Source organism: Amphiura filiformis, chromosome 15 (assembly GCF_039555335.1).
Source record: "Amphiura filiformis chromosome 15, Afil_fr2py, whole genome shotgun sequence".
NCBI classification, from domain to species: domain Eukaryota; kingdom Metazoa; phylum Echinodermata; class Ophiuroidea; order Amphilepidida; family Amphiuridae; genus Amphiura; species Amphiura filiformis.
This window is the reverse complement of record NC_092642.1, coordinates 19891866-20036044: the sequence shown is the minus strand read 5'-3', so window position 1 is coordinate 20036044 and position 144179 is coordinate 19891866. Positions and strand designations below refer to the sequence as shown.

Below are 144179 nucleotides of genomic sequence, written 5' to 3'. Positions count from 1 at the left end.
TGTGAGGAGCAACAGTATTAGGAGTAGTTGACTCCACAAAATGTTCCATCAGTATCTGATGTCTACACTTCTTTGACTTGTTTAGTATACTGTACTCCTTCAACTCTGGCTTGCCTATAAAGATATCCCTTTGTTCATACATACTCAAGATATAACGATGTTTCTGATTGGATTTGGGCCCTTTTTTGTAGGGCATAAACAAGCTGCGTCACGCAGCGTTGGAACCCAATTAACACGATCCACGATTTGCTAGTGTTTCGTGACACGCCGCATGTCACCGCCCATCTCACGCTGGGCAAAAAGATAACGCGTATCACGCGTTGACACCCGGCCGTTGACCTCATGAGCCGAGCTCAGTGCTTCCTGCAAGTAGGCCTACTCATTTTCTTCCAATTTATGAAGGAAAACGGTATGGAAATGTTATTTAAACTTGTAAACCCTTATTATTTTCATCTGTATTGAATTGCTAAGAATGTTGGGTATGTATAAACGGAGTTCATTCATAGGATTTCGGGCATGATCGCTGTTTATGCCCTCAATCTTATGAATGAACCCCTAATTTCATCCATGAAAGTCTGGGCACAATCACAGAATAACTCTGAATAATGTCGCGACCAACACATCCACTTACTTGAAAGTAGTCATCTATAAACATGTCTAGATGGGCCGTAGTTGATCACTGTATGCAAATTTTGTACATTATTCACATCCATGCCAAATGCAGAAGTCATAAGAAAAACATGAATTGTGTTTTTTTTTGTTTTGTTTTTTTACAAAGTCTTCAAGGACCTCTGATTTCCGCTTCATGGCTGTGTCAGCATCAAAAATGGATACATATTTTTCCTAACATGGATATTATGTAGTCAGTGCAGAGGTTTCAATTGGCATAAAATCTCCACCTTTTTGTGAAAAGGTGGGGGACGAGGCTGTGGATCACGAAATGCCCATAATATGTCTTTAGGGGGAAAAAACAAAAGGGTTTGTCTCAAACAAAAAATGGAAAAACAGCAAAAAGTGCATGGTATGCTTTTTAAAAATATACTAAATGAAGTACACAATATGAGCAAAATCATCTCAGATATAGTCACAAATATTAATTGTGGCAGAATTAATCAATATAGCATTTAACTCTAATGAATGTTTAAAAAAATGCATAATTTCAGTGGAATTCAAATTCTAGGAGCACAACAAGAATCAAAAAAACATGTGCAGCATCATAATGTGGTTTCATTTCAATTGACAACTTCCTATCTTTTTTCATTGATTTTTAATGAAAGTGTACAATTTTGAAAACATTCACTTGGAACACTTTGATCCTGACTGAATTTTTTTTATTTTTTAAATTACATGGTTCAAGGTAAAGAGTTAGCATAAAACACAGCATGTTTAGCGCATGAAAATTTCATGAATTTTGCGAGTGCAATTGATTCCTGAAAATTTCATTTGCCATATTAAATGGAGATTCTCTCCACAACGCAGAATTTTAATGCTGCAAAAATATCATGATTTACAGAAGTTTCTTTTACCTGTCACAATTTCTGCAAGGTGTTTCAGGTATAAACCATGTATCTATAAAATAATATTATGTGTATGTAAATTTGATTAAATTGTGAAGGAAAAAACTAGTGAAAATAAAATAAATACATACAAAAAAGTGGATTTTATATTGTATTCTTTGTATTCTTGTGTTTATTGACCAAATTAATAAGTGTTGAAAAAACTGTTATTTTATGTTAGTCTAAATCACTGACCTTGACAGAATTATGTAGATCTAAATGACTGCTACTCATGAAAATGTGACATGAATCTTCCCTTGTTTAATTTTAATCTAAAAAAAAATGTTAAAACACTTTTTAAAGTCGAATGGGAAGTGGTGCCTCTTCTGCCCCATACAGTTGGAATGCACAGTATGCTTCTCATCACCAAGCCTTGAAATAAGGAGACTGGAACCAGGAGAAAGTTGTTTTTGAACATTGCTCCTGGTTCACTGGGATTTTGGAAGAACCAGGAGCAATTTCTGAAGAAACAGGAGCAATTTTCAAATAGTAATCCTTTCCTGCATATAATACCAGCACTACTGCATCAAGTGCAAAACTGGAACCAGGAGCAATTTGTTCTGGAAAATGGCTTCTGGTTCATGTGAATTGTACAAGGACTAGGAGCAATTGTTGGCTCTATGAGAGCAAATTTGCTCCCCGTGCCCGCTTATTTCAAAGCTTGCTCATCACTAACAAGTAACATTGATTGGTGCATATGGTGGGAAAGTATATGTGGAAGAGGCAGCACTATTTTAAATCTTAGTTTCAAATAACTTAGATAGTACACACAGTGTGGTAAGAGCTAGTGTTCAAACAGATTGATGCATGCATTATCAAAGACTTTGTGAATGTGAATAATTCACAGATGCAGTTAGCAGCCTGGACAACCGATTCTTTTGTTTAGCAAGGCTCACTCAGTCATTTAATGTGGCAATACAAACGATCAAATTTGGTGTTGAAACGAGCTAAATTTTGAGTTACACCTTTTCAATGTAAAATTAATTTTCTCGGCCAAATGAAATGCAATCATTTTCATTTTTTCAGTAAATGTCAGGTCAAATTGTAGTGCTTGATACTTATTTTTTTTTCAAATCCTAGTGTTAAACTTAGGCGTGAAATTCAGTCATTTCGTGTAAGATTTTTGATTTTGATAGGCTTAAACTCTGCCCGCGAGCCTTTTCTTGGATCAACCTTTTAGCTTTTCAAAGTAATATAGTACGCTAATGAAGGATTTTTCCCAACTTTCTAACGCACATCACCGTGAGCGATATATCATAGTTTTGTCAGAATTTACGTTTTGATTTCATCATTTTTTCACCGGCTGAAATTTTTTCAAAATCAACGCATGAAATATAAGGCTCATAATACTAGCATTGTGGATCGATATCCCTGGGTTTAATAGGAATACCGGCATGATACAGTGTTGCCAGAACTTCAATATAGCAACGAAATTCCCAGGACTAATAGCGCTCCTATACTACTGATCATGTTTATAGCACGATGAGGATATTTCATCATCACGTGAGTGATTCGGACCAATGTGTTGAAATTTGCTTCTCCTCAAAACAACTTTGCCCGAAGGCTTACATGCAATTGGGCAATATTTTAAACAAAACTTTCTTTTACAAAACATTATATTACGCTGTATGTTTTATGATCAAGCAAACTGTTTGGAACACACTTCCAAAGAAATAACCTTCAGAACGCCCGGCGTAACGCCCAGACTTTCGTTATTTAAACGCCAGAAATAGATTGTCCTTATAAGAAACCTCAGAGATTATGGCTTATAAGAACCGTTCATTATCATTGTTAACTTAAACAGGTTTTTGTTTTTAAACATCTTTATAAATTGATTGTTTTTATGTTTGTTTGTAAATTTCGTGCTTTACGCGCTTTGAGTTCCTCATCAGATATTGTGCCTTATAAGAACCATTCATTTTCATTGTTAACTTAAACAGGTTTTTGTTTTTAAACAAACACCTGTTCAAGCAATTATTTAAAATTGCTTGCCTAAAAACAGAATAACTTGGATGTTAATACTTGACGTAGTGTTTCAATTGTCATGAAGGTGACTGGGTATGGTGCCTTTTGTTTGTGTTTGTTTGAAACTGCTTTTGGAAACCCACCGAAAGTCATAGGCCCTAATGAAGCAGCCAAAACAATACCAGGTTAAACATGGAAGTTTATAAAAACTTATTAAATAACCTTAAGGAAAAAAAAAAAAAAAAAAAACATTTGTGGCAACAATAAGCCTTGGATTGAAAGTCATGGTTAAAGTGTGTTGATTACCACACCAAAGTTTCCCTACATAGACCCCCACTACCCACCTTACACACCTCTGCACCCACCCCACCCTATAGGCCTACATGTACATGATATTACATAATAATATATAGCATAGCTATACATTTAGGTATAGCGCTTAATTATGACAAATATGGTTAGGCCTATATATAGGCCTACATGTCAAATTAAAAACAAACCCGAACACTGATGAATCTCTACAGAAACCCGAACACAAGTCTGAAGGGTGTAATGAAAATGGCAACCAGCGATGGGGGCGGGGGTAGGTCATACAAAATTCACATGGAGATAGGAGGGACAGAAGATTAAAATCCCCTATAATAACACGCTAATTTTTCTAGGTTTGGACCGTGGATTTTCATGAACCTCAAGCGTGCGTCTCTTAATACGGACTAACCTAGGTAAACAAACACACAGACAGACAAAATGGTTTTTATAATCATGGAATCCATATAAATTGAAATTGCAGGCTATCACGGGAGCAAATTTTTAAAATTCACCTCATTGGGGATTTGGGCTACCAAATCGCTAGTCGGGCAATCTTCATGATCTTTGCTTTTCAATGGAAAATTGCCCTGGATGACAACAATGAAAATATCGACTATTTCTGCTGGTTGCACACGAGATAAAAGCACCGAGTTTGACATTTTCAGAGCATGAAGGGAAAAAGGGTAAAATAAAACGGAAATTCTGACAAAACTATAATATATAGACCCACACGATGTGCTTTACAGAGGTGGGAAATATCATTCTTTAGCAAACTATATGAGTTTGAGACGCTAAAAAATCAATTCCGTAAAAAGCTCGCGGGCGAACAAAAGGAAAAAAAAAAAAAAAAATATCACACTAAAAGATACAATTTGATGCTTAATTTTAACACCAGGATTTTTAAAAAAATGTATATCCAAGCACAAAGTTTTTAACTGACATTACTGAAGAAAAAAAAAATATTGCTTTATATTTGACCGAGAAAATTAATTTTATAGCAAAAAGGTGTATCTCTGAATTGTGCTGATTTTAACATGTATCGATCGACTTTTTAGCGCGACTAAGCATTTCTAAAGAATCGGTTGTCCAGGTAGGTGACTGGATGAGCATTTGGGATGTATTATGGCTGTTGGGTGTGCACTACTGCCAGCTGAAATGGTCATTCACTTAGTGAACTTTAAACATTGTAATCACAAATGTTATCTTCAGTAGATAGCAGCTATCAGGTAAACAATGATTCTGCTTGAAAATACATTTTAACCAGCTTTCTTGCTCAAAATTTGCACAAAATAAGTTAATTAGATGGAAATAGTCTGAAATTCTGAAATTAAAGGACAATCAGACAAACAATGGAAGAGGCGATAACGCATCATACACTGGAATACAATTCAACATTCATACATTACAAACTAGCGCATGATATCAAATTAATGATGCTTAATCATTATTCTTATTATATCAATATACAGGAAAAAGAAGAATCGCACATCACACACACAATTAAACATGAAATTACAAGTGGAAACATAACATGCATAGGTAGATATTGATTCATTTATTTTATTCAGCTGTGAAGCAGGTGACTACAAAGTTTCTCCATGTACAATGATTTGAAGCCAAAGTGGTACTGGCATCTGCTAGTAAAAAGTTGTCAATTGACATTCACAAGGTCTTTGGTAAGTGCTAAAAGCAAAATTTCTACATTGATTGTTGGGAGTGACCTTCTTTGCTTCTTTCAATAATATCTTATGAAGTTTTTCTTCCTTCTTACTATGAAAGGTCAGCATGCCAGAGCTGCCAACCCTTCTTGATCCTGCAGAAGACTTCCTCATTTGCTGACAATCTTCTGTCTTCTGCAAAACATTAAATTTTGTGCATTTGCAGCCATCTGGCTACATCTTCTGCATTTACAGCCATATGGGTAAAAAATCAAAACATCCCCCCGCCGTGGTGACACCACTGACAAACACACATCTTTTTCCTGTAGGCCTATTTATTACGTCCGCCTCTCATAGCGTGTCTATGGTCGTTCATTACATGGCTGTGCGTCGTTAGATACGTCCTTTCGACGCGTGTGGCTAGGTTAGCAACTGACTAATTTTTTGTTTACCTATGATAGCAACCGACCAGATTTTAACTGATTTCGCATTACTGTCTCGGTTTATTCCTCGATGTCCCGCATGAATTTGGCAACATTTGGATCGAAACTGACGGAGCCTTTGATTAACTCAACCAGGTAGATAGATAGATAAATACAACTTTTCCCTATTTATAGTAAGATTAAACAAATATATCAACTTCTGCCAAATGAAACACAGCTCAATCCTAATTATTCACTTAGTTCTAACTGGCAATAAAAGTTAGATTGAACAATTTAGCCAAATTTATGAATTAAGGGCCAAAACATGCATTTTTAGAGTGTTTTTCACATAATGTGATAATCAAGTCTAAAGACTTGTACAAAGTCTAATTTCAATTTATGCATTCTAATTGTTGGAAAATACATTTTTCATTCTAAAGTAACCAATTTAAATAAAGTTACACAAAAAAAGTGAACTTTCTATATTTTACTCAAGATTTTGAATGCTTAGACTTGTATCAAGTCTTTGATTTTTGTGACTCTATTGTCAGAAGACATGCTAAAAATGCATGTTTTTGGCTCTTTTTTTCAAGAAATTGATGAAATAGTGAACTTTTTCTTTTATCTCCAGAATGCAGCGCTAATTTTTTGAGATTAAAAGAATATTATCAACTTCTGCCAAATGAAACATAGCTCAATCCTAATTATTCACTTAGTTCTAACTGGCAATAAAAGTTAAATTTCACTATTTGGCTAAATTTATGAATTAGGCGACGAAAAAAAGAAAACCCTGTTCTACGGGCCTGACCGACCCAGATTTTGAACAAATTGGGAAAATAATTTTTCCTTTACAAGTGAATGCCAACCCAAATTTCGGGAAATTTCAGGAACAATTTTTTTTGTATTTCCTCAAATTGCAAACTGACCGACCCTACTTGAAAGGTCCGTCCGCCCGTAGAACCGGGTTTCTTTTTTTCGTCGCCTTAAGGGCCAAAATATGCATTTTAGGGTGTTTTCAAATGCTGTGACAATCAAGTCTAAAGACTTGTAAGAAGTCTAATTTCAATTTATTCATTCTAAGTTTTGGAAAATACATTTTTCATTCTTGTAACCAATCATTTAATTAAAGTCACACAAAAAAAGGGAAAATTTGAGCAAAATTTCCATACATACTGATTGAATGCTTAAGACTTGTATCAAGTCCTTGATTTTTGTGACTCGGTTGTCAGAAAAGATGCTAAAAATACATGTTTTTGGCTCTTTTTTCAAGAAATTGATAAAATAATGAACTTTTTTCTTTTATATCCAGTTAGTACTAAATGAATGATTAGGATTGAGCTATGTTTCATTTGACACAACTTGATAATATTTTTTAATCCCAAAAAAATTAATTCTGTATTTTTCTAGAATTGGGAGTAAGTAATGATATTACAAATACACTATTCAACAGGCACATACATGTGGCCTATACCAGGGGGGGTCACTCCCATTGTGGCCTGTACACCAGCCGCGATAATCAACTTTTGAAAAGCACCCTAACCAAGGATTTAACCCTTGGCTTATACGATACCCTAATCAGGTAACATGGGCCTGTTTTCACACCCTAAACAGGGAATTTATTCCTTGCATCAAATTTCTACCCTAAATTTCATTTTCGCGTATTAGCAATTGCGAGTTTGCTACCCTTTTTCCAATTCATGTTTTTGACACCATAAGACAGGGTTCGAGGTTTGAGTACGGTTTTACTGCCAAAATGGGGGAAAAATGAAGTTCATGTTATCATAACATTATACATGTTTTCTGGACTAGAATTTTGTGCTGAGTCCATTTCTGAAGTTTTTAATACACAGGGTATCACCATTTTAAAGATATGTAACAAATTCTAATTGCATGTTGTTTTTACGAAGAATCCTGGGAGTCTACTTGGAACACAACTGTATTTAAAAAAAGTTACAGAGCATTATTACTTCAGTTAAGTTGTTTTGAATCTATAAATATGTTAAACAAACTATAAAGACTGCTTAAACACTGTTCTCATGTATGAAAATGAAATGATGTTGGTACTGAGGCCCCTGTATTCTTATTTAGTAAACATATAGCGGTCAGGTTTGGTGTCAAGACAATAAATCTATTGATGTCTAAACTCATAAAGAAATGATGTTCTTAAAGTGTTAATGTATAACTGATTACCTTTAAACAATCTTATACTGAAGCATAGCACTTAAATTCACCCCTGACATCAGTATATTTCTTTGTATTAGCCAACATCCAGCCATTACCCTTTTATTATCAGTATTTATTATTATCCCAGCCCACCCCTATTCCCTCACATTTTGGTATAAGTGAGCTTGACTCATCTGTTCCAACTGTTTTTAATTTACTTTTGTTTCTAGATAATCCAATTCCTATTCACTTTGGATTGTATATATATATTATATATATTCAAAGAACAGACCTTCAGAATAGGTAATCGCCAGACTCTGACGTGTCATGCCTGACGCATTGCCTTTTTAGGCATGAAACTCAGAGTAACGACTACCTATTCTGGAAGGTCTGTTCTTTGAATTTTATACGCTCTCCTTTTGGGATTGAGCACTTTATTCAAAAGATAGTCTAACTTGAGTAAAATGTTGTATATATTATATATATATATATATATATATATTTTTTTTTGCATTGTATATTTATTATTCGTTATGTCTACGCCTGATTTGTCCGATTTTATGTCACATGTCAAATTCAATCCATCTACTTTTGATAGCACTTTAAACCCAAATTCATCAACATCCGATCAATCATGTAATATTGACAACACCATGATTACTGATTGCAATTACTTCGACATTGAGCTTTTCAACTCAACTGACTTCAAAAACACTGAAATTTCTCTTTTCCACCTCAATGCATTAAGCCTTAATAAACGTGCCAATGATGTACCAAACTATCTTTCAGCTATTGATCATCAGTTTGATATATACGCATTCACCAAAACATGGTTTAGGTCATCTGAGGACGCGGATCTCATCGATCTCAATGATTATTCAAACGAAAATTGCATCAGGCCAGGAGGAAGAACTGGCGGAGGGGCGTCTCTTTTCATTCATCCTAAATTCCATTATCGTATTAGACATGATTTAAAAATTGATTGCCCTGATTGTGATTCATTATTTATTGAAATTACAAACAACTCCCATAACACCATCGTTGGAGTAGTTTACAAACCTGATACAGTTGTTATGAATGACTTTATTATGCAATTAGACAATACACTGAACATCGTCACTAAAGAGAAAAAACCCTGTTACATCACTGGTGATTTCAACATTGATCTCCTAAAATATGATTCTTGGCCTGAAGTAAATACTTTTGTCCATCTTTTTTACTCGTACCAATTCATCCCATGTATAGATAGGCCTACACGTATTAAAACAAATAAAAATGGAGTCACCAGTGTTTCCCTCATTGATAACATTTTCACCAATAACATATCACAAGTAACTAAGTCTGGTATTTTTGTTACCGACCTCTCTGACCACTTTCCAATATTTTCCCTCGTTAATAGGAATTCACGTCATAACACATCCAAGAAAACATCATTTAAAAAAGTCACGTCAAATGAAACCAGATAACATCAGGTTTTAAAAGTGCTCTTGCACTTGTGGATTGGTCATTCATTACAAACAACAATGACACAGAAAGTGCTTATAATGATTTCAATAACAAATTAACCACCTTGTTTGATATTCATTGTCCAATCAAAATAACTAAATTATCCAAAGAAAAATCACCTCGAAAACCATGGATTACAAGTGGCCTAATAAAATCGATTAAAACTAAAGACAGACTCTATAAAAAATATATCTCTAAGCCCACTGTGGAGAATAAACTGAAATATAACAAATATAAAAACTACTTAAACTCACTGCTTCGTACCTCAAAGAAACTGCACATCACATCCGAAATTGAATTTCACAGTCATAACATGAAAAAAATGTGGCAAACTCTAAATAAACTCTTAGGTAGGAATAAAAAAACGAAATTTCCTGATTTCTTTACTGATACCGTTAACGGTCATAAAGTCACTAATAATAAAGACATTGCATTGAAATTTAATGATTTTTTCACAAATATTGGACCATTATTGGCAGAAAAAATTACGGAACCCGATAATAATTCCCCGTCAACCTTCAATGACTTTTCAAACAACAAAAGCCTCTTCCTTTCTCCAACATCAATTGAGGAAATTATCAAGCTCTCTTCCAAAATCAACAACACCTATAGCTCTGGTGCAGACGGAATAAGCTCCAATCTTCTAAAATCAATCATCTTCGAAATAAGTATTCCTCTCACACACATCTTCAATTCATCTTTATCATCCGGTATTGTACCCTCAAAACTAAAAATTGCTTAAGTCACACCCATTTTTAAAGCAGACGATTGTCACAATTTCTCTAATTATAGGCCTATATCAATTCTACCGTCAATATCAAAACTTCTTGAAAAAGTTATTTATAATCGTATTTTAAATTTTATTTCACTTCATGATATTCTAAGTCCTCATCAGTTTGGGTTCCGCCACAAAGATCCACATATATGGCCATTAATGAGCTTTATTGCAAAATTGCAGAAAACCTTGATAAAAAGCATCATGTTGCAGGCATTTTTCTTGACCTCAGTAAGGCATTTGATACCTTAAACCACAACATCCTCTTGAACAAACTCGATCATTATGGTATCAGAGGTCTGGCCAATACATGGATTCGAAATTATCTCAGTGATAGGAAACAATGTGTGGTATTTAATGAAGCAGTTTCTCCTCTCACGAATATCACCTGCGGGGTTCCACAGGGGTCAATTCGTGGTCCCCTCCTCTTCTTATTATATATTAATGACCTTCCCCTGTGTTCCAAAATCCCACATTTTATCCTTTTCGCAGATGATACCAACATACTTTTCTCGCATGAAGATCACCATCACCTCGAATCAATCATTAATACTGAGCTTATTTTAATATCAAATTGGTTTAAATTAAATAAACTTTCACTAAACATCAAAAAACTAATTATCTGCTTTTTAAAAATAAATACAATAATAAATCTGAAATCAATATAAAAGTACTAATAGATAATACAGAATTAAATCTGGTTCATACTACCAAATTTCTAGGCCTACTTATTGATGATAACCTCAGCTGGAAATCACACACTACACACATCACTAAAATTGTGTCAAAATATAATGGTATTATACGTAAAGTCCGCCCTTTTCTACCGGAGGCCTCTTTGCAAACCTTATATAATACACTTGTGCTTCCCTATTTAACTTACTGTGCAATTGTCTGGGCAGATAAAAACAACGCCAATCTGGATTCTCTTTTTCTCCTACAAAAACGAGTTGTTAGGACGTGCACAAATTCTTTGTGGCTCGCCCACACTGACCCACTTTTCCACCAACTAAATGCCCTTAAGATCCATGACATTTTCAAATTTCAAACAGCATTTTTTATGCATAAATTTCATTACAAAATGCTACCAAATGACCTCTACGACAACTTCTTTACTACTAATGACGACATCCATACACACGATACCAGACATTCTAAAGACTTTCACATCCAATTATTTAATACGGTTTTTTCTATTAACACCATCAAAACACATGGTGCTCTCCTCTGGAATGATCTTGACCAATCCCTTAAACTCATCCCGTCTCCTACAGGATTTAAAAAAACATTCAAACAAAACCTCATCAATGGATATTTACATGATGATGTTTAAAGTGCTTTCTCCTGCATGATGGATTTACATGCGCTGCTTTAGTTCGCATTTTATGCTTCATTGATTTTTCGGACTTTATGTTGTCTGTCTATGGCATTCATAGAATTTGTAACCTTATAAATATCGAATATTGTATTTAAGCTATAGACGTGTCTGTAACCTTCAAATGGGTGCCACAACTTTACACGCTTATGCGTTTCTGTGGCATCCACATCTCTCATACCACATTATTAAAATATTATTTTGTAATATTAATATTGGTATCTCAATTATAAATTATTTGGCATTGCATTGTTACTAATTTATTACAAATTAATGTTTTTTTCTATATCATGTTATTTATATGTATGTGTGTTGAGATGAAAATAAAACTGAACTGAACTGAACTGAAATGGCTTGTTGATAGCGCAACTGAATATTGTGTGATCTAGCAGCATGGGCTGCATCAACTTTTTTTTTGATAAATGGTTGATGTGATGAGCTGGTACAGAACTAAAGTTCTCTTCACCATACCACTTGACTATTACTTGATTCTGATTCAGTTTTCTCAGGATAGAACTTCAGATAGATGTTCAGGTACATCAGTTCGGGAAATGACTTTAGCTGGATACCAGTAGCAACCATGCTTTGCCCATACTACATCTCCCGGTGTGAAAGATTCTTCATCATCGGTGGTCGTATTATCATCAGATCATCCCTTTATAATTACATATTTGAGGGCACAACATGAAAGGCATTGACTGCTCTTCCTGGAATAACTTTTATGGGTGTGACCTTTGGGTTTAAGGGGTTGATACATCAGAAAAAAGTATACATGGCATCATTCCACAAATCTAATCGATTGTGGGGATTGGTAGAGTGCACAATCGATCAACTTTTCAGAGCTGTACCTCCATAAGTTTTTCCGCAATAATTTTTTTTACAATTTGCCATATTTTTTTCACGCTTAGGGTATGGGTAACATTTTGCAATTTTCTTCAATTTCTCTTTTTAAGGAAGTTAAGGAAACTAAGATACAAATCTCTCGAAAATGACCTTTTTGGGCTTCGCTTTTTTCACTTTCAAGTTCAACTTTATCCGAGTATGGTATACAAAGTAAGCGATGAAATCAATTAAAAACAGTTTTATTTGAACAAATAAACCATCAGGTAATACAAAATAACAGAGAAAGACAACATTTATCTATATAGTAGAAAATATTAGGGATTAAAAATTAATGGTGAATTTTTTTTTCGCCTACAACTGGTCATTTTCAGTAAAAAATGGCCATAAATCCATGTTTAACCCAAAAACGACTTAAGATACAGTATTCTAAGTTAGAAAAATTGAAAATTCAGACATTTTTACCTTAGAAATACTATATATGCTCATTTTTAGAAGTATTCTTCACACCTAAATATTTTTTTCTCACATTTGGCAGTGAAACCGTACTCAAACCTCGAACCCTGTCATAAACACAAAACGCGCGTATCATGCCTACCCACAAAAACTACCCTTTTTACACGTTTTTATTATCGCGGATGGTGTACAGGCCACCTTCCTTTAATGTGGATATATAATCATGATATGTCAACAAAAGTCTTTTAGAGCACTTTATTTAGGCTTAGATGTCTTTTATATTTTGAATGTTTTTATTTATGATAAGTTAATTAAAATGTTCAAATTTCTGAACATTGAATTAAGGGAGTGTTCATAAATGCTTTGGTGCGGGGGTTGGAAAATATGGGGGATTGAAAAAATTATGGGTCCTAAAAAGGGGGGGATAAAAAAATGCAGTCCTTAATAGAGGGGAATCATAAAAATTTGGTAAAAGTGCGGGGTAAAATGTACGAGAAGGCATGTACATTCCAAAGCGGGCATGAATGTTAAGTACCAGGTATTCAATTGTGTACTCTCAAGCTTCAAATCAACAAAATGTGCATACTTTACAATTTGGGTGTAATACTATGACTCCAATGAGTAATAACTCCAAATAGTAATTTTTAGCTAATGAGTTAATGACCATAGGCGTAGATCCCGGAGGGATGGGGGGGATGATAAATCCCCCAATATCTTGATAGGGGGATGGTCCATTCAGTCATCCCCCAATGTTGACGCCTGTATATGGGTTTCTGAACAAAATTAACCTCATATTTGGCCATTTTAAACTAAAAAGTGCCAATTTTTTTGTTCATTGCACAAATTCATTCCAGTTTTGTACCATATTTCACCAGTTTAGCTTCAATATGACAATTTTTTTGCACGCATTTGTCCAATAAAATTTTGTCAGCAAAAGGTGCTGGATTCACTCCAACCCCATGTCAAAAAGAAATCTATGCCACTGTTAATGACATATATATTTTTGGTTTCTTTCTTAGGACATGAAGGGGGATCAAAAAAATTTAAGACCACAAAAAGGGGAATCAAAAGTTTGTCTGAGGTTCCAACTTTTCCAACCCCCCACCAAAGTATTTATGAACACTCCCTAAAAATAACTTCTACTAGTACTATTGTGATTGCCATTTTGCTTCATGTGGATTAAATCCTAAATGTAAGTTTTACTTTTTTTTTAAATTTTCTCAGATGTTGATATCTGGGTCCAGAGTTATAAGAGGACCAGGGTGGCAAGGAGGAGGATGGAGGAGAGGGTCATCTTGGTACTGTTACTGGGCGGGATCCTTATTCAAATCCTTACACACATATTCAAGTACGCTGGGATAATGGACAAACATCAGTGTGCAGTATTGAAGACACAACAGAGCCTGAATTACTCCTTTATGACAGTGGACCAACTGGTATGTTAAGTGGATTTCCTACAATATTTTAGTTTTGTCCATTTTGTCCCCATTTTATTCATGTATTTTTCTTACAATCACACAGATTCTGTGTACAAATATTTTGCCTAATCTAGATATGCAAGTGTAGCGATTAAAATTTTTCATAATAAATGACTCAGTTACTATAGCTTTTTATTAACAAATTTCAACATACACATACAGGTTGAAAAAAAAGAAGCCTAAAAAAAAGATAGCATAAAAAACAGTACATAAGAATGATTGGCTCGATTTTTACATAGATGTTCTTGATCAATACCAATAAAACACTACAGAAAAAAACGATGAACACAACAAGACAACAATAACATGTACATGATTTTTGAACTTGTGTAATTCATTGTACAACTGGTATTGATGGATCAATAATATTGATGTTAATCAGCATTATTAAGTGTACATGGTGCAACATGATTTTTGTGATGGTTCTAAATCTTATATACTTTTTGTCATTATGATTATTAATGATTTTAAACATTATTTTTGTAGGTATTCAACATGGAGGAATTAAATGTAATGCATATGGTGAAGCTGACATAAAAGGAATTCATAACCTCATTAATATACGCAGCAAGTGCGATCCAATCACAGATAATAACTTTTAAATGCGCGGACGCAAATGCAGGTCATTGAAAAAGTATAATGACCGCGTGCCTCGTGACGTAGCTAAAAGTACGCTCTACAATGACCGCGTAATGTGACGTGTTACGCGTTCGAACAATTTACGCGAATGCTGGCCGCCGTATTTGGACATCGCATGATTGCGTGCTAGTGTGATTGGTCGCTAGCGGTATTTCCTTAATGGGCTATTCGATTTTATTCAGGGAAAACGACAGATAAAGTTCAAATTGTGTTCTGTTTTCAAATTAAAAGAAGAAAATGTGCCGTAAATTGAATTAAATAAAGTGAAAAGTGACGGTTATGAATGAGGTTAATGACTTGCGCATCAGTTGTTTTGAGGGTATTGTGAAATATCTAAACATTGTGCTTTGGACCTCGGAATATCCCTCGGGCTGCGCCTCGGGATATTCTCGCCCAAAGCACAATGTTTAGATATTTCACAATACCCTCAAAACAACTGATGCGCAGTCATTAACCTCTAATTAGACAAATGCATGGACTGTGACTTTCCATTCAACTTTCTGTGACTTTCCTGTTACATGGGACACAAACATAATTTGAAACATCAATTCAGATGTTTCTCTACACCAGGAGAAGATGGGTAAGTATGAACAGGGATGAAACCATGGGCCCACATGAAATATTATTCTTTTTTATATATATTAATAATAAAAACAAAGAATGGAAAAAGTAGGTGCATGTTGATCCTGGAGGAGCATTTTTCCTGCGAGGAGCTCAGAGGGGCTTTCAGAGTTATGGGGGGGGATAGTACTTGGTCCTGTTAGGGTTAAGGAAGCCTTAATGGGTAAACTCGCCAAAAAACGGCTGATTTAACATGATTTTTAACAAGTGCAGGGGGCTTCAGCATCCAAAGCCCCCATGGACATGCCACTGCAATGGGTTGCAAAGAACAGGTTAAAAAATTGAGAATAGGTCCCTTATTGATCAAAAAAATTAGTATCAGGATGATATGTTAAAAGAGCATTTCGTGAACCTCAGCCTTATCCCCCCCCCCACTTTTCTAAAAAAAAGGTGAGATTTTTATACCACTGGAAACCTCTGGCTACATAATGCTTATGTACAAAAAATTTCTTGCAGATTAATTCATTTAGCAAATATATCATGAAATTTAAATTACGTTCTGGTACACCAGAATGAAATTACAGCACATTGTCTATGGAGCAGTGAAATACACATAATCATGCGTAACTTGCAAATGCAAAATCAGAACCAACTGAAATTTTGGAAATAAGCTTTTTTTAAAAACGTTTTATACCCTTTATATAACCCGACATTATGTTTTCTGCAAAACTTTTTGTGTTCAGTGGCGTAGCAAATTGCCCCTGGTTAAAAAGAGCCCTACCCCCCCCCCACACTTTTTAGATTCTCGAGTGCACTGAGCAAAAAAAAAATGGGGTCAACAATCTTGGCGTCATTCTGTATCCTTGCCCTGGGTGCCACAACCCCTTGCTATGCCACTGTTTGTGTTTGCGGACGTTACAAACATAAGTTCACATATAACATATCTGAGATATGATAACATATCCTTTGTTTGAAATGTGACAACCCGTTCTTTGTTTAAAAAGTGGTTAATCAGACCAATTTAATATGAGACCAATTTATCAGATTTAGAGCACTTGTCAAATTTTGGGTTCAGCAGTGTTCAAAAATTGACCTCTTTACCTATATCTAAAGTAATATACATTGTAAAACAATCCTTTTTTGGGGCGCCCGCTACGGCGGCGGCCCCATTATTAGGCTTGACTTTGTAAAAAGTTTCTAATTTCGGTCTTGCTAGATTTACTTCTCGCAATTGTTTTGCTAAAATTATGCCCAGCTCAGAAATAAAACCACAATTTGCTTGGATTTGATTTTATTATTGTTTTCTGATATGGATGGGATAAAATCTTGTGCGTATATTCTTTGTTAAAAATACAAAATTAATGGACTTATAAATAAACCAAATAACCTGTGACCTTTGTACGGGCTTAAACTAGTTTACCGCCTCTTAGAACCCGATAGACGGTGACCAACACTATGGACCACAATAGCCTAATCTCAATGGCATAGTCCAATAACCTTAAATAAACAGTCATAGTGCAAAAGTTGACCTAACTTGCAGAGTATGAGTTTTTGTACCCAAAGTTTCAAAGTCATTCAATGAATGTACACATGTATGTTGTATAGTTGTCCTTGTTTAATAAGCAGGCAGCAGGGTACAGTGTATGAGTATACACCAATCCGAGAAGCGTTTGCTGTATTTGGCCCTCTATTGACGGCAACACAGATGTACCAGAGCGGGAGATTTAATTCGTAATTCAATACTCATGATTGTGTATTGAATATCACTGTTGTGTACAATTCCGGTACAATTCTGTATAGCACACAATAAATAATGGATGGAACCCCCGACCTCGGGACACCGCAGTTTTACATCGGGGACACCGCAGTAATGGCGAAGTCGGATAGGTGTATAGGCATCTTATCAAGATCAAGATAGTGATAGTGACATAACAATTAACATGCTTATCTTACCAAGGTCTTATCTATCTGCATGGTGTAATTGAAATTACTATACAACATGTACAGGCTGTATCAAAAAGTTTGGTACCCAGCAGTTTTGATAGTTATTGAAAAGGCTGGTTCTTCCAAATGCAATATCGGGTCCCCCTTAAAATGATAAAATGATCAGACCATAAAATCTTTTGTGACTGTTTATGACATTAATCAACAAATTATGCGGATCCTAGATGTGTCGAGGATGTTACGTTTATGAACAAAACGTTACGTTTGTATTTTCAATTTGTTGCTACGTGTATGTTAACAAATGAAAGTTCTGTAACTTTTTTAAATTCTTCAATGCTAAGTATTCTTTTGGATATCATCAAATTGTAAATCTCTAGTAAGATTTTCAGTGCGTTAACAACTATGTATCAAAGACGTTACGTTCATGTACAAAACATTAACGTTCTTATCTTGTAAACATTGTATACCCATAGCTACTTTTATGAAGAATTAATGTTCTGTAATTGTTTTTTATCCTTCATCTCTATTAGATTTTCAGTGTATTAGCAAGTAGATGATGTATATGTAGGCCTATCACAGACGTTATACATTCATAAAAACTTTTCTTTTGGTCAACATAGGCGTAGATCCAGGGTGGGGGATAACCCCCCCCCCCCAATATTTTGCCAGGAGGAGCTTACTTACTTGTGTCTTCTATACTATCCATCATATACCCCCATGCATAACGAAATTCAACAATATTCAATATCCAAAACAATATCATCACTACAATATGCCCCAAAAACAGAACGCCCCCCACCCCAGGCCCACATAATCGCAAATTGACACGACAGCTTCATTCCAATTCAATCTATTTCATCCAAAACGGTCCTGTGATACACCTTCCCCAATCAAACACATTTGCATTTGATCATCTTCTACTCTTCCCTAGAAAAAATCATTATAATATCAAATCTAAACACCATGCCATGGAATTCACCATATCACGTCCAAGCTCACATTGGGCGCCCATTCCTTTTTTAAAGGAATTTTTATTTGAGAGTTGAATACATTGGTATGGCTTTTAATCAGATTTGAAGAATCTGGAAATTGAACTCTGACCCAGCAAAAGTGACCATTCAGTGGCAATGAGGGCCAGGGCAGCATTTGCCCACTCCAAATATTTTTCTTGCTACCCAGTGTCAGTTTTCCCTCTACTCTTAACCAAATTACAAAATCAAAAAATGTCACTTTTTGCAGCAATCTTGCACAAAATTTGTTGATTTTGCCCCTCCCCAAAATTTACTTTGCCCCCCCATGACCCCCCCCCCCAAAAAAAAAAATTATGGTGCCATTTTGGTTTTATGCAAATCAGCCATCTTTCAGGCATTGTTATTCCTTAGGACATTTAGTATGTTGTTCTGGATACCTCAAAATAAATTCTATTGCAGTTTAGTTTCAAGTGAAATCTTACTTTCCTTGGATTTGTACATGTAGTATTGATCTGACAATTCTTAACATACGTGTACCAAAATGAAAGTTGAGTCCCTCCGCACCCCATACAGACCACATTAATGCAGACCACATTAATTTTGGATCAAATTCTGCATACAGACAAATGGGAGAACAGATGAGGGTCACTTGCCAGCGCCTCACTACTTTGAAACGAGGTATCTTGAAACACAGTCAGTAAATCCTGCTCCTATATGCAGGGGCATAGCAAGAGCCCCCGGGGCCCATGGACAAGGAGCAGTACGGGCCCTTTTATGGGACCTTAAAGGGAGCAACTAAAAGTTCAATAAGTCCTATAAACGAAAGTCCTTTTGTTAGGAGGCTGAACCCATCTCCCCCTAACGTAAGTGAAATATCGAAAATTGCAGTAGCTAAGGGGCACTTGCACCAAAGTATTCTAGCCATAATACTTTGCTTGCACCCTATATACTCAATTCTTAAACCAAAGTATTCTAGCCATAGAATACTTTGCTTAAACACTTGAGAATGGTCTTGCAATCTCATTGGTTCTTACTCGTGTGATATGGTGTGTGTGTCGACGCGATACTCGTACGCGCTAGTTGAACCAATCGGAGGTGCATAGCAACAACCGGACTGATCGATTCTAAGCCCTAGGTAATTCCTTGTAAAATTTGGTGTATTTATGATAAATATATTTATTTTAATTGAAGTATTTTAAAAGAATGAGAATAAAGGTATTGTTTTTAGCCGCTGTCGTGCATCTATCGTCTCATATAATGATGTCGCCCGTGTTATATGAGACGATAGATGCACTCCAGCAGCTAAAACAATACCTTATTCTCTAAATATCAGCTCCCTGAATTAGCCTGGAAAACCCTCAAATTTGAAAGTTGCAGTTATTATTTGTATTGATTTAATTTCAATTATTAACCCCAAGAGAACTACCTGCCGATTGGCCAAAATTAATATTGTGTCCAATTTTGAACCAATCAAGAAGCGGATTAATAAGATCATCTGCAAATGCAAGTTGGACCATAAATTTATATAGTCATAATTGGCAATTGAAATGAACATTTCAAGATATCAACCAATCAGAAATGCCGTTAGATGACCAGTAGTGTCCAGAAGGTTAAGCGCAAAGATAATGGCAGGTTTTACATGCAACAGTGCATAAGATATCATTGATCGCTGTAAACTTTTAAATTCTGGTATTTTTCTTAAAAACCTTTACAGAACGACATTGGACAAATGGGGTATCAAAATGTGCACAAATAAACCATCCCTCCTTCTATGTCAAAATATTGTGAATACATATAGGGCGAATTTCTCGACGGGTGGCTTAGCAATTGGCTTGTCTAGCCTCAAGGCTTAAGAGGTCGTAAGACCAGGCTTAACTGAAAACGATTTCCAAGCACGGCTACCATAGCCTCGAGGCTTCAAGTTAGCCCGTGGGCCAGGCTTGTAGGATTAGCCCCAGGCTTCACTAAAATTTGCATTTCTCGAAATCAGTCTTCTGTAGCCGTAGTCACGCATGCCTGTTAGACCAGGCTTACAGCGGTTTTTCTTGGCCCTGCCTCAGAGCAGGTCTTAGGTCGTAAGCCTTGGTCTATTTCAATTTACAAGTTATTTAAATTGTAACGCAAAGTTTATCTTTCATATTTTTGACGGTCTTTCAATTAAAATAAGTAAGCAGTCGCAGTAATTGGGGGGCGGGGAGCTCTTGCCCCCCCATGAAAAAAGGTAAATTAGGCCTACTTATTAATTAACCTCATTATTTGGTCATTTTAACCTTAAAAACTCAATTTTTAAGGTTAAATAAATTGCATTTATCCCACCTTTGTACCATTGGCCTATATGTCACCAGCTTTAATACCTTAAATATGGCATTTGTACCATTATTTTTTTTTTCAATCCCACCTCCCCCCCCCCATGTCAAAAAGAAATCTACGCCATATTCCGGGACACATTCCAAGCAGATCCCATAACTCCTCAGACCCACTCCACCCCTTACAAACCCAAACAGCATGAACGATGCCTGCCCCTCATTTATTATGTTTGCCCCGCTTCCCCCACCCCACCCCCAAATGAAAATGTCTAGTTACGCCACTGTGGGTAAGTAATTGTTCGATGTAGTTGAACATTTCAGCATTTTATTTTAGTGTTCATTTGAGTTAGTTGAATTTTTTAAGTAGCTGTTGCTATCATAAGACCTACATCATCATCATCATCATCATCATCATCATCATCATCATCATCATCATCATCATCATCATCATCATCATGAAGACCTATATGATACCACCTGTCCCTATCCAAGCCTTAATAAATTGATACTGTACTTTTCATAAGTAGGCCTATTAATATATTATTTTGGAGTGCCTATATTATACCAGGTTGGACATCAATTTAATACAATAGAAGAAGGACAAAATTGGTAAAGATATAGTAAATATTTGACACTAAACAATAATGCATGCAGTATTAAAACTGAATTTACGGATAAGATGCATATAATATTGCTATATCTTCTACTTAAATAATTATAAATATTGTACCAACAGATAACTTCATGTGAGATCTGAGAAGACTACTGATATCAGCAGTAGATCGCACGTTGGTTGCTTTCCTTTTTAGGGGAATCACAGATTCCTTTCCATTAGGCTTACAGTTTTACCCTTTTGGGATGCAAAGACAAGAATCCCGAGTATAAAGCATAGACGTATCATTCATACAAGTTGGACTCATAAAAAGTCAAGTGGAAATGAAATAATACATAAAAGACACAAAAACAGACACAATATTCTTGCATCAAGTTGTGTACGGTATAAGCCCAAGCACAAGACCGCTGGTCCAGGCTAGTCTATGCTACCGGGAACATTACGATAATGAGACGGCAACCTTGTTAGCACGGTAAACCGTGAGGACTACAGCTTATGTACATCTACCTCCAACAGCCTATACAATTAAGTCGCTGGTTGAAAGGGACGAGGTTGTCAAGCGTTAAGCCTACAAGGCCACTAAGACTAGGTTGAATTTGCGCTGAAGAAATCCGCTAGAGTTAAGACTCGGGCTTCGAGATCGGGCTAGGCTTAGTAGCCTCAAGGCCACCTTAAGACTACGGCTTAATAAGACTCCTGTCGGGAAACTCGCCCATAATGTCTTTCATGATGAGAGTGTCTAGCTGGGCTAGAAATAACCAATTGGGCTGCACATTTTTATTTTCAGAGTGCACAATTAAAAGCATTTCCAGACGATTCTACCTATTTTGTCAGAATTAATTTGGTAAACTATGTAAATTAATTTATATGTTTGCATGTTTGTTTAGGTCTATAATCCTTGGCCCAAATCTATGGTTATGAATTTTGAAACTTTGATGACTGAGGAGGAAGTAATTCCATATTATTTTTATGATTGTAACTAAATTTAATAGTTTATATCTACCTGTAATGAACTTAATTGTTAGCTATACAGAATTCATGTGTCATTGAATTGGCAAAAATACAAAGGAAATTATTCAAGTTTCTTCATATGAATTAAGTATAAGTAGCCATGGAAACCTTTGAAAAAATATTGTATAGATAAATTCCGGGGATATGGATCATTTCTTGTCAACAATTGACATATTATTTTTCAATAGATTGCAGTGAAATTCAGATATTTGCCTATTCTGGGCCAGTCTGTTAATTTTCTACAGAAAATATTTGACATATAAGTTGTAATGTACGATCGTACACATGGGCTCCTTTTACCATGCAAAACTTGTTTTTTTGTGCTTCTCCGCTTGCGTTTTCGTCCGTCACTCGCACACTCGTCTATTAATGTTCATTCCTTGTGTATGTTTTCTTTTCTTTTCACAAGTATTATATCATGGCTATGAAAAAGGCTTATGGCCGAAAGCTTGCTCAATTTTATATATTTCACGGTAGTTTCCTACTTTTTACTTTTGTATTATGCATCAGCCTATAATATGTGTGTTTTTTGCATTGGGTGGGTTGGTTCTTGAATTTTAGTTTGTGTTTCAACATCTCATCTTCATTTGGGGGATTTCCCACTAAACTACGTCCATGCATTTTTACCAGTATATTACTATTTTAATACAATAGGATCATGACCTGTGGAGAAAAGAAACTGAACATTAAGCTTTGAATAGGCACTGTAGTCTAGATAGAAGTCTTGTATAATTATTGCTGTTGCTCATATTCACATATAAACACACAGCTCATAAAAAAGCCTTGGAAAGGGTTTAGCCAATTCGGGCTGAACATAACATTGTGAACGAGGGATACTGGTAACTGGGATTTTCCCCATTTAGCTGATGGCATTCTTGCAATATACAAACAGCACTGGTATGAGGATGTGCTTACAGGCTGGCAGTGATGAGTCCACCTTGTTAATTCTTCGTCAATTTTTCTTCATCAGGATTGTTGTTTATCCATCAATCCAAACTTCAGCACATTTGGTAAGTGAAACTGTTCTGTTTCTTTTCCTTTTGCAAAGTACATGTATACATGTAGTACATAGTCAACGACCAATAGACTGACTATCATTGCAGACTGAGTTCCGCAGTCTACATGTAGTATTTGTAATATCAGCTTGCAGCTATACTAGTTAGGAAGTTTCATGGTTGGCCATGGTGTAATTTTGATTATACATGCACATAAGGGAGTGTATTCATTATCCCCCTGGCTTTAGCCATGAGGGGGATATTGCGATAGTGTATTCCTTCTGTATGTATGTATGTATGTGTGCGTACGTGTTTGCGGGCAAACGAGCTAGACACACACAAGATTTTTCACCCTAGACTGCGGACTTACTTCCAACCGAGGACAGTCCGCAATCTCAAACTGCTGCAAAAGACCTCAAATGCATGGTATTTGCCTGAAACCGAGGACCACACGTGTAAAAACTACCGTCCGCAGGTGATGGCTAAAATTCCGTTTCGTACTATACACACAAAAAATCTGCCATTTTAGTCCACGGTTAGGCGATGAAAACATACACATGTCCTCGGTTAGATAGCAAAACACAATGTCCTCGGTTGGCGACAAACACACAGGTGGGGGTGTGTATGTGTGTTCCATTTTGGTTAGGTTTTGCCTTCCGCCTATTTTCTCGGAGACTAGGGGTCGCACGTTTCTCAAACTTGGTGGGTGGGTGCATCTTGACCCGAGACAGAACCGGTTTGTATTGGTTAGTGGGTCAAGGTCACTAAGGTCATCCAGGGGTCATCTGAGGTCAAATGAGTAAAAACTGTCGTATGGGCATGAAACTTTGTTGGTACAGTCAATATTTAAAGCCAAATTTTTTGAAGGTCATTTTGAGGTCACCAGGGGTCATCTGAGGTCAAATTAGTAAAAACTGTCGTATGGACATGAAACTTGGTGGGTATATTCAACATTTAAAGCCAAATTTTTTGAAGGTCATTTCGAGGTCACCGGGGTCATCTGAGGTCAAATTAGTAAAAACTGTCGGATGGGCATGAAACTTGGTGGATACAGTCAACATTTAAAGCCAAATTTTTGGAAGGTCATTTCGGGGTCACCAGGGGTCATCTGAGGTCAAATTAGTAAAACTGACATATGGGCATGGAACTTGGTGGGTACAGTCAACATTTAAAGCCAGGGGGATCGCGTGGTTCGAGAACCGCCTATTTTTTAAATACTGTGGTGAGGAGGGAGGGGTGTGTAGTCTTTCTTGACACAGCTTTCTCTGCCCCCTCCTTTATCAAGGACTATTTATACAGGGTGAGTAAAACTAGAGCGGTTACTGCACCATAGCTGAACCATGGGTGTTGGCAGTACCACCCCCCCCCCCCCAAGTGGTGTCAAATGAAAGAGAAAAGGTGCAGAATGTAATAGAAATAATTTCTCTACGGGGTGGACACTCCTCATAAGACTGGTCAAAATTCCTATTTACACAGCGAATTTGCAAAATCGGCTTGTTCTGTCTTACGCCAATTACAAGCCGACGTCAAACGTAGGCTTGTGCTGTCTCTTCCCAATTATTTCCTCTGGCAACTCGTGACATTTTGCGTGACTTGCCACGTTTCGCCCTAGCTCTGTTATGCTTTGACAGATTTCAATCATACTTGAGCCAAATGACCACTGGACTAGGCCAAACCTTACATTTGACTTTGACCTGACTGTGACCTTTGACCTTGACCTTATGGCCAAAAATTTTGATTTCACAAAAAGTGCTACTCCTTCCACAAATTTCATGCGATGAGGACATGGTTATATCATGTGACTCGACTTTAGTCGGTGTCTATAGGGTGTGCTCAGATAAGGGGTCAAAGGTCATTAAGGGGTCATTTCCGGTCAAAGTCTAAAAAATATTCAAAAAATCACTGTCTTTACAAATTACATAGCAGAGAGTCGCCATTAGCACATATGCATTGCTACTAGCCAGGGTCCATAGGATGCCTACAGTTTTGGGGTCAAAGGTCATTAAGGGGTTACTTCCGGTCAAAAACCAAAATTATCAAAAATGTTCAAAAAATTTTATCTCAAAATGTAAACAGACCAGAATAATATAACTATCATACATGCATCAGTGTTCCCTGATGTATGCATGGTATTTTTATTTTGGGGGTCAAAGGTCATTAAGGGGTCACTTCCTGTTTTTAGCTGAATAACTTCAAGAATTTTTATCTCGAGAACTAAACATGTTAGAATTTTTTTAATTAAAATTGGAACAATGCATTTTGTCGGTGTACATAAGATTTTTTTTTCATTGAGGTCAAAGGTCATTAAGGGGGTCAAAAGGTCAATCAAAAATTTAAAAAATCAAAATCCATGTATAAGTTCCGATTAAGCTGAAATTCACCAGGAATATTTCTTATGACATCCTAAGCACAATGTAAGAGCAGTTGACTCCCATCCGTGACCCAGGGGTCAAGTTATAGGGGTCAAAGGTCAAATTGCGGCTTGTACTCAGCGTCTGTTGACTCTAGTTCTTCTTCTTTCTTCTGGCAACCAATTAACTGCATCTAGCTCCGCCATGGATTAACAGATTCAACCATACTTGACCAAAATAACCACTGGGCTAGGCCAAATCTTCCATTAGACTTCGACCTGGCTGTGAACTTTGACCTAGCTACAATGGTCAAAAATTTGATATCTCTTAAAATCATATCTTCTACAAATAACATGCGATGGTGACAAGGTTAAGTCATGTGACTCGACTTTGGTTGGTGCATATGGGGTGTTCACAGATAAGGGGTCAAAGGTCATTAGGGGGTCATTTCTGGTCAAAGTCCAAAGAACTTCACAAATTCATATCTGCTATGTGTGAAATAGCTAAGTGATGTCACTTGCACACATGCATGGCCATTGACTGATGTTTACTAGGGGGTCACAGATTTGGGGTCAAAGGTCATCTTAGGGTCTTTTCTGGCACTCGATAAAATGCTTACAATTGAGCCAAATTGGCTGTATCTCAGCCTAAGGAAGACGGATAGGGCCCGTTATTGCTACAGTGATGCAACATTAATAGTAGGGGAGGTCATATGATAGTCTCAACCCCATAGATTAAAGTTCAAGGTCAAATGTCAAAATCTACAAGCAAGCTCAGGTTGAGCTGAAATTCACTAGGAATAATCCTTGTGACATCCTAAACACAAAACAAGTAGGGTAAGATGGGGTAAGTGGGACAGTGGGTTAAGATCTTCATTGCAGCACTAAATCCACCAATAGGGGAGCTGTTATCAATGGTAACACATAGTTATACTTATACCCATTCTATTCTTCTGAGGGTTCTGTGTTAAACAGCATTCCTAAACACTTGAACATTCCTGCAATCTTTTTGGGTCTTAACCCTAACACTGAACCCTGCTTTTTGCTATCGGTAGTTAAAGAAGAAATAAAAAAGGAGAGAAGATGAACAAAGAAGTCACTTGGCACCCTGGGATTTGAACCTGGGACCCCCCTCACGCCAAGCACACGATCACCGACCGGTAGCTACACAGGTTTCGCTGCTCCGGGCAGCGATTCCGTGAGCATGTGGCACTTAAAGTGATTGCGTCATCGCATCATCTAGGATTCATGCATGCACAGTGGTTAACCGTGTGGTATGACACGATATAACACGGTTCAGCACGTGTGCATCAACGCGAATACGTGTACTAGCTATTTAAACCAATCGGAGGTGCATAGCAACAACGGGACTGATCTGTTTAAGCCCGAGGTAATTACCAGTAAAATGTAGGATTTAATTTGATTAAAATTTGTAAAATTTGATAAGGGCTTGGAAAGAAACGTATAAAAAATGTATAAAAGACGTATAAACTTGTTCTCTAAAAATCAAGTTTTCTCAGCAATTAAACATCCCAATGAGAGAATGTTGGTGCATTGAATGTAGCTTTACATTATTTTCGTATGTTTGTACAAATTGTCAGAATCCGTTTGAAAATCTTTTGTTTTCATCCTTTTTATGCACCATGTTCACAAGATCAAAAACGTGATCCATGTAATTTTTTTAAATGTGTGCCCATATAAAACCATGCAGAGTGATTGCTTTCTCCTTTTTGTATTATGCTACAAACCGATCAAAGAAATAATGTCACCATTTATCAGAACCAAATGCAGTACCGATTAAAATTTTCGAAGCTCGTTTTATGGGGAACATTTTGGAGAATCTTTCATGACAAACAACTGTTTTGTTATATTATCGATATCTTGATTACGGAACGTGAAATTAGACATCTTACTACATTATTTCTCAACATTCTGACACTCGCTATTCCATTTCATTTTTACTCCAAATTGAAGTATTGCAAAAAACAAGGTTTCAGAGCGATATGCTTGTTTATTCTAAAAGCCATTGTGCGGACGCGATTGTAATCACCTTATTGCATCAAATTATAATTATATAGCCGGTTTGAGATCAAACAATTCGTGGGTCGCAACACATAGTGGCGTACGTGAAGGACAAAATATGTTTCCGAGCAAAACGTTTTTGAAGTATACGTCGTATGCTACTAGTAACTGAGTCAATACTGTTATCTCTCAGTTGCCTGATTCCATTTCAAATTGAAGTTTAAGGTTTAAGCTATTAAACTGTATCTTTGATAGTTAACAAGGAATAACTAGTATAGGATAATAGCTAGCTCTACATCTATACGCCACTATGTGAAACGGAAAACTTGGAAAATCACTCTATGTGTTGCGATCAACAAATTGTGTTAGTTGATGCATAGCAGAGAGGTTAAGACCTTGGACTTTGAATTTTCTTCATTTCTTCCCCACTTTTCACTTTTCTTTTACTTTACTTTCCCCTCCTTTCTTCTTTCTTTCTTTCTTTCTTTCTTTCTTTCTTTCTTTCTTTCTCTCTCTCTCTCTCTCTCTCTCTCTCTCTCTCTCTCCTCTCTCTCTCTCCCTCCCTCCCTCCCTCCTCCCTCCCTCCCTCCCTCCCTCCCTCCCTCCCTCCCTCCCTCCCTCCCTCCCTCCCTCCCTCCCTCCCTCCCTCTCTCTCTCTTTCTTTCTTTCTCGTTTATTTCTTTCTGTCTTTTTATTTGATTGATTCACTGACTGCAGTGATGGATTGTTTTTCAAATGTGTAGGCCTAGCACCTACCAAGTCTTGTACATGAATATTTTTTCCAAATTCAATTCACAAATATTGGTTGTTGTTTTTGTTATTGTTGTTGTAGTTACTGTTGTACATTATTGCGCAATCAGGGTAATAGCAGCATCGATTTATTTCATCAAAGATATCAAGGCTAATTCAAAGGCAACACAAATTCCGGACGGTGGCTGAAACGTCAATAGATTTTAAAATTGAGAAAATCCTATAACAAATTGTTGAAAAACAGCTTGTGCCCCTTCCCAGCATCAGGTCCGTTGCTGTCCCCTTGTTACCCACCAAGTTTCATGTCTTGAGCAAGTGGATCAATATTCTATTATATAAGTAGGCCTACGCCCCCGGTACACTTGAGTTCATTCTCTGCATGGCTGTTTCTGTTATTAACTTACGCCCCTATGGAATCAAGGAATGATAAAAATTCCCTTTAAAAGGGAAAGCCAGCCTCAATGTAGAAGAGGTCTTGTAATTAGTTTTGGTCAATGTGAAAGGCATTTTTAGGATCACGGCTTACTACATCCATGTTACATGACAGTCCACCAAACCATCAACGGTGAGAAGATGTACACTGAAACTGCAGAAAACATTAACACCTAATCTCCTGTCAACTCTTTAATTCATTATTGTTCATTATTATTAATTCATTATTGTTCTCTAAATTGTTCTGTTCTGGTTTTATTTGTCTTTTCAGCTTTTTACCCACGATATTTCAATTTCCAATTTTTTAATACCATAACTTACGAACTCAATTTCTTCGCTTAGGAATGTCCGATTTTATTGGGGAAAACGGCGTTGTGGAGCAAAATAGCTCTTTATGTGAAAGCCTCCAAATTTATAAGCTGTCCAAAAGATGTCTGTTTTTGACATGATACGCCACATTTCTTAAAGACCCATTCAGTGATCCCAGTGCAAGAGTAAAAAAATTAAAATTGTTTATAAATTGCTTTAAGGATAGGCCTAAGTCATTCAAATTGTCATTTGGTATTTTTGAAATGCCAAATTTGGCAAAAAATGAAGAAAACAGCAGTACTGACGAAGTTCAAGCCCCGCCATTCAAATACATGTAGCTACTTTTAGATTCTGACAGTATCTAAAAATACAGATTTGTGTAGAATGCCTTATTTTGTCTTAAATAGGCCTACACGGCTTTTGGCTGAACCATTCGCAGACTTAGCACATCTATGTAATAACAAAGGTATGGTACCAAAATTATGATGATTTTTACGATCGTCCGGATGAGCAAATCACTGAATGGGCCTTTAATATTAATAATAGATAAGCTGCCTTTAAAAATATTATTGACAATGTTGAGAGTAGGAATTACCTTGAAAAATGTCTCGAAAATACAACATGCCAGTTATATTCCGGTCTGAAACGATCAGACAATATTTTAAACATTAATAACATCATAAACCCAAATCGTGAAAAAATCACCCCGGGTAGATTTTTGGCTATTTCTCCATTTACGATCCTGCCCAAAAGTGTCTGCTTTCGATATACCACGTCACAAATACTACACTGCACTGACTGCAGGTTTTAGTTAAAAGGGCATTTCGTGATCCACAGCATCATCCCCTAACTTTTCTCAAAAAAAGTTGAGATTTTTATATCACTGGAAGCCTCTGGCTACATAATGTTTATGTACAAAATATTTCTTGCAGATTAATTCGTTAGCAAAGTAATCGTGAAATTTGAATTTCGTTCTGGTATACCAGAACAAAATTGCAACACATTGTGTACACATAACCAGGCATAACTCGTAAAGGCAAAATCTGAAATTTTTAGAATAAGCTTTTTTGTGGATATCTACTGAAAAATGTCATAAAAAGAGGATGCTAGGATCACGAAATACTCCTTAAATTCGCCATATAACATAATATAAACTCACCTTACATGTACATTTTTTATTTTAAAATAATTTGATATTAATTCGCAATGTATAGTTTACTATATGATAGATGGTGGCAAGAACATTTATAAAGGACTGATTACTCACTGCAATCTTCACTCTTGTGTGTTTTGACTGTAAGTTTATGAATCAAATAAAAAAGATAGAAAGTAGCTTCACTTACGTTATGTGTCATTTTATTTATAACATAGAAGTTATTAAATTAATAAAGTAAGACAATTTATTTATCTATAAGTGCATGTCAAATGGGTACATTGTTCAATACTATAGGCCTACATGCATAAATTATGCCCATATTATAGCTAGGCCCTAAAAACTTTATTTTGCATCGGATTTTTCCCGTTGAAAAGGCAAAACTGATGTTCATGATAGCAACTATTTCATCAATAGCATTTTGAGTCATTTTTATCCATAAAACGACACAGGATAGGATAGATAATTACTTTGACATCAATATGGTCCATATGATGAAGATTTTGATTCTTAGATCTGTTATCAACATGATATCACGCTGTTCAGTGGTCAAGGACCCCGGGTCAAAGACACTGAAATGACATACTTTTCTTCTGCTGACCATGATGCTGTATATTAACTATTATTGTTACATTTTAGGCCTATACCTAAAACTTTTAAAGTCATATTAATTCAAACATAACTTTGGTAATACTCACTCGTTTTCATTCGTTGAAACGGCAAAACATACTTACTTTTCCTTACACATCGAATTAAAATATTTTTAAAAAAATTCGACCACAAAAAGTTTTAACAAAAAGTCATTCCAATACCAATAAAAATTAATCTCTTGAGCAAACTGACCCCATCCCAGAAACAGGTACCAGCCCGATGGGCTGGCGAAAAACCCATTATGGTAACCACAAGAATGAGTATATAGGTATTGCTTTTAGGCGCTGTTGTGCATCTATGAATATTATAAAAGTAATCTTACTATAAATAGGCTAATGTTGTGACTATCTATCTATGTATGAAAGTGAAAAGGCTCCGTCAGTTTGGATCCAAATGTCGCCAAATTCATACGGTAGATAGAGGAATATACGGGAATGTCCTGTTATTAATTTGGTTGAAAACGGTCAAGAATTGGCCTCAAAATCAGTGAAAATGTGGTCCGTTGCTATCCTAGGTAAACAAAAAAAGGAGTCAGTTACTAAGCTAGCACTGCGCGTCGCACGGGCGTATCTAATGCCAAGCCGCTCGCGTAGCGCAGCGATACCGCGCGGGTAACGCAGCACTACGCCATGGCAAGCGTAAACGACGCCGAGTCACGTAATGAATGATATTACGGGTGAACGACCGTAGAGCGTAATAAATATGGGAAAAGGATGTGTGTTAAAAAGTACAAACAACATGAAGAGGTAGGCCTACTATACTATAAATAAAAAAGAAAACAAAATGAGGACAAACAGGCTGTACGAGTATGTGGGTTATAGTTAGTCACAAAATGAAAACGGGAATAAAATAGGCTAAAGAAGGAAAGAAAGAAACTCCTCAGGAAATGTAAGAAAAAAAAGCTTAAGGAGGGTCAGGTTCAGATAAATAAAATTTACCTTTTCAATGATTCTACCTGTTCAGTAATTCCTCCTGTTTTGGGAACGCTCCCATTTACTCACCTAGCGGGGACCCGTGCGTAGCGCGGGTGTCCCGCTAGTATGAATAATTGCATATAGTTGTGCTTAAACACAGATCAATAGTGATTATTCTGAGACCAGATGTTCCAATCATAGCGGTAAATGCATAAAGGTTGTAAGAGCATGATAAAAATTATTGATAATTCAATAATGTTTGCATGATTATATTAATATTGATTTCCCAGATTTCATAATTATGTCCCTCTGTTTGCATCATTATAATACAGAACAAAATGTCCCCAAATTTCACAATTATGTTTGCATGCATGTGTGTGTAATTAACAATAGGTAAAAAGTAACATTTGGAAATATTCCAAGGGTACATCAAAGTTTAGGCTAACTGTATGAGGAATGTGATGATAAAAGGAACATGATAATAAAATATCACCTTGAACTTTATTCCAGTTCCATGAATATGTTAGCTCAGTTTGTAATATTGAGCTTAATGTCTGTTTACTTACAGTTTGACAAGCTCCCATCCAATGCACATTGCCTCATTCACAGATGATGCGTCTGTTGACAGGGACGGTATCACTACCATTCTCAACAAAACATTTTTTTCATTTTGGAGAGAGACCCATAAGACCATAGTGTGTATCCAGGTATAAACAGGAACAATTTTATCAGCTCTGTCTAAGCTTGTGTAAGGTAGGTATTAAACTCGACCGCCATTCAAAAGGTTTGGCTTCAATCTTCATACATGTATCTTATTTTCTTCTGTAAATCATATCCCTCTGATGTTCTCTCGGATTATACATTTCATTCATTCTATCTTTATTCTAGAAAAATCTTTTAATACATATATACTGGTCTCCCAAGAGGTCCAGAGACACACAAAACACCCCTACATTCAAGAAAATTCTGATAAAATGAAATACATTAAAAGTATATTCAAATAAATTAATTTTAAATTCATGCAAACTCGCATCCAAGAAGTTGGTATGAGTTGACTAAGTACAAGTGAAACTAGAAGAAATGTATATGGGGCAATTTAAGACATTTGAAAGTTATAATAAGAAGTTGATGATCCCATCTAAAGTTAAGTTTTACCCAGTTTAGTTCTTCAATCATTTTGTCTACTGAGGTTCTAATGTCAGCATGAAGAAGTATGCAAGCAAGTCTATTTTGCAGAATCTGAAGCTCCTTAACGCGGCTGTGTACTCTAGACGTTGTTTCTTTCACGAAATTGACCTTTTTGGCCCCACATATATGTTTGGTCCCCACATATATGTGGGGCTTATGTTATCGCCCAGGTGGTTGTTTGCTTGCTTCTTTGTTTGTTTCTTTGTTTGTTTGGCTGTCCGGGCGGATGCTAATTCATTAATCCACTGTTCAACTTAAACGCAATGGCCAATCAACTTCATTATTATGTCTTCAGAATCTTGCATCCTATACCTTTGTACATAACCTGGCTGTCCGATAAATTTGTGTATCGGTCCCCTGGAGCTACAGGGTTTTTGTGTATCGGTCTGTAACCTCTTCATAGAGTGCACAGTTCATATACTTTATATGCAGAATTCACCATGTATGTTTATTTAGGCGTGATTTTTTTGCCATGCCATGACCAAAAATCACTTTTTTGACCAAAAAACACATTTTTGACCAAAAATCACATATTTGACCAAAAATCACATATTTGACCAAAAATCACATTTTTGACCCAAAATCACATTTTTGACCCAAAATCACATTTTTGACCCAAAATCACATTTTTGACCAAAAATCACATTTTTGACCAAAAATCACACATTTGACCACATTTCTGAAAAGAAATCGCATTTTTAAGCAAAATCATGTTCTGACCAAAAATCATGTTTTGTACTAAAAATCATGTTTTTGACCAAAAAAGATTCTGAAGATATTAATGATAAAATTGACGGATATTAAGATGATACTGATTTATCGATCTCGCTAGAGTTGTCAAATATCATATTTTGATATTTGAAAACTCAAGCTCGACCGATAAATTCAGGTATCACACTCAATCCATCCAATTTTATATCAAACTTGGTACGGTGATAGGATATGGTGACTGGCCTGATGTGCTGAATAGTTTGTGTCATTTTATTTGCATATTTATGAATATTAATGAGCTCATTTGCATATTTTGCCTACATTTCCATTAATCCACTCTCCAGCTTAAACACAATCACATATCAACTTCAAGCTTGGTCTTGTGATAGTATTCTTTATATTTATCAACCTTTGTTGTGGGGGCTACCTTAATTATTAACAGTGTAATTCTAGTTTGATATGTATTTACTTTGCTATGTTTTTTACATGGAAAGAAAACCAGATTTGTGACTCCACGCCACAACTGAGCCCGGATGTCGCCCCTAGACCATTTTGAGGTTTTGGCATACTTGCAAAGGCCAAACCATAAGCTTTAAAAAAACACTTCAACCAGCTTCATAGCATATCTAGAAGTAAAGTTATGGTCGTTCAAAGGTGTCACGGTTTCAAAACGCAAAACCGAGAAAACTCAGTTTAAAGTCAGGGGTTTCAAAATTTGCCAATTTTTAAATGATTTACAACTCTTGACCATAGCAATCATTACCTTCCATACATGCTATTACCACCAAACTTTGCACAGACACTTATTATATCCTATCCTAATTATTAAAAGAGAAAGAAACCACACTTCATCTTATTTTTGCATATTTAATGAGTTATTAATTAGATACTCATTAATCAGTATCGGATATCGTTAAAAATAAACGGATGAAAATTCACACACATAACCATGTCCAATAATGTTGATATCAGCTGTGTTAACGAAAACTTTTAGACAATTTATACAATAAAAGCAAATAAAAAACAATTGAAAAAAATATAAAGATAAACACTAATTAATACTAATTAACATCTTACACCATCACCATAGCAACAGAACAAATAACTAAACTTATGAATTTAGATGCCATTTCGAGTTTGTACCATTTTTGCATTGCGATTTTTAAGTGTTTTATTTTTTCTGTGAATTCTACAATCATCAAATACATGAAAGACAGGATTATAGTATCAATTGGAACACTTAATTATCACCACAAATAACTGTGTCATTAGCATGATGACCCTCGACAGCACTTATTGAACTGCCCGCTCTGAAAAGAGCACTAGGCTGGGTATAATGCTTTTTGTAATGTTAACAGCAAGTTACCATAATTTAAACATTTTTAGTATGTAACTTCTGTGCTAAAATATAAAGATAAACACTAATTAACATCCGTACTGCGCAGAATCATCGGGTCAGCTGACGTAATTCGACCAATCAAACAGTCCATTCGCACGATCTTGGCAACAGATGAACCAGATGTTTATACTAAAATAGGGTCATGTAAAACGGCCTCTCATTGGCTAATAACAATGTTTACATGAAAATATCCGCTAGAAAATGAATCTGGAAATCCCCAGCTTTCCGGCAATACCAAACATGGCGGCACTCGAACGAGAGAATTTTTCGTAGCAGTGGACAAATTTCACGATTATTTCGATGCTCTAAAACACTTTTTACTCAATTTTAGGAATATTTTTAGAACGACAAGCTTCAGAAAATGAAACTTGGACTAGTGTAAGAAAACATATTAATCATTTCAAATCTTTAAAAATCTCAATTTTCATCGGAATGACCTTTCAAGCCAATTTTCACTGTAGCGCAAAATCAAGTTTAGCGACATCCGGGCTCAGTTGTGGCGAAGGGTCACATTTGTAAACCCCAACTACACTATTTTATGGATTTTATTTCACTATTTTACTCGTGTTCACAATTTAAAAGGAAACAAAATCTTTGATGTACCAGCAGGGTACATGCGCACAACAACACATCACGCTCGATACGCCACTATATTATGCACTTTTTCCTATGTTACATACTGACGTATAACTTTGGAATCCTTTTTTACCCATTTAAAAGATAAAATATGAAGTAAATATAGTACAAGAAGGTGCTTTGAACACTTGGAACAGTTTCATACAATGAATTCAAAATTAGTGCAACAACACAAGCTTGTTAAGCAATAGTGTGTGATTTGTATAAAGAATAGATTCCTATTTAAATTTTAGTTTTCACTGATAGCTACTGATCACATTGTCCCCTTTTATTTCGAGCCAAACAAATGAGGTAAAACAAAGAAAATTACCATTTCATTCCAGCGCCTCACAATGCGTGTATCAGCTCGCTGAACATATTATTGTCATGAATATTGGCGTAGTTTTACACAGCTAGGACGAACAAACAAGACGTAAGACAAATAGCGATATATGTGATATGATCTGGTCCATGGGGGCCAAAGGCGGCAAATAAAACAATAAAATACATAAGAAAACACACATCACAAAACCTCATAACTTTAGAACCAAGTATGCTAGACCTTTGGTGTTTTCAGTATAATAGCCTGATGTTACTGCAAGGTAATAATTATAGTAACTCAATTTTCAAAAGTGCCTCCTTTGGTCCCCATGGAGCAGATCGTGTCACATATGCACACAGATTATACGTCAAGACGGAGAGCGCTTGCAATATGTGTATAATCTCGCCAATCGCATTATTATAATGGTTATTGGCAGAGCTACACGCAGCGTATGTGATGTACAAACAAGACGTAAGACGAATAGCGATATGCATACAGTTTATACGGTACGTCACTGACTCAATGGTAAATACGCAAGCGATATGTTTATCCAGCACTCGATCAGTGAGCTCAGAATAAAACCGGAGATCTCCGGTTTTATTATAAATGTTAAATTTTACTGTAATTAAAGCACTTCAGGCTTAGTCTTTCACAGGGCATTTATGTACACCAATGGCCATTACAATGGTGCAAAAAGTAGAAATTGAGGGCATTGCTGTTGAACAAATCACACATTTATGGCTTTACAAATCGACATTTTTTCAAACTTGTTTTTCTCTGAACAGCAATTTACAGTTTTCCTTACGATATGCCACTATGTGATGAACCCGACGAGTTGTATATCAGAGCCCAAATCATCGGTAGTCATCCAGGTCCAGTTGCAAAAAATTGTATTCAAATATGCATAATACCATTTTTATTTGCAATTTATCTGGTAGTTTAAAATTATATGACATAACAGAATGATTAACACATTTATTGGTATCCATTTGTTAATTAAATCATATACAGGTTTAGTTCTGTGTAATGATAGATTATCAGCGAGATGGACAACAACATGGACTCTGATGGACAATCAGGTAAGCATTGAATAATTAACCAAAATGCTAAACATGCTTTTTGGCTATTGGAAAGAAAAGAAGGAACGAAAAAGAGAGAAGATGTACAAAGAAGTTACATGGCCAAAAATGCAAAATCAAACATAACAAACATTAATGTGTGACAGGTACAGGTGACAAGTTTGATGTGGGTGGGTTTGCGTCCCTGTCCCACCACCGTGTTGCGCCCTTGGGCAAGGTGCTTTGTCCGCTAGCCTTACCCCATCCAGGTGCAATAGGAAGCTGTTAGGTGTAGTCACAGTCATTGTACTGATGAACTCTGTGCCATTTGTAAGCTGCCCGGGATTTAAACCTTAGACCCATCAGGTGCCTCGCACAAGATCACCGACTTGCAGCCATGTGGGTTTCGCCAGCTAGCTGTTCAGGAATAACCAAACTTCTTTAAAACCTCAAGCCACACAAGGCAGCCGGTCCTAACGGCATTCCTGTGGGACTATTGAAGGAAACTGCAGAGATAATATCTCCCCTGCTGTCACCATACCATGCTCTTACAATTAAGCATCCCTCATTGTGCCTATCTTAAAGAAGGACTCTAGATCACCCGCCTCTAACTTTAGACCCATCTCACTGACAGCAGTCCTCTGTAAGTTATGCGAGCATATTGTGCATTGCTCTCTACTACACCATCTCATAGACCAGAGAATTCTCACAGAAGCTTTACATGGCTTAGGTCTTGTGACACACAACTCTTACTCACCATTAATGACCTAGCCAAGGGTCTTGAGCAGAGGCAAAAGGCTTCTTCTGAAAGCAGAATTCTATGGATTGCATGGCCATACTTTGGAATGGATTAACATCTTCCTCCAAGACCGCACTCAGCAAGTCATGATATATGGTCAGTGTAGCTCAGAAGCCAAAGTCACTTCAGGAGTTCCACAGGGTAGTGTGCTCGGCCCACTTCTCTTCCTGATCTCCCTGACAGCATCTCCAGTTCTACCCCACAGCTCTTCACAGACGATTGCATCCTATACAACAAATTACATCTGCTCAGGACTGCGCAAGTTTTCAGACAGACCTCGACTCGCATCAGGAATGGGAAAGATTGTGGCTGATCGATTTTCATCCTTCTACATGCCAAGTTGTTTGCATTACTAACAAGAGGAAACCCATCACTGGTTCATACATCATCCACAACCACACCCTGGAAGAGGTGACTTCTGCGAAATACCTGGGAGTACACATGGACTCCAAGTTGAACTTCAACACCCATGTGGACACAGTGGTTAAGAAAGCAAGCTCCACCAATGCCTTCCTGTGTTGTAACTTCTGTCATTGCAGCCGCAAGATCAAGAAGTCGACATTTGCCACCTGTGTGTGGCCAATTGTGGAATATGCTACAACAGCATGGGATCCACACGCTCGCCAAAATGCTTACAAGATCGAGATGGTGCAACGAAGAGGTGCCCAGGTCGTCACTGGTTTTTACGACCAGTGGCGTAACTAAGGTTGGTAGCGCCCAGGGCAAGAAACAAAATTGATGCCCCCCCGAGAATATCTTAGACGTGGGCAATTCTTGAAACAATTGCGCACAGAGCGTGTGAAATTTTTGACAAATAAGACCTACTACTAGTTAATTTTGGTTACTAGAAGTCGAATATCGGTCTTAAAATGTTCTTTAAATTGATTTTGTGTTTAAAATTTGACTTTCATCACTTGGAGGGGCACAGAATCGATGCTGAATTGGTCAATTTGCCATGTTGCCACCCCCCCCCCCCCATAGTTACGCCACTGTTTACGACTATACCATGATTACCATCAGCGTGACCACCATGCTCAAAGACCTGCAGTGGCCCACTTTGGAGAGCAGATGCACTCAAAGCCGACTCGCTATGATGTACCGGATCCGCTACAACCTTGTTGACATCAACTGTCGTGATCACCTAACCGAATCATCATCCAAAACCAGAGGGCACGGATCCCGATTCACTTTGCCGCACTGTAGCACCCAGGCATATGCCTCATCCTTCTTCCCCCACACATGCATAGATTGGAACAACCTGGCATTTGATCCTGCTCACCTAGCTTCCCTAAATGCATTCTGGACTGCGTTACTGGGGCCAACCAATTAGCCTGCACCAGAGGACCAGAATTTTTTACTTGCACCTGTATATATTTGCACCAGTGCTGTACGGTGCGACCATTTTAGGCGCATTGGCGACTAGATTTTTTCTGATGCGACTAAACCTTCAATCCATGGCGCCAATGGCGACCAACTGTTGAAGCTTTTAATAGCCAGCAAATGCAAAACATGTACATATGGATGATAATATAGTATAGGTGAAAAGTTTTGATTGTTTTTAAGCACTCAAGATGGCATCAAAATAAAATAAAAACTTTGAATTTGATGGAGCTTTTGGGAAACAAGAAGGATGACGATGAAACAATTAAATCAGGGAATCCAACAGCAGTTGATACTTTTAATGAACCTAGTAGAACCCGGAACTGGAAATGGAAGTAAGCCTAAAAAAACTTGGGAACAAAATTTGGGCGCCTAAATTGATACAGTTAGGAGCCATTGGCTCCTCAATCTGTTTTTGCACCGTACAGCACTGATTTTGCACCAAGATAAGGTTGTGTCACAACGCATGTGTGCTTCCGCAGTGCGAATTATCTTCATCCAGATGAAGCAGCACTTTACCGGAAGAAGAAGAAATAGCCCTTGATCCTTGATATGAGGTTATCATGAAAAAAAAATCAATCTGAGGTAAAATGTCAAATGGGGTCAGATGTTAAACTTTGTACAACTGGGCTTAAACTTGGTGCAAACTGTTAACACTTTTCTTTCATGACTTTCTACAAAAGTGAATAGTTTTTCAAATAAGTAACACAAACTAGGTCTAGGTTAATTGGGGAGACAGTAGTTGCACAATTGTAATGCCTTTAAAATGAAATCGCTTATGTTGATGTTTTTTTAACAGAAGCTTCTGCATCCAACAAGCTGTTACAAAGTGATATTATACCAGTGGTAAGTGCACCATTATGTTAATGTTTGTAATTTGTTTTGTTTTTGTTTTTATTTTGTTTTTGGCTCCCCACACATGTGTGGAGCTTATGTTATCATCCAAATGGATGTTTGTTTGGCTATCCGGGTGGAAGCAAATTCATTAAACCACTGCAGCTCCAACGCAATAACTGATCAACTTCAAACTTGGTATGATGATAGAATATGGTGGCCTGATGTGCTGTATAGTTTTGTGTCAAGTTATTTGCATATTTATGAATGAGCTGCTTTGCATATTTTGCGTACATTTTCATTAATCCACTCTGCGGTTTAATTATTGCAAAGGGCGATCAACTTCAAACTTGCTATGTGGATTAGATATGGTGGCCTGATGTGCAGTATAATTTTGTGTCATGTTATGTTTATGAATATTAATGAGCTTATTTGCATATTATTTGTATTTACAAACCTGTTATTTACACACCATTGTGTGGGGGCCACCTTTATTATGAACTGCGGAATTCTAGTTGTATGAAAACATGATGAAAGTCCTCTAACGTGTGTTAGGAATTTTTTAGTAAAAGCTAGCAACCACTCCATTTTTAGGTCATACGAAGGAAAAGACCTTATGGCATCACAAGTCATGTATCAGGCGGTGTGGGTGTCTCCATCCGTCAGTCCCTCGTTTCAAGTTAAGGAACATCCCAGGAACATCTCCTGGCCCGACGAGAAAACTACTGGCCAAGGCCAGCGGGCCAGTGGCTAAATTGACTCCTGTACTTTGGACTGGCAAATGTCTTACCTTTACATGTCTTACAAATATGATACCCAAAAGGTGGTTGATCAACTAGTGAAGTACCCAGCAAACACAAATATGGTTTTAAAATGTTTATTCAAAATGTTTTGATAACATATAATTATGTCGGGTTATATAAAGATCATGAATACAATGTGTGGAGGCAGAGAAAACAGAAGCAAATATATATACATGAGCTATCTGAAAGGCATCCCAATATAAGATGAAGGTTTTATGCAAGGAGGTGGCAAGATACAAAGCTAAATAAATGTAATATTTAGAATTCAAAACAATACGACTGATAACAATGTTATTCATACCTAACAAAATTCAACTTTCGTGGTATGGATCATTCTGGGACACCCTGTAGCTTTTAAAAGATGACAGAGAGGCAAGTCTCTATATCGATTCCATGCAGGGGCGGCGCCAGGGTATTTTGATAGGGGCAAAACAATTTTGAATTGGTTATGCAGCTGATAGCGCTGCCCTCGCCGCGGGGCTATGCCGATTTAGGGGAGTGTGTGAGAGGATGTGCCCCCTCAGAATTTGAAAATTTGTCAAAATGAAAGCACAAATGAAGCCATTTGATGCACCATTTTCACCCTTTTTAGGGTTATTTATTTATTTTCCAACCGCATATTTTATGGATTTCATTCACGGGCCCGACTTTCAGCCCGCTGGTTTTTAGGCATGGACCGTTACAAAATAAGTTCATGGTACAAATGTGCACGAAGTGAAATATGGTGGAAATGTTAAATAAAGTCGCGCGAAGCGCGGAGAAATTGGCACTTTTTAGGCTAAAATGGCCAAATATGAGGTTACTTTGGTCAGAAACCCACATACAGGCATCAACATTGGGGAATGATTGTATGGACTATCTACCCTATCAAAATATTGGGGGGATTTATATCCCACACCCCGGGTCGGATCTACGCCTCTGGTCGCAACACGGTGTATGTTAAGTCAGTTGCATTGTATATGATATGCGGTTTTTTTATAATATAAAAATAAAATGATATGAATGAGGGGTGTCTTGAGGTTGGAAATATTTCAAACTGAAAGCCGTATTAAATCAGGAGCGTAGGCGGGAGGTAGTCACCCCCTATCCACTTTGTGAGTATAGCGAGCAAAAAAAAACCCCATTTTTTATGCTTAGTCAGAAAAGGACAAAATTTGCCCATTTGCGAGTGTAGTGAGCGAAAAAATTAGGTTCTTTATGCTTTCTTGGTCAAAATTTTAGAAAAAGGTCCAAAACAGGTCCACCTTTTCAAAATCAGCCCCAAATAAATCCTGGCTACGGCTGGCTGTAATGAAGCCAATTGCTTATTTATATTGGTGGATAATTTTTACACTTTTTCTGAGAGAGGCGTTCTAGTATAGGTTTTGGATATACAATGTGATGAAACCCCGTAAAAGTTGTGTGATATTGGACTGAAAGTAAACTTACCGTATTTATAATGATTAATTGCTGCATGACACAGAATTGTTGCCGCGCCAGGAAAGTGATGTAGCCAGGATTTGTCCAAAGTAGTTGGGAGAAAAGGCAAGAGAGGCCATGTGACTTTTATGGGGGAAAATTTGCCGAAAATGGGCCCAAAATATAAAAACCAACAACTTTAAAACCGCATTCCACAAGGGGGCAAGATGTACGAAGGGGGAATTTCCCCAATCTCCTAACCATGGCCAGGGAGGGAATGGCTCCTTTTTTTCTTCTCCTTCCTCTCTTTCTCTCCCCTCCCTTTTCTCTCTCCTTCTTCTCTTTCTCTTTTTCCTTCCTTTTACCTAGTGTTTGAAAATCATAGGGGGGGCAATTGCCCCCCCTTGCCCCCCCTGTGGCGCCGCCCCTGATTCCATGCACATCTATATGACCCCACGAGAAAACCTTGTTTGAACCCATCTCGCTCAGTCAGTGTTGCCGATACCTTACAAGCAATGAAAGAAGCACAATGGCGTGGCGAATCAACAAAGACCTCCCAGTCCGAGCCAAATGTCCTATGTCAGCTATGTTTAGCCAACGGAGAGACTCTTCATTGATAACCCATCCAATCATAGCACTTATTTATGTATGTTGCTCCATCAACTGTACTCAAGATATACTCAAGATCAAAATATACTTTCAAACAATATCTAAAACCGGGATCTTAAGTTAAATATTCATATGAAGAGTCTTTGAAGCAGAAAATTAGCAGAAAAGTTTGACAATGTTGATGATAAATATTCTAATCAAATGTCTACTTTTAAGGGTAATCATTTTAAATTTTCCCCCATAACTGAGGAGCAGGTTTTAAGTGTCTCAAGTCTCTAGATACAAAGAAAGCAACTGGTTTAGATGGTATTAACAGTCGGCTTCTCAAAGCAGGGGCTGGACCCCTTACTACTCCTTTGACTAAGTTATTCAACAACAGCTTATCCAGTGGGCAGGTCCCTCAAAAATGGAAATTATGTAGAGTCACTCCCTTATTCAAAGAGGGGTCCAGAGACGATGTCAACAACTACCGTCCAATTTCTGTTATTCCTGTTGTTATGAAAACTTTTGAACGCCTAATTCATAATCAGTTGTATGCCTTTTAAGTCAACATAATTTGCTCTCTTCACATCAATCCGGATTCAGACCCAAACATTCCACACTTACCACTTTGATCGATGTTTCAGAATACATCCTCCAGAACATTGATGCTGGCCATTTTGTTGGAGGGGTCTTTATTGACCTAAAAAAGGCATTCGATACGGTCAATCATGCCATTCTTATTCAGAAGCTTACATCTTTTGGAATTTTGGGTCTGGAGCTGGATTGGTTTAAATCTTATCTTAGTGATAGAGAGCAGGCAACTAAGATTGGTAGTACTATTTCTGCATTCAAATGTGTCAGCTTTGGTGTGCCTCAAGGTACAATTTTGGGCCCACTTCTATTCACGATGTACATCAATGATCTGCCTCTAACTGTGTCCAGTGATACCAAAATCACGCTTTATGCTGACGACACGGCCGTTTTTCGCTCATCAAAAGACATAAATGAGATCAATGTGCATCTTAATGATGATCTTAAACGAATTACATCGTGGATGGAAGTGAACAAATTGACCTTAAATGCTAAAAAAACAAAAGCCATGCTTTTTTGTTCAAGTTATTTTAATGCAAGGGTTGATGAGCTAAGTCTTTACATGAATAGGGAACAACTTGAAAATGTAAATCAATGTAAATACCTGGGAGTCATTCTCGACCAAAATCTAAAATGGGAAGCACAAATTAATCAAACTTGTTTAACAGTTTCGAAATACATTGGTATGTTGTACAGAATCAGGGAATGGCTATCTGCTAACCACATGAATACAATTTATAAAGCTCTTATTCTTCCAAGATTGACTTACTGTGATACTGTATGGGGAAATTGCAATAACACGCTTCTGAATAGGATTGAGCGTCTCCAGAACAGGGCTGGGAGGGCCATTCTTAAAGTTCCAGTCAGGACACCATCTTCTTTAATCAGGGGAAAACTTAAATGGAAGCCTCTTAGCAACCTTAGACAAGACCATCTGTGTCTTTTAACTTATAAATGTATTGCTGGTTTTGTTCCAAAGTATATGCAAACAATTTTTACCTCTGTGAAAACCAGTCATCGTCACAATACACGTGGTAGCGCTCATGGCAATATTGCACTTAATTTCAAACCCAGAATTGAAGCTGGTAGACGCTCATTCTTATTCAGAGGGGCTAAGGCCTGGAATTCACTAGATCCTAAACTGAAATCACCTCTACCAATTAGCACAGCAACTTTCAAAACAATATACAACTCTCAATTTTATGATTCTTAAATAGTAGCCTTTAAATTTGTTTCATATTTTGGCTTCATTCGTTTATTTTGCAAAACAAGATTTGTTTGAGTTATATTTATACTATCATGCTATGCCTTACTACTATTTTGTGCAATCAATTTCCATATTGAATTATTTGTATTTGACATTAAATGAATTATTTTGTTTGTATTTGGTGCAATCGATAGTTTTGAATAATATTAATGTTTTATAGCTATGCTGGTTCATAGGTTGATTTTTGTAGTGTTTTATCTTTTAAGTAGTTTTAATGCTTATTGGGTCCCCCATATTATTTGATCCTTTATTCTATATGCTTTGCCTATGTATGTAGTATTAATAGTATTTTAAACATGTTGTAAAGTTACATTGTAATTTGATTTATTTTGTAAACATTGTATTTATCTAAATTTGCAATATTATCATGTATTTGAATGTATTTAGTATTTTTAAAACCTTAATAATTATGTTATGTAAATGTTGTATTGATCCCTGGGCCTCAAGGAAGAACAGATGATTAATTGTGTTTTCAACTGATTGAGTGTCCCAGGTTAAAGAAGAAATAAAACAAACAAACAAACAAAGTGGTAAACGGTCTTATGTTATAAACTGAACAAGCACAATTTGGCGCTTTAACCACAGTGTTGGCAACATTGTGTTTTCTGTTGTCAACAATTTCTATACCTTTTGTGTTCTGGATAGAAGAGATACAAGTTGTGATTACTTACAGTCTATGCTCATGTAAGCCTATACATTAATACGTGCATGGTATTTTTTATAGGCCTATGAACAAGAAGTCAAACAGAGATAGAAAACGGCCAAACCTAGATACTTCAGATGAAATGATAGAATAAATAATAACTAATAACAATCTCTGCATTAAAGTTTAAACTTCAAGATAGGCTGAAAAATGCACTTCAAGTCCCATTAGATAAAAAATGTAACATTTTTTGGGTATATTCTGTCTAAAAACTATCGCCATGATCAACAGCTTCATCAAGACTTGCACTTCTAAAATCATTGGCAAAGGTGACTATCCCAGTAATGTTTTTTGAGTAAAAAACATGCCTATTTTGAAAAATATATCTTCTTATTGCCCATCAATCCAAAAATTTGTATTATCCTTACGTTGAATTTGTAAAAAATGTTCGGGACTTTTGGTTGTTTTGGCTAAATTCAACCTGTGCTAAACTTGATACATTTACTAACCGGTGTATTTCATGCACTGCTATACACGCACAGAATCAGTATGTACGTCCAAGCCTAGGTCACAGAGGTCAGAGGTTTTATATGAATAGACCTATCTTCAAACAGACGTGCATGACCATTCATACCTACCACCTGTTTTATTGTACCTTATGGAGGCCAGACTTTTATTTGAATGATGATGGCTCTGTCATTTTTTTACCCCTACCCACCTGTAATAGCTTTACACAACCCTTAAGACCTTGTTTGTTGAAATTGGTTGAGAATTAAAGAAACGATGATCTAAAACATAAAGAAGAAACAAAATCAAAAGTTGCACATTTGTGCTTTTATCAATGAAAGCACGACGCTAGTAATTCAATCACCTGTTCAAATCATGTCTGATATTTTGTTGTATGTAATCATTTTATCTGAGCATTTTAAACATAACTAATTGTAATGTAGTATTGGGAACTTATGATGGATAAAGTGATTAACGTTCCCAATAATTCGCAATAAATGTCAAAAACAACACTTTTTCCATGAAATAAAGAAAATGTGACGATACCCCACAGAGGTCGGTATACATAAGAGTCGCATTAGTGTACATGTTCACGTAACCGCCTCAACTCATTTGCATGATTTTGGAGGTGGGCTGATCGTATTCTGATTCGTCGAACACCTAATTTGCATAATTTTGGAGGTTTCCATATTTGGGTTTACCTAATGAGCCAATCCATGTCAACTTCAGGGATGTGCACCGCAGCACCTCATCAATTTTTTTTCTTTTTCTGTGTGGTTACAGTGGTGGTAGATATTGATGAGAAAGTAAAATCCTGAAAATTTGAGCTTCATACTCCATTTTGTTTTCCCGTGGCATCAATTTGAAATTTAGGGGGTCAGCGTAAAAAATGTGTCGCAATGCGAAAGACGACGTTTGGAGGTCCATAAATGTATACAGGGAACTCCCTACAACTTTGAAAAGTATGTATCCTGGGGTACTTTTTGTGTAGAATTTAAATCTGGCATCAGAAAACTTATAACTCCTTTACTTTAAAAGATATAGGGCCCTCAAAATGCAACTTCGTCAATCCAGGACCAACTTCGGGGGGTCAGAACTCCAAAAGTAAAAATAATTTTACCGTCCATTTTTTTGCCAGTCAGAGCCCTTTGGTAGGACATTACTCTTATCCAATATTGAGCCTATTAGAATACTTTTAGCTGAGATATTACCCATGCAAACCCCCAATTGTACATTTTTTGTACATTTTGACCCCCCTGAAAACCAATGTCAGACCATTTTGCCCCACCATCAACTTCAGGTATGTTGAAGATATGTTCTTGGACAACATTTCTGAGAGATATTGGCTTGGGGTCTTGATGGCTTCAACACATCAGTTAGGTTTACCTACTCCATAGAGTTGTACACATTTTTGATTTCGCATGTATTATGACTTAACCCTAACCCGCCTGAATACTACAAAATACTACTCGATATATGCGCTGTTCGTGCATGCATCCCACGTGGTGTGATGACGCAATCGCCCTAAGTGATATGTAGGCACGGTTTCGCTGGCCAGCGAAGCCCAAGACCCGTGGCAAAGTGTCGCCGACCGAGTGCTTGGCATGCGAGGGGTCTCGGGTTCGAATCCCACCCAGAGCAAACAACTTCTTTCCTTCTTTTCTCTCTCTATTCTTTCCTTCTTTCCCTTCCCGTCGCCGAAAAGCCCTTAGGGCGTTAGGGTTAGGTTACCACTATCGAAACTCAGTATAGGCTTCCTTAACCCTAACCCGCCTGAATACTACAAAATACTACTCGATATATGCGCTGTTCGTGCATGCATCCCACGTGGTGTGATGACGCAATCGCCCTAAGTGACATGTAGGCACGGTTTCGCTGGCCAGCGAAGCCCAAGACCCGTGGCAAAGTGTCGCCGACCGAGTGCTTGGCATGCGAGGGGTCTCGGGTTCAAATCCCACCCAGAGCAAACAACTGCTTTCCTTCTTTTCTCTCTCTATTCTTTCCTTCTTTCCCTTCCCGTCGCCGAAAAGCCCTTAGGGCGTTAGGGTTAATGTACAACTCTATAGAGAAGGCAAACCTAACTGATGTGTTGAAGCCATCAAGACCCCAAGCCAATATCTCTCAGAAATGTTGTCCAAGGACATATTTTGAACATACCTGAAGTTGATGGTGGGTCAAAATGTCTGACATTGGTTTTCAGGGGGGTCAAAATGTCCACAAAAAAATGTACAATTGGGGTTTTGCGTGGGTAATATCTCAGCTAAAAGTATTCTAATAGGCTCAATATTGGATAAGAGTAATGTCCTACCAAAGGGCTCTGACTGGCAAAAAATGGACAATAAAATTATTTTTACTTTTGGAGTTCTGACCCCCCAAAGTTGGTCCTGGATGGACGAAGTTGCATTTTGAGGGCCCTATATCTTTTAAAGTAAAGGAGTTACAAGTTTTCTGATGCCAGGTTTAAATTCTACACAAAAAGGTACCCCAGGATACATACTTTTCAAAGTTGTAAAGGGTTCCCTTTATACATTTGGAGTATGAAGCTCAAATTTTCGGGATTTTACTTTCTCATCAATAGCTACCACCACACAGAAAAAGAAGAAAGTTGAAGAGGTGCTGCGGTGCACATCCCTGGAGTTGACATGGAATGGGTCTAATTAATTATTAATGACCCGGACGTTGTTTACATCATGACGTCATAGAGCTTGTTACTCGTCCGATTCGAAAAACACGAAAAGCATTTGCACTTTTCTTTCCATTAATGATATATCATGAAATACCATATAGCGGAGGTGTTAGTTTTTTATATAAGGAAAATATTCAAACCGATGACCCTATGTTGACAATGGCTAGATATGCTGTATTAATTCAGGAAAGGTCCGACGATTTGTCCACCATTTTTTCCTTCAGATTTTGAAGTAATTTAGTAGACTTGCTCACCAGTCGTTTTCGTTATCCTAACTACAGATTGCATAATTGGAAAGTGAACTTCGACGTACGTGATGCGAAAAAAGTCTTGCCGTACCTTTTTTGATTAATTTACATGCATGTTTCAGCCGAGACGGTTATGATTGCGGCCATGCAGCGGTACGCGGTATACAGATAAGCTCATCTAGGTTTTACTAAAGTAAAACATCTTTGTGATACCCCCACAAACTGAAACAAGAAACCCTCACTCTGATAATCAGCAGCATCATGTGTTCATTATCCTGAATAGACCTATAATAATTGTATATTAACACTAAATTTCCAGGAAGTGAAGAATAAGTTGCTATTGAAATTGCTATCTACTGAAAATAGTAACAGTTCCATTGAAACTTTATGTGTCCAGTTCATAAATCCATCCCAATGTAACATTTCAAACTAATAATGTGTTCAGAGCCATTGGGCAAGCCCACAAGAGGCTTTTACTCATATATTCCGTCGTTTTATCTTTTCTGTTTCTGTTTCGGATCTCATTGTTATTTTGAAGTGTTAGCATGGTACGTGTGAACAATCCTTTTATTCTAGTCTTTTGTTGCCTACAGAAAAGTTGAACGAAGATAACTTCTGTTTTCAGTTTCAGGAGTTATGTTAATTTCTGACATGAAAAATGTGAGATGAGAGGGTTGATGCTAATCTAGACAAAAGAAGTGTCTAAATTTTACGGTCGTAAATTTGCGATAAATTGTACGGCTTCAATTGACTCGCGTTGGGTGTATAGGTACTTCAGCCTAGGCGGGAGTGGCTCGTGAAAATAGCTCAGCGTAGAAATATACATTAATCACAGTAACCAGTGTTGCCAAGAATTATGTATACTTGTTCGTGCAATCGCGCAAAAATCGGTCATGATTATGTAGAGATGAAACGGGGAATTATTTTCGTCCCAAATACACATTAAAACTTGGTAATATGCAACACCAGAGAGTTGCGTTGAAGTGAAACTAATTGGATTTCTTTCATTGGAATTAGTAATCTGATAATTGCTTCAGGCAAAATTGCCAGACTCAAATCTATTTTAAATGTACATTATTTGTCATTCATTGACAAGGTTAAACATGTTAAAGATTGCAAATTGCGAAGTAGGGGAAATGAGAGAGTGGGGATGATGAGACAAGGAGATGATCGGGTGGAGGAGAGGAGTGGAGAGTAGAGCAGGGAGGAGTTTATTCTGTTTATTTTAATTTTTCCACGTTGATCATAGGCCTACTGCTAAAACAGTGAGGGAAGAAGGGTAAAGGAAATACAAGATCTAATATAATTCAGATATCCACATAATTCAAAAGATGATGCAGGTGATAGTTGGGGAGGGGGAGAGACAGACAGACTAGAAAGAGAAGAAAGCGAGAGGAGAAGAGGCAGGGTCCTTTTTTTAAATGTCACATTAATATAGACCAGAATGACATCAAATTAGCGTTTGGACCTAATGTAGGCCTATCCTGCCTAGTTAAATGAGAGACATGAGTAAGATTACCCACTTGAAGCACCAGTGTTGCATATAATTGACTTATACATCCTTTATTGACAGACATAAGTGTGATTGACAGCACCTATTATTACCTCTTGAAATGAGAAGCATGATGCCCCAAACATAACAATGAAGTCAAATTACACACTATCTCACTTAATCCCTTGCGTTTTCGTTTCTGAACAATAGAGCTCCTGAAACAGAAAAGATAAAAAGACCCATTGTATAATCTTGTAGGCCCATCAAATAACCTTACAAATTTCTTTTCTAATTGTTACCTGTATAATAATGTTGGTGTTGACAGAAGGTTGTGTGACATAATACTAAATGACATGGTGTGCACAGGTTTGTGTACAGGTTTTGTCTTTGAAAAAATCATGATACTATGTGTGAATTAAAAGTATCCATTCCCTAGTGATCTTGAAAAATTTTGGAACATTTTTCTTATCCATCATGAAGCTTATTTAGTTCCTACATGAATGTGAAAATATCATTAAATTCCTGTATTGTGTGTTGAAATGGTTGAAAAAGTAAAGATACAGGCACCCTATTTTATAGACGAATCCAACAAGCCAAGTCATGGTCAGGATTTGGTTGGCCATTTTTGGGTCCCCGCTAGCACCAACCTGGTGTTTTGAGCGCCCAATTGTTCAAATAAAAGCAGCCTAACACCTAGAGAAGATGCAAGGACGAGGAGGGTTAATAGAATAATATATACAATAGAGATAATTCCGCAGGTAATCCCGTCGCATCTATTCATACATAGTCCTTTTGTTTCGCAAGTACATCCATTTGTAGCGTTTGATATGACAGGGTTCGATGTTTGATTTCACTGCCAAATGTGTGAAGAATACTTCTAAAAATGAGCATATATAGTATTTCTAAGGTAAAAATGTCTGAATTTTCAATTTTTCTAACTTAGAATACTGTATCTTAAGTCGTTTTGGGGTTAAACATGGATTTATGGCCATTTTTTACTGAAAATGACCAGTTTTAGGTGAAAAAAAAATTCACCATTAATTTTTAATCCCTAATATTTTCTACTATATAAATAAATGTTGTCTTTCTCTGTTATTTTGTATTACCTGATGGTTTATTTGTTCAAATAAAACTGTTTTTAATTGATTTTATTGCTTACTTTGTATACCATACCCGGATAAAGTTGAACTTGAAAGTGAAAAAACAAAGCCCAAAAAAGGTCATTTTCGAGAGATTTGTATCTTAGTTTCACCATAAAATTTGATCTAAAGGGGCTGGAGACCTCATTAACCCCTCATTTTAATGATATGTCAATTTGCCACACACTGATAATAATTTTAACTTCCTTCAAAAAAGAAAAATTGAAGAAAATTGCAAAAATGTTACCCCTACCCCTAAGCGTGAAAAAAATATGGCAAATTGTAAAAAAAATTATTTTGGAAACACTTATGGAGGTATAGCTCTGAAAAGTTGATCGATTGTGCACTCTACCAATCCCCACAATCGATTAGATTTGTGGAATGATGCCATGTATACTTTTTTCAAAATAATTTTTTTTACGACTCAGATTTTGCCCCATTTTGAGGTTCACGCCATTTTTCTGATGTTTCAACCCCTTAAACCCAAAAGTTACACCCATAAAAGTTATTCCAGGAAGAGCAGTCAATGCCTTTCATGTTGTGCCCTTAAATATGTAATTATAAAGGGATGTTATACATGTACAGCAAGTACATGTACATGTATGCTCATGCACATGTACAGTGTCATCTAGTATGGGCAAAGCATGGTTGCTTCTGGTATCCAGCTAAAGTCATTTCCCCAACTGATGTACCTGAACATCTGAGAAGTTCTATCCTGAGAAAACTGAAACAGAATCAAGTAATAGTCAAGTGGTATGGTGAAGAGAACTTTAGTTCTGTACCAGCTCATCACATCAACCACTTATCAGAAAATAAAGTTGATGCAGCCCGTGCCACTAGATCACACAATATTCAGTTGCGCTATCAACAAGCCATTTCTGATGTCAGGGGTGAATAAAGTGCTATGCTTCAGTATAAACATTTTAAGATTGTGTAAAGGTAATCAGTTATACATTAACACTTTACGAACATCATTTCTTTATGAGTTTAGACATCAATAGATTTATTGTCTTGACACCAAACCTGACCGCTATATGTTTACTAAATATATAGGAATACAGGGGCCTCAGTACCAACATCATTTCATTTTCATACATGAGAACAGTGTTTAATCAGTCTTTATAGTTTGTTTAACATATTTATAGATTCAAAACAACTTTAACTGAAGTAATAATGCTCTGTAACTTTTTTTTAAATACAGTTGTGTTCCAAGTAGACTCCCAGGATTGGTTAACATTCTTCGTAAAAACAACATGCGCTTAGAATATCTTTAAAATGGTGATACCCTGTGTATTAAAAACTTCAGAAATGGACTCAGCACAAAATTCTAGTCCAGAAAACATGTATAATGTTATGATAACATGAACTTCATTTTTCCCCCATTTTGGCAGTAAAACCGTACTCAAACCTCGAACCCTGTCATATGGTGTATGAGACCGGCATGGTTGATCAATTTGCATGCTGGAATTGGAAATATTTCCAATGTTTCTATAGATAATTTGTTGGAAAATATTAAGGGATCTAAAATGAGCGCTTATTGCGTTTCGACAGTATTTTTTGAGGGACATGAGAGCACCTCAGACCTATCGAATTGCATTCTGAATACGAAGCATGTCTTTCTGATATCAAATAATTTTCATTTTTTGAAAATCACAATATAATACCAATTTTATGACAAATTATAAAAATTTGATATTTTTCAATTTTTGATATATAACAGTCCTCGAAGTAAATTATATAAATCTAATGATATATTCTTAAAGTGTATGTAGCAGGGAGGAAAAGCCGACAGTCAATTGAAAATTTTGACCTTTCATATTGAAGATATAGATTTTTTTCCCAAAAAGACCTAATTTTTTTTTGTGTTTTGGGAAAAAAAATCCATATCTTCAATACGAAAGGTCAAAATTTTCAATTGATCGTCGGCATTTCATCCCACCTACATACACGTTAAGTATAAATCATCAGATTTATAAAGTTTACTTCGAGTACTGTTAAATATCAAAAATATCAATTTTAATGATTTGCCATAAAATGTGTATTAAATTGCGAATTTCAAAAACCAAAATTACTTGATATCAGAATGACATTCTTCGTATTCAGAATGCAATTCGATATGTCTGATGTGCTCTAATGTCCCAAAATACTGTCCAAACGTTCATACCCCAGCCCTTAAGGGATCTGGAATGAGCGTTTTGAGCGTTTCTACAGTATTTGTTGTGGGACATGAGAACACATCAGACATATCGAATTGCATTCTGAATACGAAGAATGTCTTTCTGATATCAAATAATTTTTTGAAATTCACAATATAATACAAATTTTATGACATATTATTAAAATGTGATATTTTTCACATTTTTGATATATAACAGTTCTTGAAGTAATTTTTATAAATCTAATGATATATTCTTAAAGTGTATGTAGCTGGGACGAAAAGCCGACGATCAATTGAAAATTTTGACCTTACATATTGAAGATATGGATTTTTTTCCCAAAAAGACCTAATTTTTTTTTTGTTTTGGAAAAAAACATCTTCAATACGAAAGGACAAAATTTTCAATTGATCGTCGACTTTTCATCCCACCTACATACACTTTAAGTATAAATCATCAGATTTATAAAGTTTACTTTGATTACTGTTAAATATCAAAAATATCAATTTTTAATGATTCGCCATAAAATGTGTATTACATTGCGAATTTCAAAAAAATCAAAATTATTTGATATCATCAGGAGAAAAAAATCCATATCTTCAATATAAATGGTCAACATTTTCAATTGATCGTCGGCTTTTCCTTCCAGTTACATACACTTTAAGAATATATCATTAGATTTATGAAATTTATTTCGAGGACTGTTATATATCAAAATTTGAAAAATATCAAATTTTAATAATTTGTCATAAAATTTGTATTATATCGTGAATTTCAAAAATGAAAATTATTTGATATCAGAAAGACATGCCTCGTATTCAGAATGCAATTCGATACGTCTGAGGTGCTCTCATGTCCCACAAAAAATACTGTCGAAACGCCATAAACGCTCATTTTAGATCCCTTAAAGACCCCCCAAAAAAAAATTTGTTGTTGTTGTAAATATAGGCCTATAAGTTTATGATTGTTAGCAATTTTTCAGATAATTTTTATGTAATTTTTTTCTGTATTTTCGGTGGTTTCCTGAAACCTGATAATCAAGATATTCTGGTAATTGACAGGCTGAAAGTGACAACAAGTTGGGAAAATTATAATTGGCCATGGGCATGATGGACCTTTGGGATGTTTGGTCATATTTACGCCTGATCTGAAATCTGACTGGATGTCGTGTCGGCCTATGTATGGCATGCATGGCATGGTGACATAGCAAGCACTACAAGCAGGTTGCACTCATCACCTGTGTATCTCTGCAATCATAGATTGAATACAATACCGCTTTTTTCAAAGATACTTATCGTACAGGTGCGAGTGATCAGAATGATATGGTTCAATGCATAGATACCGCGTGTAGTTAATCCGATGTATGTGTGTTTTGCCGAAGGGAACTGTATTGTGTTGTAAACTTTAACATTCTTTTGTCTACCTGTGTTTTCGTGGAAGGTGTAAAACGGGTGATGGAATGCAGTTTAAAATTTCCACCAAGGCCGAATCATTTCACATTTTGGGTGCATTGTAGCCGACAGGGACCCAACTAAAGGCTGCTAGTCAGGTGTAGGAACGCATGAATTTGGATTCGTCTATAGGACTTATAATTAGAGAATTCGGGACAAAATTGTTGAATCATGACATTTTGTTTCTGCTCTTGTAAAAGTACCCAACATTGATTGGGGAAAGGTGGAGGGTTTGGGGCATAGTGAGGAGTTTAAACTCCATGTTAGAATTCAAGATGTTTTGTAAGAGAATTCCATAGTGAATGTGGGGCTGTTTCAAGCTTCAAAAACAGCTTGGGTGATGCAACACAATTTGTCCTGGATTGTAGCTGTTCATGAACACCATCCGGGAAATGACAGAATTACAATCCCAGATTAACTGGGGGAGAACTGTTTTACAATGTTCTCAGCAAAGATTAGGCAGTAAGACTTGTTCACCATCTGCAAATGGAATCATTCTAAATGCATCATCATCATCAATGTCACCAAATGGCTTTGAATTACCTCCTTCCAATGAGAAATCTCAAACTCAAAATGGATCCTTTCTTTCACATACACCAACACCAACAGTTTTTGGAGTAGAAAAAGTGGGTTTGAATTGGTACCTTTTGGCTATCAAACTTTACCCACTTCTGTGCATTTGTTGTTGTTTTTTGTCCCGCTCTTCATATTGTCTAATCTGTATTTTCTGTATTTTACTTGTTTCTCCACATCAAGTTGGTATACATTGCTCTTTTTCTTTCCAGTTATCAGAAGAAAGTAGGCACTCATCAGTGTCAACCCCGTTTGTTGATGTACCCACAGATCAACAATCAGCACCTGGGAACCAGCAAAGTCCCAAACAGAAATCAAATAGTTCATCTGGATCAACTTTGAAAAGACTATCATCATCAGCAGGGGAGCAGCAAAATTGGAAGGTGAAGTGTAAAGACTTATGCACTAATGAATCAGTCAACCATGAAGAAGTGCCAGTTGATGACAGAATCCTCAAAAGTGGTAAGAAAATACTATACTACGAGGGGTATCCAAAAGTTTTTGACATCACCCAGAAGTGAAAGAGCTATAGACCACTTGGCATGTGACGTCATTGCCCGGCAGTATGCGCGCGCATTATGGCTATTTCCATTGTTCTTTGCCCTGCAGTGTCGCGACGCATCGTAGTCTGCTAAGGGCATGTGCATTTTAAATCACCCGCCACATTTCATATATTATAGGAAGCCATTGAACAGTGTAGCGGCTCGTTCGAGCATATCGATAGACGAGTCCCTCGCCTTTGTTGATAAACAGTGATGTCAAGTGGTCTATACCGATGAAATTTTGTCAGTGTAATCACTGGTCCTTATGTACATTATGGTCCAAAAATGGTCTCATAAGTATGTTTACTTTCTTTACATGGGGCACTAGATGGGCAGTAGGCGCATAACCTGCAATATGGTGAAAATTGAGGCACGCATCATGATTAAGTTCCTGCATTTGAAGCGTTAGGCCTACAATGCTCAGAAAATCTATGATGAAATTAAAGCAATCTACGGTGATGATTGCCCATCATATGGCACTATTGCTTTTTGAAAAAGGAATTTCCGAACTGGCCACGTGTCCCTCACAGATGAGCCAAGAAGTGGACGTCCATCACTTACGGATGATGCGGCCACAATGAAAAAACTCAAGAAAGTGGAGGATCTTATCACGAAAAGGTTATGCGCCTACTTCCCATCTAGCGCCACCTGTGAAGAAAGTAAACATACTTATGAGACCATTTTTGGACCATAATGTACATAAGGACCAGTGATTACACTGACAAAATTTCATCGGTATAGCACTTTCACTTCTGTGTGATGTCAAAAACTTTTGGATACCCCCTCGTATATACAAGTATTGGTATATCAAATTTATAAATTTGATGTTGTTCGTGCTGTTACAATATTTCAATGTCTTGTGATTTTAGATTTCAACTTATTGATTATGTTTTGAAAATTTCAAACTGGAGAGAATAAATTTAAGTCTCATCGTTACTCACTTTACAGTAAAAGTTCGCCTAATGGCGCTATGGATTCCCTTGCCATAACTGGAATTGTAGACACAAACTAAAAGTGCCCTATCATAAAAACCCCACCACCAAATAAGGACACATACCTTTAATTCTTGTTGGGATTTTTAGAGGAGGGAGCTTTCTATTTGTACATGAAATTTACCCCAAGGCAAAGGAACCCAGGTGCGCCATTAGGCGAACGTTTACGGTAACCTTATTATTTTAATTATCATAACCATGGTGAAATGTTAGGCCTGAAATATATTTTGTTTTGGTGGTATGAATAAAATCATGGTAGTATGGTGGTTGCCACCCCCCGAAATGGGCTGTGAGGACAATAGCAAATAGTCATTATAGAAGCCATACTCCTCCCTTATTTACCAAATACAAAATTTTAACTCTTGCCGACAACTAAACGCTTGAATTGGGGGTATTTATGTACAAGTACACAGTGGCATGTGCAAAGGAGGGCCATGGCACTCCCCCCACTTTTGTTGGTCATTGGGGAAATCAGTCATTTCCCTGAAATGACTGATTTCGCCTGCACCTTACACTAATAAACAAAAATGAAAGTGAAAAATTATGGTATTTTTCAATATTTTATTCATAACTTATAACCAATTGACCTAAAATATTGTTCAATTTCTATAACATGCCATGCAAACAATGATTTTCTCTTTACTTTTTTGTCTAATATGCACGGTGGTCCTATTTTACATTGTACATTCATACAAAAATACATTTAAAAAGTATTTTCTATCTGCGCTAGGATTATTGGCAGAAGTGTGGATTGTAAGTGTGGATTGTCAGTGTGGATTGTCAGTGTTGCGACAAAAGACTACGAAACCCATTGCAATAACATACGTAGTGCACGCATGTTGTAATAGTACCAAAATTCATGCCGAATTGAAGGGGTCCGCCTGGTTCCCCTATATATGATGTGATCCCGGGGGGTTCTTAGTGGAAAAGAGAGTAGTGGGATGTTCAGCAGATGTTGGGGTGCATTAGTCATTTAGTTTAGATTCGGGCTGCTATATTTTAATTTATTGGTGGCTTTCGTTTACATGAAAATATGGTTTAAAAGGGAAGTTTTTCAGCATTTCTCAATTAATCTGTAGAAACATTAATCCAGAACCAACTATCCTTCTGGAACATTAGCCCTAACCCTAAACCTAATCGAACCTTTAACCAAAACCCTAACTGCAACCCCAACCACGACCCAACATCTCAATTTTGCTATAGTACGTAGGAGACATATACTCACGGAAATCCTTCGCCATTTTATTTGTACGTAACTCGAGGGAGGGAGGGGGGTAAAAAGTTACGTACGCTTTGTACGTAAGTGAAAATGGCGAAAATTATGGACGGCCCCTTAGCCTCTTCCTGCATGAGTGTCAGATCCACTTTCCTGAGAAACTGACTTCCAGTTGTGAGTAGTCTCTTATCCAGTGTTCAAAGATCGGTCATATACATGACTTAGGAAACAATGTGTATATGAATAAGAAGGCCTGTGATGAAAACATTACCTTTAATTTTTATTTGTTACTTTTATTTAGGAGAGAGGAATACCATCAGTGAAATATGTGATAGTTCAATCAGCAAAGCAGTTGAAAGTGCTTGTAAGGTGATTACTTGTGCAGATTTGTACCAGGTTGGGAGAGATCAGGCTAAAATTGATGGTCATCAGGTTAATTTTAATGGACCTGTCACCATTAACAGTGGAGCTAATCAAATATCACAAGATGGTAAGTTGTATGATGATTTAGTCAAGTATCCAAGTAACATGTTGAATTGCAGAACAGTTGGGGGAATGAAGACCCATGCTTCCCTCACTTCTGAAAACTTTTGAAAACCTGCATCACAACTGTTCATACATAGTGGTAATAAAATGAGACAAACAAAACATTGTTAACATCTTTTAAAAGAAGAGTAACACATGATAACAAGTTCCTTAATTTCTATTGCTATAACAGAGAGTGAAGAGAATCAAGCAGCCAAAGATCAAAAAAGTCAAAGAGTCCCTTCTTCAATGGGTAGGTATTGAAATCATTTTATTTGTATGATACACACTGTTTCTCAAATATATAGCTGCAGTTTTAAAATTTAGCTAATTATATGCCACCATTGACTATGATCACAGAGGATATATCCATTATGATTGTGTCAAAATATCTGTGGCTAAAATGAAAGTTGATTGAACTATAAATCATTGATGGAGCAGCATAAGCAAAGGACTTGGAGACCTACTTGGAACTAGGAAGCTCCATAATTTTTGTGTTTGACTTCTAGTACCATTGACTATACACCCGTCCAGATGATGGAAAAAATGTACTGGTATTAGTTGGTATTTTGTGAATCTCATTCTGGTCTATTTGAGAATTTTTGAACTTCAGCAAACCATTATGGGTGAACTGAAAATGCAGGAGGGTTTTTGGTTCTCCCTTCCCCGCTACCTCTGCGTGTCATTTGTGATTGTGATTGGAGAAACCCAAGTTCATATACACTCTTGTAATCATGTAGCCAATCAGAAAAGACACTGAGTATATTAAAGTGTCTAATTGCACTTCATTCGAATATGTGTATGTTGTGTACATGTACAGGATTGATTAATTTATATTTCTTATATTTGCTGACTTCCGTGAAAATGTTGTTAACAAAAAAGCAGAAATCACAGGATTTGTTTGCTTGTATGAATCATTTTCGGGGCGCGTGCATTACAAAATGTAGATGCATCAACATCTCAGCACATGTGCGATGATTTTTCTAAACTAATTTGTGTAATAATTTCTCTCTTCACAAGCAAAGTGTAAAAATTATATAGGGCTATGTTTTACTTTTAATGAACATTTTTGTCGTTTTTGGATAATTTAAAAACAATTATACACAGGCAGCTGGACAAAGTCAGTCAGGCATTCAACTCATAAATATTGAACCCCTCTGCAACTAGGCAAATAAGATTACCCAATCAGCAAAGCAGAGTATTAACCCATTCACCTTCCCTCAAGATCGATCATCATCATCGGCTGCTCATTGTGGTTGATGAAGGCGCAGTTGTTGAGGTTGATGGATACCTCTTTCTCCATCCATCAAGGTACTAGCTTTCATCTCCCATGCCTCAATATTCAAGTCAGCTATCTTCAGATGCAATTCAACATCTCTATACTGAAGTTTCTGCCCACCACATTTTTTCTTTCCTTCTGTAAGCTCACCATATGGCCATACATCACAGCTTTTGGTAATCTGTCATCCTCACGACATGACCGACCCATCACAGGTGGCTCTTTACTAGGATGGCTTCTTTGCTCTCCATTTTGGCTCTTTGGAGCACCTCTCCATTAGAGACTCGGTCCTGCCATGATATACCTATGATACATCAGAAGTGGCGAAGTTAAATGAAAGTTAATTTTTGATATGCCTTCGATAGAGCATGTAAGTCTCAGTAGAATCCAGGAGACAGGGTAGGACAAACATGCAATAAAGCTTTTAGTCGCTAGTCTTATACCATGCTGGGACCTTTTTTTCAGAGGTCTAAAAGTACTGTGACACTCTGAATGTGTCCTGTGATCTCCAAATTGATGGATGTGTCCATCACACTTCCCAGGTAGGAAAAATTGGTGTCAGATTTGACGGGTTCTCCATGTATTGAGATCAGGATCTTGGTGTGGAGTACCAGGGGTAGGTTGGTATACGACCTCTGTTTTGCTGATTTTAATTGTAAGGCCAGATGTTACTGACACAGTCACAAAACAGTCAAACATGTTCTGTAGGTCGTCAATGGATTGAGCCACCAGTGCAGTGTCATCAGCATATAGGAGCTCTTGTGCACAAACTTCTTGAAATATGGACTTGGATGATGCACAGCCTGCCGAACTTGTACACCTCTGAGGAATTCTGTCCATTCCAGGAGCTTTACCATTCTTCATGGACTTGATAGCGTCTTTGATTTCTTGCATGGTTGGCGGCTTTTCCTTTCCATATTTCCTGATAGTTTTACAAGGTTGTCCAAAGTATTTGGTGCAGTACTAAAGGGTCTGTTGAGGAGATCCTGAAAGTGTTTCTGCCATCTGATCTTGATGTCTTCTTGCAGTTTGAAGAATTGTACCTGAATTGTGATTGAATGCCTAGGTCCATTAGACCTCCTTCAAGGGTGTGAAGAAAGCTTGCGAATTATTACTCTCTGCCAACTCTTGGATGGCTTTTGCTTTCTTATTCCATCCACCATTCATCTCTTATCTGATGCAAAGATCCTTGGACATTACTTTTGCACTCCTTAAACTCTCTGCTTTTAGACCAGAGCCCTGTCCTGAGCATTTCATTCCTGGCAACTGTCCTTTCAGGAAGAAGATGGTTTGATTCATTATATTTCTCATAAAACCAATTTGCATTGCGACAGGTTGGTGGTCTAAGCTGCTCGGCCATAACCTCATTGGTTGCCTTACAAGGAGAATGGTATTTTTCATTGATTGTAGATTTGTTTGGCAATTTTAAGCATCTGGTTTTATGGCTAGTGCTCCCTGGAATTTTGTTCTTGTTTCCAAAATATCGATGATCTAACCTTTGCCTTTTTGGGGAACTTATTAGGCTTTGTCTTCCTCCTCATGGGCTTGATATATATATCATCCGTAGAATAAAGCGATCTGTAGAGCAATTGGCATCATTCATAGCTATGTATTTATTTTTTGCATGGATCAATACACTCATGGACACAAATTTGTTTGACATAGTTATAGGTGTAATAAGCAGGTTGCTTAGTTAGCAAGGAAATAAGACACATTCGCTAAAATGAATATGCCTTTTTTATTGTCACATGACAATCAAGACACAGCATTTTGCAGTCGGATTTTAAATTCTCAGAATGGAAGTTTGCATTGTGGGTCTGTATCATGACGTTGAGTGTTGCGTAGATAATTTTGCACTCAGCCCTAATAAACTAACAAAAGACTTAACCATTGTCCATTGTGTGAACCATTTATATGAGATGAGTGCATGTCATAAATGCATTAAAAAGAACTTAGTGAATTTGATGAGAGGCAGCTTTTCTTGAAATTGCAGTGAACATAAGCAACGCACTGAAGGGTCTATTGTTCTATTGTGTCCGATTTGAACGCTGACATATTGGAAAATGTTGCCAATCAATATTCATGAGAGTGTACATTCAACGTCCACTTATAGAAGTGACTTGTGTTTGGCTGGTGTGAAAAACATCTGACTGGGTGTTTTAATTGCATAATGCATAAAGGTTTTGGCATCATTGAATGGCTGCCTAGTGCTGTTATATGCTTAGTTTCTATAATAATATTTATTATTTTCTTTATTCATCCCTTTCTTTTCCTTTCTCTGCACTTATTCTTTCCTATGCTTACACTGTAGCAGTGGCGTAGATTTCTTTTTGACATGGGGGGGGGGATTTTTTTGTAGGTCTACCCGGTATAGTGAATCCAGTACCTGTACCTTATGGTACAAATGCACGCGAATGTTTTTACCAAAGCACTAAAAGAATGGCATTTTTGTGGCTAATATGAGGTTGATACGTTGATTTAGACAGAAACCCATACACAGGGGTCAACATGGGAAGGGGGTGATAGTATGAACCATCCACCCTCTATACGCCTATGAACTTTAGGTACCTGTCACTCCATAAAGGTTTAAAAAAGTATATAAGAAAAATGATAAAGGAAAAAAAGTTTTAAAAAAATCTCTTATTCACAGTGAAACTATATGCAATTTGATAGATTGAAATTCACAATATGCAATTTAATTAGGGGAAGCTATTACAGAGGGAGCATGTAAACTAAATGGAACAGCCATTTCAGAGGGAGTATGTAAATTAAATGGAACAGCTATTTTGGGGGTCATTTCAGAGGGAGTATGTAAATTAAATGGAACAACTATTTTGGGTCCTTTCAGAGGGAGTATGTAAAATAAATGGAACAGCCAATGGTCAATGGGAATGTAATTTAACTGGAATAGCCCAATTGATATCGATATCAATAATTTCTTATTGATGAGAAGATGATAGAGGACGGGTATTGAACTGAAGGCCTATAACTAATAACATCACTGCTCTTCTCCATCTGACTCATTAGCTCAGTTGGCAGAGCATCGGTCCGGTGATCCGAAGGTCCCAGGTTCAAATTCTGGATGGTCAGTGAAATTTTTTCACTGGCTGTCATTTATGTGTGTCTTATTTAACCTTAGGGGTTTTCAACTGAAATTGAAGACCCAAATGAAGCTATTTGGTGGACCATTTTGTCACTGTTATTGTGTAAAATGTTAGTTTGAAAAAAACCTAAAATTTGTGAAAAGATGGCCCAATTGAAGCCATTTGTGGACAAGTTTTGACTTTTATTGTATGAATTATTGCTTTATGTACCCATAGAAGTTGCGCATGCAGGGGGTGTATGAGGGGGATGCGCCCCCTGAGAAGTGAGAAAAGTTTGCAAAATGAAGACATTATTGAAGCCATTTGGTGGACTATTTTTGCACTATTTAATATTGTGTAAAAAAAGTTTGAAAAGGCCGAAAATTTGCAAAGTGACTAGCCCAATTAAAGCCATTCGTGGACAAGTTTTAATCTTTATTGTATAAATTGCCTAGTATTGCTTTACATGTAAACATAAAGTTGCGCATGCAGGGGGGTGTCTGAGGGGGGAGTGAAGTGAGAAACTTTTTCAAAATGAAGACCTAATTGAAGGTGGACCATTTTGGCACTATTATTGTGTAAAATTTTAGTTTGAAGAAAATATCAAATTTGCAAAATGACAGGCCAATTGATGCCACTTTTTTCACTGTTATTGTATGAATTATTTGGTTAAACATCAAGTGGTGGGTGTTAAATACAGAAGCAAAAATGGGCAGTTGTTTAAATACGCAGGGGGTGTCTGAATTTTGCGAAATGAAGGTCCAATTGAAGCCATTTGGTGCATCGTTTTTACACTATATATCATTGCTTTTTAAAACAAAAAAAGGGCCCAAACTCAATTTGTAAAATTTTAAATGTTACACTGACACTTTACAGGCCTTAAGACTTGAGATTCGCAATTAAAGCATGCATGGATCGATGTTGAATTGAAGTCAGTATGGAGTCCATCTTAATAGGCCTACTGACTTTGGTGACAAAATGTTACGGGCCCTGCATATTGGCGGCCCCACCGCAATTTTCACATGCTTTTGGGCAGAGGCCCCGTCTTCAAGCAATGCCTAAAATAATCACAGACCGTATATTTTAGATTGACCCGACTGCGGTTTAGGCATGGGCCTACTTATACCTGCAATTTAATCATTCCCCTTCTCCTTTTCTCCCCTTTCTCTTTTTTTTCTCCTTTTTTCCTCTTTCTCTTCTCTCCTTTACTCTTTTTTTTTTTGGGGGAGGGCCCCCCCTGAATCTGCGCCTGGTACTGTCACATGTCAATGGAAAATGTCCTTACAGTTTTTGTAATATGTTTTTACAGCTAAGAGTACAATGTGGTATAAGGGTAGGATAAAAGATACAATCAGGTTGAAACTTGCAAACTTGAGTGTGGAAAAATTGCAGTAGGATCAAGATGAGGTAGGGTGATGATAGGAGTGTCCCTAATAATAGACAAATCAAGCTACCACTACCAGTGTCTTAGGAAGAATATGGGTTTCCAAAATAAGACATAAATATTATAACTTCCATTCCCCAAGGTAGTCAAGTCAGTACAAACCACACAACATAGCTTCATGCAAGCCAGTGATCTCCTTCCAATACGAACTGCGCAAAATAGTGTAAGATAGGCGGTCTACTTGTTACAAAATGTCTCAAACACATGTTGATGCATACATTTCCAATTGATTTTACTTTCAGAAAGAACACCCTCATTTGAAGACAAAATAGAAGCGGACCTCCCACCAGTAAAATACAATTTGCTATGCTATGATATTTGTGAAGGTCTTACAGATAAACAGTTCAAAAAAATGAAGCGTTCAGTACGAACAGGTAACTTATACAATGTTTTACTGATTTTCAAGATCTTGACCTGGATCGGATAGCAATGTGTGCACAGTATTTTTATGGGACATTAGAGCAACACCTCAAGATATACACTCTGCTCAAAATGTCTGCTCATTTTAATGCTGACATTAGGAGTAAATGACTTTTCTGAGAATTGAAATTAATGGCGAACAACTATATAAAATACTAATTTGGTGGTGTGAAATCTTTAATGATTTAATAAAGATTGATATGATCAAAAGTAATAATATTTAAGTAAACTTTCAGTAGTTATTTGAAACATTTATGGCGAATAAATTGATTGTTGATTGTTTATTTCAGACAACAAAAACGGTGGAATTCCGAATGATGACATAAACTCACCAGAGGACCTTTTGAAATGCATGGAACGTTATGGTTATCTAAGTCAAACAAACACGTGGTTTCTCCAGTACCTATTATATCATGTTGATAATAACCTTCTCTATAAGAAGGTGATTGAGTATTGTGCAAGGCAGTCATCAGACCAGCTCTTCATTTGCAGTGAACCTGAGAAAGCCCGAGGTACGTTTTTATTTTAAAGCAATAATGTGAAATTTTCATTTTCCCTAAAATATTGCTACAGTGCCGCCGAGAGCCATTACGGGCCTCCTTTTTATGGGCCCCCTGAGGCCTCTTTTCTTTTCTTTTATAGGCCCATTAAGGTATGTTTTCTTTATTTTTTACAGGACCCCAGGCCCAGGGGTAACGCACCCCCTTAGCCCCCCCTTGTCGGCAGCACTGCAATGTATTGCTATCGGATGTATGTCCTCTTTTAATTTAGGCTTATTTGATCCAGTGTACATGTGTATCATTGCGTCAAGGTTGATCAGCTGAACATCCCATAGCTTTACACATGGATGTATAATTATGACGTATAAGCTCAATGGCATAATAAATGCATGCATAGTGTATACATCAATGATTCTGTTCTACAAATATTGATACCATGGTTCGATAAGCTCGTATTCCAATTGGTGGTGAATATAAAACCTGAAATCACAAAATGTTTCATTAGGAAATAATATTGGAGAAAACCTCGCATTATTTATCTCTTATGTGGACACAATGGTGGATAGGGGTCCGCATGATAAAGACATTCAATAGGAGACGTTATCAGGCAAATTTGGCATAAAGTATTCAGAATAGACCAAGCCTACCTAGAGAAAGATAAAACATTTTTAGTAGTGGTAGGTGGGGGTGGATTTCTCATGATATACACATCACCCCCAGCGAACAAGATTCGAACGTGTTAGTTCTAAATCAATTTGATTTTTGTTTGAAATTTTTTTCTTTTGCCCCTATGACACTTTAAACACTTATGGCATAAGTTTATTGTCTTTGTCGGGGGGGCTAAACCAACCTGATCAGATTAGTAGGCCAATTATATGACTCAACGGTTCAACTCAGTATCATGTAGAGTATCATGTACATATTTCGCGACAACGCTGTCGAATTCGGTACTACAGATATTCCCACTGATACAAGTTTGGAAAAGAAAATGGTCGAAAATCATTCCCGGTGGGTTCAGTTTGTATTTAAAGGTAGGACGTATGACCGTTCCAGGATTTGAAAATTACCCCTATTTCACGGGAATCAAGGACATTTGCAGCAATTTTACCCCCTATTTTGTGCGAAATCAAGGAAAATTTCCCCCAAATACCTCCCCTATTTTTACCATTTTGAGGACGCATTTTCATTTCACCCCCATATCACGAGGAATCAAGGACATTTTTTCGAAATAAATATCCCTATTTTTACCATTTAAGGACGCTTTTGAATTTGTACCCCTATTTCACGGGGAAATGAGGACAATAACGAAAACTGTAGCGGTAAAACACGGACGAAAGTCCTAGAAATATACCCTATTTTTCATTTAAAGGACAATTTTGCTCCAAAACACCCCTAATTTGGACAATCGCGAACAATTTTGTCCTCGAAAATTCGCATGGACATTTCTTGAAAAGTACCCTAATTGGAACCATCATGCGTACACATTGTCAGTGAAGACTGAACCCACCGGGAAATCATTTTAAAAACTACTCGATGCTATCTCACCTGTGGACTGTGGTTATACAATAGATGATCCTAATTTTAGCTACAAACTATGGGCAATTTTTCAGCACGCTCAAAGAGCATCGATCATTTTAATCTTTCTTCAGGAGAATAATTTTGTCTCAAAGTAGTTCCGAGAAGGGGGTACGGGTTTCACTATGAAAGTCACTATTGAAATAAATGTGCCGGGCCTAAGGAGATACCCTAGGGACAACATGACCATCTTTTCTTTTACATAAAATTATAAAATGAAATCATACACACATTTTGGGTGCCAATTCATACACAATTTGCCTAAGTTTTAAATGGAACTACAGCATATTGCACGACATGCCATTGTAAGGTTATCTTTCAGTACGTTGGGTGCTCAGACAAGAATTTGTGCGCCAGACAGTGTCTGCCGAGGATGAGCGGCTTGAAATTTGTATTTGCAATTAAACGCCCATTATTTTACTTTAAAGCGGGGGGGGGGGGTGTAAGTTGGAACATAATTAATGCAGTGGGAGTCCCTTGAGAACTGGCGCAAATCAGCATGCCTTATTCTGATGTTCAAAATCGTCACCAAGTCTGTGGCCATCAATGCAGATCATATCCTTATCCAGATGCCATCTTCAAACACCAGGTACTACCACCCTAACAAATTTCAGATCATTCCTGCTCGTTTTCAACTCTACCAGTACGCCTTCTTCCCTAGAACAATCACCTGGTGGAATGCCCTCCCCGCTTCAATCCTGACCTCTCCGTCAGTAGAGGCCTTCCGGGGAGCTGTCTCAAGTGCCATGTAAAGGCATGTTCACTTTTTACTCGCACGACGACTGTCATCTTGTAAATAAAGCACCTAGCACATTGGACTTTGCACCGTGCATGAGCATGACTAGTTTCCTTGACACTACATCCTTACTTATGGATCCTGTCGAGTATCGTTGTAGAAGTAGAAGTAGAAGTTAATGTGAACCAGTGTAACATATCAAAGGTTTATTATTAAAATATAATAGATATAATAGACATGGTTGAGATGGGCGCTAGACCACTAAGGACACAAGCGTTTCAAAGTTATTATCTTTTCTTATCCAGCCTTTATTGACAGATACATATGAGTATGAATGACAGCACCTTAGATTATTAATACACAGATTGGAATTTTCCATGCCTGTGCCCTCTAAGCGTACTCGAATTCAGCTGACGCCGGTACAGCGTACAGACCTGGCGACATCGCTTATCTTACACAAGAAGTTTCTTTTGTGTACTGTCGCGCTGTTTGTGCTATTTTTGAGTTTGCTCACACGGTACCTGCCTTAGCGTTGATCCCCTGAGGCAACATGCCATGTTTCCGCGGTATGGACAGCACCCTTAATTACACCCTCCTTTATTCAAATAAGATGCATTAATACTTCAAACTTAAAGGGGGTAACCCTATTGGTTTTGGATATGGATTGTCTTTAAAATTACATAATAATATCAAATATCGCCTCCTTTATGCTGCTTTTGTGAAAAAACGAGAGCATTTTCAGCGTAAATGTGAATAAATAGCCAAATTTGCAATCCAATACCTTGGTATACGTGAATTGCATTCTGGGCAGGCAATGACGAATGCTGACATGCTGTACAATGCCCGGCCCGTATTGAACGGAAAATGTTTTTATTTTCGTACCGTTTCAGAAAAAAAGGAAACAAAATATATTTCCCCTTGCAATATGTACATTTCAAATGAATATAAAAAAGTTTGGGTAAAATGGAGAGGAAAAAAAAACCTTCCGAGACCGGGTTTTGAACCGGTACCTCTCGGTAAAAACAAACGCGCTAGTCAATTGAGCTATTCAGCACACCACGCTTACTCTTGCCGTTTTAATAACTATATCGGCAAACCGTCTCCTCAGCAGTTAGTGTGGTTCGCTTTTTCACAGAATGTGTATGACTTAAAACCAAAGTAGCTGTTGCGGTGACTGATATTTCGTTCATAATTCCTCCCAGAATTCCAAAGTATTTACCATTGTTTACAAACTGGTATACCTGTAAAAACCGCTGTGATTCATGATTTCTCCGGAAATACATCGACTTGGGCGTCAAATTTCAGGATAGTAATGAGAAAAATAGTATCTATTATGTGATACCAAAACCTCATCAACAATGAAAAAAATCGGGGATGATGCTGTCGATCGGGTTACGGACCTTTAACAATGAATTCAAGTTACAGATCAACTTAAATAATCCCTTGCATTTTCTTTTCTGAACAGTAGACTAAGCAAGTTCCTCCTTTGAGTAACTTGGTTTGCAATTTTTCTCTCTTTGGCGATTTCTAATTATTTATTTTAATTTGAAATAAGTTTGTGATTTTTAATTCCATTCTCAGCTGATTTTATCTTTATTTTGCTCAATTAAAATGTCATTTTGGTAAATATGATCAGAAATCAGCTTACTTATGCTTGCCTATGAGAAATCAGCTTGCTTATGCTGGCCCTTTTTTGTCCATGTCCAGCCTTTATTTGTTGATTGTGCATATTTAACCAATTTTTATGCCTCCACCGCGAGGCATACTGTTTTTGCTATGTCCGTCCTTCCGTCCGTCCTTCTGTCCGGATGCTATATCTCGGGCATGGATGGGCGGATTGATTTCAGATTTTCAGGATAGGTGGGTCATGGTCAAAAACTCTGGCTACTTTTTTTTGGTGAGATTCAAGGTCATATACTGAGGTTAAAGGGGTCACACGTTCCTCAAACTTGGTGGGTGGGTGCTTCTTGACCTCAGACAGAACAAGTTTGTATTGGTTAGTGGGTCAAGGTCTCCTGAGGTCATGCAGGGGTCATTTGAGGTCAAATTAGCAAAAATAGTCATATGGCCATGAAACTTGGTAGGTACGGTCAACATTTAGAGCCAAATTTTTGGAAGGTCATTTTGGGGTCATCTGGGGTCACCCAGGGGTCATCTGAGGTCAAATTAGTAAAAACTGTCGTATGGGCATGAAACTTGGTGGGTACAATCAACATTTAGAGCCTAATTTTTGGAAGGTCATTTAGGGGTCATCCAGGGTCACCCAGGGGTCATCTGAGGTCAAATTAGTAAAAACTGTCGTATGTGCATGAAATTTGGTGGGTACAGTTAATATTTAGAGCCAAATTTTTGGAATGTCATTTCGGGGTCATCCGAGGTCATCCAGGGGTCATCTGAGGTCAAATTAATAAAACTGTCGTATGGGCATGAAACTTGGTGCGTACAGTCAACATTTGGAGCAAAATTTTTGGAAGTTCATTTTGGGGTCACCAGGGGTCATCTGAGGTCACATTAGTAAAATCTATCTGATGGGCATGAAACTTGGTGGGTATACGTCAACATTTAGAGCCAAATTTTGGAAGGCCATTTTGGGGTCACCAGGGGTCATCTGAGGTCAAATTGATCAAAACTGTCGTATGGGCAAATTTGGTGGGTACAGTCAACATTTAGGCTTGAAGCTTGTATCAACTTGTGAGTGCCACATCACTCGCTTTGGTGGAGGCATCACGGTCGACGCTGTGCGTCGAAAACCGCGACATCCGAGAACCGCGGTCCATCTAGTTCTATCTATAAAAGTAATTCCTTATTTAGTAGTCAGTGGTGTTTTAATTGACAAATTTAATAAATGATCCTCACTGTGTGAGGCAATGCTGAGTTCAAATCCCGGATCCCGCCTTGGTTCTCTCGTTCCTATATGTTGTCTGGAGGTAATTACACATAGACCTATTATCTGACAAGTATGTCGACATGATCTATGGATATAACTCTCTTTTGTTTTAAAATATTGCTCACCTGAACCATGTTCAGAATGGGACTTAGTAACCACTATTTCTGTCTGTCCGTGTATGTGGATTGTGGAGGGGGTGGGGGTGGGTGTATGTCTGTCCGGGGCTGTATCTGGGGATCCGTAAGACCTACGGGGACGCTACTTGGTGGGAGGAAGGATATCAAAGTTTGCTCCGTAACCGTATTTTTTCGGTGAGAAATATGCAAATTAACATAGCTAATTTGCATAATTTATGTGAAAATCAGGGTAAATTGATAGCGGAGTTTGTGGACAGACTATCTCAAAATCCGTCAAGCGTATGGTAAAGAAAGCTAGTTACAGGAATGATACACACCTGCTGATCACCTGATTAGTTTTTCGGTGAAAAGTACGTGCATTTAGTTGTTAATTTGCATAATTTATGCAGAATGCTTAATATGGTTGGAAATGTGAAGAAATCCACCTTGCTGTATAGTCAGGGAGTGAAAGCAATTTAGGTAGAATTAATTCCTCAGTAGTATTGAATAACAAAAATCGACTAAAATCTACTTTGGGCAAAAAAAATTACAAGCCTTTGAAAATTGCACTTATTCTAACTTTGAGCAAGTTTAATTCCGAAGGGGTAAATAAAAAATACTTTTGCGAAGCGTGGTCGCATCGGCTATCGGGACGGCATTACGCGCTGATACATGAGCATCAAATTGCCTATATTGCGCATACACCGTGTTCCGTGCTGACTCTCATTTTATTATAATTATCCTTCCGCTGACACACGGCACGTAGCATTGATTGCATATATTTTGCCTTTCATTGACGGTGGACTGTTTACGTTTGTTTTGCCAATGAAATGCGGATTATAATTGGGATCTTCAGCATTAATAGCTTACAGGATATTTCGAAGGTTTCGTATTTAGTATTAGTGTAAATAATTATAAATTATTATGCACCTACGCTGCCTGCTATAGCCCTAGGTCTATTATTTGAAAAAAGAAAAGAAAAAAAAAGCACGTCTCTCGTCCTCGGCTCTAGTCCGGGTCTTTAAAAACAAAAAAAGAGGAAGAGCTGATTTTTTATTTCTTACAAAAATGATCTCAAAATTGGTGCAAATAAAAACAAACTTAGGGCTGTTTTAGCGTATATAGGCCTACAATAATTTATATGTCTGGAAAAAAAAGACAAGGGTTTAGTTTTGTTGTTGTTCTGGGAGGGTAGGGCCTCTCTAATTAGGCTAGGCCTATGTGAGCACAAAACCTTCCATGATGTTTGATTCTTTTATTAAAAGGTATAGGTATGGGCCTACGATCCACTTAAAAAGTTTTAAGTGGATCGTAGGCCTATACCTATATACATACGTGGTCCAGGGTAGCGTGTAGTAGGTAGCCTGTATCCCGATTGACCACCTTTTCCCTCGTGAAGCAGGAAGTGCCAAGATGGTGAAAGTCTAGAAGTAGAGAAGAATCTGGATTTGTCAATCATAACAATCTAAACGTTTTTTACTTCAATCCTACTACAAATCTGTCTTTGTACAAATACATCTATTAAAGCTATGGGTTAAACTAAGTTCCGTCAACTTTCGACGATCTAGCGACGCCCCTGCGTTCAGGTTTAATAACTCTTGCATACATTTCTTCCCGAAAACAAAATAACATTAAATCACCATAAGGACCTATTAAACTGATATCGGATGATATTACAAACAATTATTTTAATCAACAGATCAACATTTAGGCCTATAGTATAATCATGGATAATGGTATAGGCTAAGTATCAAACACACGCGATATCACATGTGTAGGCTATATTAAAGCATGTGCCAGCAGATATACAATGACGTAGGCCTATAGTCATACTATTAGGATGTCAGTTTATAATACATTAGGAAAATAAAAACACGATAAATCTACTGCATTAGCAAAATAATTGCATATAGCCAACCAGTTAGTAAGCCTAGGCCTACAATGCAAGACAAAATAGGTTGGAATGAAAAATAGAATGTGCACCTTGTAATGGCCATATTTTCGTTATTTCTAGAGTGATGAAATGGCACTTTCTTGATTGTCAAGTCTAAACATTACCCTCACCCCGATACCCCCCCCTGCCCCACCAATCAATGTTGGGTACTACTGAGCGCACATGAACAAAATGTCAGGATTCAACATTGATCGGGGGAACTGAGGGCTCATTACAATACCGTACTAATTTCATTCCAACCCTTTTGTCCAGGGTTGTCTCTAAGGCTACCCGAAATTACATAATGACACATGTTTTATAGCTATAGTTTTTTTATTCTTTGTCCGATTTACATGAAAATTTACATCAAAATAAAAAAATTAATTGTCTTTTCCTCAATGACAAAACCAAAATTGTTTTAGTGTCACTAGTGTAAGGAGCGGTCAATTTATGTACATGCAGCCTTTAATTTGAAGTTCATGCAATTCAACTAAAGTAGCTCATATAACGTCATATATTGCATTATAACTGTTGTTCGTCCAAGAAATGTTCATTTTACCCTTTACATGTAAATGAAATATTATAAATGCAATTCATGAAAGTATAATCTTAGAAAGAGAACATGAAAAACTGAAATAAATGTTTTTTTTTTTTAAAAAATATACAAAATACATAGAAAATCATTATTTCGTCTTCAGTAGATAGTTAACATGTGTAGTATATTTTACATGTTTTATAGCTATATTGTTCTTATTGTAAGTCTGTAGAAAGGAAAATTAAAATCAAATGTTCAGTACAAAAACGAAGCATTTAATTTAATTTTTATTCATAGGCAAAAGCAAATTAAAACAAAAAAAAATTAAAAAAATGCCGGGAATTGAACCCAAGCCCTTCCGTCAACTGCCAGGCGCCTTATCCACTGAGCTATTGAGGCGTTGTAATTCTACGTGCACTTTTGTACTATAGATTCTTTATAAATGAATAAAAGTGTTTTAAACTAATCCACTTGTTTTATGCAATAATAATTGGCTTATTGAATAGAGAACCACGGTATTCAGACCTTTTCTTCACAAATTAGATTCCAAAACTTCACATAAATAGAAAAATGCACGGTATGCAAGCCTGTAAACAGTATAGAGACATAGTATTAAAATCTTTATTGTGTCTGCATACCGTAAAACTCATACATTGATATGGTCTAAATGATCGCAAACAAATCGAGTAACATTGAATAGCTCCATTGGTAAGCGGCGTACCAGTTGAACGAGCAGATTTGACCGCACTGGTTCGAACCCTGCATGGTCGCTTTTTTATTTTGATCCCGATATTTTATTTTTCCGTAGTATTTATTTATACAGAATAGATTTCAGATTTTTGTTGATCTAAATAATGTTTTACAAGTTTGTAGACTTATTTTTTGGCATTTAAAGTGATCAATTGTGTTTCTAAACAGGGCCAAAAATAGGATATTAGGAATTTTAGTGACCAGTCCCTAAATATGACAGATTAGCTATTGTTACTTTTTGTGGTAAAGGATAATGATAAGAGCTGCTTAGCCTCCAAATTGCAGGTCTACATCTTATTTACTTTTCATTTTATGGCCAAAAAACCAAAATTAGATGATTTTTTTTCAACTTTTCAAATACAATGCAAGACAAAATAGGTTGGAATGAAAAATAGAATGTGCACCTTGTAATGGCCATATTTTCGTTATTTCTAGAGTGATGAAATGGCACTTTCTTGATTGTCAAGTCTAAACATTACCCTCACCCCGATACCTCCCCCTGCCCCACCAATCAATGTTGGGTACTACTGAGCGCACATGAACAAAATGTCAGGATTCAACATTGATCGGGGGGAACGGGGGCTCATTTGCAATACCGTACTAATTTCATTCCATCCCTTTTGTCCAGGGTTGTCTCTTTTGCTACCAGAAATTACATAATGACACATGTTTTATAGCTATAGTTTTTTTATTCTTTGTCCGATTTACATGAAAATTTACATCAAAATAAAAAATTAATTGTCTTTTCCTCAATGACAAAACCAAAATTGTTTTAGTGTCACTAGTGTAAGGGAGCGGTCAATTTATGTACATGCAGCCTTTAATTTGAAGTTCATGCAATTCAACTAAAGTAGCTCATATAACGTCATATATTGCATTATAACTGTTGTTCGTCCAAGAAATGTTCATTTTACCCTTTACATGTAAATGAAATATTATAAATGCAATTCATGAAAGTATAATCTTAGAAAGAGAACATGAAAAACTGAAATAAATGTTTTTTGAAGTTAAAAATATACAAAATACATAGAAAATCATTATTTCGTCTTCAGTAGATAGTTAACATGTGTAGTATATTTTACATGTTTTATAGCTATATTGTTCTTATTGTAAGTCTGTAGAAAGGAAAATTAAAATCAAATGTTCAGTACAAAAACGAAGCATTTAATTTAATTTTTATTCATAGGCAAAAGCAAATTAAAACAAAAAAAATTAAAAAAATGCCGGGAATTGAACCCAAGCCCTTCCGTCAACTGCCAGGCGCCTTATCCACTGAGCTATTGAGGCGTTGTAATTCTACGTGCACTTTTGTACTATAGATTCTTTATAAATGAATAAAAAGTGTTTTAAACTAATCCACTTGTTTTATGCAATAATAATTGGCTTATTGAATAGAGAACCACGGTATTCAGACCTTTTCTTCACAAATTAGATTCCAAAACTTCACATAAATAGAAAAATGCACGGTATGCAAGCCTGTAAACAGTATAGAGACATAGTATTAAAATCTTTATTGTGACTAAATACCATAAAAGTCATACATTGATATGGTCTAAATGATCGCAAACAAATCGAGTAACATTGAATAGCTCCATTGGTAGAGCGTACCAGTTGAACGAGCAGATTTGACCGCACTGGTTCGAACCCTGCATGGTCGCTTTTTATTTTGATCCCGATATTTTATTTTTCCGTAGTATTTATTTATACAGAATAGATTTCAGATTTTGTTGATCTAAATAATGTTTTACAAGTTTGTAGACTTATTTTTTGGCATTTAAAGTGATCAATTGTGTTTCTAAACAGGGCCAAAAATAGGATATTAGGAATTTTAGTGACCAGTCCCTAAATATGACAGATTAGCTATTGTTACTTTTTGTGGTAAAGGATAATGATAAGAGCTGCTTAGCCTCCAAATTGCAGGTCTACATCTTATTTACTTTTCATTTTATGGCCAAAAAAAACCAAAATTAGATGATTTTTTTCAACTTTTCAAATACATGTCTCTAAGGCTACCCGAAATTACATAATGACACATGTTTTATAGCTATAGTTTTTTTATTCTTTGTCCGATTTACATGAAAATTTACATCAAAATAAAAAAATTAATTGTCTTTTCCTCAATGACAAAACCAAAATTGTTTTAGTGTCACTAGTGTAAGGGAGCGGTCAATTTATGTACATGCAGCCTTTAATTTGAAGTTCATGCAATTCAACTAAAGTAGCTCATATAACGTCATATATTGCATTATAACTGTTGTTCGTCCAAGAAATGTTCATTTTACCCTTTACATGTAAATGAAATATTATAAATGCAATTCATGAAAGTATAATCTTAGAAAGAGAACATGAAAAACTGAAATAAATGTTTTTGAAGTTAAAAATATACAAAATACATAGAAAATCATTATTTCGTCTTCAGTAGATAGTTAACATGTGTAGTATATTTTACATGTTTTATAGCTATATTGTTCTTATTGTAAGTCTGTAGAAAGGAAAATTAAAATCAAATGTTCAGTACAAAAACGAAGCATTTAATTTAATTTTTATTCATAGGCAAAAGCAAATTAAAACAAAAAAAACAAAAAAATGCCGGGAATTGAACCCAAGCCCTTCCGTCAACTGCCAGGCGCCTTATCCACTGAGCTATTGAGGCGTTGTAATTCTACGTGCACTTTTGTACTATAGATTCTTTATAAATGAATAAAAAGTGTTTTAAACTAATCCACTTGTTTTATGCAATAATAATTGGCTTATTGAATAGAGAACCACGGTATTCAGACCTTTTCTTCACAAATTAGATTCCAAAACTTCACATAAATAGAAAAATGCACGGTATGCAAGCCTGTAAACAGTATAGAGACATAGTATTAAAATCTTTATTGTGTCTGCATACCGTAAAACTCATACATTGATATGGTCTAAATGATCGCAAACAAATCGAGTAACATTGAATAGCTCCATTGGTAGAGCGCGTACCAGTTGAACGAGCAGATTTGACCGCACTGGTTCGAACCCTGCATGGTCGCTTTTTTATTTTGATCCCGATATTTTATTTTTCCGTAGTATTTATTTATACAGAATAGATTTCAGATTTTTGTTGATCTAAATAATGTTTTACAAGTTTGTAGACTTATTTTTTTGGCATTTAAAGTGATCAATTGTGTTTCTAAACAGGGCCAAAAATAGGATATTAGGAATTTTAGTGACCAGTCCCTAAATATGACAGATTAGCTATTGTTACTTTTTGTGGTAAAGGATAATGATAAGAGCTGCTTAGCCTCCAAATTGCAGGTCTACATCTTATTTACTTTTCATTTTATGGCCAAAAAAACCAAAATTAGATGATTTTTTTTTCAACTTTTCAAATACAATGCAAGACAAAATAGGTTGGAATGAAAAATAGAATGTGCACCTTGTAATGGCCATATTTTCGTTATTTCTAGAGTGATGAAATGGCACTTTCTTGATTGTCAAGTCTAAACATTACCCTCACCCCGATACCTCCCCTGCCCCACCAATCAATGTTGGGTACTACTGAGCGCACATGAACAAAATGTCAGGATTCAACATTGATCGGGGGAACGAGGGCTCATTACAATACCGTACTAATTTCATTCCAACCCTTTTGTCCAGGGTTGTCTCTAAGGCTACCCGAAATTACATAATGACACATGTTTTATAGCTATAGTTTTTTTATTCTTTGTCCGATTTACATGAAAATTTACATCAAAATAAAAAAATTAATTGTCTTTTCCTCAATGACAAAACCAAAATTGTTTTAGTGTCACTAGTGTAAGGGAGCGGTCAATTTATGTACATGCAGCCTTTAATTTGAAGTTCATGCAATTCAACTAAAGTAGCTCATATAACGTCATATATTGCATTATAACTGTTGTTCGTCCAAGAAATGTTCATTTTACCCTTTACATGTAAATGAAATATTATAAATGCAATTCATGAAAGTGTAATCTTAGAAAGAGAACATGAAAAACTGAAATAAATGTTTTTTGTTGTTAAAAAATATACAAAATACATAGAAAATCATTATTTCGTCTTCAGTAGATAGTTAACATGTGTAGTATATTTTACATGTTTTATAGCTATATTGTTCTTATTGTAAGTCTGTAAAGCAAATTAAAACAAAAAAAATTAAAAAAATGCCGGGAATTGAACCCAAGCCCTTCCGTCAACTGCCAGGCGCCTTATCCACTGAGCTATTGAGGCGTTGTAATTCTACGTGCACTTTTGTACTATAGATTCTTTATAAATGAATAAAAAGTGTTTTAAACTAATCCACTTGTTTTATGCAATAATAATTGGCTTATTGAATAGAGAACCACGGTATTCAGACCTTTTCTTCACAAATTAGATTCCAAAACTTCACATAAATAGAAAAATGCACGGTATGCAAGCCTGTAAACAGTATAGAGACATAGTATTAAAATCTTTATTGTGTCTGCATACCGTAAAACTCATACATTGATATGGTCTAAATGATCGCAAACAAATCGAGTAACATTGAATAGCTCCATTGGTAGAGCGCGTACCAGTTGAACGAGCAGATTTGACCGCACTGGTTCGAACCCTGCATGGTCCGTTTTTTATTTTGATCCCGATATTTTATTTTTTTGTAGTATTTATTTATACAGAATAGATTTCAGATTTTTGTTGATCTAAATAATGTTTTACAAGTTTGTAGACTTATTTTTTGGCATTTAAAGTGATCAATTGTGTTTCTAAACAGGGCCAAAAATAGGATATTAGGAATTTTAGTGACCAGTCCCTAAATATGACAGATTAGCTATTGTTACTTTTTGTGGTAAAGGATAATGATAAGAGCTGCTTAGCCTCCAAATTGCAGGTCTACATCTTATTTACTTTTCATTTTATGGCCAAAAACCAAAATTAGATGATTTTTTTTCAACTTTTCAAATACAATGCAAGACAAAATAGGTTGGAATGAAAAATAGAATGTGCACCTTGTAATGGCCATATTTTCGTTATTTCTAGAGTGATGAAATGGCACTTTCTTGATTGTCAAGTCTAAACATTACCCTCACCCCGATACCTCCCCTGCCCCACCAATCAATGTTGGGTACTACTGAGCGCACATGAACAAAATGTCAGGATTCAACATTGATCGGGGGAACGGGGCTCATTTACAATACCGTACTAATTTCATTCCAACCCTTTTGTCCAGGGTTGTCTCTATTATAAAAGGCTACCCGAAATTACATAATGACACATGTTTTATAGCTATAGTTTTTTTATTCTTTGTCCGATTTACATGAAAATTTACATCAAAATAAAAAAATTAATTGTCTTTTCCTCAATGACAAAACCAAAATTGTTTTAGTGTCACTAGTGTAAGGGAGCGGTCAATTTATGTACATGCAGCCTTTAATTTGAAGTTCATGCAATTCAACTAAAGTAGCTCATATAACGTCATATATTGCATTATAACTGTTGTTCGTCCAAGAAATGTTCATTTTACCCTTTACATGTAAATGAAATATTATAAATGCAATTCATGAAAGTGTAATCTTAGAAAGAGAACATGAAAAACTGAAATAAATGTTTTTTGAAGTTAAAAAATATACAAAATACATAGAAAATCATTATTTCGTCTTCAGTAGATAGTTAACATGTGTAGTATATTTTACATGTTTTATAGCTATATTGTTCTTATTGTAAGTCTGTAGAAAGGAAAATTAAAATCAAATGTTCAGTACAAAAACGAAGCATTTAATTTAATTTTTATTCATAGGCAAAAGCAAATTAAAACAAAAAAATTTTAAAAAATGCCGGGAATTGAACCCAAGCCCTTCCGTCAACTGCCAGGCGCCTTATCCACTGAGCTATTGAGGCGTTGTAATTCTACGTGCACTTTTGTACTATAGATTCTTTATAAATGAATAAAAAGTGTTTTAAACTAATCCACTTGTTTTATGCAATAATAATTGGCTTATTGAATAGAGAACCACGGTATTCAGACCTTTTCTTCACAAATTAGATTCCAAAACTTCACATAAATAGAAAAATGCACGGTATGCAAGCCTGTAAACAGTATAGAGACATAGTATTAAAATCTTTATTGTGTCTGCATACCGTAAAACTCATACATTGATATGGTCTAAATGATCGCAAACAAATCGAGTAACATTGAATAGCTCCATTGGTAGAGCGCGTACCAGTTGAACGAGCAGATTTGACCGCACTGGTTCGAACCCTGCATGGTCGCTTTTTTATTTTGATCCCGATATTTTATTTTTCCGTAGTATTTATTTATACAGAATAGATTTCAGATTTTTGTTGATCTAAATAATGTTTTACAAGTTTGTAGACTTATTTTTTGGCATTTAAAGTGATCAATTGTGTTTCTAAACAGGGCCAAAAATAGGATATTAGGAATTTTAGTGACCAGTCCCTAAATATGACAGATTAGCTATTGTTACTTTTTGTGGTAAAGGATAATGATAAGAGCTGCTTAGCCTCCAAATTGCAGGTCTACATCTTATTTACTTTTCATTTTATGGCCAAAAAACCAAAATTAGATGATTTGTTTTCAACTTTTCAAATACAATGCAAGACAAAATAGGTTGGAATGAAAAATAGAATGTGCACCTTGTAATGGCCATATTTTCGTTATTTCTAGAGTGATGAAATGGCACTTTCTTGATTGTCAAGTCTAAACATTACCCTCACCCCGATACCTCCCCTGCCCCACCAATCAATGTTGGGTACTACTGAGCGCACATGAACAAAATGTCAGGATTTAACATTGATTGGGGGGAACGGGAGCTCATTTGCAATACCGTACTAATTTCATTCCAACCCTTTTGTCCAGGGTTGTCTCTAAGGCTACCCGAAATTACATAATGACACATGTTTTATAGCTATAGTTTTTTTATTCTTTGTCCGATTTACATGAAAATTTACATCAAAATAAAAAAATTAATTGTCTTTTCCTCAATGACAAAACCAAAATTCTTTTAGTGTCACTAGTGTAAGGGAGCGGTCAATTTATGTACATGCAGCCTTTAATTTGAAGTTCATGCAATTCAACTAAAGTAGCTCATATAACGTCATATATTGCATTATAACTGTTGTTCGTCCAAGAAATGTTCATTTTACCCTTTACATGTAAATGAAATATTATAAATGCAATTCATTTCACTTCCGTCAACTGCCAGGCGCCTTATCCACTGAGCTATTGAGGCGTTGTAATTCTACGTGCACTTTTGTACTATAGATTCTTTATAAATGAATAAAAAGTGTTTTAAACTAATCCACTTGTTTTATGCAATAATAATTGGCTTATTGAATAGAGAACCACGGTATTCAGACCTTTTCTTCACAAATTAGATTCCAAAACTTCACATAAATAGAAAAATGCACGGTATGCAAGCCTGTAAACAGTATAGAGACATAGTATTAAAATCTTTATTGTGTCTGCATACCGTAAAACTCATACATTGATATGGTCTAAATGATCGCAAACAAATCGAGTAACATTGAATAGCTCCATTGGTAGAGCGCGTACCAGTTGAACGAGCAGATTTGACCGCACTGGTTCGAACCCTGCATGGTCCCTTTTTTATTTTGATCCCGATATTTTATTTTTCCGTAGTATTTATTTATACAGAATAGATTTCAGATTTTTGTTGATCTAAATAATGTTTTACAAGTTTGTAGACTTATTTTTTGGCATTTAAAGTGATCAATTGTGTTTCTAAACAGGGCCAAAAATAGGATATTAGGAATTTTAGTGACCAGTCCCTAAATATGACAGATTAGCTATTGTTACTTTTTGTGGTAAAGGATAATGATAAGAGCTGCTTAGCCTCCAAATTGCAGGTCTACATCTTATTTACTTTTCATTTTATGGCCAAAAACCAAAATTAGATGATTTTTTTTTTTTTTTTCAAATACAATGCAAGACAAAATAGGTTGGAATGAAAAATAGAATGTGCACCTTGTAATGGCCATATTTTTGTTATTTCTAGAGTGATGAAATGGCACTTTCTTGATTGTCAAGTCTAAACATTACCCTCACCCCGATACCTCCCCCTGCCCCACCAATCAATGTTGGGTACTACTGAGCGCACATGAACAAAATGTCAGGATTCAACATTGATCGGGGGGAACGGGGGCTCATTGCAATACCGTACTAATTTCATTCCAACCCTTTTGTCCAGGGTTGTCTCTAAGGCTACCCGAAATTACATAATGACACATGTTTTATAGCTATAGTTTTTTTATTCTTTGTCCGATTTACATGAAAATTTACATCAAAATAAAAAAATTAATTGTGTTTTCCTCAATGACAAAACCAAAATTGTTTTAGTGTCACTAGTGTAAGGGAGCGGTCAATTTATGTACATGCAGCCTTTAATTTGAAGTTCATGCAATTCAACTAAAGTAGCTCATATAACGTCATATATTGCATTATAACTGTTGTTCGTCCAAGAAATGTTCATTTTACCCTTTACATGTAAATGAAATATTATAAATGCAATTCATGAAAGTATAATCTTAGAAAGAGAACATGAAAAACTGAAATAAATGTTTTTTGAAGTTAAAAAATATACAAAATACATAGAAAATCATTATTTCGTCTTCAGTAGATAGTTAACATGTGTAGTATATTTTACATGTTTTATAGCTATATTGTTCTTATTGTAAGTCTGTAGAAAGGAAAATTAAAATCAAATGTTCAGTACAAAAACGAAGCATTTAATTTAATTTTTATTCATAGGCAAAGCAAATTAAAACAAAAAAAATTAAAAAAATGCCGGGAATTGAACCCAAGCCCTTCCGTCAACTGCCAGGCGCCTTATCCACTGAGCTATTGAGGCGTTGTAATTCTACGTGCACTTTTGTACTATAGATTCTTTATAAATGAATAAAAAGTGTTTTAAACTAATCCACTTGTTTTATGCAATAATAATTGGCTTATTGAATAGAGAACCACGGTATTCAGACCTTTTCTTCACAAATTAGATTCCAAAACTTCACATAAATAGAAAAATGCACGGTATGCAAGCCTGTAAACAGTATAGAGACATAGTATTAAAATCTTTATTGTGTCTGCATACCGTAAAACTCATACATTGATATGGTCTAAATGATCGCAAACAAATCGAGTAACATTGAATAGCTCCATTGGTAGAAGCGTACCAGTTGAACGAGCAGATTTGACCGCACTGGTTCGAACCCTGCATGGTCGCTTTTTATTTTGATCCCGATATTTTATTTTTCCGTAGTATTTATTTATACAGAATAGATTTCAGATTTTGTTGATCTAAATAATGTTTTACAAGTTTGTAGACTTATTTTTTGGCATTTAAAGTGATCAATTGTGTTTCTAAACAGGGCCAAAAATAGGATATTAGGAATTTTAGTGACCAGTCCTAAATATGACAGATTAGCTATTGTTACTTTTTGTGGTAAGGATAATGATAAGAGCTGCTTAGCCTCCAAATTGCAGGTCTACATCTTATTTTTCATTTTATGGCCAAAAAACCAAAATTAGATGATTTTTTTTCAACTTTTCAAATACAATGCAAGACAAAATAGGTTGGAATGAAAAATAGAATGTGCACCTTGTAATGGCCATATTTTCGTTATTTCTAGAGTGATGAAATGGCACTTTCTTGATTGTCAAGTCTAAACATTACCCTCACCCCGATACCTCCCCTGCCCCACCAATCAATGTTGGGTACTACTGAGCGCACATGAACAAAATGTCAGGATTCAACATTGATCGGGGGAACGGGGAACTCATTTACAATACCGTACTAATTTCATTCCAACCCTTTTGTCCAAGGTTGACTCTAAGACTACCCGAAATTACATAATGACACATGTTTTATAGCTATAGTTTTTTAATTCTTTGTCCGATTTACATGAAAATTTACATCAAAATAAAAAAATTAATTGTCTTTTCCTCAATGACAAAACCAAAATTGTTTTAGTGTCACTAGTGTAAGGGAGCGGTCAATTTATGTACATGCAGCCTTTAATTTGAAGTTCATGCAATTCAACTAAAGTAGCTCATATAACGTCATATATTGCATTATAACTGTTGTTCGTCCAAGAAATGTTCATTTTACCCTTTACATGTAAATGAAATATTATAAATGCAATTCATGAAAGTATAATCTTAGAAAGAGAACATGAAAAACTGAAATAAATGTTTTTGAAGTTAAAAATATACAAAATACATAGAAAATCATTATTTCGTCTTCAGTAGATAGTTAACATGTGTAGTATATTTTACATGTTTTATAGCTATATTGTTCTTATTGTAAGTCTGTAGAAAGGAAAATTAAAATCAAATGTTCAGTACAAAAACGAAGCATTTAATTTAATTTTTATTCATAGGCAAAAGCAAATTAAAACAAAAAAAATTAAAAAAATGCCGGGAATTGAACCCAAGCCCTTCCGTCAACTGCCAGGCGCCTTATCCACTGAGCTATTGAGGCGTTGTAATTCTACGTGCACTTTTGTACTATAGATTCTTTATAAATGAATAAAAGTGTTTTAAACTAATCCACTTGTTTTATGCAATAATAATTGGCTTATTGAATAGAGAACCACGGTATTCAGACCTTTTCTTCACAAATTAGATTCCAAAACTTCACATAAATAGAAAAATGCACGGTATGCAAGCCTGTAAACAGTATAGAGACATAGTATTAAAATCTTTATTGTGTCTGCATACCGTAAAACTCATACATTGATATGGTCTAAATGATCGCAAACAAATCGAGTAACATTGAATAGCTCCATTGGTAGAAGCGTACCAGTTGAGCGAGCAGATTTGACCGCACTGGTTCGAACCCTGCATGGTCGCTTTTTTATTTTGATCCCGATATTTTATTTTTCCGTAGTATTTATTTATACAGAATAGATTTCAGATTTTGTTGATCTAAATAATGTTTTACAAGTTTGTAGACTTATTTTTTGGCATTTAAAGTGATCAATTGTGTTTCTAAACAGGGCCAAAAATAGGATATTAGGAATTTTAGTGACCAGTCCCTAAATATGACAGATTAGCTATTGTTACTTTTTGTGGTAAAGGATAATGATAAGAGCTGCTTAGCCTCCAAATTGCAGGTCTACATCTTATTTACTTTTCATTTTATGGCCAAAAACCAAAATTAGATGATTTTTTTCAACTTTTCAAATACAATGCAAGACAAAATAGGTTGGAATGAAAAATAGAATGTGCACCTTGTAATGGCCATATTTTCGTTATTTCTAGAGTGATGAAATGGCACTTTCTTGATTGTCAAGTCTAAACATTACCCTCACCCCGATACCTCCCCTGCCCCACCAATCAATGTTGGGTACTACTGAGCGCACATGAACAAAATGTCAGGATTCAACATTGATCGGGGGAACGGGGCTCATTTACAATACCGTACTAATTTCATTCCAACCCTTTTGTCCAGGGTTGTCTCTAAGGCTACCCGAAATTACATAATGACACATGTTTTATAGCTATAGTTTTTTTATTCTTTGTCCGATTTACATGAAAATTTACATCAAAATAAAAAAATTAATTGTCTTTTCCTCAATGACAAAACCAAAATTGTTTTAGTGTCACTAGTGTAAGGGAGCGGTCAATTTATGTACATGCAGCCTTTAATTTGAAGTTCATGCAATTCAACTAAAGTAGCTCATATAACGTCATATATTGCATTATAACTGTTGTTCGTCCAAGAAATGTTCATTTTACCCTTTACATGTAAATGAAATATTATAAATGCAATTCATGAAAGTATAATCTTAGAAAGAGAACATGAAAAACTGAAATAAATGTTTTTGAAGTTAAAAATATACAAAATACATAGAATGTCATTATTTCGTCTTCAGTAGATAGTTAACATGTGTAGTATATTTTACATGTTTTATAGCTATATTGTTCTTATTGTAAGTCTGTAGAAAGGAAAATTAAAATCAAATGTTCAGTACAAAAACGAAGCATTTAATTTAATTTTTATTCATAGGCAAAAGCAAATTAAAACAAAAAAAATTAAAAAAATGCCGGAAATTGAACCCAAGCCCTTCCGTCAACTGCCAGGCGCCTTATCCACTGAGCTATTGAGGCGTTGTAATTCTACGTGCACTTTTGTACTATAGATTCTTTATAAATGAATAAAAGTGTTTTAAACTAATCCACTTGTTTTATGCAATAATAATTGGCTTATTGAATAGAGAACCACGGTATTCAGACCTTTTCTTCACAAATTAGATTCCAAAACTTCACATAAATAGAAAAATGCACGGTATGCAAGCCTGTAAACAGTATAGAGACATAGTATTAAAATCTTTATTGTGTCTGCATACCGTAAAACTCATACATTGATATGGTCTAAATGATCGCAAACAAATCGAGTAACATTGAATAGCTCCATTGGTAGAGCGCGTACCAGTTGAACGAGCAGATTTGACCGCACTGGTTCGAACCCTGCATGGTCGCTTTTTTATTTTGATCCCGATATTTTATTTTTCCGTAGTATTTATTTATACAGAATAGATTTCAGATTTTGTTGATCTAAATAATGTTTTACAAGTTTGTAGACTTATTTTTTGGCATTTAAAGTGATCAATTGTGTTTCTAAACAGGGCCAAAAATAGGATATTAGGAATTTTAGTGACCAGTCCCTAAATATGACAGATTAGCTATTGTTACTTTTTGTGGTAAAGGATAATGATAAGAGCTGCTTAGCCTCCAAATTGCAGGTCCATATCTTATTTACTTTTCATTTATGGCCAAAAAACCAAAATTAGATGATTTTTTTCAACTTTTCAAATACAATGCAAGACAAAATAGGTTGGAATGAAAAATAGAATGTGCACCTTGTAATGGCCATATTTTCGTTATTTCTAGAGTGATGAAATGGCACTTTCTTGATTGTCAAGTCTAAACATTACCCTCACCCCGATACCTCCCCTGCCCCACCAATCAATGTTGGGTACTACTGAGCGCACATGAACAAAATGTCAGGATTCAACATTGATCGGGGAACAGAGAACTCATTTACAATACCGTACTAATTTCATTCCAACCCTTTTGTCCAGGGTTGTCTCTAAGGCTACCCGAAATTACATAATGACACATGTTTTACATGTTTTATAGCTATAGTTTTTTTTATTCTTTGTCCGATTTACATGAAAATTTACATCAAAATAAAAAAATTAATTGTCTTTTCCTCAATGACAAAACCAAAATTGTTTTAGTGTCACTAGTGTAAGGGAGCGGTCAATTTATGTACATGCAGCCTTTAATTTGAAGTTCATGCAATTCAACTAAAGTAGCTCATATAACGTCATATATTGCATTATAACTGTTGTTCGTCCAAGAAATGTTCATTTTACCCTTTACATGTAAATGAAATATTATAAATGCAATTCATGAAAGTATAATCTTAGAAAGAGAACATGAAAAACTGAAATAAATGTTTTTTGAAGTTAAAAAATATACAAAATACATAGAAAATCATTATTTCGTCTTCAGTAGATAGTTAACATGTGTAGTATATTTTACATGTTTTATAGCTATATTGTTCTTATTGTAAGTCTGTAGAAAGGAAAATTAAAATCAAATGTTCAGTACAAAAACGAAGCATTTAATTTAATTTTTATTCATAGGCAAAAGCAAATTAAAACAAAAGAAATTTTAAAAAATGCCGGGAATTGAACCCAAGCCCTTCCGTCAACTGCCAGGCGCCTTATCCACTGAGCTATTGAGGCGTTGTAATTCTACGTGCACTTTTGTACTATAGATTCTTTATAAATGAATAAAAAGTGTTTTAAACTAATCCACTTGTTTTATGCAATAATAATTGGCTTATTGAATAGAGAACCACGGTATTCAGACCTTTTCTTCACAAATTAGATTCCAAAACTTCACATAAATAGAAAAATGCACGGTATGCAAGCCTGTAAACAGTATAGAGACATAGTATTAAAATCTTTATTGTGTCTGCATACCGTAAAACTCATACATTGATATGGTCTAAATGATCGCAAACAAATCGAGTAACATTGAATAGCTCCATTGGTAGAGCGCGTACCAGTTGAACGAGCAGATTTGACCGCACTGGTTCGAACCCTGCATGGTCGCTTTTTATTTTGATCCCGATATTTTATTTTTCCGTAGTATTTATTTATACAGAATAGATTTCAGATTTTTGTTGATCTAAATAATGTTTTACAAGTTTGTAGACTTATTTTTTGGCATTTAAAGTGATCAATTGTGTTTCTAAACAGGGCCAAAAATAGGATATTAGGAATTTTAGTGACCAGTCCCTAAATATGACGGATTAGCTATTGTTACTTTTTGTGGGAAAGGATAATGATAAGAGCTGCTTAGCCTCCAAATTGCAGGTCTACATCTTATTTACTTTTTCATTTTATGGCCAAAAAACCAAAATTAGATGATTTTTTTTTTTTTTTTCAAATACAATGCAAGACAAAATAGGTTGGAATGAAAAATAGAATGTGCACCTTGTAATGGCCATATTTTCGTTATTTCTAGAGTGATGAAATGGCACTTTCTTGATTGTCAAGTCTAAACATTACCCTCACCCCGATACCTCCCCTGCCCCACCAATCAATGTTGGGTACTACTGAGCGCACATGAACAAAATGTCAGGATTCAACATTGATCAGGGGGAACGGGGGCTCATTTGCAATACCGTACTAATTTCATTCCAACCCTTTTGTCCAGGGTTGTAGACCAAACTGTTAGCAGACTAAATGCTTGTCGGACAAAATCATAGGTTTGTAGACCAAATGGGTTATTAGACCAATCTAATAATGGTTTTAGACTTATTAGGTACCGGTATTAAATTAAATGGTTATCGAACCAACTGGTTAAAAACGGAATAAAGGTGCACGGAAAGAATGCAAAAAAGAGGGAATATGAGATAGAGAAAGCCAATCCACGGAGATATACTTAGGTCTAGATAACTATTAATTTCCGTTGTATGCTTCTTATTATGTCTGATATAGGCCTACCGATCAAGTCTGGCCTATACCATGTAGGCCTAGGCCTATAATATCTTTTTCATAACAAAGTCCCATACTTTTTCTACAGAAAACAATATACATTCTTGTCGACCATTCTGATAAGTTTGTATTTATTTAGGATGTAAGTGTTAAGCCCTGGCTTTATAGACCTATATAAGGTTTAAATTGATTAGACGTTTAGTAGTAGGCCTATACTATAATGACGTATAGGCCTAGCTTTAATGACTAGGCCTAATTACAATTAATTGGTGAATGACATCAATGTATTTTATACATAAAATGTATTACTTAAATATTATTTTTCATATCCATTCAACAAATAGGGACATTTTAATTCAGGTATGACAAACAGGTAAAAGTTGCAAAAACTTCAAACCTGATTATCTCAAAATGGCCATTTTTGTGATATGCCACTATGTCATCCGAGCTATAGACATTGTTTGTCTTGGATCCGAGCGACAAATTAGATGCACAAGGTGGCGATCAATTAGACACCAACTTTGTGTGGTGTATGATGTGACGCTCTGGTTCACACAGTATGCAACGCCAATACGCTCACTTGTTGCGCGAACGCAAATACCAAACAGTAAGCGTGGACACGTTAACCATGCTGCGTAAATGCGGCTTAATAGTCGGAAACGTTCGTGATTTGTGTATTTTTACTGTAAAATAGTGATTTTCAAATGCCTGTAGATTTTTTTGCCCAGGGTGGATTTTGGTCGATTTTGGTCGATGTGATAGAAAAATTGAAGCCACGTCTACCAGTACAAAAATTGTCGATTGAGGAATTAATTCCAGCAGACAGCCTTTCCAGAGCTCTCTCTCCCTCACTAGTATCTGGGGATCGGTAAGAACCGTAAGAGCTATAATGACGAAACTTGTTAGGGGGGGAAGTATGACCAGAGGGTCTGGACCTGATTAGATTTTCAGTGCAAAATATGGTAATGAAGTACCTAATTTGCATAATTTATGCATAACAAGCAAAATACCCTTTGAACAGATTATCTGGAGATCTGTATGGGGTACAGTGACGTAACTTGGTGGGGAGTAGCGTGACCAGAGGTTCTTGAACTGATTAGATTTTCAGGTCATTTTGGGGTCATCTGAGGTCAAATTACTTAAAACTGTCATATGGGCATGAAACTTGGTGGGTACAGTCAACATTTGGTGTCAAATTTTGGAAGGTCATTTCGGGTCACCTAGGGGTCATCTGAGGTCAAATACTAAAAACTGTTGTATGGGCATGAAACTTGGTGGGTACATTCAACATTCGGAGTAAAATTTTTGGAAGGTTATTTTGGGGTCATCTGAGGTCACCCAGGGTCATCTGAGGTCAAATTACTAAAAACTCATATGTCAACATTTAGAGTCCATTTTTTGGGGTCCTTTTGGGGTCATCTAAGATCACCCAGGGGTCAACTGTGGTCAAATTACTAAAAACTGTCATATGTGCATGAAACTTGGTGGGTACAGTCAACATTCGGAGTCAAATTTTTGGAAGGTCATTTCAGAGTCATCTGAAGTCACTCAGGGGTACTCTGAGGTCAAATTACTAAAAACTGTCATGTTGGCATGAAACTTGGTGGGTACAGTCAACATTTAGAGTGACATTTTTGGAAGGTCATTTCGGGGTCATCCGAGGGTCACCCAGGGGTCATCTGGGGTCAAGTTACTTAAAACTTGTATGGGCATGAAAGTGGGTACAGAAAACATATATTGAGTCAAATTTTTGGAAGGTCATTTCGGGGTCATCCAAGGTCACCCAGGGGTCATCTAAAACTATCATATGGGCATGAACTTGGTGGGTACAGTCAACATTTAGAGCCAATGAGGTAGAAAGGATAGAGTGCCCTGCTCGCCGAATCTGTGAAGCCGGTTGGGTCCCGGTTTGGGTGCTGTATAGATACACAAAGTTGAACAAATCATGTATTAAAATGCATTAAATTTCCCAGTATACCATTGTTTTTATCAAAAAATTGCTGAATTATAAAGGCAAGCACGCCTGAATCTGGTATATCACCAGTGTTGCCACGCTAAACAACTCTACCACTTTTCGAAATTTTGCCTTCAGTCGCCGTTCCTGTAGAGCCCGCATGGCAACGGGCGAATGAACTAGATTTAGGAGCGTGCTTGCCTTTATTATTCAGCATTTTTTGATAAAAAAATGGTACACAGTAAAGTTGAATATGCTAAAACAAGTAATTTATTTAATTTTATTAATCCATACATGCTAGAGTAAATTCAGTTCCCATTTTAGTTGCATTTGCTGTTTTTGTTAGGTCCCTTCATTTCATAATGGCTTATTCAGTGTGTGATTGTCAATGAAACGGCAACGTACCAGCTCGAGCTCAGCGATCTATGTTTTTCTACGTCATTGTTTAGAGCCAAATTTTTGGAAGGTCATTTTGGGGTCACCAGGGGTCACCTGAGGTCAAATTCAGTCACCATCAGCCAGGTAATCATGCCCAGCTGAGAACTGCCAAAATTTAGGGGTCGAAGGTCCAATTTCAATATTAGTCCAGTCAAGCTCAAATTGAACAGGCAAATCAACATGGGTTGTTGCAGGTTCATTTACATCTACCAAAAGTAATCGCAAAAATAGGCAGTCACGAAAGCAGGCGAGACTTGTGGTTCGAGAACCACCTTGTTATAAATATTGCTTCTGCAGACAAATGCAGAAATCAAACTGTAAATATATATGTTTTTAAATAAAATAATTATGATGATTTTAAGGCAAGTCAGATCCTTGGGGGTATTGAATTCTGACCAGGCACCAGTACCCATGCTTTATCCGAAAAAGGCGAGACTAGCACTAGTCTCGAGAATTTCACAAGGGGTATCAAATTCACTGCAGCTTCTTCTAGTCCCGCTAGGGATATCAAATTCACCTATTCTAGTCTCCATAGGAGTACATATCCTAGACCCTACACACAAGTGTGTTTTTTCCCATCGATTACAATTGTGTCATAATCGTATTATGATATTAGTACCGTGTGACTGCTCAATGTCATTGGCATACTACAACCGTGTCATCATTCGCGAATGAAGAAAATTTGTAGCATGATCATGTCATAATTGCAGATGAAAATTACTTGTGTGTACGCATTTTGTTGTATTTATGTTTACCCAATGGACTTTGTAATTGTTGTGGCGTGTGTATAACCATATTATGACACGGTGACGAGGTGCTGACCGTGTGGATACTCTCGTCATTCATTTATAATACTATAATTGTGTCATAATCAGGTAGTTTCAACACAACAAAAATATACTAGTGTGGACTGGGTCTTATTTTAAGTAAAAAAAACCAAAATGTGACTTTTGACTTTCAAATCTGGTACAATAATTGTCATATTTGTGCATTTGGTCTTATAGGGAACTTTCACAGAAACTCCTGACGAAAACTGGTCCCATTTAGGGGTATACTTTTATAGAAATCTGGTCCTATTAGGGATATATTTGCACTTAAAACTAGTCCCAGTAGGAGTTACCTCCAGGTACCCTGGATCTAGCATGGGTCCCAGAAAATCCTTGAGAACCTCTCACAGACCAATTTGCTTACTTTTTCCTGGTCTCATGGGTAAAACTAAGCTGTTCCTCATAGTCATCCATAATATTAAGTATTATATCACTCATACATAAATTCTAGACAGTTCATTGGTTGATTACCATTTATCATTTTTACTATCACCCTCTCCGTGTGATAGTCTTTACCATCATGTGGTCTGCCGTAGTGCGCCTGCGCCAAGCCGTGCGCTGACTCTTGGACTCGCCGATTTAGTTATGGGGTGGACCCCAAAATGTGAAGTATATCACGGCAAAACATGGTGTTATGTAGATGAACAAATGTATTTCCTACCTTAAATAGTATTTTAGTAATATAATTTATGCATGAGTGATATAAAACAAATATTAACTGTCTTAAATTCGTGTAATGGTCGAAATATAATCACTCGGTGAAAGATGTATTGTTCCATTCCACTTGCCGTTCCGGCTCGTGGAATGGAACAATCCATTTTTCACCTCGTGATTATATTTCGACCATCACACTCATAGACAGTTAATATTTGTATACTGAAGTTGCAAAATTCTTGTCTTCATGCATATTTTTATTCTATCATAGGAGACGGAAGGTCCTCAGTGAAATTGAAAGTTGTTGGTGACATTCGTCAATTCAGAGAAATAGAAGTTGAAGAATTTAAACAGAAACTAGCCAAAAAGTGTGGAGAAGATATCATCTATATTACTGCAGAGGGACAAAAGGAAGGATGTGTTATTCTATATTTTGATGTCCCATCTGCATCAAAAGACAAATTCTTTCAGGACTTAGAGGATTGGTGTGTTCTACATGGTATCTTCCACGTTTGGTTTGACAATCAAGAAGTAACTACATTACCACATCTGGAGTCAAAGAAACCAAACCTTTGTAAGTGCCCCAGTTTTGATTGCTCATTTGAATCAACTAAGTTACTGTAATGTGTGATGATCGGGGAAAATGTGTCAAGTAGTCAATTTTTACCTAATTAAGTTTTGGTTTGGAAATAATATGTGTACTTTGATTTTGTTAAAAATCTTCTTGTGGACAAATTTTAAGATGGTTTAATAACGAGAGTTACCACTTGGCTAAAATACAAAACAAAAACTAGAAACCACAGTTGTGTTTGACCAAACACGAATATCTATGCCCGTGATGACCACACCTAACCCCCTTCCCCTATTCACAAACGAAAACTTGGTGAGCACCATCTGAAACCCCTTGTTTTAAACTTTCATTTGATACATACATGTAATGCTCATAACACTAGACTGGCCCACACTCTCTCTTATACCCTACCAAGCCTTCACTCTCTCTTATACCCTACCAGACCCTCACTCTCTCTAAAACACCACCAGACTGGACCACTCTCTCTGATACCCCACCAGACCCTCACTCTCTCTTATACTCCACCAGAAACTCACTCGCTCTAAAACACCACCAGGATGACCCATACTCTCTCTAATACACCACCAAGCCTTCACTCTCTCTTATACTCCACTATACACTCACTCTCTCTAAAACACCACCAGACTGGCCCACACTCTCTCTTATACCCTACCAAGCCTTCACTCTCTCTTATATCCCATCAGACCATCAATCTCTCTAAAACACCACCAGACTGGACCACACTCTCTCTAATACCCCACCAGACCCTCACGCTCTCTTATACTCCACCAGACACTCACTCGCTCTAAAACACCACCAGACTGGACCACACTCTCTCTAATACCCCACCAGACCCTCACTCTCTCTTATACTCCACCAGACCATCACTCTCTCTAAAACACCACCAGACTGGACCACACTCTCTCTAATACCCCACCAGACCCTCACTCTCTCTTATACTCCACCACCCAGCAAACACAAAAACGTTTTAAAAACGTTTTAAATAAGTTATATTTTGGCTTTTGGTTTAGGTAAAAACGTTTTAATAACATTAAAATGTCGGGTTATATAAAGGTCATGATAACGTTTTAAAACGTTTTGTATAAAACACACAACAACAATATTTTTAAATGTTTTCAAAAAATGTTATTGTAAACTATTTTTGCAAACATTTTTGCCAAATATTGTGTCAATACTTAAATAACATTATGTTAAAATATTTGAACCCAGCAAACACAGAAATGTTCTTAAAATGTTTTTTCAAAACCTTTTAATAACATTTAAATGTCAGGTTATATAAAGGTCATGAAAACGTTTTTAAAACGTTCTTGAAAATATTTTGGGCAAACATTTTTCGCAAAATATTTTTTCAACCCCAAAATAACATTATGTTTAGAATGTTTTGTATCAAGTTTTCAAGAATGTTTTTGGAATGTTATTAAAACGTTTTTATACCCTTTATATAACCCGACATTTAAAGGTTTTCTGTAAAACATTTTTGTTTCCTGAGCAGTAGGTTATCAAAAAAATGTTTTTTAAGGTTATGAAAACGTTTTATACTCTTAATATACCCTTTACATAACCCGACATTTAAACGTTTTCTGACAACCTTTTATAACCTTTTGCGAATGATGTCGAAAACGTTTTGTGTTTGCTGGGCAGACACTCACTTGCTCTAAAACACCACCAGGCTGACCCATACTCTCTCTAATACCCCACCAAGCCTTAACTCTCTCTTATACTCCACTATACACGCACTATCTCTAAAACACCACCAGACTGGCCCACACTCTCTCTTATACACTACCAAGCCTTCACTCTCTCTTATACCCCATTAGACCATCAATCTCTCTAAAACACCACCAGCCTGGACCACACTCTCTCTAATACCCCACCAGACCCTCACTCTCTCTCTCTCTCTTATACTCCACCAGACACTCACGCTCTAAAACACCACCAGACTGGCCCACACTCTCTCTAATACACTACTAAGCCTTCAAGCTCTCTTATACCCCATCAGACCCTCTCTCTTAAACACCACCAGACTTGACCACACTCTCTCTTATACCCCACCCCTTAACCAACCACACTCCTTGTCCCATCATGACAACCTATTGAGGTGGTCCAAGGAACCAAAATCAAAATGCCTACACATTCCCTTTTAAGGGAGTTTTTGTCAAGTGATCAGTTTCCTTGACGTACGATTCAGGCCGTTATCATTGCAAATACAGGTAGCTAACAAAATGCGGCCTATTGCGCTACACTGTGTTAATAGTTTACCTAATTTGCAGTTTAAAGCCTTTGAACTTTAACCTCTGGGGTTGCGGCTACCACATAATACATCTAGGGTTATGGGCCATCATTGTACCAAGTATGAACCCTGAGGGCGCTGTAGTTCTTGAGCTGGAGATGTTTGAAATTTTACACATATTGCTCCCTGTTGCCCATGACTTTTGACCTCTGGGATCGATGTTACTGCAAAAAAAAGGGTCATGGGTCATCATTGTACTAAGTATGAACGCTGAGGGCGCTATAGTTCTTGAGCTAAAGCGGTTTTAAAAATTTACACATATTGCCCCCTGTAGCCTGTGACCTTTGACCTCTGGGGTTGTGGCTAGCATAGCATACTTCTAGGGTCATAGGCCATCATTGTACCAAGTATGAACCCTGAGGGCGCTATAGTTTTTGAGCTAGAGCTGTTTGAAATTTTACACATATTGCCCCCTGTAGCCCATGACCTTTGACCTTTGGGGTCGTGGGTACCCTAGGATGTATCTAGGGGTCATGGGCCATCATTGTACCAAGTATGGGCCCGAGGCTTCTTTGGTTCTTGAGCTAGAGGAGTGCAAAGAAGTGGTCTTAAGAAGGAGAAGGAGAAGAACTAGAAACCACAGTTGTGTTTGACCAAACACGAATATCTATGCCCGTGGCCCACACTCTCTCTAACACCCCAACAGACCATCACTCTCTTATACTCCACCAGACACTCACTCGCTCTAAAACACCACCAGACTGGACCACACTCTCTCTAATACCCCACCAGACCCTCACTCTCTCTTATACTCCACCAGACACTCACTCGCTCTAAAACACCATCAGGCTGACCCATACTCTCTCTAATGCCCCACCAGACCCCCAATCTCTCTTATACTCCACCAGACACTCACTCGCTCTAAAACACCAACAGCCTTCTCTCTCTTATACCTCATCAGACCATCAATCTCTCTAAAACACCACCAGACTGGACCACATTCTCTCTAATACCCCACCAGACCCTCTCTCTAAAACACCACCAGGCTGACACCACTCTCTCTAATACCCCACCAAGCCATCACTCTCTCTTATACTCCACCAGACACTCACTAGCTCTAAAACACCACCAGACTGGCACACACTCTTTCTAATACCCCACCAGACCCTCACTCTCTCTTATACACCACCAGACACTCACTCGCTCTAAAACACCACCAGGCTGACCCAAACTCTCTCTAATACCCCACCCAGCCATCACTCTCTCTTATACTCCACCAGACACTCACTCGCTCTAAAACACCAACAGGCTGACCCATACTCTCTCTAATACCCCACCAAGCCTTCACTCTCTCTTATACTCCACCAGACACTCACTCGCTCTAAAACACCAACAGGCTGCCCATACTCTCTCTTATACCCCACCAAGCCTTCACTCTCTCTTATACTCCACCAGACACTCACTCGCTCTAAAACACCACCAGGCTGACCCCAACTATCTCTAATACCCCACCCAGCCATCACTCGCTCTTATACTCCACCAGACACTCACTAGCTCTAAAACACCCCCAGATTGGCGCACACTCTCTCTAATACCTCACCAGACCCTCACTCTCTCTTATAATCCACCAGACACTCACTCGCTCTAAAACACCACCAGGCTGGCCCAAACTCTCTCTAATACCCCACCAAGCCATCACTCTCTCTTATACTCCATCAGACCCTCACTCTCTCTGAAACACCACCAGACTGGAGAATACCCCTTTAATCCCAAAACATTGTGTGCCTTTAAGCGGTTAACCTTTTAACCCCATTGTACGTCTTGACGTATATTTGAAGCCTTCATCATTGCAAATACAGGTAGCTACCAAAATGCTACCTATTGCGATACACTGTGTTAACCGGTCGTACCTATTTTGCTTTTTAAAGCATATGAACTTTGACCTCTGGGGTTGCGGCTAGCATAGCATACTTCTAGGGTCATAGGCCATCATTGTACCAAGTATGAACCCTGAGGGCGCTATAGTATTTGAGCTAGAGCTGTTTGAAATTTTACACATATTGCCCCCTGTAGCCCATGACCTTTGACCTCTGGGTTCGGGGTTCCCTAGGATGTTGCTAGGGGTCATGGGCCATCAGTATACCAAATATGGGCCCCGAGGCTACTTTGGTTCTTGAGCTAGAGGAGTGCAAAGAAGTGGTCTTAAGAAGGAGGAGGAGAATCCGAAGACTAAACACAACAAATACAATATCTATGCCACCGTTCCACGGGCATAGATAAGGAGAAGACTAAACAGAACAAATACAATATCTATGCCACCGTTCCATGGGCATAGATAAGTAAGTGTTAAAATATATGTATAAGACATGTTAAAAGTTTATTTCTTGCAATGTATTACTAGTGTTTATCGTAATCATATTAATTGCAATGACATGATTTCTGCCTTTACAAGGGTCAGTCAGTATGTAATGAAAGTTGACCTTTGACCCCATATATTGAATATTTGGATGGAATTTCTTTATGATCATATGAAGACTGTTATACCTTACTATATACTTGATTATGTAACAGCATTAGCATAATCACCCAAAACGGTGGACCTTTTAATTACTGCAAAGGCATATGTTAAAACGTCTGAGAACAGCAAAACTACATGTATATCAGTATATGGCTAGTTTTGGGCAGAAATAAATGCTAGGTCCTGGGTCTGTCTTTGGTAAAATATTAGAATTGGCACCGTTAAACTTGGGTAGAAATGGGACGTCTTTGAACTTCAACAACTTTGCAAGAATTGCATTCAGAATACGAAGAATGTCCTGATATCAAATAATTTTGAATTTTTGAAATTCGCGATATAATACACATTTTATGGTAAATTATTAAAAATTGATATTTTTTTATATTTAACCTTCCTCGAAGTTAACTTTATAAATCTAATGGTATGTACTTAAAGTATATGTAGCTGGGATGAAAAGCCGACAAGCAATTGAAAATTTGGATCTTTCGTATTGAAGATATGGATTTTTTCCAAAAACACCAACAAAATTTAGGTCTTTTTGAGAAAAAAATGTATATCTTCAATATGAATGGTCAAAATTTTCAATTCATCATCAGTTTTTCATCCCAGCTACATACACTTTAAGTACCGGTACATATCATTAGATTTATAAAGTTTACTTTGAGGACTGTTAAATATCAAAAATTTTAGAAATATCAAATTTTAATTATTTGTCATAAAATTTGTATTATGTCACGAATATCAAAAAATCAACATTATTTGATATCATCAGGATATTCCTCGTACATTCAGAATGCAATTTGATATGTCTGGTATACTCTGAGCTTCCACAAAAAATATGTAAAAATGTCACTAAACGTTAATATCAGATTTCCGTAAACAGATGCATCAGTAGGGTTGTAGATCAAACTATTTCTTATTTTGCGTGACAAACCCAGAAATATTACTCACGGCTTGAGCTTTCGCCATCTTGGCTGATGGCTTGATCACAAGTGTCTGTTGTGATCTGGTCCACTGCGTTTCCCGCGGAGGTTGGATGCACTCTCACTCCCAGGGTTGAAAGTTGGTTTTAGCAGTGGATCATATATCACGTCATAAGAGGCAAGCATTCTAGACAAAGACTCTAACGCCACATCACGTAGAATTAGAGAAGCAATAAAAATACGCAGAAAGGGGGCTAAAACTATCAACCGCGACGACGGGGCTTTTTCTCTCAGTCACGTATATGATCCACTGCTAAAACCAACTTTCAACCCTGGGAGTGAGAGTGCATCCAACCTCCGCAGGAAACGCAGTGGACCAGATCACAACAGACACTTGTGATCAAGCCATCAGCCAAGATGGCGAAAGCTCAAGCCGTGAGTAATATTTCTGGGTTTGTCATGCAAAATAAGAAATAGTTAATATCAGATCCCTTAACCTCACATGAACACATCTCTTTTTACATAAATTTCGCATTCAAACGATGGCCTCTCTCTATGTACCACTACTTTTTGTATAAATGAACCAATAGTAGAATAACAATTATATTTTAATCACAGTTTCAAATATAGGAGACTCCAGTTTGAATGTTTGGGGATTAGTCAACAGAACTGACAGAAAAAATTTAATTTCCACATTTAATTGCCATTGTTGGCAATATCAAAATGTTTAAAGAAAGGAAAACCTTGTTTTTGGCAAAAAACATCTATTTCACCACACATTATAAATAAGCTAAACCCATTCCAGCCCGACAAAGATGGTTTTATGATCAGAGCTGGAAGTTTGCGTTCTACTACTATATTCCAAAAGACAGCACTCTCCACACTTTAATTTCTGAGAAAATCTAAAATATAACACCTCATTTCAGCCTAGCTCTTATTTCCCTTAACAAAAATGACTCATTTTCAGCCAGTGACTGTAGACCATTGATGCTATGCTAATGCTGTTAAGTAATCAAGTGTTTGATATAATTTTACATGTGTTGTTTGAAAGTTACAGTGTTTATGTGATCATAGAGAAATGCCATGAAAATAATCCAAATATGGGGTCACAAGTCAACTTTCATTGCATACTGACCGTTGAACCGACCCTCGTAATACATGGACACAAAAAAGGAAAAGCCAAAACACTCCATAGCTGGAGTTCCAAAGAAGGAGGGGACCAAAAAAGTGTGATGAGTGGGCATTGCCATTTTTTTAGCAATTTTAAATGGAATTTAACACATTAATTAAGGGGCATATACCTCTGCCACTATTGCAATACATCACATTGGACCAATATACATGACATGCAGAAAATTAAATAAACAGCTATATAAAATATTACAACAAAAATTTTGGGACACAGATCTGCTTATACAAGTAACATATTATGTGACACTAGCTGGATGCCCTGAATCACTGAAAAGGTGACATAAACAGAATATAGCAATTTATATCACATGCGAGATGGATCAATTGGGGTAAAGAAGCTGGGGGAAACTTGAATTAATTTTATCAATAATCATGATTACCCGACCATTTACTTTTTTCTTCCTCATCTTTTTCTTCTTCTTTCCGGTCCCATATTACATATCCCGCATCCCGTATGGTGTCCATCTATTAGTATTGTGTCCTACTAGCAGGCCCCCACTAGCTGTTGATTGGAGCAATCGATAAATGGGAGGAATCACTGACTATAGTGATTGATACCTCATGCGAGAAGAATCAGTCAGGGTTAAGAAGCTTGGGAAACCTTGTATTCTGTTTTTTCTATATTGTGCATGAGTGTCGATAGGCGTAGGCCTAATGTAGCTATTTTATCATCTTCATACTCACTTAACCCCATTCCATACCCTTTAATGTTGTGGTCGACATAGCGTTTGTCGATATTTATGTCGATATAGAGCAAATCTCGACATGTCAATATATATATTCAACATATCGACAAACGTCAATGGAAAATAAAAATAATCAATGATCAGTATAAGACGCTGCAATGAGCTGTATTGCTATTTTTAATAAAAAATAATGAAGCACACTGAGTTAAAATAAATTGAAAACCTTACTTTGTTGCGTATTTCATAAAATATTCTCACAACTTTCGATTGCTGCTCAGTATTCAGTAGTACGTACAGTACACGCTCGTAGATGGGAACCAACATAACATTACGCATTTTATTATAATGAGTTCTAAATCGGCCCGTGCCAGCAGTACATGTAATTGTACACAGAAAACACTACAGTGCAGTAGAAACAGACAGCGCTGTCTGGGGGCTTGGCGCAAGCACATGTTTTACGTCTGTATAGGGGTGTGTACATGTACATGTACATGTTCATATTCATCCTTAAAATACGTAACATTACATAACAGAACACCGACTCTGAATCGGACTATTTATGTTACGTAATTTTTGACGAAATAAAAACTTTCCGTCCCATGAAAATAGGCCGGGAAACCCGGAACCTGAACCTCGCGGGCCAAACGTTTGTGAATCGTTGTGTCGGGCGGCACTCGTCGCGATTGCATGAGCCCCGGGCATGAGCATGATGAGTGGAGCGGGAAAATTGGATTTCCCCGAATTATAATCGGTACAACCTGTGACACTCTAGAATATAGTCTCATGATTTTATGAATGACAGCCTGATGAAATGAGTGTTGAGAAATTACTGAAATGAAAACAATATTTTTCCTCTCGCACTCGCGGTATTTTGGACTATTTCCAACTTACGAGTCCGAAATAATCAGTCACCATTATGTATTGAGGTAAGGTTATCTATACCCACGTAAAACCCAGGCGTATAACATGAGAAACTGTTGTTTTAAATGTGTTTTTGGCTAGCGTTTTAGCCGATTTTGAAACTTGTATTATGTCGACATGCATATCGACGTCGGGATAAAATTATATCGACATGTCGACTTGAAAAAAACATGCCGACCACAACATTAATACCCTTAACCTATTTTATTACCTTTTTCTCTTCCCAGTGCCTTATTGGATATCGGTGTCCTGTACTAGCTTTGTCCATCTACTGAACTTTCTTGCTTATGTTTCTTATGTTTATGTGAACACATAAACAACCTTTCACTAATTATAGTAAGATTACTTGATTGTATTTCTTGTATATTTTCAGACATAAGGAATGCAGATACAATTCTAGATGTTCTGAAAAACAATGTTGACAGTGTCAAAGGAATTACTGCTACTGCTGCAAGCTCTTTACAGATAGTAAGTATATACTAATGTGGCACAAAATGCAAATGCTATAATAGCATGTAATTTACATTTATCAGTTAACCAAACATTAAAAATGCAACATAATTTCTTTATTACACTACACTTTTAGCTTGACATAATATTGTATATATTTATGTTGGGTGTAGTGCATTTTGTTGATGAGCACTACAGTGAAGTACACAGGTTCAATGGAACTGTTGATTTCTAATGTCCAAGAATGAATATTTTGGTAAGAGGAGACCAACAAAAAAAAGGAAATATTGTTATGTTCATGTTTTGATTACTTATGTACCAATAATTTGATTAAACAGGGGGACAAGCCTTTACTTCATCTGGCCGCTGAGTTGAACAACCTAGAAATGGTAAAGCATCTCATATCACAAGGAGCTGCAGTGGATCAAGTAGACATGGTATGGTTAAAAAAATCAAAACTGAAATTAATCGCAAATAAACTAAATGTAGAATTTTATTTTCTTGTTATAAAACAACTTCAGAATTATCATTTGCATGAATGTTTAAATTATTTTTGTTTGGTTGGTTATATAGTTGTCTAAAGAAGATAAGATAAATTTGGGAATAAAGCAAGAATTTGAATAGAATTTTGAAGCAGAAGTCTCCTAGACTAACCTTCATGTAATGTATCATGGATTCTTTTATTTATTTTATTATACAGATGAAAGCAACAGCATTGCATATGGCTGTGTTTCTCAACTATTCAAATATATGTGTTGAACTGCTCAAACACATGCAAGACACAGATGCTATCAATTATGCTGATGAGGTAATTAATGTAAAACATGTGCGCATACTGCCTGCAAAGAATAAGGACAACTGCCAACCTACAGTTTGGTCACGTCACCTCATCTACATTTTTTTGTATACACCAGCTTCAATTTGAATTTGAAGTATAAGTGACAAGTGAAATATAGAAAAAGTTAATTGTGACATGATCTACTCCATGGGGGTCAAAGGAGTTACTGCTTTATGCAAACATTAAGCTATCATATACTGAAAACACTCAAGGTCTAGCATTATTGGTTCTTAAAAGATCTGAATTTTGTGATGTGTGTTTTCTTATGTATTTTATTGGTTTTTTTTTGCTCCATATTTTTGCCTTTATATCAATTTCAATTTTAATGATATTTCCTTGTACATTTATCATGTTGTGATAAAACTTACTACAAATTTACTACAATAAATTACTATAAACTTAAAGCAGATAGTGTAAATTTACGGGTTGGTACAATTTGTGACCCTACTTTTCATACCCGACTTTTCATACCCCACCTGACCCGACTTATTTTTAAAGTTTTGTTAGATATTCGCAGTTTATTCCGTTGGTAATCAAATATTAAGCAAATACCATACACATTTCCTTAATATTATTGATAAAGAACAGCGTTTTCAAGCATTTTCTCATCTCAAATTTCAAAGCCTCGTTCAGCCATATTTAGATACATACATATTTAGGTATTGATGAGTTTTGAGCCCTGTGCAATTCTAATCGCCTGGACTAAGGGATTGTTCAGAAATACTATGGGGTGGCAAAATGGAGGGGTCAAAAAAAGTTGTATGTCTTCAAAAAGGGGAGTCAAAAAAGTTTTTGCTCCTGATAGGGGGCGGGGGTCAAAAAAGTTTTAACAAGAAAATACCAAAAGAACAAGAACATAGGCCTACAACATTTCTTTTTGGAAGCTCGAAGACTTTACATTTATCCAGTCTCTATAAGAAAAGAGTATACCGGTATGTATATATTCCACTGATAATACCGGGTCAAAATGATGCAACCGACATTTTTTTCTTCTTTTCTCCTGAAATTTATATTTTTCCACTGACCACAGAAAAATTACGCCCCTGATAAACAAGTCTGATAAAGCACTAAAAATCTTGAGTAGGCCTATGTGCCCAGATGTTTCTCTCAATTTCCCTTTTTGTGTTATTTTTATTTAATTATTGGTTCTAAGAATGAAACATGAAAATATTAGAATGCAAACAATGAAATTAAACTTCATACAAGTCACCCTATAAAACTTGCATGTTTCAGTGTAGGAAATAGGCCTAAAGGCCTATAAATTAAAAAAATGTACAACCATTAAACTTAGTGTATACTTGTTATAATGTAAATTGGGATTGTGATCGTTACTGCACAAATCATAAGTTGTTTTTTAAATTCTTGGAAAGGGTTGATCTAAAAGGTTGTGTATGTCCAAAGATGGGGGGTCAAAAAAGTTTCAGGTTCTCTGGAAAACTGTGCACGTACGTATGTCGTAAAGCCCGTGCGTTGATACTCAAACTGTTGAGGTAAGCACGTATATGGAAGGAAGGAAGAGGGGGGTGGGGTCAAAACTCCCATTTGACTCCAATTTCCAAGTGCCCAGCCCCCCCATGTTCTGAACACTCCCTAAACCTGGTTATAAAGTTTGCTCAAGCCAATCAATAAGTGTTTGCTTATATCACAATGCATTGACCAATTAAGCCTTGATATGCTAACTTGATTGAACTTGCTTGGAGCAACTGAGCGGTACACTGAAGTCAATACTCAATTAATCTCAAATGTTGGTAGCAGTGAAAGGGCTGAATAACATGCAATGACAATATTGACGTTTATAATGTCACCATGCGGACAGGTATACTTCCTCATGAAAAGGTAACTTATGAACGACTGGTTTGGAGATTATGGCTGCGCACGAGGAAGGGCGATGTTTATAAATAATAATTTCTAAATCATAATTTTTCACCAATTACACTGATTTAGCCTTTTCAATTCGGTAGACTTCATTTACACTTTATTTAGTATTCATTGAAATATTTAAAATGATTTATCATAACGATAAAAAGTTGGGTCAAGTGGGGTATGAAAAGTCGGGTATGAGAAGTAGGGTCACAAATTGTACCAACCCTAAATTTACTACAATATCTTTAAAGATCATCTGAGGTCAAATTGTAACGAGTGTTTGATTTTTTCTAATTTCCAATTCAAAATTTGAAGTTCATTTCAAGGTCATAAGGGTCAAATAACTTAAAAGATTTTTGGATTTTCATGAAACTTGGCGAATATGAAGAGTAATGAAAGTAAAATATGGTAAAGGATCTTAGGTAAAAGTAAAAGATTGATGGATTTTCATTAGAGCAAAAGCCAGAATTTTACACGGTAATTTCAATGCCAAATTGGGCCATTTCCTTGAAACCTGATGGATATGTAAACACGATGGCTGGTGGGGCTTGCTTAGTTTCAAACTACTGTATATTATAAAAAAAGAAAGAATTAAAAAGACTATAGCCAAAATATTTAATTCTCGATCATGCGAGCCAACTTGGGTATGCACAGTTATTTGCGTCGAGCGTACTACGGAAAGACCGGCGCTTACGGCGCAAACACAGCTTTTGACAATTGACCAATCACACGGTCGTTGCTAGGCAAGGTCAAGGTTCGGTCAGGCAGTTCGAGCTATCGTCTTATTCTATGAAAAGTACGCTGATGCAGAATGTACATCTTCCCATGATCGAGAATTTGTTATTTTGGCTATAGTTTGTGTCTGATGTCTGTGTCAATCAAACTCCCTACGAGCCTTGATTGGTTAATAGCATTGTCTGGTGCCAATTGCAGAAAATGGCAAAAAATTATGCACTTTTACAAGGCAAAAAAGCAATATTTCTGGGCAGTGTTGACATGGTGCCTTTGGGAAACTTTGAGATGATTTGTATATTTCAAAATTAACAATAAGGCACCCGGTTTTACTGCCCCTTAGTGATATTTAAGATTAACTATACTTACATTAGCCATGATGCGGCGGCATATATTATTGCACACAAAGATAACTACATGCATTACATATGATATTGTCCACATAGCATGCACCTCAAATGTAAAAAGTGAAAAACAAGGCCTATAAATAAAGTAGGAAACAACCAAAGGATTATTAAGATTCCATCTGCATTCATCCACACCAGTTCAAAATGGCAGTTAGAAATATATTCCCATCATGCACCTATTTGACCCTTGGGTCAACCACTGAGGAAGTGAAGGCTATAACTGGCTAACAGCTATAAGCCAAGTTCAAAAATCAAACGGCTATAGCTAAACTAGCTGTTCAAAAATGTGAAGGCTAAATTATAGCTGTTCAAAAATGTGAAGGCTGAATTATAGCTGTTCCAAGCATGTAGCAGCTAAGCAACTGGCTGTTCAAACTTACAACTGCTGAGTAACAGCCTAGTGACGGCTTAATTAGCTGTTCACTTTGGTAAGGGCATCGCGTTCAGCCACTCATCATCACGACACTTGTAAAGAAACCATGCTCAAGTTTGATTGACAGATAACGTCAGACGCAAACTAGTCTTTATAATTCTGTCTTCAATTATAGTTCATTAATTCATTTGAAGTAGAGACGTTATAAATGGCAGCATGACTTGTGTGGGTGCCTTAGGGGTGGGTGTGTGTAATTAAACATTCATAATATGTTTTCCACAAACTACTCAATATAATCCATTTGTTTGAATCCATTAGGTTGGTAACACTGCACTGCATCTAGCCGTGTATCAAGGCAACTATGAGTTATGTTCACTCCTGATGGAATACAAGGCCAAGACTGATGTCAAAAATAAGGTATTTGTGTAAAGTACACATTACATGGTCTAAAGAATTAGCACCAATAAATAACCAACATGTAAACAGAGACCATTTTCCCTAGCCATGCAGGCAATTCTGTAAAAAAACAAAAAAAACAAAAAAACACACCTGAAATAGTCTTGCTATTGTGCATAGAAGCTAGACAAAGGTCATTAAGGGGTCACTTCCTGTATAAAACGAAATACCTTTAAATGCTTCTTCTCCAACAAATTATGTAGGACAGTGACGCCACTTGCATACATGCATTGTTTTACCCATGTGGTCCTCACAGATTTGGGGTCAAAGGTCATTAAGGAGTCACTTCCGGTATAAAACGAAATACCTTCAAAAAATTTTATCAGCCAAGAAAAACATAGGTAGGTGATGGTATGTTCACACATGAATTGTGTTTAGCCAATGTTTATGTGGTATTTTTTTATTTGGGGTCAAATGTGTTTAAGGGGTCACTTCTGGTATAAAACGAAATAACTTCAAAAAATTTATCAGCCAAGAAAAACATAGCACAGAGACGGTACATTTACACATGAATTGATGTTACTCAGTGTATATGTGGTATTTTTTATTTGGGGTCAAAGGTCATTAAGGGGTCACTTCCAGTTTGAGAAGAAAATTTTTCAAAATGCCCCTTCTGCCACAAATAACATGGCAAAGTGATGCCACGTGTACGCATGCATTGACATTAAGCCAATGTCTATGGAGTGTTCTGAGATTTTGTGGTCAAAGGTCATTAAGGGGTCACCCACGGCTGTGTTTGTGGTCTTAGACCACAGCCCTGTCTAGTTTTACTTGTTTCCCCACATCAAGTTGGTGTACCTTGCTCTTTTTCTTTCATGCACTTTCACTATGCGATAAACGTGACACAGAACGTTGCAAGTCCACATTGCTAACATGTTCAAGCTAATTTACTGTATCTGAGGACATATCTTTGACTATTTATCCTATTTGTTATTTGTTGCAGGAACATGAGACTGTAATTGATGTGGGAAGAACTAAACACCCAAGTCTTTTGATTTATTTGTTAGATGAAGAGGTTTGTCATTAATATTTTTTCCATACTATTGGGCATGCCCATAACCAATCTGAGCGTTCTGAAGGTGTTAGAGCTCAGTTATTGAGAATGATGTCCCTGTGTGGGGGAACAACACAGTATTCAAAAAGGGCAGATTTTCAAATGCATTGAAACTTAATCATAAATATAAGTAACATTTAGTCAAATATACCTTGCACATGGTGATGATCACCCACAAACCCGGAAGGTGATGACAAACATGTTAAAACAGTGACCTTTCTTATTATTATAAGAAACCATTTAAAAAGTGGGAAAGAAGTGTATTTAAAGATAACATGATCTCATAGTTTAAGTATCCATTAACTGCCCATTCTTACTCAGAATGATAGAGTAATAATACAAACTGTCAGTTTAGATTTTATGGCTTTTGTGTAGATACAGAATACTTTTTTTAAGGCATTTCTATGTCTTTTTCAATTCGAAGATGGATATTACCATACCAGTTCCAGAACAGACACTTCGGTGTTCAATATGTCTTTTGACATTCAAGATACCTAGAATCCTTCCATGTGGTCACAGTTTCTGTGAAAATTGTTTGGAAGCACAATGGAGAAAATCTGGTAAAGAAACTGTTGAATGTGCCTTATGCAAGGAACCTGTTGTTGTGCCTGCTGGTGACATCGCCAATATCCCAGTTAACAAACCTCTGCTCCAACAACTGGATGAAGCTAAACATATTCAGGAATATGAAAGACGAAAACATGAACAACAAGACATAGCGCATGATCAGGTAAGTAAACTTGGCCGATCACTGGGGATAGAGCAGAAAATTTTCAGACAAGAATAATAGCTACGACCCCCATACCTAATTACATAGATTTTGTTCTACGTTTGAAAGCTTTGAATTTTAATTCTTTTAAGTCATGTTCTTGGATTGGGTTGTTACTCACACCTCCCTATTAAATGTTGTTTTGGAACCTTAAATGCACCATGGAAAGTTATTTAGATGAATAGCACTTATGACACCTGCTTATATAATTAAGTTCTTTGTAGAAATTACTTGTCCCATAAACTTGAATTACAACCTAAGAACAAAATGTAATGCAAGTCATGGATTTACTGCAACTTTCAAAACATGGTCAAAGTGTCAGAAAATTATTAGGTAAACACATGAACAAATCTAGAATATTAACCACATCTTTAGGTTTTGCCAACTTGGATGATGGCTTTCTCAAAAGTGACTTGGGTCACTGCTTCTCCCACAGAAACTGGCTGTAGCTTCATTCCCAGCATGCGATGGTGCAAGCAGTGATACATGACCTAGAGTATAACTGCCTATGTCCCGTTCATGGTGCCCGCCCCTTTCTCCTAATCCATATGGCCTCCCTGCCTTTTCTTTTGACCTGGTTTGCGTTCTTACCTATGGTATTTGTTATTCATTGTTAATACAGGAATCTGATTGGATAGATAGCCCAAAATATGACGATAAGTTCAATGTGTCACCAGACAGAGAGGAAACAGCTGATATAGAAATGGTTAGTAATAAGTAATTTGGACAAATTGATGTTAAAATATGGCCCATAAAAAACTGTGTTGCTGACTTCAGTTATTTTTATTCGTCTAGTCATAATAGTCGACTAGGTCTAGTCGCCACCAAATATATAGTTTTTACTACACTTTCATGAGAACTACATGTACTAGTGGTGGAAATGCATATCACAAAAGTGCCAAGGAATCTAAATATAAATACAGTTTGTTTTGTAAAACAACAATTGTGGAAAAAATCACAAAAAAGTGATTTTTTGCAACTAAATTTTGTACAACATAACAAAAAATACTTTCCAAAAAGTTATGGTTTTTTTCTTAATCTTGAGACTCCATTCCAGGAATTTTTTTTGATATTGGCCTTATTTTTTGAGAAAGTGACTATATAAGACGGCAAAATAAACTTTTTAAAATTCACACATGCCAATCTGCAAAAAGGGTGCATAAAATAGGAAATAGACAAAAAACAAAAAAATGAGAAATAATTTTTGAAGCTGATCTTACTTTTTATGATGAGCATAATGGCTTAAGATGCTATATTTATTGAGTTATCGTTTACCTAAATCCTCATTTTACGGAGAAAATGAGCATTGAAACAATGGCTGTTAAAGTTAAAAGTGGTCACATTTAGCCCTTTGATTGAAGCTGATAGGAGAATTCGACAACCCTTGTTTTTCTCCCTCACATTACATGAACATCGAGTAAGTCCACAGACCCCTTGAGAAGTTTGACCGAAATCCATTCATAACTTGATATTTAAATCGGACAAAATCACTTGAAAAAAAACCCCACTAAAATGGAGCCATTCGGCCACAAGGTTCTTGTGAGATCAGTGTTTCCATAACTTTGCATTAACAAATTGCTCAACTACATTTTTTGTATGCAATGCGATGCATTGTTGCATGTGTCTGCAACAAAGAATTCCTTTCAAATTTCTTTTCTTTCAAATTTAATTGTGAACACAAGTTAAATATTAAAAAATGCAAAAGATGCAGTTGGGGTTCACAAATCTGGATTTTCTTTGCTTGTATTTGTTTGTATATATAAAAAAACAGTGCAAAGTACATACATATCTAAAAAATTAAACTTAGGTGGGTTACCTGTTTGACAGCCCACACCTCTCACTTTACTCCATAAAAAAAGATAATTTTTATATAACCAGAATAAAATTTTAGGCCTGAGATACATTTTCTTTTATAGTATGAACAAAAACAAATCCACACATAATGTTCTATGGACTCTGAAAAGAGCTTGAAATAGACTTGCTTGACAGTTGTTCAAGATTGAGGAGATTTTAATCTGACGACATAAGACTTGATCAAGACGGAATTTGTACTGTATCGGTCTAAATGTGCATATTTCATACATAAAATTTGCTCGAAATTCAATAAAACAAGTAAAATATTGGTCTGATATTCTCTCTACTAACACAAAATTTGATGAAAAGTGTATTTCTTTCTTAAAACAAATAAATTAAATGTTAAAGCCTCCATGGATTAAATAAAAATTTTAGTTACGAATAGAAAAATACTTTGGCTTAAAAAGTCAACTGCTTGCATAATAATACTAATCAATGGGTAGTGTCAAGGGTCAGGCAACAGTGCAAACACATAATAAACAATTATGAAATTATGCAACTTTATGATGAAGAGGGTTGAATTTCTACTTACTACCTGTAGACTGTGGCATAGGACAAAACTCTCAAGCTTTCATTTGAAACTTGATTGTTCCATGTCCTAAGGCATAATTATTCCAAATTAAAAATGGGGATGTTTTACTGTTCATCTGCATTAGCTCATACCTACATATTTCTTAGTGGGAAGCGATGAGCAGGGCATCTTGTGGGGAACTCAATCTGCTGCCACTAAACCTGTTTTTCTTATTGCAGAAATTGGATGCCACTGATAATCAAACATACGGAGATCTGAGCTTGTCAGCATTGAACGAGGAGACAAGGGTTTGTATATGTATTTCTTAGTGTATGCTGATGCAAGATTGTAAGGAAATAATATTGTGTCACCTAATAACAGGCATAGACCACAACTATTGATAATTTTATGATATGTGTATCTCTGAAACATGGCACTGATGTAACTTCACTGTGACACACTTTGACATTGACAATCTGACACACCTAAATTGTCAGAGTAACACTGAAAATCACCATTACAAAAGAAAAAGCTAACACTTAAATTGTTGTCAGAGGTGTTTATACAATATGTTGTAATATAGAAAATACAATATAGAAAAACAATAACCACTTAAAATAGTTATTGTTTGTTATGACTGATCCAGGTAGTAATTTCCAAAGCAATTAATGGCATTGGTCAACATTTTTCCAGTGGCATAAATGAATGATCATGCAGTTTCAAAGATGTTGAAGTCCATTTTCAATGTCATTGGACAATGGTCATTTGCATATACTGAATAACAAAATATTTCTTTCCAGTGATTGAAGAGGTTCATCAGGTATGCTGATTAATCAGTTATTTAAAGTTCTTTGTCAACCAAAGGAAAAATTTCTTTCGGCTTTCTCAAAGCGTTGATGATGTTATTCCATCTGCTTTTCAGGGCCCGAGTAGTATTTCAGTGCTGCTCGATCCTATGTTGTAAGGTAGTGACGCAATCCTGGGAATTTGGGTACCTGTCCGTTCTTTCCCACCCAGATATGAATTCCATTTATGGATTACCTGAATGTTATTTTCAAGATTTAAAAAACTTGAATATTTGCAGTGCTTACAAGTATTACATCCTGTTATTCCTGTAACGAAATAAATTGCCGCAAACGTGGTAAATTTGATGCTGATGTTGTCCAAACTATAGTTGCATAATTCATTAAATTTCAAACTGATCACACACATATTTTCAAGCTTAAAATCAGGTGTAAATTATTTGTTTACAGTATTTATTTCACACCATCACAAAGTCATCTGCCTTGCAATCTATAGCGACCCCATAAAGCAGGGGGACACTTGCCACTCAAGAACTGAACTACTTTGTTGTTACTCTGCTGTGATCTGTTGTCTCATATAATACATGATACCATTAATTTGGTGTAGATCTTGCTGGGCCTTTGGTTTTAATGGTATTCCCATGTTATAGGAGACAATAAATGCATTACAGAGGAATAGTGCTATTATTCTCATTGGTATAAATTTGTATGTCCATGAATTTATGAGGCTGCTTTTTTTATTTGATATTTATCTAGATAAATCAACCATGCGATGAAAGTCAAGACACACAAGCAACCAAAGTACATGTCACTCGTCAGTCATTGATTTGTCCATCTTGCCAAGAAAGATTCAAAGGGGTTGTGAGAAAACTTCACTGTTCTCATAGCTTTTGTGAAATATGTATCAAGCAGCATATAAATAGAAATGCTATCAAATGTTCATTATGCAATGAAGAGACACTTTGTGAAGATATGAATCAACTTCAAATTGACTACATCTTGCAAGATCAAGTGGAAGATGTCAATAAGCATGATAAATATAGCACCCAGATCTCAGACAACTATGCCAGGATTGATGATGATCATGCTGATTGGAATGTAAGTATAAATAGGTATATAGAATTTAATTTTACATTGTTGAATATAATCAACTGGTAAGGTCCGATTTTGGGCACCAACCACAAAATTGTTTCATGCAGAAGATATTTTTTTTTTTTGCAAAAGTGTGCTTATCCAAATCTAAAGGATGTAGACTCATGAAGATTTAGATATAGGTTGGGCAATTACCCCCTCTTTGTAATAGCAAAACAATTATTCTTAAACACTTGAGAACGTTCCTGCAATGTTATTGGTTCTTACCCAGCTTTACCTGTGTGATATGACACAATATCACACGCATACTCGCTATTTGGACCAATCAGAGGCGCACAGCAACAACGAGACTGATCAATTTTAAGCCCTAGGTAATTCCTTGCAAAATGTAGGTTTAATTTGATTAAAATTTGTGTGATATTTTCATTTGAATCGAAGTATTTAAGAATGAGAATAAGGCAAATAAAGGCAAATATAAATTGATTTGACATCTCTATTAATGATTTTGGCATCTGTAAGGCATGTTATTTTTAGGGAATAAAGGTATTGTTTTTAGCTGCTGTCGTGCATCTATCGTCTCATATAACACTTTTTTGGCGTAATAATGATGTCGGCCGTTTTATATGAGATGATAGATGCACTCCATGGGCTAAAAACAACACCTTTATTCTCTAAAAATAACATGCCTTACAGATGCCAAAATCATTAATAGAGATGTCAAATCAATTTATATTTGCCTTTCTTTTTGTAAGAACTCTTAATTGAACACTTTTGCTTTGCATGTTCAGATACTTATCTTATGCATAAGATGGTGGCCAATATGGCTAAGGTATGCATACAAGCCAATGATTTAGGATTATTGCAATCAAACTACAATTTAAATAAATCATTTCCAGATTGCGACTCGACTCAACTGTAAATAAGCAGTCAAATATGCTTCTTTGACATTAATATATCAGCTGGCCTCTGTTTGTTACTTTTGCATGATTCAAATCCAAAATGGCTGATCTTTTTTAAACATTTCACAATGGGCCACAAAAAAACTGACTCCACTGCAGAAGATTGAGGAAAGTTGCAGCTAAATTTGGTACCATCACCAAGATTAACCTAATTTTCTTAAGGTGACTGTTCAAGTTTTAAAGCAGAAATCAATGGGAATTTAAACTTTTAAGATCAAATTTGATAAAATGTAATTTTTTCTTACTTTAGAGGATGTTTAAACAAAACAAAAAATTGACGGAAGGTTAACATATTCTTCATATCCCATTGTTATATTCTACAAATAGTTTCTCACACACAACCAGAAATCATTATTATTATTTTTACAAAACGTATTGCCAGATGGTGCAAGGACTTCTTTGATATCAACAAAATTGTTGCTTTTAATTTTCTTATTCGCTATTGTTGTAGAAACAAGAATCATGTCTTACTGATACTGAAGGTGATGATGAAGAATTGAGTTGGTTAGCTTTGAAAAAGGATTCACAAGAAGACATGCTTCTGCTTCAGCAAGTGGATGAAGCAAGACATAAACAGACACGGGAAGGACGAAAAGGTGAACAACAGTCACCAGTGCATGATAAAGTAAGTTTTATTTTTGCTGATCACTGTGAGATACTTTTAATTTGTTCAATATACTTCATATACACCGGCGTGTCCAGGATCTGTTCCTGTGGGGGGGCTCAGAGGGGTTTGCTTAACTGCTTCACAAATTGATAAAAGTTCAATTTGATGATAATAGCTCATGCTTTTTCAAGTCAAGTAATAGTTCTTGAACTGATCATCAGCCAAATTCCAATTCCTTGCTCACACAGTTCCTTGTCCCCGGGGAGCTGCCAAGCGCTACATGCATTCATAAGCAACAGTGCATCAAAAATGTCTGTAATGTAATGATATTTGTCTCTATTAACATGTTAATACAGTTTCCCAACATGTCATTATCAACTTAAGAGGCAACTGTGGGGGAAATGTAGTTCGGCAGTGTGGATTTAAGTAAATGAACAAAAAGTTTACTTTTTGTCAACATTAACATTAATCCAATTACACATCTGGGCACAAACGGTGGACCAGGAGAATGACACTTCACAGGGTTAAAAGTCAGGACCCACAATCCCGGAAAAATGTGTTCGAACACCCACTGTAATTCCCATGTTCTTCTTAGCATAGTGCGCATGCTATATGAGTCACTGGAAACTAAAATTATAATAGTGTTGTCTCAATGTTCATCTTAAGCATGCCCCTCCCCTTCCCCACCAAACAATGTTGGGAGAAGATATGGTAAAGATGAGCATATTGGGCATATCAACATTGTACAGGGGTAGAAGGGGACCATTTCCAATAAGGCCTTAAAAGTGTTCGAACAAATATTTCTAAGATTGCAGGTCACAGTTAAGAAGAGATGATATACCACCAATGGCCATTTGCGGAAGCAAAAAGCTATACCATGACCATAGTCTGGCTATTCATGAAGGTGAATCTTAATATCCCTGCATATTATGCCTCATCAATTATTTGGTATAATCGATTTCAATTCATGTCATAGAGATGAACTATGCCCTATTTCAGTCTCAATTCCGGATAGTAGATTGAAATTCCTTGGGTGGCCCATACTTTTGATGTAAACAATCAAACATCTTTAGGGAACCAAACATTAATGGATAAATTTTCTCGCGAAAATTTTCTGGACATATGACCAATGCATATCAATGAGAAAGTAACCCCGAGCCTGTACCCTGACCCCCGGCGGTGACCTCGCTATTCAAGAGAAGTCTTGGTCATTTTGAAGTGGAATAGTATTCTTGGCTGCAATTTCGATAGAAATTCTTGCATTGCAAACTTATTGAATATTCAGCAATCTTAAGGGCTCTGGTAGCAACGTTTAGACAGTATTTTTTGTGGGACATGAGAGAACATCAGACATATCGAATTGCATTCTGATATTAAATAATTTTATTTTGAAATTCACAATATACCGGTAATACACATTTTGATGGCAAATGATTAAAATTTATATTTTTATATTCAACAGTCCTCGAAGTAAACTTAATGAATCTAATGATAATGTACTTAAATGTATGTAGCTGGGATGAAAAGCTGACGATCAATTGAAAATTTTGACCTTTCGTATTGAAGATATGGATTTTTCTTGGAAAAATCGTTCGCCATCGCAAATAATAAAGGAGACAAGAAGAAAAGTAATCCCACCTGGGAATCAAACCCAGGACCTCAGGTTTACAAGACCTGTACGGGAGCTTTGTGATTAGGCTGGTCACAAACCTGAGGTCCTGGGTTTGATTCCCAGGCAGGATCACTTCTCCTATATTATTTGCGACGGCGAACCTGGTGAAAAATTAGGTTTATTATGGATTTTTAAGATCTTTTTGGGAAAAAATTGTATATCTTCAATATGAAAGGTCAAAATTTTCAATTGATCGTCGGCTTTTGATTAGCTGACAAAAAGTCAGATTACATTTGTAAAACACAAGTGAAAGGAGAATTTTGGGATCCACAGCCTCGTCCCCACTAAACAAATTGAGATATTACATACTCAGAGACCCAGACCTTAAAGATGGCTCTAAAACTGGTGTTAGGTTACCTTGAAAGAACTGTTTTAAAACCAATGTATATTGATAGTCTGGAACCTCAGGATTATGAATTCAGAGGTCGTATTCTTCTCCAGGATTGCAAAAAAAATAGATATTGCGTAATAATGATGAAGTCATCAAATTTTTGGTGAAAAAATAAAATTCATCATTTTGTTTCTTGCATACTGGAATAGATGAAACATTTATCTTTCCATTCCAATAAGCCAAATCGGCATTAGAAGTTTGCAATGCATTGTGGGACAGTTTTTGCATTTTAGGACAGTTTGTCCTTTGACCTTTCACGGAAATTCAGAAAAATTGGTTTTGTGCATATAAAATATAATCAATAAAGTTTTACTTGAATAAAAACAAATCCAAAAATATATTTATTATATAAATTAATTATTTAAATATTTTTAATTGTAACATTATTAGAATAATAAAAAAATAAATAATAATTAGAGTAATTTTCCCGAAATGTCAGAGGTCAAAGTGTCCTAAAAGTGCTCTCAAAAACCGGAAGTCACAATGGCGATTGGGCTTATTTATTTGGAAGCAATATACCAATTGATATACCAATTCGGTTTTAGGGAACTTTAATTTTGTTTTTCCCATTGGACTTGTGCACTAAAGAGAACTTTAATACGTGATTTTTCTGTTTTTAGAGACTTAAAATATTGGTTATTTTCTCTGATATACATATTTTAACCAAATGATTGATCTTTTTAACTATTTTCTTATACATACGGATCTTCTAAGTAAGAAAAAGATATGTTTGATTTCAACATATACACAATTCCGACCTCTATTGGCCAAAATATGATGACGTCATCAAATCTGACTTCATTAAATACATATCTTTCTATTGCACTTTATTTGGAAACATTGTGACAAACTAATTTTGTCTGAATTTTTCACACCAAAATTTGATGACATCATCGTTATTAAGCAACATCTATTTTTTTTTATTTCTGGTGAAAAAGAATTCATAATCCTGAGGTTTCAGACTATCAATATCCATTGGTTTAAAAAAATTTCTTTCAAGGTAACCTACCTCAATTTTTTAAGGCTTGGGTATCGGACTAATACCACCAGAGACCTCTTTATCTGACTACATATGTATTATGTAATGTTTAGGTGTAAAGAATTTCTTCCAGATTCATTTGCTCAGCAAAAATTTGTCAAATTTGTATTCATGTTCTCTTTAAGTAGGTAATGGGGCTACGCATCCTGCACATGAACATATAAACACAATGGGGAACGATTGCTCACTACAAGAAGAAACTGAATATTTTTTAATTAGAAAGAAAGTTGAGTTGTATGTATGCCAGGATTTGTGTTTATTTCTTGTCTTGTTTAATTGTAACACTTTGGGTTGGTAATCTATTCTTCCTTTCTTATTTATGTTCTGTTACACAATATTTTGACAAAATCTGTCCTCAAATTTGATGCAGGTAGCCACCTTCAAAATTATTTTTCTTCTGAAAATAAATATTGTATAAAAGAAAATTACAAGGATTCTTATTTTAGTAAATTATTGTTTTATTTGTTATTCTGAGCCAAGGGAAACCTTTGCAGGGATGATATTTTTCCTCAGAATTTTGGAAATTCACAGATTTGGGGTCCAAATCTGACCCCATTGAGATCAATGTAAATCTGTTGAGATATTTTTTGGGGGTCCCCTTGCCCCTGTATTTAAAACTCCAAACAGCACTGTCTTTTTTGCCTTGTAAAAATGATGCTTATACAACAGTCATCTGCATTGCATGAATCAATCTGAATTGCTGTTGGCTACATAAACAACAAAATCTGACTTGGAAGAATTATATTGATGAACTTGCAAAATAAAATTCCTTTAAAAAGGAATGGGGCACCAAATGGGCACTTTAATGTGATGTACTGAAATGTAACCATTTGGATAAAAGTGTCTTCTTTAAACCAAGAGGATGGTTTCAAATAAAAGGAATAAAGCTTAGGTTGTCAGGTTACCATTGTTAGGCTATGGGATATCTTGGGGGAGCAGAAATATTTTATTCAAAAGTTAGCTTTGCATGCCATATCATTGTTTTTCCCAGCAGGTTATTTATTTCTTACGATTGACTGCATAAAGAAGATAAGAATGGGCTATTCCAGATGCATTCCGCACCCCCCCCCCCCTATGGAAGACACTTCTAGAATTCTGGGCTAAATTGACAGCCGGAATTCACATGTCAGGAAAACCCCATGGAAGACCCTGCCGGAATTGTGGTAATATGGCCAGCCGGAATTCAAGTAAATGTAAATGTCTTCCATAGGGTTCCAGCTGGAATTAGAACATTTTTTTCAGTTTCCAGCCAGAATTCAAGTAAATTGTAAATGCCATTCATAGGTTAATCGAGCGACCATAAGTGAAGATCCTGCTGGAATTGGAGCATTTTTGACCATTTTCCAGCCGGAATATTAAGAAATATGAATGTCTTCCATAGGCACATTATGGCCTTTCACAATCCCCACTCTTGTTTTTTTGTTAATTTTAGCAGCCGGAATTTCACCTAATCTCAATGTCTTCCATACCCTCCAGCCAGAATATGTGTTAAAAATGACTGCTGGAATTCTAGACACATCTCAATTCCAGCTGGAATTGTATTTTTTTTAAATGTCTTCCAGGGGGGGTGCGTAATACATCTGGAATAGCCCAATAAAAAATCTAAACAAGTCTTATTTATTGATTTTTTTTAGTTCTACTGATTTAGATAATAAAGTTTTGTACATTTAAAAATTACAAGACATACTAGTCCTACGACAAAACCACTCAACATATGCAACAATTTTGAAGTCTTATCTAATCAGTGTTAATAAGGCTGAAATTTAGTGCGAAATAGGGAGTAACAAAGATTACATTATTCTAGTTCCGCGTTAATGCTTAACTTAAAAATCCAACTTCTTTTTTACTTCAAAAGAGCAGTAAAGATGGTATACAACTTTCTTTAGATATCAGATGCATAAAAATTCCTTTAAAAAAGGGAATGGGCGTCCAATGTGAGCTTGGTCATGATGTGGTGAATTCCATGGTGTTTAGATTTGGCATTAGAATGATTTTTTCTAGGAAAACTTTTTCCTGTGTAGCTGGCATAAATATAACAAGCAATGTTTGTTGTGGACCTTTGTATATTGTAAGAGAAGTGGACTGTATCATGTATTGAAGATTGGACATTTTTGACTGTGGAGGGCTGTATACTCTACGCTACATTTAAAAGTTGCATCATTTTGACAATGGTTATTGTAATTGCTGAACATATTTACTAATTGCATCATTATTTTATTTACTTGTCCCGTGTAAAATTTATAAAAATAAATCAAAACTTGTGTTGTTCTCAGAATCATTGTATTCTTTACATTTTACTTTGTTTTATGTTCTTTCTAGACACATGAATGGCTAGGGGAGGATGAGGTAAAGAAGGTTGACAGTGATGGAGATGTTTATGTTAAAACAGATGATGTTCCCTCATACCTCTACAATCCAGAGTGTCTGATGCATGTTGCAGAAGATGAAGAAGAGGATACGGCAGATGATCAATCAGCTATGTTTAAGAAAGGAGACCGAGTACTCATCAAAGATGTGCCTGAAGAGGAAATGAAGAAATATCAAAAAGAGAGTGGTAGATGGATGGACATGATGTTAGAGGTATTTGTTTTACAACATTTACCAGTTATTAAAGGAATTATTTACTTCATTAATGTATTCTTATTCAATGATTGATTGAAAGTGGATCACATATCTACATAAACAGTGCCACTAAGCCAGGTATAGTCCAATCAAATAACGCAACTGCGAATCTTAAAATTGCGCAACTCAATACGGGTCTTAAGTGCGTATCTATGTCTAGGGCCTACTTGTTGCTAAACATGCTAAAAGAGCGATTTATTTATAGTTACACAGCAAGTGTTTTTTTTCTATACCTGCAGCCACTTGCTAGTTCGTTTCTGTGGTTCAAGGTTGACATTTGTGGTTTAGTTATAATAAAGTATTTCTCAGTAATGCATAGATTGCATTTTTTTTTTTTTTTTTAGTATGATTTACTTCGAGCAATAATTCTTCATTTGATGGAATATGATACTCTCTTATCATTAAGGTTCCAGATGTAGTTGCTCAGGGCGGTGGCGTATCTTTGATTTACATTTTTGAAGGTACTGCTATGGACATTGAACTTTGTTTTAAATGGTCCTTCTGTAAGTCCAACATAGGTCTCTTCCTTGCGGTTGTCTGCCCTTGTGACCGTCACTTGATATATTACTCCCAATGTCAAACAATTTCCATCAAGAGGGCACAATTTGTTTTTGCAGTTGCAATTAGTGGTGTTTTGTGTCGAAGTCAGAGATGTTTTCGCAGATTGCAGCACATATTTGTTGTGTGCTGATAATTTAAAACAAACATGAACCTTTCAAACTAAATACATATTTGCACTCGGCGGCCCAGTGACTACAATGTACCTGCCGCTGTGATTTGGGGTAACTCTTTGCTTCCTCTCATACCTGTACTTCAAATTCGCCCATACCTCACGCCTTAAGGGCTGGGGTATGAACGTTTGGACAGTATTTATTTTGGGACATCAGAGCACATCAGACATATCGAATTGCATTCTGAATACAAAGAATGTCATTCTGATATCAAATAATTTTGATTTTTTGAAATTCGCAATTTAATACACATTTTATGGCAAATCATTAAAAATTGATATTTTTTGATATTTAACAGTACTTGAAGTAAACTTTATAAATCTGATGATTTATACTTAAAGTGTATGTAGGTGGGATGAAAAGCCGACGATCAATTGAAAATTTTGACCTTTCGTGTTGAAGATATGGATTTTTTCCCCAAAACACCAAAAAAAATTAGGTCTTTTTGGGAAAAAATCCATATCTTCAATATGAAAGGTCAAAATTTTCAATTGACGTCGGCTTTTCCTCCTGCTACATACACTTTAAGAATATATCATTAGATTTATATAATTTACTTCGAGGACTGTTATATATCAAAATTTGAAAAATATCAAATTTTTATAATTTGTCATAAAATTTATATTATATTGTGATTTTCAAAAAATGAAAATTATTTGATATCAGAAAGACATGCTTCGTATTCAGAATGCAATTCGATACGTCCGAGGTGCTCTCATGTCCCACAAAAAATACTATCGAAACACAATAAACGCTCATTTTAGATCCCTTAAATCATTTCTTGACTTTTTTATGCTTGATTCGTAATCTCAGCCTCAACTTCATGGTTGATACCAGCAGCAGCCATATTAAGCTAGTTAGCCATCTCTTGTGGACCAAGATGTAATGTTCCTTATACTATGATGGTGATGACCAGGTGTAGAGACTCCTTGGTTGGATGTTGCTTGAAGGATGTATTCAGGATGATTAGATGGAATCGACTAGCATTTCTCTTCTATTCTGCTCTCCTAGGCCAATTAAGTTTCCCATCACATTACTGTTTTTTTCCTCCAACTTTCGCATTGAAATCTCCTGTGAGGATGATTATGTCTCTCTTAATATTGATATCATCTATAGCCTTCTGGAGATCATAGATTGGGTAAACACATGCAGTGAGGCAGCAAAACTATGACAAACACATAAACTTGGTAAATCTCAGTACATGATTTGATGATTACCAATAAATAGTCATATTTAGCCAGTGGTATCTCATTATTTTCTATTTTGGTATTCTAAACTCCCTGAAAAGAACTCCGGCTTCGCAGATATTTTTCAAGGTAAAACATTAAGCAGTAAATACAGATTTATCAAGACCATATCTTTAGTTATCTTTGACCCATGCCCATAACTAGATAATCTGTCACCAATATCCTGTGAAGTCACAGCACAGTAATAACATACAGTATGTGTATTTAAAAATAGGGAAAATCTGGTCTAACTGACCAGGATGGATCCAAAAAGATACAGTGTCACACTACCAATGGATAAAATTTAAAACAGGGAAAATATGACACAACACCAATAGGGGAATAACACAAAACGTATACACAAAGTTAAAAATTCTGGGTCTGATTTTGACCAGAGTAAAACTTACAACTATTTTGAAGTGGTGAGGGTAGGATGCAAAAACTCACAGCGTGTAACTTGATATATTTGCATAAAAAAGGCAATTTCTAACATGTCATAAGCCTTTGCTGGCATATTTGTATATGAAAATTGTGTCATGAAAGTTACACAACCGTTTTGAATGATATAGTAAACCGCCGCAAAAGTAAAATATATTTGAATGGAGCAAATCCATATGTACGTGTATGTGTCAGAAAACACATGGCCTCACGGGTCCATCATAAAATCACATTACGTTTTGTTACCTGGAGAGGTTTGATCATGTCTCACCTCCTTTTTCAACCAAATCGACGGTAATAACTCTTTTAGTGAGGGATCAACATTTAACCACAAATTGCTTCAGGCAAAACTCACTTCCTGTGAACTAAATACCACACAAGGTCATTTTTTATGTAACTCATTGACCCATTTGTGTTATATATACAGCCAATAGCTATATGATATCCTGTGATCAGGTCAACTCATTGACATGTACTAAGCTCAGGAGGGAATTCAATTTTTGATCAATTCTCTCCAGGTAGTGAAACGTAATGAAACATGGTTACATTTGTCAATGAAATTATTTTTAAAGTTTTGTGATAAAGAAGTAAATTGTTTTGTTTTATTGTTGTATTTCATAGATACACCCCAGTTTTCCTTCTTTTTTGTTTGTTTTTACAGTACATGAACAAGACTGGTGTCATTGTCAGCGTACAAAAAGGAAAGGTTTGCATAGTCAAAATGGATGATGGTGAAAGAGCTGCTTTTTACAGAGGTTGTTTGACATTGGTAGAGCCTGCACCCGTGAAGGAGTCCTTAGGTGATTCGTGCGACTCAAATGACAATGATGGTATGAAAAATAAACTATGGGTCTTTTTATCTTTTCAGTTCTGTTTTTCGTTTTTGTATGTCATTGTTACTCTGAAGTGCATGCACATATTTTGGGGGCGCCAGCCCCCCGGGGTAAAAGCAGGGGGCAGCCAAAACGAAGGGGCGGCTGAAGGAGAAGGGGCGACAAACAAAGGGGCGGCAAAAAGAATTTGTAAAGAAAAAAGTATACAAAATTTTGAAAAAATTGTACTATACATCAAAATGTGTTGCTTTTACGGCGCTTTCCTCTTCACTTTGTCAAACCACCAAAAAAAATTGGGTCAACTTTTTCGGGCTGTTGAGGAAGGGGCGGCAAAATTGAATTTCCTTCAGCCCCCCGGGGTAGGAGCGGATCTAAATTTTACGGCCCCAAATTCACGAGAAATTGCACCACTTTAAGGTGTGACTTGCTCGCGAAAATAGTCTAGCATCAAAATATACGAATCAGTGTTACCAAATCAGGTATACTTGTGCATGTGGTATTATATTTGTGCATGTAATCACCTAAAAATCGGTCATTAGAAAGGACAAAAATAAGACGGGGAAAGAATTTTGCCCAAAACAGCTTAAAACTTGCATGTGTGGTAATATGCAACACCAAAGAATTGCATTCAAGCGAAACTACTTGATTTCATTCATTGGCGTAACAATTGGAATTGGTAAACTGATAATTGCTTTAGGCAAGATTGCAGATTTGAATCTATTTTAAATGTATATTATTTTTCATTCATTGACTAGGCTAATTTGCAAATAGCAGAGTGGGGGATGAGAGGAGGAGATGATCTTGTGGAGGGGATGGGATAGGATTGGATAGGAGAGGAGGGCGAGTAGAGGAGTGAGGAATTCAGTTTATTCTATTTTTTTTTATTTTTTTATTCATCTGGCAATTAACAACAAAATTGAGACAAAACAACAAATTGGGTCTACTGAGCTAGCTGCCGGGGAACACTGAAAGCACAAAAGAGCACTGTCACCACAAGGCGCAGTGCTCCCAACTCAGCAGACCAAACACATACAAATCATATTGGAAAAAAATACAAAAAGGCATCAATACAAATTAATCATCATGCTCCATATAGTGAGATTTGAGTTGAGATTTAAAAGTAGACTTGTTACAGGTGAGATATGAGTCTCTGATATCGGATGGAATTGAAGACCACAACACTGGGAAATTAACTAAAAGACAGTTTTTGTAAGCATCTGTTTTAGGAGTGATTGATTGCTTAAAAATTAAAGCTTCATGTCTCGTATTAACACACCACCTGGAAAAAAGAAAGGGATTGGCATTAGTAAGACATGAACAAGCGAATGAAACAGACAAATAAGTCCTTCTAGTTTTTTCAAAGTTGTGAGATTTAGAGTTCTGAGTCTGTCCTCATATGATTGATCCCCACGTTGACAAAAATTGACCTAGTAGCACGAGGATTTGCCATTTGGTCTAATACCATTTGGTCTAATATCCATTTTGTCTACATCCATTTCGTCTAAACCCATTAGGTCTATATCCAGTACGCCCAATAATCATTTGGTCCTATAACCATTTGGTCCGATAACCATTTGGTCCGATAACCATTTAGTCTAATAACCATTAAGTCTAAAACCATTTAGTCTAACAACCATTTAGTCTAATACCCATTTGGTCTATAACCAAAAGGTCTAATAGCCATTTGGTCTAATACCCGTTTGGTCTACAAACCATTTTAGTCTTACAAGCATTTAGTTTATTAATAAATAGACAAAATTGTATTAGACTAACTGGTTATTAGACCATGAGTATTAGACCAAACGGTTTAATAGACCAAACGGTTATTAGACCAAACGGTTATTAGACCAAACGGTTATTGAAGAAATATTAGACCAAATGGTTAGTAGACAATATGGTTAGTAGACATACCGGTTATTAGACCAAACAACATTAGACTAAATAGACATTAGACTATATGATTATTAGACTAAGTGGCAATTAGCCTTTCTGGTAATAGACCAATTGAATATAGACTAAACGGGAATTAGACGAAATGGTATTAGACCAAATGGCAATAGACCGTAGCACGATGCTGTATTTGTTCCAATTTATCAATATTACATTTCTTGTAAACATTCAGTTTATTTTAATTTTTCCATAAAAAGTTGATCATAGGCTTACAGCTAAAGTTTGCAAATTGCGAAGCAGGATAAAATACCACAAGCAATAAACAGATAAATTAAAGGCCCATTCAGTGATTTGCTCATCGGACTGTCGTAAAAATCATCAAAAATTCAGATTTTGGTACCTTTGTCATTGTCATATATGTGCTAACATAGCCTGCTGAGTGGTTCTGCCTAAAGCTGCATATTTAAGACAAAATAAGACATTTTTCATGAATCTGTAATTTATATACTGACAGTATATATAAATTAGCTACATGTATTTGAATGGGGCTTCAACTTCATCAATACTGCCAAATGTTTCATTTCAAAAATACCAAATGACGATTTGAATGACTTATCTTTCACTTTTAAGCAATTAATAAACAATTTTGATTTTTTACACTTACGCTGGGATCACTGAATGGGTCTTTTAAAAGAAAGCCCATTAAAAAGAAAAGACCAAAACAAACAAAAAACACAAATACAAATAACAACTAGACTTAGCTGTGGTCTAAGACCACAAACACAGCCGTGTTGTGACCCCTTAATGACCTTTGACCCCAAAATATATGAAAACCCCATAGACATTGGCTAATGTCAATGTATGTCTGCAAGTGGCATCACTTTGCCATGTTATTTGTGGCTAGAAGGGGCATTTTGAAGGTTTTTTGTCTCAGACCGGAAATGACCCCTTAATGACCTCTAACCCCAAATATAAAAATGCCACGTATACATTGAGTAACAACAATTCATGTGTGAATGTGCCGTCTATGTGCTATATTTTTTATAAGTTTTTTGAAGTTATTTCGTTTTATACCAGAAGTGACACCTTAATGACCTTTGACCCCAAATCTGTGTACACCTAGAGACACTGGGTAATAACAATGCATGTGTGTAAGTGGCATCACTGTCCTACGTAATTTGTGGGAGAAGATGCATTTTAAAAGTATTACGTTTTATACCGGAAATGACCCCTTAATGACCTTTGACCCCAAATCTGTGTATGTACACCCTAGAGACACTGGGTAATAACAATGCATGTGTGTAAGTGGCATCAAATAAAAAATAAAAAAAATACCATAATACATTGGGTAAATACAACTCATGTGTGAACATACCATCACTCTCCTATGTTTTCCTTAGCTAATAAAATTTTTTGAAGGTATTCCGTTTTATACCGGAAGTGACCCCTTAATGACATTGGACCCCAAATCTGTGTACACCTTATAGACACTGGGTAATTACAATGCATGTGTGCAAGTGGCATCACTGTCCTACGTAATTTGTAGGAGAAGATGCATTTTGAGTTGAAATCACGTTTTTGACCCCTATGACCCCCTGCGTGACCTTTGACCCCCACAAGTTTCATGTGACATGTAGGGGCATGGTCAATGATCATTGTGACCAAGTAGGTCAAAATCAATGTAAGCATGTGACCCCTTAATGACATTTGACCCCAAATAGAAAAATACCACATATGAATTGGGTAACCACAATGTGTTTACATCGATGAGTCTCTCACACACTCTTCACTGGCATCTCCATCTTTGGATGGAGATGGTTGTGTACCTTTGCATTTGGTTTCAGTGTGCTTTTTTGTTATATGAGATTATTAGTGTAATTTTTATTATCTTGCTGTATATAATTGATGTATTGATGATGCCAATTGTGAGGTGCACTGACAGTCCCCACTGGGGATTTTGTTGGTGGGCCTCTCACTGGTGTTAGTGTTACTCTTGCCATTCTAATGTTGTTTGCTTGCAGCTGGTCTGCTATTTTTTTATGTATAGTATTGTTTGTATAATTTTTAAGTTAAAAATCATATATTGTAAATTAAGTTTGGTAGTTTTTAAATCTGTAAAGCGCATTGAGGAATCGAGATTCACAATGCGCTATATAAATGCTGTTTTATTATTATTATTCATGTGTGAACATACCGCTACTGTCCTATGTTTTCTTAGCAAATAAAAATTTTGAAGGTTTTTCGTTTTATACCGGAAGTGACCCTTAATGACCTTTTGACCTTTAAATATGTAGAGGACCCCATAGACACTGGGTAATAACAATGAATGTGTGCAAGTGGTGTCACTGTCCTACGTAATTTGTGGGAGAAGCATTTAAAAGGTATTTCGTTTTTATACCGGAAGTGACCCCTTAATGACCTTTGACCCCAAATCTGTGAGGATCCCATAGACACTGGGTAATAGCAATGCATGTGTGCAAGTGGGGTCACCATCATACGTAATCTGTAGGAGAAGCATTTTGAGTTGAAATCACGTTTTTGACCCCTATGACCCCTAGCGGTGACCTTTGACCCCACAAGTTTCATATGACATGTAGGGGCATGGTCACTGATGGTTTGTGACCAAGTTAGGTCCAAATCAGGTGTAAGCATGTGAGTGCTAGAGCAAATGTAATGGTCGGCAGAAAGAAGAAAAAACAAAAGATCTGATTGCGTTCGCTCTGCGACCACGAGCATGCACAGCCAGCAGTGATAAATGAATCTGTGAAAACCAGAAGTGATCCCCATAATTACCTTTGACCCTGCAAAATATTACATAGTGCTTAGGATGTTATAAGGAATATTCCTCGTGAATTTCAGCTTAATCGGAACTTAAACATGGATTTTGATTTTTTTAAATTTATGATTGACTTTTTGACCCCCTTAATCACCTTTGACCTCAATGAAAAAAACCCTTATGTACACCGACAAAATGCATTGTTCCAATTTTAATTAAAAAATTCTACTATGTTTAGTTTTTGAGATAAAAATTCTTGAAGTTTTTTAGCTAAAAACAGGAAGTGACCCCTTAATGACCTTTGACCCCCCAAATAAAAATACCATGCATACATCAGGTTACACTGATTCATGTATGATGATTATATTACTCTGGTCTGTTTTACATTTTGAGATAAAAATTTTTAAAACATTTTTGATAATTTTGGTTTTTGACCTAAAGTACCCCCTTAATGACCTTTGACCCCAAAACTGTAGGCATCCTAAAGACCCTAGCTAGTAGCGATGCATGTGTGCTGATGGCGACTCTCTGCTATGTAATTTGTAAATACAGTGATTTTTGAATATTTTTACAAATTTGTCAGACTTTTACCGGAAGTGACCCCTGTGACCTTTGATCCCAATTCTGTGAAGGACTTTTTAGACACTGGCTATAGGTGATACATGTGTGTAAAGTGACGTCACGGTGCTATGTAATATGTGGAAGGGTAGCATTTTTTAGTGAAAATCACGATTTTTGGCCACTGACCGGAAGTGGATGACATTTGATCGGAAGTTGATCATGTGACATCTGTGGCACCACCCAATAGTCCTAGTGACCAACTATGATCAACATGGCTGAAAGCATGTGGCTACGATGGTTGATTTAATGATGTTGACTGAAAGTAGATGAAGAAGAACGTGGTAAAAAGAATGCACAGCGCCGATGGCGGCTGTGCAACTAGAGTCAATAGAATCTGGGTACACAGCGAATAGCTATCTGGCAACCATAGTTTTGACCTTTTTTACCCCAAACTAAACATTGACCTTTGGGGTCATAAATATTTGTAACATGTTAAGAATGTCGTAAGAATCGTTCCTGTTGAATTTGAGCTCGATTGGGCCAATTTTAAACTTTTTTTTGTGCAAATTTGACGTTTTGACCTCCTTAATGACCATTGACCCCAATATAAAAAAAACCTCATATACACCAAGAAAATGCATTGTTACAGTTTAAATTAAAAAAATCTACTATGCTTAGTTATTTAGCTTAAAACCGGAAATGACGTCTAAATGACCTTTGACCAAAAATTAGAAAATACCGTGCATACATCGGTAACACTAATGCATATATGAAGTTTATGTCACTCTACGTTTTGAGATAAAAAAAAAAATATTTGATGATTTTTGTTTTTGACCGGAAGCGACCCCTTAATGACCTTTGACCCCAAAACTGTAGACACCCCCAAAGACCCTGGTTGGTAGCAATGCATGTGTGCTAATGACAACACTCTGCTATGTAATTTGTAAAAAACAGTGATTTTTGAATATTTTTTTGGCTTTCAGACCGGAAATGACCCCTTTAATGACCTTTGACCCCCTATATGAACACCTATAGACACCGACCAAAGTCCAGTCACATGACCTAAGCATGTCACCATTTTGCCATTGTGAGCAGGTCAAAGGTCAAATGTAGTTTAATGTCATGTCACATGTGGGGACATGGTCAGTGGTATTTGTGACTAAGTATGATATAAATTGGATCGATTGAGGGCCCATATTTATTGGTCGAGCTATGAGTTTTAAAATATTAGACGAGACGTAGTCGAGTCCAATATTTTAAAACTCATAGCGAGACAATAAATATTACGTAAAGCATCAATTTATCATTATTATATGTTTTGGATCAATATTTTTACACACTTGGATTCATCAAAACAATAATGGTCAAAAAATCTGTCAAAGCATAACAGAGCTAGGGTGAAACGTGGCAAGTCATGCAAATGTCACGTGTTAGAGGCATTTTGAAGGTTTTTGCTATGCACCGGAAATAACCCCTTAATGACCTTTGACCCCAAATCTGTGAACACCCTATAGACACATGATATAGACGATGCATATGTGCAAGTGATGACTGTCATTGTAGCATGTAACATGCAAGAGAAGAAGCTGGTTGCCAGAAAAGAAGAAGAATTGGCAAAAGACAGAACACAGCGAATTTGCAAATTCGCTGTGTAAGAAAGAAAGAACCTGTAAGAAAAAAGACACAGCCCACACACACAATAAAACCAAACAAACAACATAATAGTGAGAGAGGAAGAAGGAGAGAGTAAGGGGGAACTTTGCAGAAGTGAGGCTTGAAATACAACAACCAATAAAAATTCAGATATCCACATAATGTTTGTTTTTTATGTCTAAACTATGCAAGGCATTAACAGCTGCTATCGGTATGATAGCGCTGATGGGTTAACACCAAGATAGTTGTTAACCTCCGTTTGAAGCTCAGCTGATTCTGGTTAGAGATAATTGGACCAGGTAGAGCATTCCAAAGGTGAGCTGAGGATGGAAGGAATGACCTATGGTGGCTGACCAGGTTGGATCTTGGGATTTTGACAGCTTGGTCGTTGGATCTGACAGAACGCCGCAGACGAGGATCAATAATCATACGATCTGGTAACAGATGTTGAAGGAGTTCTGGTGCTTCGCCATAGAACATCCGATGAAATAGAGTGATGGCGCCACACTGCTCTTCTATGTGTAAGGTTCTGTATTTGATTGTTCTTTCCATCTGCTTCTGAGATGCCAATGATACGTACCGCTCTTCTCTGTATAGCATCAAGTTTGGACAAAGAAGTGGATGGAGCACCCATCCATGCAGAGCTGGCATATTCCATCTTGGATCGGATCATAGTCTTGTATATCGTTGCTCTCTGAGAAGGGACAAGGTAGGGGGCCGCATGACGTAAGAGACCAAGACGCGTTGGCTAGCAGGTCTTTGTTAACAGTAAGACCAAGAAGGTCAACACTGTCTGCCTCTTCTAGAGTTGTTCCAAAAAAGTGGAGGTTAGGGTGACTATATGAAGCATCTCTGTGTTGCCGCATACAATGTTGCCGCACTTGGAAGCAGTCTTGTTTGGAATGTTGGGGACTGGCTTGCAGTTCTCAGCATGAGAGATGGTTGATTTCTCACTGAAGAATGTTGCAAAGCACTCAGCTTTAGCCTCTGATGTTATGTAGGTGTTGAGAACTGGTATTTCACTCTTGCCCTCTTTGCCCATAAGCCGATGTGCAGTCCACCACCAAGACTTTGATCCTGTCTGGAGCTCGTCTGTCATCTTCTCCTGAACTCTAGACTTGTGCGCAGATGCAGCTTTTCTTGACACAGATGTGTACTCTGTCCTGGCTCTGTTATATTTAAGTCTGGAGGGATTTCCAACATCTCCACTTGCTATCCTTCTTCTTGAGTGCCCTTTCGCAGCCATCATTCCACCATTCTGGGTAGTTAACATAGGAGTGCACAGATCTCTGGGGTATAAACTCATGCATTGCCTCACAGATGACATTGGTCACATTATCACATGCAGCTTCAGGGTTGTTTTTCGTGATCAACTTGTTCCACAGAGCTGCGGGCTAAAAGCACTTCTGAGTCCGTTCCAATCTGCCTTTTTGTGAAGCCATACTTTTCTGGGTGGTGGTTGTTCAGATAGAGGTTGAGCTTGCAATGTTGTCTTGACAAGGTAGTGGTCGGAGGTGCCAATGTTGTGATCTATGATGACTGGAGTGAACAGGTTGGGAGCATCTGTAATGATAAGATCTAAGCGATTACCAAGCTGGTGGGTGGCTCCTGAGACAATTTGAGTAAGATCATGTGTACAGCAGAAGTCATATGCCATCCTGCCCCTCTTCATCAGTAGGAGATCTGCTGAAGCCATTCGCGATGGTGACAGTTGAAATCGCCAGCCAAAATAGAAATGTTGGCTTTGGTTCTTGTGATTAGGCGGTCCATGTTATTATAATACCACTCCAAGGTTTTGATGACTTTCTTTTGAGGACAATATACAAGAGAAAGCAGTACTGTACCACTCATGGTTTCCATGGTGAAGACCATTACCTCATGCCTCTTGGGCTCCATGCTGTATTCTCTCACTATTGGCAAGCCATTCTTGTAATAGACTATACAGCCGCCCCATCCACTGTTGTCAATCCTATCTCTCTCTCATGCTAGAATAGCCAGCTAGGGAAATGGCTGGACTATCTTCAGGGATTGAAGATTCCAGCTTAGATTCAAGTAATGAGGATGAGATCAGGCTTGGACTTCGTTGGAGCAGAGTAGATCCTAGCCTCTAGCTGTCCTTTATTAGTTCTTAAGCCTCTCAGGTTGGTCAGCCAAATATTCAAATTCGTTAGTCGTGATCCGTGAGCAGATTTAGTCAAATTCGTTCGGTCCGTCCGTTTATTCTCTTTAGTAGCTTTCGTGACAAATAATGCAGAATTGAAGTCAGCCCCATTGGGAGGTAAAAAACGAAGCAGCCACCGGGAAAACCAGACACCTTCTTTACAGCACGGTCAGTAGTAAAACTGCTCACTGCAAGGTGGATAAATTTAATAAGTTGATCAATTTATCCAGTGTTTGGCAAAGGTCATTCTCAGCTTTGCAGCCTGCTCTGCAACAGTGCCTGCCTTTCTTTTGAAGTTTCGCAGTTCTTCTGCAGGTCCATTACATAAATGGTTAACCCTATGCAACTCCCTAGGTGGATTTCAAAAGATGACACAAGTGACAGTTGGGAAGGAGAGAAAGAAAGCAAGAGAGACAAGGGAGGGTCTTTTTTAAATGTCACATTAATATAGACATGAGTGACATCAAATTTGTAGGCCTATCCTGCCTAGTTACATGAGAGACATGAGTAGAATTGCCCACTTGAAGCACTGGTGTTCCATATACCGGTAATTGACTTATCCAGCCTTTATTGACAGACGAGAGTGTGATTGACGCACCTACATGTATTATAACCTATTGAAATGATAAGCATTGATGCGCCAAATGTAACAATGAAGTCAAATTACACACCAACTCAATTAATCCCTTGTGTTTTCGTTTCTGAACAATAGCAGAGATGCCAACTCGCCGATTTTTTAAGTATCTACATCAGCATCCTTCATCACTTTCTCTGTGTATGTCACAAAAAGATATATGGTGACGCAATGCAACCCTGTCTCACACCTTTGGTCATGCTGAACTCATCTGTATTTTCACCATTCCACCTGATCTTTCCTCTCTGGTTTACATACAAGGATTGTAGCAGAGACACAAGATGTACTGGGGAAGCCCATTTCTTCCATTGCAGCAAACAGTTTAACATGGCTGACTGAATCAAATGCCTTTGAATAATCAATGAACATGACAAAGACTTCTTCACCTATACCAAGTATCTTCTCCATCAGTATCTGAAGGCATACCAAAATGTCTCTGGTTCCTCGTCCTTTCCTGTAAGCAGCTTGTTCTTCTGGTAGTTTAGGCGATGTATAATGATCATCAAGAGAACTTTGCTGGTATGGCTGATGAGTGAGATGGTCCTGTAGTTGGAACATTGCTTGGGGTCCCCAGACTTGAATAACATCACAAACTCCTGTTTTTTTTCCAGTCTTCTGGCCATTCACAGCTTGTCCATATGCTTGTGCATAGTCGGTGTAAAGCTTCTAGTCCATACTGTCGTGTGGATTTTATTAGCTCGGCAGGTACTCTGTCAAGACCTGGTGATTTGCCAGTCTTGAGTTGGCTGACTGCATGCTCAACTTCAGATTTTTAGAGGATTGAAAGTGCATTTTATTTAGCAATAAAATGAGACCACAAGCATGATAATAACTTATTGCTTGGCAGAGATGTCATCATTTAATTGGAGTTGACTTTGGAAAAACGTAACGTCGCCACCTTTTTTGGATGGCGAATTCAAGACGCACGACCGTTATACAGTAGGAAATAGCAAATAAGTAGGGATTTTGTGAAAATCTCCTGCCTGGGCGAAACATGAAACTATTTTAGCACAATAGTAGTATGTACCCTAGTAAAATTCTCCTAGAGTTCCAAGTCGATCCGAGAAAAAAAGTGTTTTTCGCCCCACCCTAATGAATAATGTTCATTAAATTGATCATTTTAGAAAAATGATCCAAAAAACTGCCCCAGATTCCTTGACACACATTTACCATGCTTTAAAAGCTTATGATATCGTATACTTCACTAGGTTATGATGCCTACTCTAAATACAATAGGACAGCCTACCCTAAAATTCAACGCGATAACTAGCCGGCTGTGCAACCTCATAAAAACTTGATCACAATATTTCCTTTTTATTTATATTTTGTTGAACAAGAAAATTCTGAGGGCATAATACTCCCTGTCTAGCTATCCCTTGCCAACCTGGTGTTGATTCCTTCCTTCCCGCTATACACAACATTAATCAACCAAAATACCGCCCAAGACTGAGATGGCATAAATTGAAACAATAATTTTACTAATGCTTCTGAAGAAGAAGCAACTTAACCACACTATTTTACAACGATATTTAAAAATTTATAACTGCGCCACAGCATAAAATGTGTTGCTGAATTAGAACTGAACCTGAAGTGATCTACTCACACACTCTCACACCTTAGTCATACTATTACGCACATCAGCATCAACATTATAACATCAGTATATTCTAACCCGAGGGCCCTCAACCAATTATGTTTTCCTTTCTCCTTCCAGACTCAAAATGGCACAAATTAAAAATCAATTGTACTAATGCTTCTGAGAAAGAAGCAAACTTCACCACACTATTTCAATGAGAATAAATATTACAGCTGTGCAACAGAATAGAACATGTTGCTGAGATAGAAGCTGAAGTGAACTACTCACACACTCCCACCCATATAGTCATACTATTATGCAACACAAAGAATCGTGACATCCCACATATTCTGATTTCATTTCATTCTTAATTACATTTTGACTTAAAGATGAAACCTTTATGTGATTTATCTCACTCTTGCAATACTCTTTTTTGACACCCTGTCCACTATTTTAATAAATTTTAATCAGATCAACCCTGACATAAAGGGAGTGGAAAGTGAGAAAAAATGTTACGTCCACTATGTATGCTCGACTGACATAGAATGAGTCCTTAGCGACAAACTAGCTGAGAGCCTATCCGCGAAACTATCACGTTGACAAGCAAATTAAACTGCATTTTTGAGATTGGGCATAAAATTATTTCTAAAAGACCTGTTTTTAATCAAATGTCCTGAGGATTTGTGAACATTTAAAATATTCAATATTATAAAATGTCCTGTACGAAAAAGAAATGACCGATGTTGGATATGATTCATATGGTATGAATAGGTATCAGTTAAAAAAATAAGATCAATGTACTATATTGGATAGAGGCAACCCACATGATACTTTGTATTTACTCTCTACATGCTGAATAGTTTTATCCTGAAGAAGTACTGTACTCCCCCAAACAGCTTCTTTATGACCCTCTGCTCTGCTTTCTTCTGGTGATGTCGTTTTCTATGTTTAATAGCTTTCCTGAGTACTTGCATGTTTCCATTTTTCTCATGGCCTTTCAACACACATTGTTTTTGCTGGAAACAGGATGGTATACCATAATTATGTATGCAGGTTGGTATATTTTTCAGCCTTGCTGTTGCTTACTTGTTGATTTTGTGTTAAAATTTGTCTGGTATGGTCCTTTTTTATGTAGATATAGCTTTTATTACATCCTTTTCAATCTTCAAAGGATTTCAAACTTTCTAAAATACTGGGGACCGTTTTTCCAGCAACCAAGGGCAGATTCGGCCCTCTATAAATTTGATCTTAGGTAACATTTACGGTTTATACTCCCAATTGCCAGAGATTGTTTTCCCAGAGATACATCCCGATCAGAGCTACTTTTTAAATTTGACCTGACCTTTGACCTTGAATGACCTTTGTGGTTTCATATCCCCCAAGTGTCGGGGGATCATTTTCCCTGAGGTATAGTCCAGTCGGAGCAACATTGAATTTGACCTGACCTTTCACCTCAGATGGTCATTGTGGTTTCATACTCCCCAAATGCCGGGTATTGTTTTCCTGAGTTACATCCTGACACGATCACTTTCAACAATGCATCATGGGATGCTATATCATAATTTTAACATTGCATTGCATTAGTATAATTTCACCAATGCATTAGGGGTAGGCATTTCATTACAGAGCACAGCCATATTAATGTCATCTATTCATTAGTGTCACTTGATATCCATTAAAGTTGTTTGATAAAAGCCAAGAGTAGAACAAGCTAGACAACACCTAACAGAAGTCAACAAAGAGACATGTCAAAGAGAATACCAAAGATACTCATTTAGAATTTGAGCAGAGCAAGGATGAACTAGACTAGGCATATGAAAGAGCAAATAGGGAGTTCATAGAGAACAAGTTGAAGGAATATGAAGAGGCCAATTTGCCAAAGCAAAGATGGCTATTAAGGATACGATACGTGATTTACCGACAAGTGACTCATTTAAAGAGAGGATGCGATCATGAATTTTGAAGAAAAAAAAGTTTCCACAGGCTTTGTTGGGACTCAAGCCAGCGATTCTAAAATTCCTTCGATTACACGTCTAGCGCTTTACCGCTCGGCCACCATGGAAGTTAAGCGGATGAGTGTAATGATAAAAGATAAATCTCATAATGCCATCTTTAGCCTTTTGTTTACTAAAAAAAGATGCGTTTTGTAAAGATAGATTAGCCGTTTTATGCATAAATAGCACAAACGTTTGGGAAAGGTTTCAAACAAATAATAAAGACACTGATGTGATGATAAAATTGCGTAAGTCGGGAATTATCTGCGTCGCAATGTTTTGTTTTGGTTTTAGAATTTGACCTTAAAATTTACGACTTCATGACATTAGCATTCAAAATCAACAAAAGATATTTCAACACTATATGTCCTCATTCTTTCTCTAGAATGTTTTGTACATGTATGTGAAATAGCTTCAACAATGGTTCGCTCCATAAAGGTAAAATTAGCCCTGACTTAAAAAAGGGCGAGAGGTACCATATTTACGGATTCAGGCTAAATTTAAAATTGATATAAAACGTTTGTTTTATGATCGAAAAAAAAAATTAATTTTTGTCGTATAAAGAAATTGTATCTGGCGTGAATTACACTCACAGTTTTTATTCCTAGGGGCTCTTTGACTTCTTCAAATAATTTTTTAAATGATAGAGTGAATCCCCTGGCCCTCTATAATTATGCACAAAAGATCGAGTCCCCTTAAAGAAGGCAAGAGTTATGGAGAAGATGGTATTCCACCAGAGGTGATCAAGAGATGCAATATTGACATAATCATACTTAACCAGTGGTCCATCTTGAACCTCATTGCAGTACCTAAGAGCGGCGATCTCAGCCTAACAGCCAACTACAGGGGAATCAGCCTAAGCTCAATAGTTGCCAAAACATTCAACAGGATGCTCTTGAACAGGATCAGACCACACCTTGATGATAAGCTCAGACAGAATCAAGGTGGCTTTAGAGAAAAGAGATCCACCACTGAGCAGATTTTTGCCTTGAGAAGGATTATTGAGGGCATTGAAGAAAAGAACCTCTGCAGTGGTAACATTTATCGATTTCAAAAAAAGCTTTCGATACCATCCACAGAGGCAAAATGATCAAGATCTTGAAAGCTTATGGCATCCCAGATATCATCGTGAATGCAATTGAAGACACCTACCAGGGTACAGAGGCTCAAAAAGTGATGACCCCTGATGGTGACACAGATGAATTTGAAATTATGCTACAAGGTGATACGCTGGCACCATATCTGTTCATCATCATCCTAGACTATTGCCTCAGATCTGCAATAGACGGCAGGGAGGAGAGATTAGGCTTCACAATAAAAAACCTAGAAAAAGCTGACGAGTTAGTCCACTGAACATAACTGATCTTGACTTCGCAGACGACATTGCGCTACTATCTGATACTGCCCAACCAAGCACAGGAATTGCTCAAAATGTAGAAAACGCTGCACTTCGTGTGGGATTACACATGAATGTGAAGAAAACACAATTCATGGTGTACAACCATTCAACAGATGTTGAAATCCAAACCGAGGATGGCAGCTGCCTGGAAGAAGTAAAAGACTTCAAGTACTTGGGGTCGTGGGTCAGGGAGTACTGAGCAAGACATCGTAGTAAGAAAGGCAATGGCATGGAAAGCTTGTAACAAGCTCAATAATATTCGAAATCGTCTCTACTCAGACACCTCAAAATACACCTATTCCAAGCTACTGTAGAAGCGTCCTGCTGTATGGTTGTGAAACCTGGACCATTACCAAGAAAATGGCTGCTATACAAGAATGTTAAGATCAGCACTAAATGTGACCTGGAAAATGCATATGACCAATAAGGAAATGTATGGGGGACATTCCACCTGTGACCCAAAGTGAAACATCCATTATATAATTGCTGCATGTTTATGTATTTATGTAAAATATGTATACTTGTATTGTTTGTTTTGTACTATTTAAATATCATACAGGCACTGGAGCCGGGCCAATTACACCCAGTTTGCAAAAACCACTCCTGGCTCTTCCAAGTACAAGCGGTAGTCCAGGGTAATTATATTTATTGATTACTTGCCTAGATGTATTGATCTCATCTCTAAATAACGCTGGTAGAGGTGCGAGTATGTATCGCGTTGTATGCGTAGACTAGTGTGGAATACGTGCACGCGTTGGCAGTACGGCTGAGTACGCGCAACAGAATATGTGAGGTTGTAAACAAGTTTCGTTCATTTTATAATCAGGGGAGTTTTTATGACGGTAACTGAATTTTTTGCTTTAAAAATAGTTTACAAAGTTATTAAAATAATATTTAACTGATTGAAGAATGAGAATAAACGATCGATATTTTGTTTTTACCATCCTTCTACCTATGATAGAGATGACAGACTGGCATCCACTACTCTTTGACCTGTCTGTCGTCTATCACACGGATTTGCAAAGGATAGTAAAACAAAAAATTCGGCTATCGTTTATTCTCTAAATCACCTCTGGCATCTTATACAATGATATTACTGAACATTTCCTGTGTTCCAAATTCTAAAGAATAATAATAAAAACAAAATCAATATTCAAAAACCAACTCTAATTATCGTACTTCAAGGAAAATAAATAAAGCAATATCTTATCGTTAGGCACGTACTGAACTAAATCAAACTACATGGATGAAGTATTAAATTGCAACTCTGCTAATTACTTCTATAATCAATTCATTACAAATGCTCTAATTTATATAATAAACATCTTCCCAAAGACCAAACCATGGATCACTGAAGGAATCATAAATTGATAAAAACCAGAAATAAACTTTATAAAACCTAGTTAAATCATCCAAATGAAAAATAAAATCAGAAATAAACTTTATAAAACCTAGTTAAATCACCCAAATGAACAAAATAAAATAGAATATGTCTCCTATAGGAAATAAATTAACACATATAATTAAGATCTCATGCAAAACCCATTACTCAACCAAATTTAATAAGCTTTAATATTTATGAAAATAATATTAAAAAGTACTTCTTGGCAAACCATCAATGATATTTTAAGTAAAATCCAATATAAGATGGTGATGCCCAACTTACTTCACCTGACAAATCCACTAAAATAACTGGATCCTACTCTCATAAAGTCAAAGCTAAATTCAATCAGTTTTTGCTGAAATTGGTCTGAAGCTAGCGAGTGAAATCCATTCTTCCTGCAGCTTATCTGATTTTCTAAAAGCACCCTTTGACAAGTCCATTTTCTTTAACCCAACATCTCCAAAGGAACTCCTGGACATCACTGACAAATTTAAGAATGGTAACAGTTCAGGTTTTGATGATATCAGCCCTCTGTTGTTAAAACAAATTGCCCCCTTCATCTCCAAACCACTTGCTCATATCTTTCAATCTCTCTCTGTCCATGGGTATGTTTCCTTCTGCCTTGAAATTGCCAAAGTTATTCCTGTTTTCAAAAAAGGATGACCTCATACTTTTCTTATTACCATTCCCTATCTCACTCCTTCCTTGCTTCTCAATAATTCTTGAACACCTTATTTATAATAGGCTTGACAATTGTCTTCGTGTCATAATATTCTTCACATTCTGAACCAATATGGCTCTTTAGGAAACAACTTCCACAGATTCTGGCTCTTTTCTGACATCTATGATACAAAATTCTTCTGCCCTCTCAAATGGCCACCACACTATTGGTATGCTCCTTGATTTATCTACAGTATCACCTCGATACCATAAAACCATAACATCCTTCCTCTCTCACTAAACTTTATCATCAGTGAAAATGTCCACGGAACTCCCTTGGCGCTTCTGTCCCATTATCTCAGTGACAGGTATCAATTTCACCAGCTTCCTTTAATTCTTACTCTTCTCTCGCTGGTATTTTGCTGTGTCCCTCAAAGTCCTAATCTTGGCCCTTTGCTCTTTCTTGTTATTTGTTAACAACAACATCTTTCATTCTTCAGATCAACTCTCCTTTGTCCTCCTTTGCTGATGATACTCAACATTTTTCTTTTCTCATCCTCACTTCGGATACTCTTATAAACACTTCTTAATAATGAGATCACCCATGTCTCCAACTGGTTTAAAGCAAATAAACTTTTCTCTTTACGTCAGTGCAACTAATTATATTCACTTTTCAAAATGGGAGAAAGAAACCAAGGTATCCACTCTTTAATATTATTAAATCCTGATTGCACAATGATCAAACCGACAGACAAACTAAATTCCTTTGGTGTCATAATCAATAAGAACTGTTAACTGGAAAAATCACATTAAGATCACCAATCAGATTTTCGAGAGAAATATTGTTATCCTCAAAAACTTTGTTATACACTTCCATCAAACATCCTTTACACTTTACAACACCCCTACTCCTCCCCTACATGTCATCTATATAAATAAAAAGGAAGTCACTAAATTCTTTGTCCAGAAGCAGGCCTCCCGAGATGCTTTCACTTTCAGCTTTGATTTTATTTGCACATTGATCGGGTGCACATATTGCCATTAAACCATCTGGAAGTTCATTTTTTGCAAAACTATTCAATCAATATGGAAATACTTAAAAAAAAATGGTCGGTTGCTTGTATGTTGAGGTCAATAACCTTACGGGTCAGGGTCATGAGCAAAAACGCGTCAAAATAAAAAGAGAGTTGTCCAACATGTGCGTCTGGGTAGCGAGTCACGTGTCGGTTTAACACCTCTGGAGGTCAAAAAACCTTACGGGTCAGGGGCCATGACAACAAACGCGTCACAAATGCAGCACTTAGTGGCGAGTCACGCAACTGGACACGCACTGCGTCTACCACATCACTCAAAATGCTGCGCGCGCGGTGTCTTATTAACTTCTAAAACTATAGGGCACTTCTTAATGAATCCGGAGTAATAATAATTTGTTAGAATTTAGGGCATTTTTTGGAATAAATTAGTGTCAATAGCAAGCGGTGTTGTTTGTATACAGAACCAAGCGATGTTGGCTTAGGTAATAGAAACAAATTAAGTTCGATTCTTCGATCGACCATCGATGCTTGGTCGATCCTTATTATTTTTGAAATCAATTAATTTACTAATATTAATTGCGAGATAAATAGTTCTTTGTGCATGTAGTGATATTGTCCACAGTATAACTTAGCGTTAATTCTGATTATTAATTAGTTGATTATTCATTACATAACAAGCATCGAAGTTAGTATCGATGGCTCGATTCCAAAAGACTCGAACAAATTTGAGCCTGGCGCCTACCGTGTAAGGAATGGCCAAGTGGGTCCAAAAAACGCGTAAGATAAATGTGTAAGGTTACATGTGTAAGATTGCATCTTATACGCGTAAGATTGTTTCTTATACGTGTAAGAATGAGGCGGGATTTTTAAATTGATCGAATCACAGAGTAAGATTATCAGAAATAAATCAATCATCTCACGCTGCAACAAACTTCAACCATGTAATATGTAAAGACGTTTTGGTGATTTGTAAACACCCACGACTTCTTATACGTGTAAGATTTGGATTTTAGTGATGGACGATATGTGATATTATTGGCGGCGTACCGATGATAATGAGAGCACGTCACAAAATCGTAAACGAGGCATTTTCTTAATTTGTATTGAGTGCTACAATGTCTTGTATTTATGATGAATCTCGTCAGAATTGTTATCTCGTCGTGTCACATCCCGATTATCTCACTTTGACTACTTATCAGTTATCTGGAGTCAATTAATACTCATATCAATTAAATTTCAAGAGGTGATGGTAAAATAATCACGTTTTATGAAAACTACGGCGGCAGATCAAGGAATGAGGCTGAGATTATTCGACACTTGTCATACCAGTCAAATCGGAATACCGTCCATCCTTATATATAGGGCAATTCTTACGCGGTATAAGAAATAATATGGTGAGATTATTGGTCAAAGATGAACAGCACGTAAGACAGATAGGTTGTTTGGGGGTTTAAATATGGGTTCTTTATATGATTCGTCAATTCTAAGTATCCTGCTAGATTCTAAGACGTATAAGATGCGATCTTACACGCATAAGATGCAATCTTACACGTGTAAGGTTACACGTATAATCTTACACGTTTTTTGGTCCACTTGGCCATTCATAACCGTGTGTAGGCCTACGCGTGACTACTAGGACCTACTCTGAGACAGTAGTGAATGCAGGAATTTGGGAAAAAGGGGGGAACTAAGCACCATTCACTGAGCACTACTATAACATCGGCACCATTGTGTTGTGCGCCACATGGGGTTGCCTGAGGGAGGTGTCCCCTCAGAATTAGTTTTTAAACTTGGTCAAAGTAAAGGAAACAATTTGAGCCATTTCGTGGACCATTTTTACACAGTTATTACGCGATGTGAATGTTCAGTGCCCGTCGCATTTTTTTAACATGAAAGGGGCGAGGCTTGGTGTGCCCCTGCCTGCATCCGCCACAGACATGATGGGAGATCGTTGATCATGAAAAGCATGAAAAGCAAATCAAAGGGGTTTTATTTAGGAGCCTCGAAGTAAAGTATGGGCTGGTGTACGCATGCTTGGAGTTTCCAACATTATTGTGGAAAGGTAAAATGCCATATTTTGTCAAAACAATAACAACCGTATTTTCAAAATATTGCAGTAAACAAGCCGTATTTATGATTTACAGGGCTGATGCCCCCTCATCAACAACAAATAAGGACAACGCTTCAGGGAAATGATCAAATGTAATCATTATGTTAAAATGAAGCGCCTCTATTAAATTTATCTTGAATTGTTTCAAAAGAAACAGAGTA

General features: G+C 36.5%; 2 protein-coding genes across 2 annotated transcripts in view; both read left to right on the top strand.

Moving 5' to 3' along the window:
• Nucleotides 1-37370: 37370 nt before the first annotated feature.
• Nucleotides 37371-124946, top strand: LOC140170774 (uncharacterized). The gene is made up of 21 exons (XM_072193999.1): nucleotides 37371-37438; nucleotides 40396-40442; nucleotides 56188-56437; nucleotides 59027-59215; nucleotides 59444-59503; nucleotides 65299-65430; nucleotides 65767-65988; nucleotides 93677-93979; nucleotides 102840-102934; nucleotides 103255-103353; nucleotides 103617-103724; nucleotides 107448-107546; nucleotides 108529-108600; nucleotides 109064-109369; nucleotides 110031-110114; nucleotides 112013-112081; nucleotides 113333-113674; nucleotides 115079-115252; nucleotides 120656-120916; nucleotides 124015-124183; nucleotides 124942-124946. The coding sequence occupies exons 1-21, from the start codon at nucleotides 37405-37407 to the stop codon at nucleotides 124944-124946; spliced, it is 3120 nt and encodes a 1039-aa protein (XP_072050100.1). The 5' UTR covers nucleotides 37371-37404.
• Nucleotides 124947-141552: 16606 nt separating this feature from the next.
• LOC140170773 (uncharacterized) overlaps nucleotides 141553-144179 on the top strand; it is a 47167-nt gene continuing 44540 nt past the window's right edge. The window contains exon 1 of the mRNA XM_072193998.1: nucleotides 141553-141571. Within this exon, the coding sequence (XP_072050099.1) occupies nucleotides 141553-141571 (19 nt within the window). The remainder of the gene's footprint in view (nucleotides 141572-144179) is intronic.

Bases quoted from the DNA above. Each gene is read 5' to 3' on its own strand.
- LOC140170774 (XM_072193999.1), top strand. From the start codon at position 37,405: ATGGACAACAACATGGACTCTGATGGACAATCAG. The intron at 59,216-59,443 runs GTAAGTTGTATG...TTGCTATAACAG, and splicing joins TAATCAAATATCACAAGATG to AGAGTGAAGAGAATCAAGCA. The intron at 109,370-110,030 runs GTAAGTAAACTT...TTGTTAATACAG, and splicing joins AAGACATAGCGCATGATCAG to GAATCTGATTGGATAGATAG.